The sequence below is a fragment of the Apostichopus japonicus genome, chromosome 10 (assembly GCF_037975245.1).
Source record: "Apostichopus japonicus isolate 1M-3 chromosome 10, ASM3797524v1, whole genome shotgun sequence".
Classification (NCBI taxonomy): domain Eukaryota; kingdom Metazoa; phylum Echinodermata; class Holothuroidea; order Aspidochirotida; family Stichopodidae; genus Apostichopus; species Apostichopus japonicus.
In genome coordinates, this window is record NC_092570.1 from 1,826,578 (window position 1) to 1,948,473 (window position 121,896).

General features: G+C 37.5%; 4 protein-coding genes and 1 long non-coding RNA gene across 8 annotated transcripts in view; 1 reads left to right on the forward strand and 4 right to left on the reverse strand.

Annotated features, from left to right (window-relative positions):
- Positions 1-14,280, reverse strand: part of LOC139975059 (uncharacterized protein C5orf34 homolog) — a 28,934-nt gene extending 14,654 nt beyond the window's left edge. The window contains exons 1-7 of one of the 3 annotated variants that reach the window (XM_071982675.1): positions 14,083-14,280; positions 13,002-13,343; positions 11,364-12,172; positions 9,985-10,194; positions 9,090-9,156; positions 4,337-4,528; positions 3,969-4,072 (exon numbers count right to left, since the gene is read on the reverse strand). In XM_071982675.1, coding sequence (XP_071838776.1) covers positions 3,969-4,072; positions 4,337-4,528; positions 9,090-9,156; positions 9,985-10,194; positions 11,364-12,172; positions 13,002-13,310 — 1,691 coding nt within the window. In that variant the 5' untranslated portion in view covers positions 13,311-13,343; positions 14,083-14,280. Of the gene's footprint in view, positions 1-3,968; positions 4,082-4,336; positions 4,529-9,089; positions 9,157-9,984; positions 10,195-11,363; positions 12,173-13,001; positions 13,344-14,082 lie in introns of all 3 variants that reach the window. The other 2 variants (XM_071982674.1, XM_071982673.1) reach the window with 2 other exon arrangements.
- Positions 14,281-16,756: 2,476 nt separating this feature from the next.
- Positions 16,757-29,520, reverse strand: LOC139974969 (methionine--tRNA ligase, mitochondrial-like). Of its 2 annotated transcripts, none has more exons than XM_071982537.1 (12): positions 29,380-29,520; positions 27,392-27,618; positions 26,552-26,742; positions 25,247-25,333; positions 24,072-24,200; positions 23,413-23,524; positions 22,939-23,069; positions 22,078-22,184; positions 21,680-21,779; positions 20,432-20,543; positions 18,554-18,769; positions 16,757-17,358 (listed from the first exon to the last, which is right to left on the reverse strand). In XM_071982537.1, exons 2-12 carry the CDS (start codon positions 27,540-27,542, stop codon positions 17,000-17,002), a joined length of 1,695 nt encoding a protein of 564 aa, XP_071838638.1. In that variant the 5' UTR covers positions 27,543-27,618; positions 29,380-29,520; the 3' UTR covers positions 16,757-16,999. The 2 variants fall into 2 exon arrangements, with proteins under 2 accessions (XP_071838638.1, XP_071838639.1); XM_071982538.1 differs by having other exon boundaries at positions 29,420-29,489.
- Positions 29,521-40,223: 10,703 nt separating this feature from the next.
- On the reverse strand, positions 40,224-47,497 carry LOC139975063 (uncharacterized). The gene is made up of 4 exons (XM_071982680.1): positions 47,340-47,497; positions 43,469-43,841; positions 42,036-43,098; positions 40,224-41,270 (listed from the first exon to the last, which is right to left on the reverse strand). The coding sequence occupies exons 1-4, from the start codon at positions 47,389-47,391 to the stop codon at positions 40,986-40,988; spliced, it is 1,773 nt and encodes a 590-aa protein (XP_071838781.1). The 5' UTR covers positions 47,392-47,497; the 3' UTR covers positions 40,224-40,985.
- Positions 47,498-54,223: 6,726 nt separating this feature from the next.
- Positions 54,224-55,343, forward strand: LOC139974757 (uncharacterized). The gene is made up of 2 exons (XR_011795539.1): positions 54,224-54,553; positions 54,682-55,343. It is a non-coding gene; the product is annotated as an uncharacterized lncRNA (long non-coding RNA).
- On the reverse strand, positions 54,652-119,857 carry LOC139974751 (uncharacterized). The gene is made up of 40 exons (XM_071982140.1): positions 119,506-119,857; positions 118,760-118,811; positions 113,429-113,485; positions 100,676-100,810; positions 99,915-100,022; positions 99,310-99,360; positions 97,702-97,806; positions 97,118-97,180; positions 95,790-95,867; positions 95,265-95,354; positions 93,958-94,011; positions 93,248-93,310; positions 92,121-92,219; positions 91,425-91,490; positions 89,498-89,687; positions 88,736-88,912; positions 87,301-87,429; positions 86,137-86,315; positions 85,005-85,077; positions 83,259-83,374; positions 80,997-81,165; positions 79,658-79,849; positions 79,075-79,299; positions 78,339-78,497; positions 77,231-77,401; positions 76,023-76,166; positions 74,429-74,563; positions 71,902-72,080; positions 69,882-69,945; positions 68,572-68,736; positions 66,357-66,536; positions 64,092-64,217; positions 63,077-63,190; positions 62,488-62,637; positions 61,850-61,957; positions 61,555-61,704; positions 61,038-61,154; positions 57,585-57,776; positions 56,887-57,173; positions 54,652-56,660 (listed from the first exon to the last, which is right to left on the reverse strand). The coding sequence occupies exons 1-40, from the start codon at positions 119,541-119,543 to the stop codon at positions 56,403-56,405; spliced, it is 5,208 nt and encodes a 1,735-aa protein (XP_071838241.1). The 5' UTR covers positions 119,544-119,857; the 3' UTR covers positions 54,652-56,402.
- Between the last annotated feature and the right edge of the window lie 2,039 nt (positions 119,858-121,896).

A 121,896-nucleotide genomic window follows, 5' to 3' on the forward strand; every position in this document is an offset into this window, starting at 1 on the left:
AGCCTTTAGGTCTATCTTAGCCATTTGTTTTTAATATTATTTTGGGGTACAGGTGTACATACATACATCTTATTATTAGCTTAAAAATACTAGGCTACTGAGTACAGAGTCTATGTGACGAATTGATTCAATTCGTTGAATTCATGAAGGCCATCAACCGCGAGAACTTCACTGAAGCCAAAATGAATAGGGCGATCATCGAAAATTGTTTGAAGGACACTTTCCCTAATACCGAAATTGCTCTGAGAATCTATCTTTCATTGATGGTCTCGAATTGTAGCGGTGAAAGGTCATTTTCAAAACTTAAGTTGATTAAAAATCACATGAGAACCACGATGAGCCAACAGAGACTGGTAAACCTTAGTATTCTCGCTATCGAAAGTGACATTTTAAATTCATTGAAACACGATGAAATACTCTCTGAATTTGCAAGCATGAAAGTGCGGGAAAAAATACAGACTATAGGGCCCCCCACACAATTGCGTGCCCCGGTCCCCCACACGCTTAGTCCGGCCCTGTATTTAATGAAAAATAACAAGGCCTTCACGTTCTTCGATTTATAAGTAACCATTCAAAATCTCTGCCAAATTTACACTAAAACTTTCCAATTTACAGAACGAATGAAGAGTAACTTAGGCACACTGTACTTTAATTGAGATCTCCTTCTAATGAATTCCCCATTTTATTACATTTCAACTGGTGTCGGGTGTATTAGAAGAATGATTAAGGAGACAAGAACGCTATCATTTTGCCTTAAAGGTATACATAAATTTCACTCTTGACGCACACACACACATATATATATATATATATATATATATATATATATATATATATATATATACATACATATATAACCTACGACGACAACTTATGAATGATTGAGTTATACTCATCAGAGGAAACGATGCCAAACTACTTGAATATAAATTAAAACGTCGAGTTGCATTCTTTATTATCATCGTCATCCTGTTAAACTGATGTTGAGTGAATATGAAGAATGTTACATTTATGTTTTAACGGAACGAAATATGATCAATGGCATTAAATCCACATCTGAAAGAGTTCTGGATATTAAAGTTAATAAAAGAGAATGAAAGATGGATATTAAGGAAGGGGGAATTCTTTTATCTCCCAGTGTCCTGTAAATGACACAGCGAACGATTATCGGTAAAGCCTAACAGCTAAGAAAATATAATTCATATACTTTCACTGCATGTAAGTTATAAAACATTTGTTTCCCTCAACGCATTTTCCCCTTTGTCAATGTCAGCGTAAGAAAATCCTTGCTTTGAAATGGAACAGCCCGTATCTACTGTAATTAACATCCCACATTCGGCTATTGACATAAAATAACCCTGGTATATAACACAGTGTTTAAATACTATTCTCGAGTGGGACCATGTGTTAATTGATGCTAGCTGTTGCCAGCAAAAGATCATTTACAAGGTGTATCCTACCTATTACCAGTAATACAGATTCGTGAGCCTAACCAGTGACATTTGTATTACAGGCTCGTACCCATACAAAATACATGTTAACCAATAGAAAGCAATTCCTTACGTTTACAGTGAAGTTGTCTCCAGAATATCTCACATAAATGGGACATGTAATCCCAAAATGTCACAAGATCCCAACATGGATGATAAAATATGTGTTCCAGACACTTTGGGCTTTTAGCATGAGAAGGAGGGCGGTAGACCAGAATGGGTCTGTCACTGAGAGGGGGGCTGTGTTAAAATGTCACTAAGTGCTCTAGACACTGTAAAATAAGAGTGTAGTTGTTGTGAGAAGATAGGGAAGTGCGAAGTGAAGCTTATATATTGAAGTAAACAAAGAGATATTTATCTTTGTGGTTTGCAAATGCAATCAGCTTTTTAGTAAAATTACTATGTTTGTAAAATGGGTTTCACGAGGTACAGAGGGGGATACCTCCTCCCCCCATAAGACCCATTCTCCGGCCATTACAACCACCACTGGAGGGGCACCAATATGATGAATGTGGAAATTGGGGTCACCAAGCAAAACAAGTTTGCAAGCCAGGATCTTAGATGAAGGGGTATTTTAATTATAGGTGAAAATCAGAAAGCCACAAAGTTATAACCAGATGTAAAGAAACATAACATACAGTAAAGATGCCAGTAGTAAGAAAGAGAAAACACAAAGGGAAAAATGAGGAAGAAAGGGAGAAAGGATATCCTGACAGGCAAAAACAATGAACCTTCTAGACTAGTGAATTGGTGTAAAAACAATCAAAACAAGCTAGAGCCCATCAGTAAGGGAACAGGCCTTAAATTGATTGTCTCCTCTCTCTCTCCACCCCCATCTCTATCTCTCTCTAAGTAGCAACTACACATATTCTGTTACTGGAGAAACACTTTAGATAAAAATTAACTTGAGAATCAACGGTTGTCTCCATGGGCACCAGGAATGTAGATTTGAAGAAGTAACAGCAGAAGTCATAGTGACTGGTCGGTAAAGGTGTACAGTGTTATATAAATGTTACCCAGTTCACATTAGGAGCTGCACAGCAAGAGTGGTAATGTTTTGAGGAGTAAGATAGGCGAGGATTTCGAGGAAGCAACCTCAATGTTGCTTTCTCTCTTTTTTTATTTTATAGCACATTACAAGACTTAACTGTTCCTTTCAGCGATATTTTATGAGAATCTGTGATAGATTTAGTGATTGAAACAAATAAATGGATACAAATGTTTTAAAAAGATGAAAATATGATTTATTATGGACAGCCTTTGATTTAACTCGACGTTCTGTCACCGACGATTCATCTCAAGCTGAAACCTTGCCAGGAGTGACGGAAATATGATGTTATTTATAACCAGACCGTAATATTCGGATTTAGTCTTTTTCTCTCTCGTCCTCTGTAAAGAGATGATCCTCAAAATTCGGTGATTTCATTTGTCATATTGGAAGAGGAATGTTTAATCAACAAATAGTGCTTTTAAAGCTACTGAGGCAGACTGCTGCACACATGACAAATGCCCGTTCTTTCACTTTACCAAACGAAAGTAGAAACTTTTTTGGCTTTTGAATAAGTCAACCCAGGAGTTTCCCTGAGGAATGACCATTCTGGCTTATTTATCACATCATTCTCTTCACTGATACGAATATGATGCTTCTATTTTACATTAATGGTCTTGTCCCATCAGCTCTGTCACTAGAAAGCAAGCAAGCAATCAAGCAAAGAATCAAATGCTTCTTTCCTTTTTCCTTTGGGGGGGGGGTAGGGATGGGATAGGAAAGATCAAGGAAAACGTGACCAAAGAATGAGGAGAGGCAAGGGATCATTTGACCATAAGGAGGAAGGGGGGGGAGGAGGAGGATATCCTTGAACATTGTTGATCAGTGAAGACCTAACCACTTAGTGGATGAAGGGGGAGATGGAGGGGGGTTAAGGAACATGTACATGACCAATGAATGAGGGAAGACCTGACCACTGAGCAGATGAATGGGGGGGGGGGGGTTAACTAACAAGTACATGACCAGTGAATGAGGAAAGGCAATGGACCATCAAACCACAGCGAGGTTTGAGGGAAGACTTGACCACTGAGGGGGGGGAGGGCATTAATGTCAGTCCAATGATTGGGGAGGGATAGGGGGTGAAGATCAAGAAACACTTAATCAGAGGGTAAGGAGAGGTAAATGAGTTTTTTTAGGGTAAAGGAGGGATTTCCATACCTAACATGGAGGCCTGTATTACTGGAATTATTATTGTGCTGCTTTGCTCTGATGTGGGTTGTACTTCAGGAAAAAGCCAGTGAGATTTTTTATGCACTGGCAATTTGTAGCAGGTGGTCAAAATATGTGAATTTTTAGGCCTGAGTAATTTACATCCACTGGTCCATTAATATGTTCTATTTTAACTCGTCCCATTGGCATTTATATTATGATAATTTTCTTAATTTATTTACTTTGAAGTAGTTTATTCTCCCGTCAGTGTTTGAACTCACCTTTCCATTTCACCTGGATTCCTTAAATCAACTACCATTTCGGTCCCATTTGGAAGAAGAACCCTGCCAAAGTTTTCTGGGAACAACCGAATGCGATTGGTATCCTTTAGGTTCTGAAGAGAATCAGAAAACAATTACATTGAACATTTATTTTGAAAAGATGACTTGGTAATTAAGGACAAAGAAATCTGAAAGAAAAAGTACCATTGCATTGTTGTTGTTTTTTTTTTACTGTTAATGGTATAAAGACAACAGTTCACTGGTGTCTAAAATGTTTCTTCTGGAGATCGAAGAAGCCGTACAGCCAGTTTGTGACAAGTTTAGTGCAAAATCCTTCGAACAAAAAAAGAGATTATACACCGACTTACCTTGAAATGTTGGGACAGGTTACGTTCATCAAGCATCATATCTACTTGGAGCTCCAAGGTTGTCCTGTCTGTGAAGATGACACGTACGTATCCATTAGAGAGAGCTATAAAATTACCGATTCCGTCCGCTTGGCACTCCTCTACAAGTTGAGTTGGCTTTGTAGGTAGTGGTTGACTTTTCTTCTCGTCAGTCTGCAAATGAAATACAATTACTGATATATTAATAGTAATATTGAAGATTTATAAAGCACAGACATATCCATCGATATAACGCTGCTCGAGGCGCATCACAATATTACCCTGGGTCAATGATAACCTGTCAATCATAGAGATAATCCCTCCACATGGCAGCAGCTAAACAGCGCCCAATTGACAGTATATATCACAGGTCCCCCATTTATACACCAGGGTGAAGAGAGGTATTAATCATTGTGTGTGTGGTAGAGGTTTGGATAGAGATGTATGCATAGGAGGAGAGGTATTGGAAGGGAGGGGGAAGGGGGGTTGGTGAATATGGGTGATGGTGATGAACGATTGGTCATTGTATATTTCAAGGGCATAGTTATGCAAACTGATCTCAGGAATTTTCAGCATGACAAGACAATGCAGTGTCTTATGTATTGTTTCTTTGTTTTGTTTTAATCCCTGATATGAAATACATAAATCATATATATCAAATCATATAACATCACACCCTCTGATAGTATATAGTACCATCTTTGCATACCTTTGATAGATACAATTTTGTGACTACGCTACAAATTCAGACATCGGTAAAATTGTTAAATTCATGCTTGCACTCTTCTAAATATTAAAGCAAACGAAAATATATATATTTATGTATTATATATATATATATATATATATACAGTATATATATATATAAAACGTAATTAATATATATATATGTATATATATATATACAGTATATATATATGTATATATATGTATATTTATATATATATATATATATACAGTATATATATGTATATATGTATATATATATATATATATATATATATATATATATATATATATATATATATATATATATATATATATATATATATATACTGTATATATATTTATATATATATATATTTTTTTTTTTTTTTTTTTTTGAACAACCACATTTACAAATCAGATAAGCAAGATGTAAGGACAACCAGAAATTAGATTAGCTACGATGCTAGAGATATGTATCATCTTATCACATTGCAAATTGCTTTACAAAAGTGACCAAATTGCTGCATGTGAAGCGAGCAGTTTTTGTACACATCAGTCGTTAGATTATATTTTGTTATCTTATATCGTAAACAAAAATTTGATAAATCTGGCATTGGATTTCATCGTTAGGTGTTCTAGTGTTGATATGAAACAAAACTTTGTGTATCTCTGATGTATTTAGTTTAAATTACTAAAAGTAATCGATTAAATCAGGCTTGAACAGCGGGACTGACAGGAACATTATATTGGAATAATTTAAAGGGGTTCTATTCCAAACTTGATGAACATAGCTTAAATGTATAGTTCGAAAAATGTTTATTGTTGGATGATACGGTGGTGCTGGGGGAAGGGGGGTCAACAAAACTATGAGGCACAAACCCAAAAGTGGGTTGCGCACACATTTCTAGTTTTTATCCCCAAACGTAGTATACTGGCGAGATATTGTAAATCTACCACAATTTGTGCAAAAAGTTTGTTCCGATGAATTTTTAGAGTTTATTACCATAAAATGTCAAAGGTCAGATGTCAGCCAAATTCAAGGCTCTTTAATTTACTTCAGCCAGAGTGATGATGTCAAAGTGGTCATATACCCAAATTTTCAGCTATTTTCATTTCATTAATTTTTGTTTCATTTTTTAGTGTGTCATATTAGCCTTTTATCATTTAGATTAAGGTTGCCTAAATTTTGTCTCATTTGCATAGAACCAATTTATTCATCAAACATAAACAAACTAAAATGATATTTAAAAAAAGATCGAGCACTATCAGATCTCATTAGGGAAAGTTATTTAACTTTTACCCGAGTCGATGAATTCCCACCAAGACGCACTATTCGTGAACGACCGAAACTCAATTACCCTGACTTTATTAAATACCTACAGTAGAAAGGGACATTCAACGACAACAAGGCATCACGTAATGTTTGTAACAAGTAGCTCAGGAAACGGGGGTCATTCAGATGCTAACATTGCCAAAAGGAGTAAATGGCCTAAAAAACAGTTCAGTCAGGGGGACATTTTAAGGTTTTGTCCACAGACATCATTTAATCTTTGCTAATTTCTTCTCAAATTCTCCAAAAGAAGATTACAGGTTGGAAACGGAGGTTTAATCGCTGGCACTTAAAACCTGAGGTAAAACCGTCTTTATTAAATAAGTCTGCCCAACAGTAACAGTAGGTTGGCAACTTGCGAACTTGCAACGTGTCTGGTTAATTTTCCCCTTATCCTGTAAATAGTGAGGAACACAATGGTGCAAAGCCACGAGCCTGACGAACTGAACAGCCACCTGCAAACTCTCATCCTTCCAGAGATGTGGTACCGGAGAGATGAAGTGATAGAGAGCAAATCGACGATTCGTTTTAACTTTCTCATCACTGTGTGTGCCAGGGTGAGAGACAATACCCCAAATATGTACAATGTTATTTAACACCTGCCGGCATTAAATTTGATTTCAATCCAATATGATTTGATGGATGAATGTATGGATGGATGTATGAATGGATGGATGAATGAATGTATGAATGAATGAATGATGGAATGAATGAATGGTTTATGCACAACCGCTATCTAGCGTACAACGCAACAGGTGCACGGCTGTGCTGAAACCAAAATATAAATTAAAGATACAAGAAAAGTTACATTGGTTGATTCTGACATCTTTTAAAAGAATCAATTCTAGGAATGACAAAAAGGAGTTCTAGTTGTAGGCATTCCATAATTTCGGGCTTGGCAAATGAATGATCACTGAACTTAGTGTAAGTTTTGAGGTTCGAAAACAATGGCTGTTGAGAGAGAGAGGAATTAACGATATAATTGCTTAAATATGTAGATTAGGAAGACGTCGCATAGAATTTGTGAATAACTTTACAGTAAGCTACTGAAATCTCTGAAAACACACTCTTCAAATTAGCTAAAAACAAAAACAAACCAAAAACAAAAACAAGGAAGATTATCAAAATAGGCCTCAATCTATGTCAAAAATCTCAATGCTGACACTTTACACAGGATTTTATGAAAAACATCTTTGTTTTTCCTTATTCTTCTACTGAATGTGATCTTACCTTGTTTGGTGATTTTTATATTCTCGATGAAAACATTTGAGGATTTACAGTTTGTTTTTCTCGACTCTACATTCCAGATTTGAAAATAAAAGAGACCATTTCTCATCTGGTCTTAATTTCCCTGTTTCTTAGATACCTTTTAGAAGATTCACACCTGAGGGGGTTTAAGGAGTGTATTTGTGAGGCCCATCTCGGCATCATAACCTAGAAAACCCTTCTTGATTTTTTTCGAATGTTAAGAATACCTTTGGACTACGATTTATTTGTTTCTCTCTCTCTTAGTTTTGTCTGTTGAACACCCTTGGAGAGGCAGTTTAAATTGAATTTTAAGCTTTGCTGTTCTTTTCTCTCTTTGGTAGCTATGAGGCAAACAGAGTAATTACGTGAAGTTGACGATGGAACAGTATCATCAGATGGGACTTTTCCTTCTTTCTTTCTTTTTTGTCCAAATCTCAGGATTTTTGGCGGGAAGAATCTGAGACCAGTACCGCAAAGGTTAATCCGAATTTTAAGTACTGTACATAAGCTCAGTTTAGTGTGATAGCATGCATAAGGAAAACAGCAGTAAAAGACATCACTCCATTTCAAATGTGCTTGTCGATCATGAATACCGAGCTATACCAAAGAGTTTGAAGTTACTTTTTGACATGAAAGTCAAGAAGTCATGCAACAACCATGCAGAGAAGAATGTTAGGTAAACTACAAGCAGTTTGGATAAACTTGTAAAAAAATTACATTCAGAATTTTCAGAAATATTTGATGGCAGAGAATATAAAAAAGGCAGAAGAATAGTTATGTTTTAACAGGAAGAGAAAAGCAAATATAATTGACACACAACTTCCTAATCTAAAGGTAATAACCATACTTGTAAACAATGAGTAGAAGCAAAGACATGAGAAAACATCTGCAGATGCAGTTGACCTTAAAAGGAGAGAAAATTTTTCTAGAATAGCAAAATGACAACTCGCGTAAGATGTATTGTTCTCATGGCAGTAACAAACATGTCCATGATTATAAACTGATACTACTCTATACATTGCAGCGGTGGGGGGGAGGGGACTGCATTTGGTCATTAAGTACGGGACAATTTTACCAAAGGTGCCGTATAATATGCAGATCAAGATCAACAGTAATCCAGCCTCCCACCCATGCTCCTACCCCCTCCCACATGATTTTTTAATCAAACTTATGCCAAAAACACCAAATAGTGCTCAAAGTAAGACCTCCCAACTACAAGAGCCAGGCTGTTTCATTTATGTATTTTTTTTTTCTGGGGGGGGGAACGTTACAGGCTAGGTACTGCGTGTCTCATCCTCCCCTCCTTCATCCACACAAACAGATCCCCCACCCCTCATGACTTACAGACAACATTTAAAGTGTCTTATTGCTTGTTTTGTCTTACATATAGTAATTCCAAATCTAAAAAAAAAAGAACAAAATATGAGTAACTAGTACACATTACTGTACCTTCCAGCACACGTTTTCTGCAGAGATGTTTGAATTTCTGTCAACGAACATCATATGGCACAAAAGTCTGTAGAAAGATTAAAAATATAGATATGTCAGTCTCAGCTACAAAAACATCCTTTTTTGAGGGGGGAGGGGTTCCCAGTTAAGGTGTCACACGTGTCTCAACATCTCCCCCCACCCATTTCTCCCCCTCCCTACAAACATTTACAGCCACAACAGCCCTCCAGGTCATATCCTATAAAAAACCTATACATGAAGCTACAACACCAGTTCATTTAAAAGATCCTATAAACACATGTCTTATCCTATTCTGATGTATTACTGATAATATGTAGGGTGTAACATCTAACACTGAATTGCAATAAACATTAAAATACATATCTACAGCAGTGTTCGCATTAAGATGCGCAATTGAGGTATTCCCACAATTTATCTAGAGGGGCCCGCAAAGATGTTATCTCCTAGGTGGGGGATTTCCCGCAACAAATTCCTTGTACTTCCCACAATTGCATCATCACTGAAGTTACAAAACTTTGCCAATAACAAGCTGGATATTATAAAGTTTTGTTGAATTTTGCAAGGAGTAATGTGATTGGTCAAATCTTTCCAAGTAGAAAACACTGGCTCCATCAGTGCGGCACTGCACAGTGTGTATTAATCGCAATGGTCGACCATTTGTAATGCAATGTATGGACTATCTGTGCACTAAATCTCTGGCATATGTTCGTACATCCAACTACTAACATCATGCAATCCCCCCAAAAAATAAACTGACTGGGGATTCCCCCCTCCCCCGTTTCTTAACATCCTAGCACTAGCACTGACCTACATCAGCACTCACTGCATGTGAGGAGTAATGCAGGATTGTTATATACTCTTTGAAAACCTTTACCTGTGACCTCTCTGTAGTAAAGATGACAATACATGAGTCCCACAGAGTACATTGCTTGGCGGAGGAGACTTCACGGAGAGCAGCTGTTCCTGTCGTTGACCATGGCGTAGACAGAAGAAAGAAAAGTACTGACCATCTCCTGGTAGGGACTTTAGGACGGATCCATCTCCTGGATAAATCTCCAAAGATGGCAGAGGTTGCCAAAATATTCTGTCAAGATTAAACAATCGGAAGTAATGTTTCAAACGTTCTCATTAATATTGGGGACAATAGAACCGCATATTGCAAAAATGTGTATAATATGAATAAAAAATGACAAGGGCAAAAACAAGAACATTTTCATCATAACGGTGATGACATCACGTATTCTGCTGGCTGTTGCCAGATGCATTCACTAAATATCAGAAAATTTGGAAGTAAAATAAATCAATATCTTTGCCGTGCAAAATGCTAAGGGGATGTAGTTTTGACCTACGGGAATGCAAAATATTTCCTGCAATCAATAAGTTATCAACTTCAGTCACCACTACACACCTCAAGTTCATATATTTAGTATCTAAAGCAGGGTTTCCCTAACTTTATTCCCCCACAAACCCCTGTGGATGTCAGAGTTGTCCACGAACCCCTAACTTTTCGAGACACGATCTGAGTCATTATTATAGTTTAATACGCATAACAGCGCCCTCATAAAAGATCAAGTTCATAGTGTGATATTGTAATGGAAAAAAACAAGAGATATATTTATTTGGAAACTTCAAGATCAGATCACGAATTGTATCGCGCATCGATCACCGAACACACACGATGAGACGGATGCTCCTGTTTTTTTTATCGCATGTACGATACGGTACTACTATGGCAACATATGCGTATGGAACGCGAAAAGAGTTTGTCGATAGGTACAACTTTTGTACATTACTAAATTATATGATATATCAGATTTTAGTTCATCAAAAAGTACTCTATTTTTGACTTTCAGAAACGTCTCACAAACCCCCTGGGATGGACTCACGCACTCCCTGGGGTTCATTCACCCCAGTTAGGGAACACCTGATCTAAAAAGTCAATTTTTTTTAAATAATAAAATTCACAACTAGAGACTTAAAATTACAATAACAGAAACTTGTCTCCAAAGTTACAGGTACCTATTTTTGTTTTTTATATTTATATATTTTTTATAATTTTAATTTATAATTTTTTTTAGTATTGTTTAGTACGGGTGTTTTTTATATTGTTGCATTTACCTTTTTTTGCCTTATAGGTTCTATATATTTAATATTTTGGTTTTTGTTACTATTTGTTTTTAGGTTTACATTTGTAAAGCACTTTGAGCAGCTTTGTTGATTATTAGCTATTTAATTATTACTTATTATTATTACCTGAATATGACTCCACTGGAGAAGAAAACCTTAATCCGTCTGCTCTCCAACCAGACTCTATCTTCCTCCTCCTCATCATGACTCAGCATCCCAACTCTGGACATTCGATGCTGGTGGCTTCGTGGACATCTCAGAGGTAAACTTATTGGCAAGTCCGAGCTCTTCCCAGTTGCAACCGATTCGGTCATTGGCTTTATTTCTTTGTCTCCTATGCTGAACTTATTTTCCGCCTGTGATAATCTTAGCCCGTCATTGTCGATGCCTGTCGTTTCTGAACAGTCGTTAGAAAGCGTGGATGCCTTCATGAGAATATCAAGAGGGTATTGCCAACTTGAGGGGCAGTGATCTACTGAAAAATTTTGAATTTGCCAAACATAAGACCTTCTCAAGCTGTCACTAGTTTTAACCTGCGACATATTTTGTGGAGAATTGTACATTTTGTGGTTTGTTGTTCTTGTTGTGCCTCTCTGTGACATCTGGTCATCACCTGAATCAGTATCAAAGTTCAGTTTATTAGAAATGTCTTGAAGTGTTGGCCTCAAAGCGGCTGCTGCAACATTTGCAGAATTTGATATTACACGTTTGCTTTCGTTACCCGGAATAGTTTGAAAATTGTCAGTTGTAGTTTTTCGGTTGGGTTTATCACATAGCTTACATAGGAACTGAATACTACATTCCTGCCTGTTAGGAGCTAGAGTCATCGTTGCACATTCGTCTGTTGAGACGAGATGCCAACCGCCGCCATCATTCGTACTGACAGAGTCAGACCATTCAGGCCACAACACAGAATTGATATCGGCATAAAAGTCCTGTACAGAAGAGAAAAAGACAAATGTCAACTTCCAGGAACAATTATGAGTTTATCATAAATTTTGAATACTTCACTGTCGAATATTGTTGAATGATAGAATTGTTTTGTTTTGTTTCTTGCTAGTGAAGGAGACCAGAGTCAACAGAGAGATGAAGATATGATATCTTGGTTACCTCCAATACATTGTTACTCAATGCATAAGATACCTAAGCCATTCATTGTGTCAAGTAATATCTTGGTTGTTAAATAAACTGTTTCAATGCAATCAAGTTATCTGATAATCTTTGAATCCCATCAACCTACAAATTGTGATCTAAGCCATGTAATTGGCTAAATTATCATTTAATATAATTATCGTCATTTTACTTTTGTCCACACTTCAACAGCCTTATATTGCCAAAGAACACAAAACCTTAATACACAACAACGAATTGGAATTGGCCATTTGAAATATATAATAATTGCAGTTTGTAATGTGTTATCTGATACTCTTTGAAACCCATCAACCTACAAATTGTGATCTAAGCCATGTAATATACCCCAACTTGAAGATGTGAATAAATTAAAAATGCTCAGTTCATTATCAAAATTGCTTCAATTTCCTAATTAAAAACAAATAAGTGAAACTTTAACTGTTATGAATATTTCCAACACATAGTTTAGAAGATGCAAAGTTTTATGTTGGTCATGTAATATTGTTAACGAATGTTTCAACCTTGAAGTATAATAAAATATGTCATGATCGTACAACAAGAAAACATTTCAGTTTCCTCTTTCACTTTCTATAAAGTTTTTGAATGAAAGAGCTTTAGAGTTCATATACATACCACAACATGCTCGAAACCAAGAACTTCCTGGCATAGAAAAACCCTCTCAGCAAAGCGATTTCTGAATTCCAGAGCTACTTGGACATTTCTTCGATACTGGTGAGTCACAAATTGTGTCCTTTGGTGGATCTGACTTGGAAGGTTAACAGGATGACAATTAGTAGTTGGCAGTTTGACTGGAATCACCACATTTGCTCCACAGGGTGACATTTTTACACAAGTACCATTCTTAAAGACAGCTTCCACTTCATCATTATTATACAAAACCATAGAATGCGGTAGAGAAGACTGCTCACTGTCGTAATCCATCGTTGTTAGATTCTCCAATCTTTACCATTAGGTCTGTAGTGAATAGAAATATCAACAAGGAATTTATATAGTTGACAATTGAGGAACCATAGGATGTGGAAGAGGAGACTGATCGCTGTCGTAATACATCATTGTTAGTTTCTATCATCTTTACCATGAGGTCTGTAGTGCATGTGGCATGATAAACAGCTGGTAGTTGGTCTAATTCCACATAATCATCATGCTTTTCAGTATAGTTTCTATCTGAGGATTATAAAAGAATTGAATACGCAATCCTTGACCGTTAAAGAGAGCCCTATAGTCTTGAGGTGTTTAAGACAAGATTGCCCACGCATTGTTACTAACACTAGCTACGTACCAACATCCTCATTGTGTTACCTGAGAGGGGTTTTTAATGAGTACCTAACAGAAACAGAAACTTCTGTACTGGAATTCTGCAACTAGTTGATAGGTTATGGGCCTTAAATTAGGTTAGGACTCCTACTAGGTTACTGATATTCTGAATACATTGCTGAATGTGGCTTGGAGGAATCACTTTTGACAATATCTGTAGACTTCATCTAATATTAATATACAAAATATGAATCTGCAGGTCTTAAAATAAAACTCTTGCCGCCTACTTTCTGAGATTCCGTTATGCCCAGTCTAGCAAGTGGCAAGCTTGCTGTTCAATCCACTATGTAGCAGAACTAGACCATGCATTGCTATGCACAGATGACAGGGACTCGAGCCTAGGCCTAACGTTACAGAACAATGATAAAGAAGAACCTACATATTTAAACACATATAGGGCATTCCATTACTTTCGTTCTTTCCCCGAACAGACAGTGATACGAAGACCGAGAAATGTTATCGTCCTTGAGACCGTTGGGTGGGGAAACTGTTCATTACCATTTTGTTTAAGCGACTTCTGTTTAATTTCCGCGCACTTCGATGAAGAGGGTGAATGGCATTTATAGAACAGTTGCTACCATCAACTATCGCAATGCCAGAGAATATATCCCCTCACCCCCCCCCTCCCACCCCGGCCTTATACTTTCCGGAGATTCTCTTAACCTGTACTGGACCAAAACTACTGCATAAACGATACTTACCAATACTAATGAGTCTATGTGGAACTATGGTGATAGTAATGTGGTCGACCTAGGTTGTTCCTCGTATGAAAATGCCATGGGGCAGGGTAGTGGTGTTATTCACAATTAAAGTTTTCTGGAACTTCTTGATGTGTGCATATATCAACTGCATCAACTTATTTTTGCAATGATGAAAATAATAATGGGCAGGGAGTGAAGTAACATACTGTACGTTTACAGTTATGATTATTTTTCTTAAGATTTTGATGTTGAAGAGCATGACCGATTTTTTAAAGTCGTACGGATTGAGGGTGATTTAAGGCGTTTTAGAAGTTCTTTGATGACATAAGAATCAGTTTTGCAATGAGAGCTGACACATGGGTTGGGAAATACGATGTTAAACGAGGGGGCAAACAAAACATTACCTCAAAACGTTGTCACAAACATGTATCTTCTTTGCATTCCATACTCCAAATTAAATTGCGATTAAGAAAAGGGCACTTGATTTGCTTTAAAGTAACTCATATCTAGAACATAGTAGGCATACAATTCTTAATGTGGAAGCCAAAATTGTGAAAAATCATGATCAGTTTATCTGTCAATTTGGTATACTAGCCCAGTTCTCCAATGTTTTGCTTAAGAAACATTCGTAGTAAGCATACAGTGGTATGAGCCAATCATTTTGGAGGTATTTGTCAGTGAATGTCCATTTACCTATGGAGGAGAGGGAGAGGGATCAAAGATATACCAACAGAAGTACCAGAAAAAAATTTCCTGCATGATTCAATATCACTTTATATTTAAAACCATTCATTTGGCCAGTGACATTACCATATCATGACAGATGGGTGGGAGCAGGGAAAATCTTTTATTTTCCTCATTCATACTCCCTGCCCCTCCCCCTCAGTTAAATTTGAAACACACTGTTCTCCTTACCAATTTTATTTCTGAGAAATTAAAAAAAAAAAAATTATCAGAGGCTATTTAATGAAAGTGGCTGGACCACTCAGTCTAACATACAATTCTGTAGTTCACCTTAATAAACGCAATGCAAAATTCAATGAAGAAAACCTTTATGGAGTCAAATTACATGTTCATTATCCATTACACATATTAATAAGTCATATGGTGTTGCATATAATCCAAAGATGCTTTTTGTTACTATAAAATGAAAACATTCCTTGGTTGACCAATTAGATAAACAACAGAAAAACCTAAAGAATGAGACTACCACCTCGACTCAATTAAGCTCTACGGCAACATACCACACATTGTATATCTTGAACACCAGAATATCTATAGAAGCTTTAACCAGGGCCAGACTAAGCGTGTGGGGGTCCCGGGGCACGCAATTGTGTGGGGGGCTCTATAGTCTGCATTTTTTCTGCACTTTCATGCTTGCAAATTCAGAGAATATTTCATCGTGTTTCAATGAATTTAAAATGTCACTTTCGATAGCGAGAATACTGAGGTTTACCAGTATCTGTTGGCTCATTTTGGTTCTCATGTGATTTTTAATCAACTTAAGTTTTGAAAATGACCTTTCACCGCTACAATTCGAGACCATCAATGAAAGATAGATTCTCAGAGCAATTTCGGTATTAGGAAAATTGTCCTTCAAACCATTTTCGATGATCGCTCTATCATTGTCGGCTTCAGTGAAGTTCTCGCTGTTGATGGCCTTCATGAATTCAACGAATTGAATCAATTAGTCACATAATTCAGTAGTTTACCTAAAGGAGTAGCCTAGTATGTTTAAGCTAATAATAAAATGTGTGTATGTACACCTGTACCCCAAAATGATATTAAAAACAAAATGGCTAAGATAGACCTAAATGTTAAATTGACCTGACCGTTAATAGGTATCCAAGTGTTAGTATGAGTCCTTGCGGCACCCTTTGAAGCTAGCATACCATAACCCCTAGGCTATGGACGTTGATTGTATGTCCAGAGTTTTGAAACCGGTAACGAAGGTCGTAATTCCACTGTAGGCGTTTGTCACCTGTATCGAAAAATACTAGTTCTGTTTTTGGTGACATATTTGCCTTACTCTAGAGATCAAAACATGATGCTAACGAACTCGAAATCATTTATGATTTACCAGATCTCGAAAGAGAAAGTACACATGTAAAAACTCACACATGTCAGCTGTGCATCTGGATTATAATTTGCACACAATGTCTACCTTCATACTTGTCTCACAGAAAATTGGAGGGTCCAAATTTTATTTCTGGTCCAAGGCCACTCGGAAAAGGTAAATCAAGCCCTGACAGTAAGGTAGCCCAGACTGCAACAGTATCATAAATGCAAAGACATAGTATGGCTGCATTATGAGGTCTTTACAAGACAGTATTCTTATTTAACGTTTGACTGTTAGGTCTCAAGTACCAATGCTATTATACTTCCCAGGTTGTGTTTTTTTTTCATTTTCCTTTTATAAACTTTGCATTCAAAACTTGGGGTTCTTCTTTCAATACAGTAACACTAGTACACTACTCTTGTGATAATTTAGTTGGCATAAGACAAGGATAATAGTTCACATTTTGATCGATCATATTGAAAGGAGAGCTGCATTGATGGTGCTGTTCATCTCTAGGCTCAATCTATATGACGGAGTCACCTCAAAGATTCTTCTACCTTTGGGAAGACGATTCCTTCAGCTTCACCAAGATGGCCGCCTTGCCAACTAAATGGTCGAAGGTCATTGAAGCTTCTCTGTGTTGCTGGAATACCTAGTCTATTTAAAAGTCTTTCTGCTAAATTTGGAGTCACAGGCTGCAGCAGAATCCCTGATAATCTTAACGTTTCCATGACAACATGTAAAACTGTCTCCAAGCGGTCTTTCTCTCTCTCGTCTTTCGCCAGTTTCCAAGGTTCGTGTCTTTGTGTGAAGCTATTGGCCTGTCTTAAACATGACATGATTTCATCCAAACCTTTGTAAACATGAAACGAGCTGAAGTGATCGTCTACTACTTCTGTGAATGGGAAAGAAGACAGGATATTAAATGACAGATTAAAAGTTGTTAGGAATTAGGAATTTTTTCAGCTGCATTTCGGCAACATTGCAATACAAACCTTAATAGTTGATCTCTTTCAGTCTGAACAGGTTCTCCAAAATCAAATTATTAGAACTTCTTTCCAGAGAATTTACAAAATTATCAACTTTGTTAACCCTTTCTTTTCATGATTAAAAAGCTCTAAATGACAAAATTGAACTTGTCCACATGAAATATTCTATATGTAAAAATGAGTCAAAATAATCCTCTTCATTTTCTTGTATAAATGTCATCTTTCCATTCCAAAATTTGTAATACTGAGTTGCAAAAGCCATTGATACTACTTTTATGGTTGTAAACTTTCCCGCACAAAAGCTTCATCGACCTTGTATCAACCCTCCATCGATCTCTGGAATTTCTCAATCACTTGGATTATTTTAGCAATCCAAGGGGGTCTACATCACCATTTAGTGACCCCTGGCATTGACCGACCATTGACCACACTTCCTTTGGAGATGTACCTAACCAAGCCTCACCTAATTTGCATGTAAGAGCCAGGACTGAAGCTGTTATTATCATTAACTGTGAAAGAAAATCACAGTCAAGTGTGGTCACCTTTACTTTCTTGGAGTAAGAGGCAAGTCTTTGGAGACTGCATACAGATAAACTGCACTAGAAATGTTGAGTGACTATCTGAAAGGTAGAGTGAGGTCATGACATGCGACCTGCTGCTTCAAATGTCACAGGTGGCAAACATGTCCACTATTAATATATCCAGAACCACACACCATGACATTTGGGGGTCACGACAAGCTTTCATCAATCTATCAATCATTTCAGCTGAAATGTTGCATAATTTTGCCAAAAACAGCAACAGGGTAGCCAGGATTTTCTATGAAGTGGTGCATTAACTGAAATTGTGTAACTGTTCATGACATACTGTGCTGGAGGACGAGTTGTCGTTTGTTTTTTTGGTAGAATTATTGAAGGGTGCTTTGATGCATATACTTGTTTTTGTGACATTTGATGGAGTTAGTGTCAACTTCCTCACAGCTCAGAAGAACATTCTCTCTACCAAGGAAATGTAAAACAATTTAAAAAGGGGCAGGGGGTGTGGGGGTGTGGTAGGGTGTGTATGTAACAATACACAATATCAATACAATATTGTTCTCACCTGGTAACTTTTGCAAGGCATCTAGTAAGTTGTAATCCTCTTTGGATACTCCAGACATTGCACCTCGAGGACCATTCCGAGGAAAATACTCTTGGTGAAATGGCGGGAACTGTTGATGAGGGTTGAGGGCAGCGCCAGTCACTCTGGAGAGGAGGTTACCTAAAGTGTCTGCTAATTCAACATTTAAAACCTTGGCCACTTTCCTTTCGGAATAATCTGAAACAGAAGAGTGATGCAATATTGCAAAAATTAAAGTTGGTGAGTTATAAAAAAATGTATCGATAGAGTCAAACCTTTGTTGCAATTATACCTTTTAAAAAATATTAAAATTCTCCACTGAAGCACAGCTAAAATATGTCAAAATAATGAAATTCTCAAAGGTTGGGGAATTTTATGTGAAAAGTTCAAGAGAAGACTATGATGTAATTCCGTGTTCATTCAGTGGGTTATTAGTTGATTCAGGAGGGGTGGGTGTCTGACTGGGGTGAGGGGGTATTAGCTGATCCAGGGGTGGGTGTGTAACTGGGGGGAGGATATCTATACTCCCATTTCTATACTCCCATATCTATACTCCCACCATGCACATCAAATTAAAAGCAGGTATTAGCACAACCATGTGTGTAGAGTTAATTTTGGCCTAGAAAGCAACATTCCACAGAAAGTGTTCTCTTGGGGAGCGACCCCAGGCTCCTTAAATGGGAGTATGTTTCAACAATCCCACAGATACTGACCAAGGATCCAAGAGCTCCATCCCAGTTAAGCCACCTCGCACAACCTAGAGATCACTATCTAGCTAATTTCCTCGACCTTTCTAAACTTTTTAACAATCTCTTTTTCCCAAAACATAGGTATCAGGTCTCATGACTAAGAGCTAGGTTTGGGTAAGGTTTGGTTATTACAGTTGCAAGAGGAGGTAGTTGGCTGGTTTTTTATAGCTTTTTTCTTTTGTCTGTGGACTCACAGGAATGTTCAAAATTTACATATTGTACTAGGAGTGTTCACACTTTATGTGTTTTACTAGGAGTGTTCACACTTTCCATTGTACTAGGAGTGTTAATATTTTATGTTTGTACTAGGAGTGTTTACATTTCATGTTTTGTACTAGGAGGGTTCACACTTTCCATTGTACTAGGAGTGTTCACATTTTGTTTGTACTAGGAGTGTTCACACTTTATGTGTTTTACTAGGAGTGTTCACACTTTGTTTTGTACTAGGAGTGTTCACACTTTGTTTTGTACTAGGAGTGTTCACACTTTATGTGTTTTACTAGGAGTGTTCACACTTTGTTTTGTACTAGGAGTGTTCACACTTTGTTTTGTACTAGGAGTGTTCACACTTTATGTGTTTTACTAGGAGTGTTCACACTCTATGTTTTGTACTAGGAGTGTTCACACTTTACATATTGTACTAGGAGTGTTCACACTCTATGTTTTGTACTAGGAGTGTTCACATTTTGTTTTTACTAGGAGTGTTCACACTTTATATTTTGTACTAGGAGTGTTCACTGTTCACATTTTGTACTAGGAGTGTTCACATTTTATGTTTTGTACTAGGGTGTGTTCATAAACAGGAATATTATTAAGAGCACCCTGTGTCAACCACAATTCTTCATTTTCAGAAATGAATTTGTACATTTAATTTAAAGAGCAGCATGAAAACTGAAAGAATGTAAACAATATCATATTTAAAAAACTCGATACAGAGTAGCTGTATGCTATTAAAGAATATACTTTGATGAAATGTATGCTCCCTAAAAAATTAAAAACACTAAATGGGCCTATCCAAAGAATTACAGATATGTGTATTTGATTGGGGAAGACTTTGTCGTGTGTACAGTTTTGTAAGATCACGACAAGCACTGAGAAGGACTAACTTTACCTCCATCAGAATGAAGGACACCCTCTCTCAAGAGAAAATAGCGCAGACCGTCCGAAGAGAATTTTTTGAGTTGGTTGAATGGGTCCACCACATTACCTCTACTTTTGGACATCTAAACAATCAAAGATAAAACACAGTGAATATTACAACAACAGCAAAAAACAATTAAACTGCTTAATAAATGTTACACCCAGAATATGATATATTCCAAAAACTAGAAGAAAAAAATTAATTCTTTTATAAATATTCTTCAAGTTCAAAGTTAGGTTGCTTCAACTATTTGCAGTATTTGACTAACAGCATTGGCCCATTGTTAGTGTGTTTTCACTAAAATCCAGCAATTTTTGCCATTCCTTAGATTTTAACACCTTCTACAGTGCAGCCTTAATCTGAGTCAAATCAAGCAGTATTGTTCCATTCATATGACAGAGGACTCATATCTACCTCAAAACTATTTACTCAGTACAAACAGCTTGTAACACCTAATAACTGCTCTGTGGGCAATACAGACTAACACAGCTGATTCAAGATTTGTGTCCAAACTGCTAGCTGTGTAAGTAAACACTTTCATCTGCTGGGAGTCACAAGCAGGGACAAGTAACCAAACCATTCTAGTCATCCTGGTTTGACTGGTATTTCTTTCAGTTTTTACAGCCAGTGAGTATTAGGAGCAAACAGTACAGCACAAATACATGGAGCAAATAGGACACTTAGAGAGCTGTTCCTAACCCTGGCCCGTCACAGTTAGTAGGCACACCAGGGTAAGGTACTATGCAAAGGTCCCAGTCAATCTTTAAGATTGTTGAGAGTTTGACAAGGTTAGTAACAACACAATGAAGCACTCAGAAGAGAGTGTGATTTTCATCGTTGTGTTTCTCGGAAACAAACTCAATAATCTTATTTTACGTTCCATTCTCTAATAAAATAGGTATTCCTTGCGAGATGAAAGAAATATTGTGTCGATTTCTTGATAATTTCACTTCGGACAAAATTTTCAGAAGCAAACCTATCTTACAGACTGGAAATTAACTGGTGGGTTCTATTCTGTGACCACAAAATATGATGACATTTTTCATCCAGTCTGAAAGCAGTTGCAAGTCTAAACAGAAATCATTAGCTTGAAATTAAAAGCCACAGATGTTTACTTTTCATTTTATGTCTGCCACTGCTGTGAGAGGATATTACAATATTTACATTCTACATATGAATTTTTTATTTATTATTTACACAACAAAATACAATAGTTACCTTGAAACTGTCCATGGTCCAATGTGAATGGCAGACTATAGACTGGGGAGGGTCTAAGCCAGCAGCCATTAGAAATGCTGGCCAGTAGATGGCATGAAACCTGTCCGTGGGGAACAAATTGATCAAGAGAAGTGAGACCCTTTATTTTGCAAGTAAATCATATGTTAAAAGATGGACTGCTCAATGCTAAGACCCATTTATCAAAGGGGAGCTACCACTGGAGGGGTGGGGGAGAGCAAGGGGTCAAAGGGTGGACTTCATGAACAAAGTAACATGTACAAACCGCAAAATTTCCAACAGGTAGGAAGTCAAGATTCCCTAAGGATTCCCAGAAACTATTTGACATAGATGTAACAATAAGCCTCATCATTAAAGGAAAATTTTTTTTATAAACTTACTTCAAAATATCTTTGCCAACAATATTGATCCCGGGCCAACCACTGATGTTATCAGGATAGCCACAGACTGTGATGTAATTTATTAAAGCATCCAACCAAACATAAATCTGGTGAAAAAAACAGAAGAAGAAATAATTCTTCAAAAATGTTGATATTGAAGTTAAAAGTGGTTGATGCCTAACATGATTTGGCCATTACTTTGCTGGAAGGACGGGAGGGATTCCCAAGGAAAAGCCACATCATCTTGCACACTGTGTAACCATGGAAACCCACCTGTTTCCATCTTCAATAAGACTCAAAAAGTGGCAGAGAAGGGATTTGTAGAAACCCAATTGGCTGTCTACATAAATATGTCTATGCAAATCACAACAGACTCGGGGGGGGGGGCAGGGAAAACCTTGAAAAGGTAAAGAATTCATATTAAAACAGTCAAATGCCATTGTGGCTTGCATAGCATGTAACCAGGGGATCACACCCCTAGTTTCATTTGATGAGACCCAAATCACAACAGGGAAGGGCGTGTTAAGAGAAATTCATTAAAAAGGTGAACTTCTGTCAAGATCCTGTGTTCATCGGTAACTTTCTCGTCCAAAACCAAACCTTCCTGGAGTGGTTGAAGGTACAACCACATATTTTTAAATCAGATTGGACAATTATCCAATACCAATTTCTTCTTCAAAAATGTTCTTCAACATCAGGGCTCTGTCATTTTAATAGTCATCTTGTGACTAGTGAAAAAATTAAATTCCATACTTGTAAATCTACTTGATGTCTAGCTAAATGCCAGAGAAGAATTAAGATGAATCACATGTTCATGAGAAACTCAGATTATTAATAAAATGCCTTAATAAACTGACTCACCGTTTGGCTATCATCTCCTGGCACTGGGATACCCCACTCCAGACGACTCCTCTGACGAGAAACAGATAGATCCTTGAGACCTCCCTGAATCCACCCCTGCACCATGGAGTAAAACTTTGATGGCTGAATGGCTGAGAGAACATTAAGTTGATGAAACATTACTATTCAGAATCGGCATCTATTTTAACCTTTAGGGGCTCTTCAAATTTATGAGTACAAGTGTTGTTAGTTTGGTTGTTTTTTTCTCTATTATTATTTTTCTTATAGAGGGTTAAGTGATACTTAACTCAACTGAGTCTACCTGTCATCCTCGGTCCAAATCAATCTCTATTCAGCATTGATTGATGCAGCAACAAAATAATGGAAGATGGGGTTGGGGGGGGAGGGGAGGATGTCAGAGAGAGAATGAGGAGTGGTCATACCTTTTCACAAACATTGTAGGATAGCAGTTTGAAGAAGAAAGAAAACACTCACATTTGGGATTACTTTCCAACCAATGACTTAGACTGTCTTGAAACTCGCTTAATTTGAATAAGTAGTTGGTTTCTGTGGTCCATTCCACTAGATTGCCACTATCAATGGAAACCTGCAGCGAGTAATAACATTGATTATTTGTAAGCTATCAATATTAACGTTTTGATATGAACTTCATTTCAACACCGAGAAATAAATATCCCGTTTATCTGCCTTTATCATCCCTTCTTGTCCTGATAGGTAGTTTGGTTTCCTCCAGTTATCTCATGAAGCAAAGCATAATTTTCTAAAATAATGGAAGCATTGGCTTCAATCATTCACAACTAGAAGAATTTTGCCCACGAAACATTTACCAACTGAACCAAGGAACAGCATTTTAACAAGAGAGTATTTGTCCCCACCACCGACCCTCCAACCCCTGGTATTATAATTGGTCCCATATCCCTTTAGACAACCCTCAAAGATCTAAATAAGATTTCTACATAGGAAGTAAAAGTAAGGGGTGTTACTTTAAAATATGGAATTATGATGTCACATTCTAATCCAATCCATTTTGAACCTTGAAGTGAATAAGTTTCCTTGCCCTTCCCAAATTTGTGGAGAATTTTTCCTGGCAATTTTTCCCTTTATGATTTGCTTAGATAAAGATAAAACATGACCTGAATTTCCTTTCCTTGCTTATCAACAGCCTTTGTGACCTGGCTCTCGGGTAGAAACGTCTCGTCTGAAGTAGAGTACCATCCCTCGTAGTGACCTTTGTATATGAATCCAGACTTGAACAGCTTCTCCTGTAAATGACAAACTTTTAGCCTTAAGCATTTTAACAACCTATGAACTGTCTTAAATATTAGTTTTGTGTGTAAAGGAATTTATCCTCTCAATATTGTGGGTTTTTATGCAAGTTCATTAGTAGGTGAGCAAAGTCAAATTGCCACATAATACTTCTATCATGTTGTTATAGTTAGCAGAGGAAAAGAAGAAGGCTTATCTTCTTTTATTATAAGACTATCAGTAGAACGGTAGTACAAGTACAACAGAATGAGTACAAGTACACTTATGCCTACAGCGAGATACAAGACTCTTAGCAAGAGTACAGGGTTCTAAGCGAGAGTACAGGGTTCTAAGCAAGATTACAAGGCTCTAAGCTAGAGTACTGTACAAGGCTCTAAGCGAAAGTACAAGGTTCTAAACGAGAGTACATGGCTCTAAGCAAGAGTACAGGGTTCTAAGCGTGAGTAAAAGGCTCAAAGAGAGATTACAAGGTTCTAAGCTAGAGTACAAGGCTCTAAGCAAAAGTACAAGGTTCTAAACGAGAGTACAAGGCTCTAAGCGAGAGTACAGGGTTCTAAGCAAGAGTACTAGCCTCTAAGCGAGAGTACACGACTCTAAGTGAGAGTACAAGGCTCTAAGCAAAATAACAAGGCTCTAAGCGAGATTACAGGGCTCAAAGCGAGAGTACAAGGCCCTAAGCGAGAGTACAAGTAATTGATCTTGCACAAGTACCTACAGTATACTAGATTTCCAAACGCCCTGCTCCCTCCCCCCCCCCCCCCCAAGTATGAGTACGAGTTCATATCCTTGAAGCTGAATACCAGATGGGACTCTTCTACTCGGAAACAAGTATATACTATATATATTAGTACTTAAACTAAATAGATCTCCAAACTTGCCCCTAGTACCGTATGAATACAAGATGAGTACAAATCTATTTTCAGAAGAGTAATTATTACAGAGCCAGAGTACACACATATGCCAGTGAATCTCAAGTATCAAAAAAAAAGAGCCTGACATCATTCACATTTCATTCTAGTTCTAAGGTTTCAACATTACTCACCCAAAAACATTTCACAGCTTTCTTGTGCCTTGCTTCCGTTGTTCTGATGAAGTCTGTGTAGACCACATCACTTCTATCAAACAAACGCTGAAAAGGAAACAACAAATTAGTAACCAAATAACCAAAAATATAACCAAAAGAGAATTTATGGAATCTGTGTGGAGTGTGGAGCCAAAAAATGAATGAGTTGCTACAAAAGTGAAAAGACATATAGCCAGTAGTGGGCAGTAGAGTACAATGTACCTTAAAATTTGCTGTATATTTGCTGTATAAATACAAGATTCCTAAAACCTAAAATATGCTATACATACAATATGTCAACACTAAATTATTAGTGATCAGTTTATGGTGAAAGCAAGAAACGAAATGTCATCAACTTTAACACCAATCCAACAAACAGGTCAAATTTTAATGGTCATCCCGTCGTCATCTAAGATGACCAAATTTCTCTTTGGAAAACCAAAAAGCAGCTTGGGACGACAAGACATTTTTTGACTGCGCTTCAAAGTCAGATGGCATTGTAACTAAATACCAGGTCAAATGATACATTGGTATCACCCCCAAAGTTGATGTTATATTCACCACACCTACACATCTATATGTGTATATGTGCATTAGTGTTGATATCTAAATCAATATAAATTTAAGTTTGTCAAGGAAATCAGAATTGGCACGTATTTAGGTCTAAATTGTTCTTCAAACATGATTTTTGTCCCTCCCTCTATTTTCTGTTCTTTCTCTGTTGTAGTCATTTGCTGATCCTTCTTCTTCCCTTTTTATTGGGGGTGCGGGTGAGGGTGGAGTGGGGTGTGAGTGGGGGGAAGGGACCAGACTAGAAAAGCTTATGCTTTATATTCTGGTTCCTCTACCATCACATTATCTGGTTTGTTAATCCTACATTAGCGTCAGTCTGAGCAAATGATCCAATCATGTCTTATCTATGCACGCACAGTATATAAAATAGTTATGAAACTTCAATTTTGTTGTTGTATGTTGTGAAATGGTAGAAATAACTCAACTCAGCTACTACAGTGTACATGTACATATTGCTCTGTTATTTTGCTACAATTTTACGGACAACCAAAACCAATTCTTCCAAATTTGAACGAATTGTTACTTTTAAAGAACATGTCTTTGGCTTCTTGTTTACACATGTAAGATACAAATCAACACATTTTGAAAGGAAAGCATTAGAGCTGTGCGGTACTCAAATAACCGATTTTTTTTCTTCCTGTCCAGTGTTACCTTAATATCAATAATAACCAGGGCAGGATTAGTGTGCGGACAACTTTGAACGATTCCCACCTTGAATTCTTTGGAAACTTCATCGCAGAAGATTTGAGGATCTTTCCCAGCTGCAACAGCAGCCTGTTGAATTTTCAATCCATGCTCATCTGTGCCAGTTGAAAAAATCGTACCAGATGCCCCTTTCAATTTGTGGTATCTATGAGCAAAGTCTGCCAAAACTGCAGAATACAGGTGACCAATGTGTGGAACTATAAATGGAGAAAATGGTAATTATGATAAATGAAGCTGGGATGTCATGCAGTACTATGCTGTGGAGGACATTTTGTAAGTCCCAGTACTCATTTATTTATATTTTTTGGGCGAACAATATCAAGATGTAAATTTGTTAGGCTACTTCCACAATATCATCCAAAATATCATCCAAACTATCCAGGAACATTTTGTACTTGATAACTTTATACAGCTCAATTGTAATTTATGTGTCCAGTGTAAAAGAATGGCTATATATCACCTTGTTATTCTTCTGGACATTTCTGTAAATTTCTGTAAAAATGTGGACTGCGATGATGCATCATTATACAGTACTGAAGGTATACTGGAAGGGTGCTATTATCAGCAAAGATACTTGAACCGTATTTACACAGAGTTTTACCATTTCGTTGTCACAGAATTAGATGGAATTTATTAGACCATGAATAGAGGTTGCCAGTTCTACAATCTTAGGTCTGCCATGTGCCAGTAATAGCCTACCACATATATATGCTGTTAATTCAGACTTTACCTAATTATATGAGGTGTCATAGAATACTGCACTTGTGCACCATTTCTTTCAACTGATAGAATGCACACTGATCATTCAACTTCGAGATCTCTTTATTAAGTGACAACTTATCTCACCTGCATTGACATAAAAGATTGGTGTAGAAATACAGAAACCATTCAAGTTCTGCAACTTTGCAGTCGAAGACAAATGTCTGCAAAATCCAACGTGCTTGAGGGGATGGACATGTTTTCCCAATGGGGTAAAAAGAGAGAGTAATAGCCTCATTTTCACTCTGCAAGTTCCACAACCAATTGAAGCTTGTCGGACATGTTATAGATTTATCTTTGAAAAGACTTCGAAACTGTAAAAGGAAGCAAAAGACAAAACTATTAGGCCTAGATAATGTAGAGTTTGGATAGTGTTGTGTAATGAGTTGTGGGTTCATTTAGCCAAGAATGGAATGATCACATTGGGAGGAATAGATTCTTTGACTACTATAATTAGGGCTGAAATAACATTGCCATGATGACACTCAAGTAATGGACTTCACCTTTCCATATTTATGATATAGTCACCTCGATACGGATTAGGCCATATAGCTGGTATGTAAACACAGTCCTTTAGTTCTGTTCTACTAAAGTTCATCATGGTTTAACTCCATGCAACACTTAAGTATTGCTTCTTGCACATTCTGCACAACAGGCAAAGGCATACATGTCCTCAAGTACTTGCCGAAGTACAAGTGAAAGCAAAAGACAAAACTATTAGGCCCTAGATAATGTAGAGTTTAGTTTAGTTTAGTAGAAAAAAGGATCAGGAGGGACACTTAGGTTCCCATCAAGGACCCTATAGAGAGAGAAAAAAACTGAAGACACAAACACTCAGACCCAATTACAATGCTTAAAGTGCTTGTCCAAAGCATTCTTAAACCCATTGACACTACTTGCAAGTACAACTTTCTCAGGCAAACCATTCCACTCATTCACAACCGTATTAGAAAAAAAAATTATGCCGTATATTAATCCTACTATGTGACTTTTGGAGTTTAAGACAATGACCTCTGGTACAACTACTGTTAGCAAACATGACAAAGTCGGTAAAGGATAAATTGTCGAAACCATATACAATCTTGAAAACCTGGATCAAGTCCCCAAGTAACCTCCTAAGCTCCAGTGTGGTGAGATTCAACAGTTGTAACCGCCTATTATAAGGAACACTCTTTAAGGAACTAAATCATCCTAGTAGCCCTCCTCTGGACTTTTTCAAGTACTTCCTTATCCTTAGCAAAATATGGGTTCCAGGCCTGCACAGCATACTCCAGATGAGGCCTAACCAACTGCTTATGAAGCCTAACTACGATATCTTCTTTCAGAAAACTGAAGTTCCTCTTGATCATACCTAAAACCCTATTATCTATTTTAGCAGATTCAAGACAATGTTTAGAAGGTTGCAGAGATGAGTCAATGTAGATACCTAGGTCTCTTTTTAACTCCACACCATTAAGATTGTATGTACACTTTTGGTTACTAGGCTACTATCAATGTGCATTACCTTGCATTTACCAAAATCAAAAAACATTTGCATAGTGTTGTTTAATGAGTTGTGGGTTCATTTAACCAAGAACGATCACATTGGGAGGAATAAATTCTTTGACTACTATAATTAGGGCTGAAATTATATTGCCATGATGACACTCAAGTAACGGACTTCACCTTTCCTTATTTATGATATAGTCACCTAGGCCTAGATACGGATTAGGCCTAACCTAGTATGTAAAACACAGTCCTTTAGTTCTGCTCTACTAAAGTTAATCATGGTATAACTCCATGCAACACGTAAGTATTGCTTCGTGCATATTCTGCATAACAGGCACAAGGCATGCGTGTGCTCAAGTACTTGCCGAAGTACAAGTGAAGGCCTAACCTAGTCTAGCCTAACCCTAGTGACACTATAAGTAACAGAAGGCACAATTAATCGCACAACTGGTACTGATTGATATAATACAAAGTCAGAGGTTGAATAACAACTATGTAAAGCATGCATATCATAAGAAATAGCAGGATAATTATCAATTATTGTTTTAATTTATCACAGGTGTATTGATAAGTATCTTTTATCTCACATTTGTTAAATAATGGTTAACTGGATGATAAATCTCTCACAACATGTCGTTGAACTGTTCCTGTCAGACACTTGTGTTGAGGTAGTATCTATCTGATAGAATCATCAACACACTCGAGATCCAACATGCTATGGCACAAGTTTTCCTCCACCCATTTCATAGCAAACGTTGAGCTAAAGGTATTAAAGGGAACTGGGAAATATAGGTTACATATAATCAATCACAACTCGAGTTTTGAAAAAGATATTGAGATTGGATTTTCAACTAAAATAGGTGAAATATTTCTCTTCAAGAATAGTGTGATATTGTCTGCCAAATGGGCATATATCCCATAAAAGGTCAACAGGATTGCCTCAACACTCTACTAAAAAAAGGAGCTGAACATAAGCTATTAATAGTGGGCGTACCTTAGACTTCCAAATTATTTCAAACAGTGATCACTGTTCATTCTATCAATGAACTCCTGTGGATGATTTGGATGGGGAAAAAAACATATGCTGAAGGTAAAATATCACCTACAATCTGTGGGTTTTTAGAAAAAAAGTGGCAAATGTCATGTAAGCTCATTTAGTTATGTTATCTGTTTGCTCGTCGGATAAATCTTTACCATTCGCATTATTGATTGTCCGTAAGTTCGTGGTCTTCCCGTTATCAGCAAGTCCTGATGACATTCATGGAATCTGAACTTTTCAGTCCATTGTCATAATGTTGTCAATTGCTTGCAAACTTGATGTCACGTGGTCGGGGATATATATATATATATATATATATATATATATATATATATATATATATATATATATATATATATATATATATATATATAAAATCGTGTCTAATATGTAATATTATTTGAATATTATATGAATAAATTAAACTTCTCAGTTTAAGGAACGAGTAGATTGAAGATTGCATAAAACGTTAAAGACAGCCCAAAAAAATGGAAACACGATATGAACTTCTATATAAACGATATAAACTTCAGAAGCTTGCGACTGAAACACAATTCATCACGTTAATATAGCGGAACAACAACGTTCTTATTGTTTCGTGTTCGATTTTTTATATTGATGAGATCTTTACGAAAATAAGATATTCCATTTTTTTATTTTTTTTGTCTTTTTTATTTTTATTCATAGCTCATTCAGACAACTTACTTTATACAGGAGCGATTTAGACGCTATATAACACAATATGAAAATGCGATCTATACGAAAACAAGAAATTGCATTTTTTAAATGCATTATATAAAGTAGTATAGGAATTGGGTGAATGAAAATAAGGCTTATGTAAATATTCTTCTAGTTGAAGCATACATTTAAGTCTAAATAAAAGTTCGTTTAAATTAGGAATTTCTTCTTGAACTATCTTTTCCAGTTCAAATCCATCGCAATCGTTTTTTTGATATTTATCCATAGCTCATGCGGACAACTTAAAGGACCAATTTAGACGCTATATAACATAATATGAAAATAATATATACATTTGATGCGATCTTTACGAAAACAAGAAATTGCATTTTTTAAATGCATTATGTAAAGTAGTATAGGAAATGGGTGCATGAAATTTATACTTTTCTAAATATTCTTCTAGTTGAAGCATACATCGAAATAAAAATTCGTTTCAATTAGGAATTTCTACTTCAACTTTCTTCTCCGGATCGAACCCATCACAATTTTTTTTTTTTGTCTTCTTCTTCTTTTTCATTCATAGCTCATACAGACAACTTACTTTACCTTACTTTACACAGGACCGATTTAGACGCTATATAACATAATATGAAAATAATGTATACATTTGATGCGATCTTTACGAAAACAAGAAATTGCATTTTTTAAATGCATTATATAAAGTAGAATAGGAATTGGGTGCATGAAAATAAGACTTTTGTAAATATTCTTCTAGTTGAAGCATACATTTAAATCTAAATAAAAGTTCGTTTAAATTAGGAATTTCTTCTTGAACTATCTTTTCCAGTTCAAATCCATCGCAATTTTTTTTCATTTTTTATAATTTTGATATTTATCCATAGATCATGCGGACAACTTACTTCACACAGGATCGATTTAGAAGCTGAACAACATATTCTGAAAATAGTATATACAATTGATGAGATCTTTACGAAAATAAGAAAGTGCATTTTTTAATGCATTATGTAAAGTAGTATAGGAAATGGGTGCATGAAATTTATACTTTTCTAAATATTCTTCTAGTTGAAGCATACATCGAAATAAAAATTCGTTTAAATTAGGAATTTCTACTTCAACTTTCTTCTTTAGTTCGAACCCATCACAATTTTTTATGTCTCCTTTTTTTTAATTCATAGCTCATGCGGACAAATTACTTTACACAGGACCGATTTAGACGCTATATAACATAATATGAAAATAATATATACATTTGATGCGATCTATACAAAAATAAGAAATTGCATTTTTTAAATGCATTATGTAAAATAGTATAGGAATTGGGTGCATGAAAATAAGACTTTTGTAAATATTCTTCTAGTTGAAGCACATATTGAAATCTAAATTAAAGTTCGTTTAAATTAGGAATTTCTTCTTGAACTATCTTTTCCAGTTCAAATCCATCGCAATTTTTTTCATTTTTTTTTTAATTTTTGATGTTTATTCATAGCTCATGCGGACAACTTATTTTACACAGGATCGATTTAGACGCTGAATAACATAATACAAAATAATATAAATATTTGATGAGATCTTTTACGAAAATAAGATATGGCATTTTTTAAATGCATTATGTAAAGTAGTAAAGGGAATGGGTGCATGTAATTTAAACTTTTGTAAATATTCTTCTAGTTGAAGCATACATCGAAATAAACTTTCATTTAAATTAGGAATTTCTACTTCAACTTTCTTCTTCAGTTCGAACCCATCACAATTTTTTATGTCTCCTTTTTTTTCATAGCTCATACGAACAATTTACTTTACACAGGACCGATTTAGACGCTATATAACATAATATGAAAATAATATATACATTTGATGCGATCTTTACGAAAACAAGAAATTGCATTTTTTAAATGCATTATGTAAAGTAGTATAGGAAATGGGTGCATGAAATTTATACTTTTCTAAATATTCTTCTAGTTGAAGCATACATCGAAATAAAAATTCGTTTCAATTAGGAATTTCTACTTCAACTTTCTTCTCCGGATCGAACCCATCACAATTTTTTTTTTGTCTTCTTCTTCTTTTTCATTCATAGCTCATACAGACAACTTACTTTACCTTACTTTACACAGGACCGATTTAGACGCTATATAACATAATATGAAAATAATGTATACATTTGATGCGATCTTTACGAAAACAAGAAATTGCATTTTTTAAATGCATTATATAAAATAGAATAGGAATTGGGTGCATGAAAATAAGACTTTTGTAAATATTCTTCTAGTTGAAGTATACATTTAAATCTAAATAAAAGTTCGTTTAAATTAGGAATTTCTTCTTGAACTATCTTTTCCAGTTCAAATCCATCGCAATTTTTTTTCATTTTTTATAATTTTGATATTTATCCATAGATCATGCGGACAACTTACTTCACACAGGATCGATTTAGAAGCTGAACAACATATTCTGAAAATAGTATATACAATTGATGAGATCTTTACGAAAATAAGAAAGTGCATTTTTTAATGCATTATGTAAAGTAGTATAGGAAATGGGTGCATGAAATTTATACTTTTCTAAATATTCTTCTAGTTGAAGCATACATCGAAATAAAAATTCGTTTAAATTAGGAATTTCTACTTCAACTTTCTTCTTTAGTTCGAACCCATCACAATTTTTTATGTCTCCTTTTTTTTAATTCATAGCTCATGCGGACAAATTACTTTACACAGGACCGATTTAGACGCTATATAACATAATATGAAAATAATATATACATTTGATGCGATCTATACAAAAATAAGAAATTGCATTTTTTAAATGCATTATGTAAAATAGTATAGGAATTGGGTGCATGAAAATAAGACTTTTGTTAATATTCTTCTGGTTGAAGCATACATTTAAATCTAAATAAAACTTCGTTTAAATTAGGAATTTAAATTAGGAACTATCTTTTCCAGTTCAAATCCATCGCAATTGTTTTGTTTCTTTGTTTTTTATTTTTATTTATCCATAACTCATGTGGACAACTTACTTTACACAGGATCGATTAAGACGCTGAATAACATAATCTGAAAATAGTATATACAATTGATGAGATCTTTACGAAAATAAGAAAGTGCATTTTTTAAATGCATTATGTAAAGTAGTATAGGAAATGGGTGCATGAAATTTATACTTTTTAAATATTCTTCTACTTGAAGCATACATTTAAATCTAAATAAAAATTCGTTTAAATAAGGAATTTCTTCTTGAACTTTCTTCTTAAAAATATAATATTTTAGGTTAAAAATCGGAAAGTTGTATCCGAAATAAATATCCTGCTTTGAAAAGTAAATTGTTCACCAAGCACAGATAGTTCGACATCTAAAATACATGAATTCCTTTAATTACAATCCCAAAGTAATTGATTAATAGTTTCTTCATCCTCCTCACCAAAGGTGCACATGGAATGTATGTTTAATATTCATTTGATGAAGCAAACGATTTGTGACCAAATCCTATGAATAAAACGACACTGAAAAATGTTAATCTTATTTTCTCTTAATGACTCAAAAGGACTGAAAAAGGACCATTCTCCATTGATCCTCATGACATTGAAAAGAGGTTTCCCATATAAGACAAGTGGTCGGATTTGTAGAGACATTCTTGACCACCTCCTTATAAAAGGCACGGGACATACGCGGAACACTGAATAACCTGTGATACAAAGTGTCATCTTTAAGAGGAACAATATTCACGTTAACCAACGTTTTCCAGTAAGAGGGGATAGCGTCCAACAGACCAAATTAAAGGGTGGAAAAGGAACCAAGTAAATTCAATTGATTTCAAAAAGTAAGAAATTAAGGACCTTAGATTGAGAAGGCTCTTAAGCCTTTAAAGTTTAGGTACATAGTTGAGTTGGAAAAGGTTGTCCCGAACGATGGAAAAATTAATACCGGGCCTAGTAATTGGAACTGATGTCCAATTGAAAGTAAACTCCTCAAGAAAGATAGGTCTTGAGTGTTTTCTAGGGCCAAGAGGGAAAATATTGGTCTTATCATAATTGATTTCAAGCCTGACACTTTTTCTAGTTCAGTTAAAACCTCAATTAATTCACACGAAGAGTCACGTGAGTCACCTTGGAAAATACATGTATCATCGGCGTACTGAAAAATCATATATACTACCAAAAATAAACAAGCCTTCAATTAAATTATCACTGATAACTTGAAGATTAAAAATCTCAGCACACAGAATACAAAAAAGATAAGGGCTTATTTGGCAACCTTGTCGAACGCCCCGAGAAATCTTAACATTTGAATAAGAGAAGCCGTTTTAAGATATACAAAATACAAAGTAAGAAATACAAAGTACAGATCCACCTTATAATGTCATCATTGAATTTGAAATAGTGTGAGCACTCCCAAATAAAGTCTGTCAAGTGCCAAAATCAATATTCAAGAGGACACCTGGAATAGTGTTGTTATCGTAATAATAGTGTCGAGAATGCAGTGAATATTTTCACCAATAAATCTGTTCTTAATGAAGCCAGTCTGGTTTACGTCAATTAACATCTGTATTACATGCTTTATTCTCAACGCAACTACTTTTGAAGCAACTTTAAAATCTACATTTATTAGGGAAATAGGGCGCTAATTCTTGACAAATCAATGGTCCTTGCCTGGTTTGGGGAATTAATGTTATGATACTTGTCTAGTCCTATGTTTGATACGGTATAACGTCATGAATTTTTTCTTCATCTAGAGTGTAGGCCTACATTACATGGAAAAGATTAGGGATCTGGGGAGGGTGTATCATTCTTCTTTTCATGTCAAACTTTGTTTAGACTGTGTAGACAGAGAGTGTGATTAGACAACATGACTAAGTTCTATGTCTCCATGTTCTAGTTTTTGGTCTCTTCCTGTACAACAATTCAATGTACTTTTCAGAGCACTTCGATAACGAGAACCAAAAATGTTGTAAATAACTGGATTAATACCAGAATTGAACAATGAAGGGAAAACTATTAGGAATAAATAAACTTTCCACGATAAACCACCGTCATCAAGTTTTACTATTATTGCAAGTAAGATAGCGATATCTTGACATAGCACTAAAAATATGAACACAGCAGAATTTACCAATACCATTATGGTCAGATTCCGCTGTAGTTCATGATTTCGTTTCCGGATATTATCACAGTCACTGATGTTTTGATTCTCATTAAATACTTTGATGATTTTAGTGTAGAGTATTACAACAATTAATAAGGTAATTAAATCTGAGGAGATGAAAATATAACTGGATGGTGGTATTCCGTATATTTCCCCAATGCCATCTAGCCCGAAAACTAATGGATAAGAGGCAAATAGGAAAACAAAAAGAAGACCAACAAAAGCAACAGAAATTCCAATCGCAGTCAAACAACATCGCCGCTTTAGATTTGGAACTGAACCTATGTGTTCCAACGGTTTACAAATAGCCTTATAACGTTCATACGCAATCAATATAACAAGGCATAGACTTATATATTGCAAAGAACTCCAACATAGTGACAGCAGTACAGCAGACCATGGCGTGACAATTGGATCACTATATTTCAGGACTAAAATGAGTTGTAAAATCGAAAATACGAGAAAGAGAAATGATGTAATCAAATCAACAACTGACAATGCTACTAGGTAAATGCTCATTGCAGATTTTCGTAACATTGGATGTCTCTTAACTGTAATCAAAAACAATACATTTGTTGTTATTGCAAAAAGACTTAAAATCAATAAAATAAAGAATGGCCATTTCGTTAGAGTAAATCCATACAATAAAATGCCTCTGTCATACTCATTCTCGTATGTTGAGTTGATACGGCGATCGTGAAAGGACTCATAACTATCTGGGTATACTACAGTGTAATAAGAATATACCAGATATGATGATGTGAAAGAATCCATTTCAGTTCATGTTCAAGTCAATTCTTCCAGTTCTTACTATAATAATCTGTTTGTATATTTGAACTTTTTAAGTCATTTGAATGTGGTAAACTACGTTGTGACAATGATTGATACTTAATTATCGCTATATATTTTCTTCTTTGTCAATTTTATTGTTTTGGTTCCACTGAATACCAATAAATAATCCTTAATACCAATGATGCTATGTGACACAAATCCTAGACAAGATAACAGGATCAAAAGCTGAGGATATCAAAGATATCATATAGAAAAAAAAATATCCCTGTCAAGCAGTAGACGGTTAATATGAACTTATAATTGAAATAGTATCATTAAATGATGAAGCCCTAATTGTGATATGTACTCATATCAATTACGCACAATAATTGGAATATGCACCTTTTTTTACTTAAAGCTTGAAGACGAATGAAGTTCATCGAAGATCGCATTTCAGTCAACTGTTCCCGTGAAATTAAACATCGAGTAAAGGCTATGCACATCATTCATGAAATGTCTTCTGTCTGCCAAAGCGTCTTACCCACTCGGAGATAATGCTGCAGATGTCGAATTCGGAAACATGCTCAACATGATTGTCATATTTATTCATGTAAATTCGTAAATGAGGATGGATTTATGGTTCTGATTTGCAGTAGACTTCCATCAAGCAAATATGAAGTAGGCCATGTAGCTTAGTGCAAAACCATAGGATAAGGCTGTACGACAGGGGAGCAAGCTTTTTTTTCACTAATCGGCGAAGTGTTTCCATTAAATAAAATTGATCATGACATTGTCCTACTTTTGCCGCGTTTCTTGAAATGTCCTATCTGCAAATGTCTTTCGCTGTACTATGAGGCAGCCTGTTAACTGGAAGAGAGAATCGTCACAACGCACACTTCTCATCACATTGGTGATCAAACAAGCATATCACGTATATCAGTTAGCGTTCATAATGAAGAACATCGGAGACAGTCACGAAATGCATGAATAGTTTACATGGTCCACAACAAGACTGTGGTTATGTGAATTAACGAAATGTACTCGCATGTAACGTTAAACGTAATCAGCAAGATATATTGCCTGATGTGTCCGAATATATAGACAAACTCGAATTACTCACTGGTTCATAACATAAATCCGTTCGTAGAAGAGAGATAAATTTGTGTAACTTCGTCATACCCAAAAAACACTTGCCGGATGAAAGCTGTTGATGAAACCTTTAGTATATGCATATGTGAGGGGCGGTGGTGCAATCCATATTTATAAACTCTCCTTATAACAAATATTCTGACCTTTGACCCGACAATTTGCCTGTATCTACGCGCGTTTTACGGTGAACTCTATGGTTTATCTGAAATATCACTCACTCAAACAATGGTCCCTATTGTTTTGATATGAAGCACCACCTTCAGTTATACAGCTATTGTTAATTATTTTTGGTTTCGATGAAAATCGTAACCTAAGCATTCAAGCAGACGGATCATGGGATGGGTGTGTGTTGAATCCTGTTAATTGTGAGGTTAAATCTCATTTGAGGTCACCAGATGTGCACACTCTGAAAATCCTTTTACATGATATCTAACTATGGGAAAAATGGTGGTTCGGACCATTTCTATTGTAACAGCTAGTTCTGGTTACTAACAAGCAGACGTATACTGCATTGAAGTTCATCGAAACCTCAATGCATTTTGCATTCTAGTTGGTTTCGATGATAATCGTAGCCTATGCAGTCACGCAGGCGGATGAGTATGTGCGGGTGTGGGTTTATGGGTGTGTGTGTGCGTGCGTTTGTTTGTTTTTCTATCTGACCAGAACTAAGTACTAGTCAATGTATCTGGCCAGATTGTCCAAACTGAACTGTGTCGTTTTACTGTATAACCTACATGTATTAATGTACACTCACTTCCAAAAGGCACGTTTTGTAGACATGCAATCACACCGATATTTTGAGATGTTCACATATTCTAGTGGAATATATATATACAGGTTCATTTAAATGAAACATTGTTATGAAACTTTGTGTACTGAGCACTGGTATATGTAAGGTAAAACTGAACTATTTTGTAATGGTGTATTCAAAAACTAAGTTTTTATCTCAAACTCTGCATCTCTTTCCAGAGGCAAATACAGATGGAAAGAAACTTAAGTTCGTCAAGAATCTTCCACAGAACAGTCGGTATGTATGAATAACTTATTTTTAAGGACACTTTACAGTGTACAGAAGATTTTCATGACATGTATGTTACAAATTAAAGACCATAAATTCGTGTGACCAGCAGTATACTCTTCTTTGAAAGACCATGGTTTCTGTGATAGGAAGACAATAGGTGATTAATGGTTAATATATGCAATACCAGCTGAGGAGGGAGGGGAGTGGGGGCAGGATAGTATGAATTAAAAATAAGGCTAATGTACAGTGCTCTTTCTATAATAAGAAAGTTGGAATGGTATCTGGCTAACTGTGTAATCGTATACTGTACATCTATGGACACTCAATTCAATGAGATAAATTTGCTAAATTTGCAATCAAACTGATAAGTATTGAATGATGAAGTTTATAGGGTACATTTGGGACACATGGAATGATAGTGGTTTCAGGACTCAGGAGACGTTGATAGTGGAACTTAGTTGCTACTTAACGCTACATTGTCATAATATAGTCGTTGGAGGGACCATCAAGTGGGCTTAATGAAATTGAATTTTAACGCCATTTATCTTCTCACTCAGGAAAGAAATATTGAAAAAGTGCATTCCAGTTATGAACTTGTGTTAGTGAGTAGGTTGTTGCTTTCAGTAACAGAGCTGCTTTCATGTGAGGTAAGGCTGTAGAAATTGGAGCTGACCCAGTGTTTCATCTAAGGACTTCCTAGTGTACTGCCGTGATTTGAGGCTACAGTGTGCTTACTAAATGCACAAGTGGTAGAGAAGATGGTTAAATTTTGACTGTGTTATCCTTTTGCACAGCCCCTCTGTATTCTCTATAAGTCTGTAATAGAGTTCACTTTGAAGACGTAGAATCTTATCATTTCCAGTCAGCAATGTTTTATCAATCAAGTCAACCAGAGCATGTTCTTTTGTTAAGTTCATATAAGCAATAATAGAACACAATTGGATGGCAAACCATTTATCCATGCATGAATAATTTGTAACGTATTGTAAATATGTCATTATATTTGAGGCTATACAATTCTTATGTCTTCCGATTAATTGCTGTGTTTCATCTGAGGTACTGATCTAAGTGATGTGTATACGTTAAACTATGTAGTCGCAGTTGATTTAATTATTGATCCTTAACTGGTTAGAGTTCAAGAATCCTCGTTCAAACTTGGTGGGTAGGTGCCTGACAATGTACTGTTAAACGCGTTACTGGGTGATTGACGACGTCATAGATCAAAGGTCAAATACCCCAAAACTGCATGTCGTGCTTGTCAGTTTTTTGGAAAAAGTCATTTAAAACCACAACATATATAGAGAATAATTTGAAATTGTTTAAAATAGGTACTTAATGTAGTTGTTGAGGTTCGAGGTCAAAGGTCAATAGATCCATTCCGTCATAGAATGAAATGAGATCTGTAACTCCATGGATTACCATCTTGTACAAATTTGATATTGCATATGGCTCATACTGCGCGTAAATTTTGAAACTGAAGGAAAGAGGCGAGAACTTTCGTCGCATGTTTCACTCGTCGTATACCGATACTTTTACCCGAGAGTGACTTTATGAATGCCCTTGTCAAGACGCCAAAAGACTCGTGAATGAAGAATCATCACAAACCAAGAATTAATTGCACCGAATTGTGTTTTATTCATTTATATGAATATGTATTAGGCTAACATGAATTCAAGCTGTAAGTGTTAGATATTAACATTTACTGTACTGCACATCATTGTATGTAGTCAGTGTTTACTCTGCGAGGTCAGACATGCGTCACACGTTTGTCTCTTCATCCATGAAATGAATGATATGAAAGTCATCAATAACGCATGCAACATAATAGAAGTCAACTTTGTCTCAAAAAATGTTTACTTTCCAAATTCGATTGTAATTTCAATTTAAACGAAAGAATATTAAGGACCTGCTGAAAAAAATGATTGTGAAATAAAAGTGTGCGTTATCACAAAGTATCACATTGTTTTTCTTTTCTAATCTCTCGTTTAACTACGTGAACGGTTCATATAAATTCAAACATGTAGGCCCATAGGTATTTATCATCACCTTAAATTGAAGGAAATTACACATGAAACGGTATCTAATTGATCATTTCTATAGTCAAAACATGAAAAGATAAGATATGTCGAACATTTTGATAGGTGTTTTACAATGCTTACTTCATATCACATATTTCGAGATACACTGCGCTGAACAAGCGGCTGTTTCATAACGTGGCGCTATTCCGTAATAGAACCATGCTCAATACAAACACCGCAATGATGCACCGTACGAAATAAATGTGTAAGTCATGGTAATGATCCCTCTTTAAATGAATCTTGCATGCATTTCACTTGCTCACCCACCACCGTGTAACTCAACGCTGTATTGAACTTAAACTAGTGGCACGTCAGCGTGGTAGATAACGCGTATGTCGTTAACCTCCACTCCGCGGAAAACTCCCTGAAACTCGCCTCGAGTACCAGTGGTTCCGTCGGTGTAGTGTGTAATAAGGGTAGCCGTGTACGGGAGGTCCATGGTGTATCGGTTCCCAACGATCTCGGCAATCTTAGAGGATCTGGGTTGTACAGTGATTTCAACTGCTATGGTGTCAGTTGTAGTCTCAGATGTTGCACCGCCCCAATCTTGAGACATGGAAGTACTGGCGGAAACAGTAACCTGGATCGCAGAAAAGAAAAGAATATGATTCCAGAATAAATCAGTAATCCGACTTATAAATATTCTCGAACGAGAGATACAATAGAGAGGGGGGAGGTGAGGGAGGGGGTTGTATATGGAGGTACAGCATGCTAGGCAAGGATCGAGTGGGATATCCCCTTTAATTTTCATATGTACCAGGACGAAAATCAGTCTATTTATAGGGAAGCACGATATCTGTAGGATCATTCACTTTAATCTTCCGATACAGTTTCAACTATAGTTACAGCATGCTGGTAGCGTTTTATAACCATATTCTATGCCTCCTCTTTCTCCTCAGACAGTCGGCTTCACTCCTGTAATGTGTGTTTCTTGAAAGTATTCGTAATTGTCATATACGACAATCACTACCCAAAATAATTAGCCAAAATAAACATTTCATAAGAAGAACAAAGAACAAAAGGTCCCGAATGCAATTGCAGCCTCAGTTAAGTCAAACAGCTGCCACTTAAGATGGATAGCGCCCTCGATTTTAAGTATGTGGGCTATGTCAACATGTCTCAGTATGTATAGGTTATGTTCTGATTGAAGAGTAGGCATACTTGTTTACTCTGTCTCCACCTCTCTCTCTCTCCACCCCCCCCCCCTCTCTCTCTCTCCCTCTCTTTGCCTTCTTCCCTCCCTCTTACTTTTCACTCCGTCCATGTATATTGTATACAACTATAGGGATGGGATTTGTTGTTTGAACCATCATAATTACCACCATTTGGTACGGAGAATACTCACCTCACCATTTGCAATGAATGGTACGCCTGCGCTCACAGTGGTCTCTATGCCAATTTCAAGACCCACCGAGTTTCCCCAAGAATATTCCTGTGCAAACTCGTACTCTATCTCACGTTCAGCTTCCTGCTCGCTGTCTCCTCTGTTCACCAATGTGGTTCGAGAAATGCTCTCTGGTTCGTTGGCAACGATTTTCCTGTCGTCAAAATGGTAAACGACATTCTGGATGGTATAGCTGGATACTGGTTTACCCGTCATGTAATTCACAACGTCAGACTTCAACACGTAGGCAGTAGCCCCCATGCCTGAATAACTTTGAACGGTCCACATCGCCTGTACACTTTGGCCGTCGCTGTTTAGAGCGGCAGCCTCAGACACTGTGCAAGCTTGATATCCTCCACTACCTCTATCGTCCCAGATAAACACCCATTTACCTGGTGTCGTGTATTCCGCCTTCACACATCGCATAGAGTCGGTAGGTGGCTTTTCCCAGTGGTTTCTCATCGCAACATGTCCAATGGCTCGATAACCTGCCGGGCAAATCGGTTGATAGAATGCACCGTCCCACTGCCCTCCTGTTCCTACGTCTTTGTATATTTGCCGAAAATCTACGGGTGCTTTTAAGGCATCTTCCTTGAGAGCTTTGACGACAAATCCCCTCACAGGTTCCTGAGTGGTCGCTGGATAGGCTATGTCTCCCAATGAATACGTGCCAGTCTTACCTCTGCTTCTCCAGACCGAGATACCTTTGTAAGCACCGGTCATTCGATCAGTCCAAATAACGTCTTTGTCTGGTGTCTCATAAACATTGAACACGAAATTGTCGGCACCGAAACTGACTTCCTGGTGGTTTTTGACAAATTGGCCGTTTAGCAATGCTGGCGATCCACTCGGGGTATTGTAATTTCCAACAGCGGTGAAGGTGAAGGCGTCAAGAGCATACGTATCGCTACCAGATGGGTAGTTTGAATACAAGGTCAAAGCTGCATAACAACCGGATCCTCTGTCATTCCATAGAAACGTGTACGTTCCAGCGCCTGTTGTTACGTATTGGTTTTTAACACACCTTTATAGAACAGAAGAAATATCACTCAAAGTAATGTGAACAAACGGCTGTATTTCGGTATAGATCACCTAGTTGCTTCGTTCTTTGTGATAATTCCTTGCTTAATTTCAAGTTTATGCAAATGTCGTATGATAAGAGAGGAGGTAGTTTCAATGAAACGAGGTTAATGATTACAAACACTAGTGACGATGAATTTTTAGGGATGGTAAAAAGATTTAAAAATATATATATAAAAAAACGACCAATAATCCCATTAACCAATTCGGATAAACAAGCCAAACAACATGAAAATAAATAACATGAAAGAAAATAACATTCAATAAAATAAAAACTTTGGAAGGCTCGATTTCTATAGACGATTGGCACCTACCGATACAAGTCTAAACTTGGCAGCGTATACCAACTTTTGATCGCCGCAGATCCCAAGCAGGTGTATCCACTAGGCGGGTTCAACTTCAGGAATCGTCCATCGTATGCTCCACCACTTCCACGATCTCTCCAAACCTCTGTAAAGCTGACAGGAGGAGCCAGAGCACCGGCTTCCATCTCCTTGACGAGGATAGCGGAGAAAGCTGGCTTCGCTGAATTTGTACTGGGAACACCTGCGTCTCCGAGAATGTAGTAGCCGCTCTCTATTGCTTTTGGGCGCCATATTGTTATACCTTTGTAAGACCCTGTGCCTCTATCATCCCATATCCAGTCATAGTCAGATACACGTTTAAAAACGATGGGTGGCGTTTCACCTTCGACGGAAAAAACAGAAGAAACAAAACAGAGTGCAATGTTGTGGGCTACATATATATCGCGATATCCGATCAATATTTGATATTACGATAACTACATCTACCGATATACCGAAACCGATATCGATCATGCAATATTAAAGTGATTCCCGGCGTTATATCGGTCATAAGAGTATATGAAACACGAGCTGGACGTATATGGAACGCCATTTTAACATTTCTTCAATAATTACAGATATCTCTAATTCATTTCCAGATAGAACGTGCGTTAGTAGGGATGGCCGCAATGTCTTCAATATTCATTGCACATGGATATTTAATACTTGTTGCTTTTTCACTGATATGAGTATATAACCCCGCAAAAAACGATAAATATGATCTCGTCCTAACAACAACAAAAAGGACTGAGATAAATATGTAAGAACGATGTCATTACCGATAGTTCTACGACTTGACGATTGTCGAAAGTTATAGCATCAACTTTCACATAATAATGATCCCGTGGTTGATAAGCAGAATCAGACAATTTCAATGTCCAATCACTCTCGTTCCATTGTTGTGAAATGAAAATTGACACTCTGGTGGTTATATTCAGGGGACCGCGTTAGTATCATATTTTCTACCGAATCTTGTCTCAACAATCACAACCAATCAAGAAAAGTTGCTTTATCATGCATAGAGTATCAGATTGTCATATTGATATAACTAATTCGCTGTTTTTGGAATGAAGTAACGCCCACCCACACAGACATAAAGAAAAGAATTAAAATAGGACTGAGTATAGCTCATTCCTTTGGAGAATACCAACTGATTTGAGGGCGCTGCGTCATAGTTATAAAGTGCCATCTCAAGGGTCACTTTTAAAGGTATGCTGTATTGACCCCAAATATGCTAGATTTTCAAAATATGGTCACCTGTGAATCAAAATTCTTATACTGTTTTCATTACCACCTTGGTGGAAATTTACCTCACTTAGATAATTCAGTCATCTTGTGTGTTCCTTTAGAACGTATGACAACAATTTGGAGAGTAATCACCTCCAGTAAAGTACTTTTTGAAAACAATTATAGGGTGCTATAATTTTGAGCCTATACAGACTACCTTTAATTTAAAAGTGACCGGTTGCTACGGTGTCACGTGGGTCGTAAGGATGGAAAAAATCGTTCATTGGGACAGAATGAATGTCCAATTAATTAGAGGCAGGTGCGCAACCAAGTTTACTTCTAGGGGCTACCCCTCCCCCTCCCCCCCCGCCCGCGAATATTTTTTCCCAAACTGAACTGACACTGAAATTATTTCCTCGATTCTGATTGGCTCTCAGAGAGCCAATAGGTTTCCTTATACAATATAGGTTTCCGTACGTATAGGTTATAAGTCAAAAGACACAGACATATCGTCAAATGCCTTTTTTTGTGTACACTCACTGGCTGGCATACACTCGCTTGTCGTCTTCATGGCCAATGCATATTCGACTAGGCCTATCATGATTCATTGACTGAAAACATTTTTAATTTATGATTATAAAACTAAAAGTATCGCAACTCCGAATGTGCACAAACAACTCGTACATATATATGCACATTGGCTACATGTATACAATTACACGTGGCTACATTACATGTATTGTGTAGAGCGGAGTCAAGCGAGTAAACAAATTATCGAGGACTGCCTATAATGGGTGCAGTAGATGGGAATAGTTGCTTCATATATACCTACCAAAAGTTCTAGAAAGTTGCTAATGTGAATATCTTGTATTTGTTCGGGTTGATGATACTGATATCGACAGAGTATGGAGGGATCCATGTTGAATACTAAAGTATATCACGTGCTCGCATTACAAAAACAAAATATCCTAGTATACAGTACATAAATATGTATAATGTATATGCGGTACAACCGCAAGTCGAAAATTCTTCAATTGTTTCAAACGTTTCAACATATAGCACCATTTTGTATCTCAGCACCCTCCACTTAACCAACATTTTATGAAACAGGAGGTCCACCCCTCCACTGAGACCTCTCCTCTGGACGACTTAAAGGGTGTGAAGAACCTCGCAAAAAGAAAAGTCTTATGCCGGTATTCTGACCTAGTTTCGAATGAGGTGTAACAGAAGTGTTAGACACCACCATCGATCCCAAAAAATGCACATACAGCTTGCTACCGTCGGTAGTTAGACACTAGTGTACAGTCAGTACAAACAGCTGCGGTCAATACCCACAGCACAGTGTACGAACGATACAGCGATGGACATCCCAGGTCCACTTAAAGATAACAATGTATCACGTTTCATTACTGTCTGCATTTCGTAGCGACAAGAGAACAACTTCACTTGCAAGCAACGGAAAGTTAACTTTTTAAAGATGGCGGCACGCTGTTTGGGGCGAGTCTTCAATGCCTTTAAGAGGCGGGCCGTTGATAACGTATTAACCTAGCATATAAAGATTGAAATGCTCGCAACTAGCCAATTTTGGGAAATATTCACTTAAGCAAGCTATTTTTCCAAAGCATATTATTTCGACACATAGCTTCGCCAAGATAATACTTCCAGAAAAGAAAATGCGCGAAAATATATTTTCCAGACAAAAAAATGATAAACCAGAATCGCCAACAATTTATTTCTTGAGAAAACATGTGCTCGTCAGATATTTTTTCTCATAATTCAATGAGATAAATTGATAATATGTTTTAAAAATATGATAAATATGATATGTTACGTAAAAGCATGTTACGTTAATGGAGTTGTGCGCCTAACAAGCAGCCGCTCTTCTAATCTACCATTAAGTTTTTCTTCTGTCATTGTTTTGTATTATTCTGTATTATTTGTATCATTTCTCATTGTCATTTGCGCCATGAACATTCTTTGAGTGGTGTGTGCGCATTATAAGTCTTATTATTATTATTATTATTATTATTATTATTATTATTATTATTATTATTATTATTATTATTATTATTATTATTATTATTATTATTATTATTATTATTATTATTATTATTATTATTATTATTATTATTATTATTATTATTATTAAAGCAATATATTGTATCGTGAGGGAACCTAAATGATGTACCGGCTGAACAAAAAATAATTCTATTTTTCAGAAATGCAAAAAAAGAATCGCCAAAATATATTTCTAGACAAGAATAGCATATTCGCCAACATCTATTCATCGAAAAACAGCTTCTTCAAATTACATTTCTAACACAAAAAAGAGAACTTTCTCAATACATAATTAAAAACAAAAAAAAAGAGGCTAGAAAATACCACCAACATTTACATCCTAGAAAAAAAATATACCGTCGCTAAAATGTATTTCTCGTAAACAAAATGTGCCCAAATATTTTTTTTTTCGAAAAAAAAAACAAAAAAACAGAATCGGCAAACTTCATTTCTCGCAAGAAAAGTAACAGCTGCTTAAAATATGGTGAATATATACCATGAGCTATATATCAACGTTACATGTTGCACTGGTCAAATGAATTCCGTGTACACTTACCAAATGTAAAGCCTGCCACACCCAGGAAGGTAAGAAGTGTCACCAACTTCATGCTGGAATTCTTCTTCAGGACACAAAAATGTCAGATTTCTTTTGTCCAAGGATCCTCTTCCTTAAGCAGAATGATTTGTTTCAAAATTTTCACTTCGCTTTTATGGGTTCAAATTCATTTCTTTTTTGATATGTTATTAGTTAAGAGGAGGAGTTTAGGAGCGCCTCATGTCGAACGATTGTGCCAATTATATTGCAGTCACGTGTTTTGGGTCTGGTTGGAAAAATTGATCAAGTTTGATCTTTGACAGATTCTAATAATATGGATACTAATAACCTCAGAAACAAAGCTATTTCAACGACAAACACGCGTGACACGACCCATAAACAAGTAGCTGCGAATCAAAGTTTAACACAATTGCTAGAAAAACGTTCTGCATCTTTTATGGCAAAACCAAATCCTTACAGCAATTTATGTCTTGTAATTACAATTATTTAAAGTTTGTGAGATTTTATGAACGCAACTGGCAACTGCAGAGTTAGCGATGGAAAAGTTTTTCTGGTAAAAAGAGTTTCAATTCAAACAGCCATATTAAGAGTTAGGAACAATATATTGAAATGTGGTAAGTGAATAGCATGCTCTAACCCCCCCCCCTACCCCCTTCACCCCCACCCCCATATTAGTGACATGTCAGATTATCTGCCAGTGGAATACCCCGGCTTTAAAGTTGCATTTGGTATTGACTTAGCTGCAGTTGTAAACATACTGTGTCAGAACATTTTTTAATGACATCACAACAAATTGTTGTATACTTTTCGTGCTATCGACTTTCATATCGAAATTCATAAATCTTGACGAAATTTGGAAAAAAAAGTCGAGTTGCTCTGTTGAACTAAGTTTCCTTATAATTTCGGTTCATCTATTAACAATGTACGGTATACAATTGTTTGTGACAAATACACCAAATGTGAACGGCGAGGTCAACAAACAAAATGAAATCACTACGGAGGCTTGATGGTGTCATGCATGGTTAAACAACTATAGTCAGTTATCATTGAGGGGAACAGCACTGCATGACGAACCCTTGTACACAATTTTAAGACCACATACGATCAAATATAACGATTGAGCATCTAAGACAAACTCGGAAGTTATGCAGAAGTTATGTAGAAGTTATGCGATTCAGTTCCCGGTAAGGTACATTATCCAACAACCACAAAGTAATTTACAAGTCTAAAAGCACCAACAGAAAGACTGTATTAAAGACCTAACTGTTAGTAAGACCAGGGAGCTGCTGTTAGAGTAGCAGCTCCCTAGTAAGACAGCCGTTTACTAATGTGATTATTCTATTCGCAGGGCTTCCCTAACTGGGGTACATGCACCCCCAGGGGGTGCGTGAGTCCATACCAAGGGGTTCGTGAGACGTTTCTAAAAGTCAAAACTAGAGTACTTTTTGTTGAACTAAAATCTGATATATCATATAATTTAGTAATGTACAAGAATCGTACCTATCGACAAACTCTTTTCCGGTTCCTATACGCATATTTTGCCACACCGTACCGTGCATGTGATTAACAACAACAGGAGCATCCGTCTCATCGTGTGTGATGGGTGATCGATGCGTGATACAATTCGTGATCTGATCTTGAAGTTTCCAAATAAATTTTGTTCATCTCTTATATTTTTTTGTTCATTACAATATCACACTAGCAACACTTAGCAACTAAAAGGTCCGTTTCTTAGTGACTTTTTGACTGTCAATTTATAATTGTGTTCAGTATCGTGGCAAACTAGAAACTTCTGGCAAATTGGTTATATCAAAATTAAAAGAAAAATATCCGTCTCGTTCAAAGTGTATGACAAAACTTTCATCACGAAAAAAACTAAAAATACTTTTAAGTATATATAATGAACATTCATTCTATTGACGTATCAGTAATTTAACCACAATTCATCACCGGTTAGAGTTAACTGTGAACAAAGTTCAGGACATTTAGGCCACTGAATTTGTTGACAACAGTACCACGAGGAACTCACCTTGGCTAGTAAACAAAAAACAATTAAGGCTGGTTGATGAAATGATTTTCTCGTTAAGCTGATTAAATTTATGAACTAAAAATCGACAAAATCCCAATGAAATTACATAAAATCTTTAGAGCTCCCACAAAGATCTTGATTATGCTTTGAAAATATACGGGCACATTGTAATTACAAATATTCATACTGTTGTGGGAGACAATATAGTTACAATTTCAAACTTCACAATGTAGGTTGTACCCAATGGAAAACTTTGATATATAATTATATGGAGTGGTTCATATATAGTTACTCTGTTCAGCACCATTTAAGTTCCTCAGAGCAAGTTTACAGATTTTCTTAAGTTCCCCGGCTACATAATTTGTTTGCCATCTTTTACCGTGGTTAATTCCCCCATTAATCAAGATGAGAGAATAATATCGCCTTGATTTTGAATGTTCGCATATTTGTACTGAACTTGTAACATATTGAGCATCGACTTGCGTCTCAAAGTGCGGGACGTGAGTAGGGCGATATATAGTAACTAACTTGGAGTGTTACTGAGCGCCATCCTTGGAGATTTGCACGAAAGGGCAAAATGAGGCTCGTTTGCAGGTTTTCAGTGTCCCGCCAGAAGTTTTTCAAAGCCCTGTTAATGTGTGTTGGAAAGAATTCTTCGCCGCTTTTTTTCTTGCGTGTGTGTGAGTGGGAGGGGTGAGGGATGATGACCATCCCAAAGTCGGTATAAGGAGGGGGAGGGGTCGAAATACATTAGTGCTCCGCAAAATGTCAAGTTGGAGAGGGGTACATGTGATGTATTTTGGGGGACTTGAAGGGGGACCAGGGGGACCACACCACTGCTTGGTTGTGTAGTTCAATCTTATTTGTTCTCATTCACACACAGTAAAGCAACGTACAATCCATTATGAAGCAAATACTATTCTGCATGTATAAACTGAGCCAGCAGATTAAGAGGTCGGAATATCATGCCATAGAACGAGTCGTTACAGAAAGTACCCGTTTCCTGAATTAATCTCAACTTATTCGTATCTAGAAGCTAATTATAATTATGAGTAATTGTTGCCAGTCACGTATGCCGTACCCTGATTTTTATTGTTTAGCATGCATGGGTGACTTGTTATCGTCCTATGAATCCTTATTCATATACTTGATGGAACAAACAAGTGTAACAAATTGGGTGAAATGTTTGCCGATATTATTATATCATCGATACCATAGAGAGAATGAGATATATTGTACTTCCTTTGCCATTTGTGCCATATACAGCTATTTCAGTCGCCATATCATCAGTTGCCATGGTAATGGTTGATGTTCCTGTGTAACTACTCTCGGAGGGGGTACCCCAGGGTGACTGAAAGCCCATGACTGAGGAAGGGGTAAAAACGTATCCATGTGTGTTTCATTGTGTGTCAAAAACTCCTAAACGACTAGGCCAATTTTCTTTAACTTGGTGGGTAGGTACCCCAGGGTGAACCCTTTTGTCTCGCAAGCCCCAAATGTTAGAGGTCAAAGTTCAAATTTTAGTGAAAATCGATTGGATTGACATGGAACCTTCACAGGTATAATGGAAATGTAAGTGTAAAGTACTATCAAAATATGTGGTTGCATATGTAAAGGAATGTCTCGCAGGCCCCCGGAACCAAAGGTCAAATTGAGATCATTTTTGTTTGCTTTAACTCCAAGGCGAAATTAGTTAATTTCAAAAACGGTATTGACAGATTGCCAGTGGCGTAGCCAAAGGGGGGGGGGGGGGGGGGGGCGTGGGGCGATAGCCCCCCCCCCCCCTCATGAAAGATTGTCACCCCCAGTCGCCCTCCCACTGGGATTTTGGGTGTCGAAAAAATACATGTGCGAAAAATATATCAATGGTCTGAATGGTCTCGAATCTCCATGATGACCACTCATGAGCAACCCTTCGACAAATATTCAAGAAAGGAGACAATACTATCGCTGAGAATCAGTCTATCACCCTAATAATGTTTCAGGCGCAATCTTTGATGTCAGTCAATCTTTCCGTATTTTCCACGCGCAATTTGCAGATTTGTCGAAAAATGTCAATGCCGGTGTCAGACTCACAAAAGATATGTCATGATATTTCAAAGTAACTTACCAGACTGTTTTTTTTTCTATTTCACTAAACTATTTGATGACCATATCAAGACATGCATCTCAAAATAAAGGATGTTGAGAAAACTTTAGAGCAGCTTACAAGCATGGGCGTCAATCCTGGGGGGGGGGGGGACGGGGGAAACGTCCCCCACATTTCGATGGGTGGGGGACACACTATCAAATGTCCCCCCACTCCCCCCCCCCCACACACACACATTTTAGTGTCGTGGCTCTATTTGGTTAGGGCTTACACATCTCAGGATTCATATCATCGAATATTAGAAGTTCAGTTCTATGAAAAGTGACCGAGATTTTTCACCTCGGTATGACCTGCAACTTTGTCTGTTTGTCGCGACGAGAGAAATTTGAGATTGAAACCACACGCTGTGTGCGGATAACGGTGCGGCCGGAGCCTACAACTAGTTCAAGAAGTCATGGCACTTCATAGCTAGAGCCAAAGCCTATAGATATTTGTTGTTTAGTTGTAGATGGTGTTTCAAAGACGGTGCCCGTTCCCTAATATTGGGGAAATGAAATAGGGAGCATATTCCGTGGCAGCGCATCCCATGTTACCTAGTTGTTGAGTGATACCGGAGGATACCTCAGAGTGAGAACACTGGGTACACGGTGGTTACATAGTACGCTCCGACCAGAATTCACCCAATTACCAGATGCAGATCCACCTAGCATTATTTTGATGCCTTCATCACTTTAGCCACCACTCACATGGGACCTATTCTAAGTCTGACAATACATACGCATGTGTGAGGTCCTGAAAATATAATTAAAGTGGTTTGTCTTGCCATCCTTGTTTCAAATTTCATAGAAATGTATTCTCGTAGACCTAGCAAAACATTTAAACTGACACAGTCCCATTGGTCATTGGTGGACATTGGTCATTTGTGGTTTAACATGCTGGCGTATGACGACTTTTGGCCAAATTTGCGCCAAGCTCACTATATGAACTCGGATCTGGACTATGCCTAATTAGATACTTATTTAAATATTAATAATGGCGTATGAGGACATGCACCATTTTGTGGTATGACTCCCAGGACGGCAAGTCGAGAAACTCACATGCAGTCGCGGCGGATAGTTTCCTTCGCCTATAGTATGTCTGGGGACATTTTGGGACATCCCTCCTATAGGCCTATATCTGAGGCCCTGGGGTCATTCCTTGATCGACTTGGTGCAATATAATGTGCCTATTTCGAAGTAAATTTATTCACAGATTGTTAGTTGTCATGGGTTCGAACAAATGAGGGGCATTCTATCCTGAAACATAGGGCAAAATGGGGCTGGGGTTTCCAGTTCGCCGCATCATTTGTCAACTTGCACTGGGTTCTAATGTTCATGTCAATTGGAATCACTAATAACAGAAATAATCCACCAAAACTTAAGGCCCCATGAACTTTATTGCATATTTCCTGAGTGACGAATTTGTAATTTTCTCCCGAAATAACGCAACTAGATGGCTGCTATCCAGGTATTGAAATCTGACATTTTCTTGGAACGCTGCGCGCCAACCGATGGTGGCGCTCCGCTTAGATAGTACTTGCGGCCGCCCCCCCCCCCCACGTTTCAAATCGGATTGACGCCCCTGCTTACAAGGCCTGGGAAGTGTCATTTCTGACGATCTAGGAGGCCTTTCTAGCTAAAAAATTTCGGTACGCTGCGCGCCAACCCATGGTGGAGCTCCGCTTAGATAGTAACAAGACGCCCTCCCAGGAAATGGTCAAGCCCCCTAGCGCCCCGCCCCCACTGAAAAAAATCATGGCTACGCCACTGCAGATTGCGTAGCTAATAATAAATGTGTTCATTTGATATTAGTGTTTCCTGGCGATGATACAGCAACTGCATGGATTGCCCTCTTGTACATTACTTCATATATCTTGTGCGCGTGCTGCACGATGTTTTTAAGTAGGATTAGGGGAATTATTTGCGGATCTTATGTGCGGCTGTCACTTTGTGAGGAGAGCTAAAAGTTCGATCATGATTTATTGCAAATTGTGCATCCTCGAAATTCCGAAAAATTTATCGCAAGTTTTGGAAAATTTCTCGAATATTTGGACAATTTTTTTCGAATATTTTTGTCGACATTTTAAAATTGATTTCGATTACGCCGATATTTCTTATGTTCTATGTTCTATATATAAAGTTAAAATTGTGTGGACCAAGTCGAAATTTAAGGTGGTATAATATCCTTTTCACATTCATAGCTACTTTTAAGGTCCATGAAATGCCACGTTCGTTTAAAAAGTGAATTTTTCGGCTTGCACCCCTAAAAAAAGTTTATCGCAATCGTGATAGCGCTGAAAATACTGCAGGTGGTATAACCACAGATAAAGTAGAGTGTTCAAGGCGGTAACTCACTGTAACAGGTCAGTCATCTTAACATCCGCATTGAAAAAGATAGAGCGGAGTCTTTTCAATAAAATTACTGGTTCAAGCAAAGGGCAAAACAGGATCAATTTTTAACTATATTGACACAATGAGCAAGCGTTATGCCAGTAAGATGCTCAAATTGAAGGGCGTAACGGTCTGCACACTCCTCGATAAGTGCACAATAGTTGGCCAAGCGTTTTGCTGGCCTGTAATAAAATTGCTCCCTGGTCATATATGGTGAAATGATGGAGAACCCCAAAGTTAGATGACCACACATACCCCCCCCCCCCCCACACACACACACAATTAAAACCAACAATTCCTATAACCATTTTCACGAAAAAAATGAAAATGAAATTGATTTTTTTTTTTTTTATCAGAAAATTTATTTGGGTTCAACATCTTGCACTTACGGTGGTTCCTCTGATGGGGAACAGAAAAGTAAATTCTATACACCTTCCATTGATATATGGGTACAGAGTACATTGGAGGGATAACAAGCAGTAACCATTGTTTACAATTCTGTTAAACTTGCCTTGTTCTTCTGCACTCTCTCCACCTCAGCAATGCTAAGTATACAGTAAGTCTTTTATAACTGTGACGTATGGCAGTTGTTCATATCTTTTGTCATTTTCTTACGTTGTGTTTCATATTTGCATAGTTATTTTCATGTTTGCATAGTTATTTTCATGTTTGCATAGTTATTCACATATTTGCATAGTTATTTTCATGTTTGCATAGTTATTTTCATGTTTGCATAGTTATTTTCATGTTTGCATAGTTATTCACATATTTGCATAGTTATTTTCACGTTTGCAGAGTTATTTTCATGTTTGCATAGTTATGCACATATTTGCATATTCATTTACAATTGCCAGACTCATTGGTAATGTTAAGGTCTAAAACAAAGAGTAAACAACAGACACATTTTCTTTAACTGATGCACAGCGACCTTTTTTCTCGATAGTATCAAAATTATTGTCACTTTTAACTCCCGAGGCTATTAGGTTTGCAAATTATTCAGTCATCTTTAGGGAGGGGACTCATGACTGAAAAATATTATTTATGAATATTCAACAGTGATTAATAATGTACGACGTATCATTAATAATTATCTTACAATCTGACCACTACAAAGGTACAATTTATCAAATATGCACACTCATCACAAATGGTGGTTTGTTTTATCCATTTCACCAATTAATCTCCACCATTAATCTCATTAAGGAGAACAATACACAAGCCTCTTTAATCAAACACAAAATACTATTACTGTTCAAATGACAGAGATACCGGTTCAATACTATTTTATGCAAGACATAACTGAAAGAGTAAGTACAAAGTAAAACGAAGGAAAACCCAATAAAATGCAGCATTTCTTGGAGGCAGCTAATACATGGTACAAACATGTACACATCACACTATGGCACAAACTTGAGATATGTGTCTTAATAAAATGTACATAAAGCATATAAAAGGCAGAGGGTATATAAAGTTTTAAAAAATTCACAAAACTTGAAAAAAGTTCTAATTCTGTAAAGGCAAGAATTTGTTCAAGTCCAAACAATTTACTCAAATCTCTTTCACAGGTACAAAAAATGTCGAAACGCTTTTCATTTTAAGATTGACTCTTGACAACAAATGGCTAATGAGCAGCAGTTTAGTTTTGCTATTTCTGCAGTTACCTGATGATAAATGGTAAAAGAAACTAAAAGACCATTGTAATGTTTTAACTAAGACTAAGGACCGAATATAGGGAATTTGACAAACACGCAATAGTAAGTATTTCCTTGCACTCTAATGCTACAAAGACAATTAAGAAATATGTAAGAAATAAATATTTTGTTTATCTTGACGTTCCTCTTCTTTTTTTTCCCAACTTTTTATACGCCCGTTGAAAAATAGCCATTACACCCAAAAATAAAAAGAGTAAAATCTCCACCCATTCTACCATTATCATTTTCTTGAACAAAACAAAAAGGTAATAAATACACATGAAAGGAATTAGCTCATATAATTGAACGATTTTTAAAGTTGGTATGTAATAAAGAACAAGAGAAACAAGTAATAAATGAAACTAAGGAAATATGTTAGTCAAGAAAAATTACCTCAAAAGAACTATATGTAGTGGAAACCCAACCCCTCCCCCAGAAACATCATTTCCAATACATGGCTTACTCTGAAAGGCATGTGTATCCTTACAGGCTCCAAGATATTATAGAAGATGAAAATACACCAAGATTCATTACAGAGAAGCATCAAAATAAATTATTAATATTAATTCATTATGAATTGTTGTTGCAAGGGTTGTCCATCCATCCTATTCAGCAGCGAATCTTTGATCTTTGAAGTAAATTTTACAACAGAAAATACATTTTTGAAAGAACCCCCCCCCCCCATATAAATCATTCCTAAATATTTCCCACCCTCCTCCCAGAGGCAGCGATTATCACCTCATCTGTGTTTTAACGACCCACTTGTGGAATGGACCTAAACGCTGCATCTCTGCTGTTTCATTTGAAGAAGGAATAATTATTCCTCTATCGTACTCTCTTCTGGCACACCTTACACCTGCTGACGTTACTGAGAAGATCTCCGGCCTTTAGCGTCCTCTGCTCCGGACGAGAGAACTGGTCACCCTGCTCCACTCTGGTCAGCCAGAAACTGAAACTGTTGGAGAAGAACATGCACTGGCCGATGCCGTCACACTCGATGAACGGTGCGGTACGGAAGTGGCGTAGACAGGAGCCAGGACTGTGAAGGTTCGAGCCTCCTCCGTCTGCCCCGGCTGCAGTGTACTGTAATGTGGAAAAAATATTTCATCGTGAAAATATCGAATCGTTTTGATTCTGGGACATTTCAAAATTCTTTTTACTAACTTTGTTAATGGAACAAAAGTAATTTAGTCAATGACACAGATATATATATATAAAGATACATATATATATTTATACATTATGAAATAATGTATTAATTATTATGAAATTTCAACATGAAAACTGTAAACTTTGAAGACAAAATTACCATTGCAAAGCTGTATCCTTCCCAAAGTGTATCCCAATTTCTCGGGCAGAAAGGAACCGAGACGTCTTGACTATGGAGAGCCACGACAGTCGAACGAGTCTCACAGACGGAGCAACGACTGATGAAAGGTAAAATGTCCCGACCGCTCACTGGCATCATAGGCAAGGCACGATTCGTCGCAAGCCAGTAGGACTTGTCATTTCGGCTGGCATAATTACAGACCTTGTTTTGGTTACAGAAGATGAAAGGCATAGTACTAAAACGTGGCAGACAGGAACCAGCATTACCTGAACGAGACGGACGTAAAACAAGATGGCTGATATTCATTGTGATAATCTCCAAAATTCACAATCATTTTAAAAGCCATTTTCTTTTTTTAATTTAGAGCAAATTGATAAACATTTTCTTCCAGACTACAGTCACAACAGAAACATCAGAGAGTTCCAGCTATGTGACCCGTTATTTGCGACAGCCACTGAATTACGGACAGAACCTAAAGTTATCAAACCAAATCAAAGAAACAGATCGGACAATATACAATGCACTACTTTTTCTGGGACATTTTTGAAAATTTACTACAAAAAAAAGAAAGAAAGAAAAATACTATGTAATACACCATTGTCAGATGATACCACTCAACTTTGCACCAACCAAGTTCTCATTAAAACCTTTCTCGATTCCGTGACACGACTGCTTACCTAATTCTTGGTGGTGAGTGTAACTGTCGCCCTCTGTGAACAGTAAACTGTAACCCTCCCATAGTAGGTTAGTATTACTTGGACAAGTCGGTATTCTGGTGCTTTGACTGTGGGTGACCACCAAGTGACCTTGCAGCGAGCCGCTACCATCAATACCAGGGAAACCTTCGCGTCCCTCACGGCCCTTGAATCCTAAAACGAACGAAGAAAACAGAGAGATAGGCTGCATGTAATTTCCATAGAGTGGCTACAGTCAGGCCCGTTATTTCCATTGACCTCGATGTGATAAAATTTGAATATTGGAGAAGTAGATGGCAAGCCCTCACATTTTCCTTCTTTTTTTAACCGATAATGATGCCTGCAATCGAAAAAATGTTCAACAAGTTAAACAGAACCTTGCTCCATCTATGTAAGCGGGCTATCCATTTTATCAGTGCTGTGTGATGTTATGTGCCACTACATGGTGAAGCTTTATAAACAGTACCTTTATCTTTTTGTATTTTCAAGGTGAATGTGACATTTATTAAAATCAAGCCAATTTTATAGTCTTATTCAATACTTCTGTAGTATCCACCATGTCCTATAACCACTCTCTTAATGAGATTAACAAAGGGTGAACATGCCCTGAGTAACTGCAATGTCTAAGGTAAAAGATATGTATAAGTAATAACTGTTGTCAGTATCTAACTGTCTGCAGACCATGTGGAATGGAGAATGAGTGGCCACATGTGTGTCCCTTATATACCAGCTTAGGTACTTTCAATGGTAACCAATTAGCATGTGTATAGAAACTATACAAAGTGCTACTGATGAAAAATTCCATCAATGCATTCTGGATTACAGAGGCTTGTTAGAGGGGGTAAGTAAACAAACAAAGTTTACCAGTAGAATATGGTCACTACAGACAAACCCCATATCCATTAAGATAAAAAAGAGAAATAATGCAGTAAGTAAATAAAGTTAAATCCATTTAAAGTTATGCACAAGTAGCATATTGATGTCATAGTTAGAATACATCAAGTCCCTGTCTTGCCTTTAAACCCTAAATGCACTCCTCCAAAATAGAAAGGACCTTCTTCTCAGCAATTAACAGAACTTTTTGCACCAGCCTTTGATCCTGATACAGAAAAATCAATGTAGACATAAACTAACATAGGAGGTCAGGCGCGTATCCAGGATTTTCAAACCCGGGGGGCGCGAATTACTATCTAAGCGGAGCGCCACCATCGGTTGGCGCGCAGCGTACAAGAAAATTTCTTGTTTTGATACCCCCCAGATCACCGGAAACGGAACTTCTCAGGCTTGAAATGACCAACCAGATGTACACTTTTTGCCTGAGAACCAAGTATTTCCTAATAGTTTTTTCCCATCCATAACCTTTTTGAAGATTGTCAACCCGGCACACATCATGTTCGACCTGATCGCATCTCCTGTGGGTCTTTGCTTTTGTAGGTGATTCTACGTCGCGGCCCACAATACCTGTCAGCCCCACTTTTTAAGGTTTTAAGCCCCGTATTTGTTTAGAATTTGAAAATTCACATTTCTCGTGAATAAACTCACTTGAAAACATACCCATAATGTTGTACAAAATGTCATCTATGGACAACCAATATAGAAAAACTTCCTTCAACCCCTAACAGACCGGTCAAAATTGCACGAGTAGAGGGAAGTGTGATGCGTAATGTTGGTCAGAAATTTTCTAAAATTCAGACACAGTTAATTTATTGGTGTAGAAATATTAAAACCTCTTATAACGGCTATTATAAAACTTTGTTGAAGGAAATGAAAAATATAAGATATTTCCGAAAACCAAACACTACACACATAGGCGTAGGAGGCGCGGCGGCAGTGGCGGAGCTAGGGGTATTGGTCAGGAGGGGCGAGAATGGTCTGTAGGGGCGCTTTCGACACTATCTAAGCGGAGCGCCACCACTGGTTGGCGAGTAGCGTACAGAAATTTTTTGAGTAAAGATACTCCCTAGATCGCCGGAAATGACCCTTTCCGGGTCTGGCTAATTTGCAGATAAACGAAGAATAAGGTGTCATCGCCAAATTACACCAACAAAATGTGACAATTGTCAATAAGTAGATGAGAGCGCAATAAAAAAGTCAATAATCTAGAATAAGTAAAAAGTGGTAAAGAGCTGAAAAAGGCGCCAGCAGTCCATTTGAGTCCGTCAGGGGGGGGGGCATCCGCCCCCCTGACCGTATGGACGCTCCGCCACTGCGCGGCGGGGGTGCAGCCCCTAATTCGCCATTACTAATGTAAAAGAGAGTTTTGACATAATTGGACCTCCATGTTTTTTATACATCTACATGAGACATGTCGTTGTTTACATTAGCATCCCGCGGTATACTGCGCAATTTGAACGGACCGAACGGTACATGATGGCATGCGATGTAATAACCGATGCTTGCTTATATGATATTGACATTAACACGTTGAACGCGCGCTTCGCGCGCGAAAATCTTTGGTTATTTTTTCAGGCAAGTCGGACAGTTTTGAGGCTTTTCATCCTGGAACGCCATTTTCATGCTCACTGATATGATGTGATATCTGCTGTTTGCGTTACAAATTCGAACACGAGGGTAGCGAGGAATTTGCCAAGGGAGGGGCGAAGCCTTGTAGGCAAATTATCTAAGCGTAGCGCCACCATAGGTTGGCGCGAAGCGTACAAGAAAATTTTGGCCGAAAATGCCTCCCAGATCCTCCAGAGACATGTAGCACATCGGTAATCGACGATTCAATGTCAAAGATTCGTGAAAATCAGCCCAAGCACCTGCTTTTATTCGGCGATGAAGGGTGGAAGAAAAAACACCAACAGGAACCATGTTTTTGAGGGAGATACATGTTAGTTAGCAAGCTTTGTCTTTCTACGTTAGCTTTATGGAAATATATTTCTTTATACCTTAATTCCTCATACCTAGGCTAAAACTCTTTTTTATTTTATTTTATTTTTTATTATCATTCCATCAAGAGTCGAAACAATGTACAACTCATAATAACATATACATTATGATTATTAGTCAATATTATCAACAACAACAAATAAATCATTAAACTTCAAATAAAGATTTCCAGTTATGCCATCTGATATCAAAAGCATGTTGCTTACAATTAGTTTTATACATAAACTTTTCTTTTAGATCAATTTTACCATAGCTAAAGGAAGGTTTCTCATTTTTAACCTTACTTTTGTAAACACAAAATTTCAGAACCATAAGGATGTTATTAAACACATAGTCTTTGTAAAAATAATTTCCAAACAGAACAAGCTCTTTACTAACTGCAATATTGATATTCAGTTTGACTTGAACCCAGTTTTGAAAATCCCTCCATACTTTCTGGGTGAAGCCGCATTCCCAAAATAAAACTAAAAATCTTTTAAAGACCATAATCTTGACTCCTTTGATGGCCGAGTTTTGAAAAAAAACAAGAGGAGCATCTCATACCTTGAGGTCCTGCTTCACCAATGAATCCAGGAGCACCGGTTATACCAGGCCCCCCAGATCGCCCAGGTAAACCAAATGGACCTCGTCTTCCTGGTCGTCCTGGTAATCCATCAAAACCTGCAGGAGCAAGCCAAAAAAAGACCCGGATAATGCTAGTTTATAAGATATTGATTCTGAACAGCAGAAACATTTACATCTTTCTCATGGATTATTACAAAATTGGAAATACCCTTTTACAGAAGAAGAAAAAAAAATAGTGACATTCGACAATATCAAAAACATGATTGTTAGTCTCTGTGGCCACTGGGAACATCACATGATTTCTTAATTCCCCCAGTACCATAAACAGCTGAGAACCTACTAAATGGTTTGAGGTTCATTCGGCACATATACATAGACACCTATCATGTTTGCAAGCCCAGGCATCACATACACATGACATAACCAATGCAGAGAGAGTGCTGGTTTACGTCGTCAAAGGAGTAAAACAGAATCAATATTTGTACCAAAGACTTACCACTTCTGCCGGGTGCCCCTGGTTCCCCCATTTTTCCAGGATCTCCTGTGAATCCACCTATTCCAGGGAAACCTTTGACACCTTTCGCTCCTCTCTGGGTGGTGAAAGGTTCCCCACCATCTCCTTTGTCACCCTTGTCTCCTTTACGACCTACAAGACAAAAGAAAAATGTTAACATCCTATTGAAAATGGCATCATACAGCCCCTGTTGGTCTTGCTGAATTGCACTAGACTAAATGATTTGAAATGATTCAGCAGCAACCTTGTTTTTTTTTTCTTTTAAATTTTTGCTTACCATCGCTTCCTGGGAAACCAGATATTCCTGGATTTCCATTTCTTCCATTTTCACCAGTCAGTCCTGGCGAACCATCTTCCCCATCGGGACCTTGTAACCCTCGGAAACCTGAGAGGGGTTTGTCAAGAAACAGATAGATGTAAACAATACACAATCAAATTTATATCAGCAATTCATGATGTACCAGCCATCTGACAAGCACTAGCTTGTCCTTAACTCTTCAAAGTCCCAGGGGCCATTATACTACAACTGCAACTGTATTCTAATCTTTTACAGCATAACAGTACTGCATTCCAATTATTTCCTTCCATCCAAAGTAGCTAAAACTCTTAGCAAACTAATACCATGTGTATACCTCAGGGATGAGCCTGGGGTAAAAACAAAATCACAGAACTTGGCAAAAATTGCGGCATAGGCTCCAGTTTGCATATATTACAGTGTGTTAGGATAATAGTTTTTGTCCCCGAGGTAGAAAAGAAATAACGGATCTTCTGCGAATTCGCGGAAAAAGTTCATGCCTGATACCTGACCTAGTATAGAAACTACAACTGAAGAAATCGAATGCATCATCATTTCTATTTATGTTTCTCATTTCTGTACATCAAAAACATACAAAGGTAGATCAAAAAAAGACAAACCATCAGGGCCCTTGGGACCAACTTCTCCACGCTCTCCTTTGATGTAAAACGGTGTCGTTCCAGGTGGACCGGCGATACCAGGCTCACCCCTCTCTCCTTGGATACCATCAGGTCCAGTTGGACCTCGTCTTCCCTTTCTACCATCAAAGCCTGAGAAAATCAAAGGAGAGAATGGTTAGTATCATATAAAAAATAACTAATACCATTGTCAAAACATGCATAAGAACACATGCATCATCATCATGGATTGGGCCAAACCCTCATTGAGAGAATTTGTCAAAAATCTTTTTTTTTAATGCCCAGCTTTGCCTAAATATAGTTTGAGAAGTCAAAATGGTTGTGGCCAGGGAGAAAAAAAACAGAGTGAATCACCTCCTTCAAGCTGTTATCTGTCGATTTAAAAAGGCAAAATTTATAATTGTAATCATATATTGTGACTGACTTTGGCCGACCATTTGGGTTTCCCCTTGACCAGAAGCAACATACAGAAATTCAGATGTTGCATCACTTGAGGAGTCAATTCTATTGGTAAAGATATTGTTTAAGTTGACATTTGCAATTAGACCAACCCTCACTGTCGAAAACTAACCATCAAATCCAGGACGGCCAGCGACTCCACTTTCACCATCTTCTCCTGGATCTCCAAATCCAATCTCTCCAGTATCTCCAGGCAGCCCAGGGTAACCCTTAGCACCTTCCTCACCTATATCCAACACAAACAAGAGAAATACTCAGCAATTAGAAGCTTTAATTAGTAGTGTTGAAGTCAAGTTTTAAAAACACCCAAGGTTCTAGTTGAGCCCAAGTCCTTGGTATCTGGATCCTGTTTATGGTAACATTGATACCCAGATCAAAACTCAACCACATATATGCAACAATAAAAAACAAAAACAATGTTGTCGGTAATTTCTTCATCAAAGTTAACAAAAAGACACATTTAAGACCGATTACTTATCACCAGCCACTTTCAGACCAAAGCTGAAATCACTAGTGTGATAAAGTTGGTTGCCTGATATTAAGATCTGACGGTGTTGAAGGGGTCTGTCTCGTGCATTTGTAATGTACACTGTTTATCGAACTTTGAAGAAAACTTTGGAGTGAGTCAAAAGATAGAAAGCAGAAAGCCGACAGGCTAAGTGATTCATTGCCAATTTTAATATAAGAACATCAACTGTAACACAGCACTCAACAGCTCCCTCCAAACACTACTCACTAAAGGTCAATCTACACATTAAGTGAACATTTGACATGAAATATATTTAATGTGATTGTTTTGGTTGTATTATATACTCTGAAATCATACTTATATCACAAAAAAAAATTTCCTGCTCTTAAAATTATGATATTGCTTTGTCGATATATGATTGCAGATTAGAGAAATTGCAATAGCACATTGTCAGTCAACTTTAAGTTGCGTTGCCAGAACATTTTTTTTGCCATTTTTTCCTTGAACTTAAAAAACTTTATTTTTTTAATTTTTTTTTTGGTGATAAACAATTTTCCATAAGAATGTGGGTTTCACCAATGATGACATTCACCCAAGTTTGGTCCGAAAAGTTAATTTCTCTAACCAGAATAAATGAATGATTTATCAGACTATTTACCTCTAAATCCAGCAGGGCCTCGCTCTCCCTTCTCTCCTATGAAACCACCAAAACCAGGTCTTCCAGGGACACCTGGTTGACCAACAACACCTTGGGGTCCATCTCTTCCTTGTCTACCCCTTCTTCCTGTAAGAAATTAAAATGACTCAAATGCTGAGGCCTCCTGGTGTGATCAAATGTAATGATTAGCCATAAGAAATAAAATAATAAATTACTCATAATTTATTGGTCATCTGCTTCCTCAATTAAACAACAATAGGTGATTGTCTATTGTGTGGTGCGATGATGATGATGAATTGGTGTGATAGAGTAAAATAACAAAAGGTGTTTGTCTAGTAGATGGTATGATGATGAATTGGTGTGATAGAGTAAAATAACAACAGGTGTTTGTCTAGTAGATGGTATGATGATGAATTGGTGTGATAGAGTAAAAGAACAATAGGTGTTTGTCTAGTAGATGGTATGATGATGAATTGGTGTGATATAATAAAATAACAATAGGTGTTTGTCTAGTAGATGGTATGATGATTAATTGGTGTGATATAGTAAAATAACAATAGGTGTTTGTCTAGTAGATGGTATGATGAAGAATTGGTGTGACAGAGTAAAAGAACAATAGGTGTTTGTCTAGAAGATGGTATGATGATGAATTGGTGTGATATAGTAAAATAACAATAGGTGTTTGTCTAGTAGATGGTATGATGAAGAATTGGTGTGATAGAGTAAAAAAACAATAGGTGTTTGTCTAGAAGATGGTATGATGATGAATTGGTGTGATATAGTAAAATAACAAGAGGTGTTTGTCTAGTAGATGGTATCATGGTTAATTGGTGTGACAGAGTAAAAAAACAATAGGTGTTTGTCTAGTAGATGGTATGATGAAGAATTGGTGTGACAGAGTAAAAGAACAATAGGTGTTTGTCTAGAAGATGGTATGATGATGAATTGGTGTGATATAGTAAAATAACAATAGGTGTTTGTCTAGTAGATGGTATGATGATGAATTGGTGTGATAGAGTAAAATAACAAGAGGTGTTTGTCTAGTAGATGGTATGATGATGAATTGGTGTGATACAGTAAAATAACAATAGGTGTTTGTCTAGTAGATGGTATGATGATGAATTGGTGTGATACAGTAAAATAACAATAGGTGTTTGTCTAGTAGATGGTATGATGATGAATTGGTGTGACAGAGTAAAATAACAAGAGGTGTTTGTCTAGTAGATGGTATGATGATGAATTGGTGTGATACAGTAAAATAACAATAGGTGTTTGTCTAGTAGATGGTATGATGATGAATTGGTGTGATATAGTAAAATAACAATAGGTGTTTGTCTAGTAGATGGTATGATGATGAATTGGTGTGACAGAGTAAAATAACAAGAGGTGTTTGTCTAGTAGATGGTATGATGATGAATTGGTGTGATACAGTAAAATAACAATAGGTGTTTGTCTAGTAGATGGTATGATGATGAATTGGTGTGATATAGTAAAATAACAATAGGTGTTTGTCTAGAAGATGGTATGAGGATGAATTGGTGTGATAGAGTAAAATAACAATAGGTGTTTGTCTAGTAGATGGTATGATGATGAATTGGTGTGACAGAGTAAAATAACAATAGGTGTTTTTCTAGTAGATGGTATGATGATGAATTGGTGTGACAGAGTAAAAGAACAATAGGTGTTTGTCTAGTAGATGGTATGATGATGAATTGGTGTGACAGAGTAAAAGAACAATAGGTGTTTGTCTAGTAGATGGTATGATGATGAATTGGTGTGATAGAGATAAAAAACTTGTATCCCCTTTAAGAAAAGATATTATTCCTACATCTCCTGATTTTCTGGAAGTAAATATCAAGCTGCAAACTTTTCCTTTTTTTATATTTTTATAATAGCTGGATGACTGCAAAAGCTTTACAAGGTTTACTAGAATATTTTGCTGTCACTATTTGATGACTGCACAAAAATATTCTGTTTACACACAGCGTTGTGCTAGTGGCTCTACAAGTACCTACTATCTCTGCAAAACTTAAAATTTATACTACAGATTTAATTAAGCTCTTAATATACACTGTATCACTCCTCCTTCCCTCCACCACCCCCTCCCCCCTAATCCACCTCAAATACCTTTTCGGTCATCTCAAGTTTTCTGAGTATTACCAACAGTCCCATTTACATATTCATGTATATTTTCATATGTATTCGTACATATTCATTTATATTCATATGTATTTATCATGTCAGAAACAAGCAAATGAGAATAACCTTTGATTCCAGGAAAACCTTCCAATCCTTTGAAACCAAAAAAACCGGGCAAGCCTACCGGCCCGGGTGGACCCTGCTGACCAGGTCTTCCTGGTAATCCATCCTGACCATCTAATCCATCAAGACCTGGAAGGCCCGCCTCTCCAAAGTCTCCAGTCTCTCCTCTGGGACCTAGGAGTCCTGTTTAAACATCATCGAAATATGAAAATTACATTATAATTTATGTAAATTATAAGCTGGGATTTATGTGGATTTGTAATGTTATTAATTTAATATTGGTCTTAATTTATCACCTTGCTACATTATTATTGGAGGTCACTGCGATGACCTCAAGTATTATTTAATTTAGTTTTATACACACCTGCCCTAGGTGGGCATCAGTTTTGTATTAAATGTATTGGTAGCACAAAATTCAATTTATTTGTTCGTGTTTTATTGGTTCAGGTTGTGTTAACTTGTAGTTGCCCCACATTCATCCTGACATAGGGTGGCCGACAGCGGTCCTGTCGAACCCACAGCCGCTCGGCTAATAACAACCCCATTGGGGGTGCAACAATATTGTGGAGATGATCGGGGAGTGCCTTACAAACAACAACTAGTTGCACGTCATTTCAAAATTAAATTGCAACAAATTTCTGTGATAGGACCATTTTAGTGCAATGTTGTGAGTAAAGCTGCAAAGTTCTGCTTCTTCTTGCCTCAAGAATAAGCAAATTGTCTAAAACGGTCATACAAAACAGAATATCCTTTCTTCCTGTATACAATGTATGGTTTAAATCAGTCTAATGTACAAGAAAGAAGTTATGTACATAATGAAATCAATTGCCAGACAGTGGCGGGGCGTCCATACAGTTAGGGGGGAATGCCCCCCCTGACAGACTCAAATGGAATGCTGGCACCCTTTTCAGCTTTTTACCACTTTTTACTTATTCGAGGTTATTGACTTTTTTATTGTGCTCTCATCTACCTATTGATATTTGTTACATTTTGTTGGTGTAATCTTCTGACAAAATGCTCTAACGTACGGCGGTTTTTAATTTATCGGCACTTAATTCCGTTGCACGAAACTATTTCCAAGAACTGTACGGGGTTTTCGATCTATTTTTTTTAAAACATAAGCACTCACAAAGATACGACAGGGATTGTGATGAAGTAAATGTACTTTCAACACCCATATAAACTTTTGAGTTGTCACAAATGGCGATGACGCCTATTTATTGTTCGTTTATCTGCAAACTAGCAAGGCCCGGAAAGGGTCATTCCGGCGATCTAGAAAGTATCTTTACTCCAAAATTTTCTGTACGCTTCGCGCCAACCTGTGGTGGCGCTCTGCTTAGATAGTGTCGAAAGCACCCCTGCAGGCTATTCTCGCCCCCCCCCTGACCAATACCCCTAGCTCTGCCACTGTTGCCAGATATTTATTTTGTAGAGAAACTTATCTTCTCTCTGTTTGGAAAATATTAGGCCATTACAGAGTTGGGTAAGTTTGGAAGAAAGGACATAATCTTCTGGTTCAGTGTCTATCATTTCACACCTTTCCTTCTACTGGTATGACACCAAGAAACCACCTTAATTATAATGCCACTAAGACAATAACCAAAGGGGAGTGTTTTCCTCTACAATTTTTGTTGTTGTTGTTGTCCTTATTACTTCCAAGGTATAAACCATAGCTGTTTAGAAAAAAATCAGTTTTTTAATTATGTACACAGTTTGACTGATTTGCTCCTTCATACTTGCATAATGATTAAGACACACATGTAAATTGCCAATTGTGACTTTCAAAAATAAACTTGACATTTTTTCCTTCAGTATTTCACTCTTGACAAAGTATATCTTACCAAATGCATCAGCTTTTAGATTTAAGCAGTTAGTTGTTGAGATAATTCACAACAATCAAAGCAAAAAATAAACCAAACAAAACAAAAATCTGGGCTTTTAAGGTGTTTCAGCTGATCAATGCCCAGCAGTTCAACATTGTATGTATGTATGTATGTATTTTAGATCCTCCTGCAAGCAGGAACTCGCAAAGAAGCCTCCTCATTGGCTTATCAAAGCAGCAAGCTGAACAAGGTCAGTCTCTTAGATTTATATTTAACGTCCTTGATTATGAATTGTCAATTTTCAAACAACTCTGTAACTGGACGACATACATTAATCTTGGAGTGACTCGAACCTGGGACCTTATGATTGGAGGGGTTCTTTTTTTTTTTTTTACCTGGGGGTCCAAATCCACCCGGTTGACCTTTATTTCCGCCTTGACCGACCCTTTGTGGCACAGTGGTTGGCGTTCCCTTCTCTCCCCTGGCTCCCTTGCGGCCTGGTCTTCCTGAGGCACCAGGATCTCCACTATCACCGTCAGGCCCTGGAAACCCAACTTGACCTACAGAGAGAAGCAGCACACAATAAAACAAATGATGGATGGTTTTCATAGTTAAACATCTGTGTGAGCATCACCTCAATATTACTTGTAACCTGCTTTACAATGATGGTTGGTACTTCCAAGTATTTTTAACCCAAGAGGCTGCTCTCAACAAGTCAGGTAATCGTCATACACAGGACATTAACAAAAAAGACAACTGATCAAAAGAATCAAGACAGGCAATCACCTAGAGTAGCTAGACAATTTCTTTACAACCTGAAGTGTATGTTTGTACAAGGTTTACACAAGTTGACCCCTGGTGACCCCATGTGAACCTTGACCTCTGGCAGAACAATAGGCATCTTTTACTTAATGTGGTACTTCTTCACACCAAATATGAAATTGGTCTGACCTTCCCTTCTTGAGATATCGTGTGTACAAGCTGGGCGTCACAAACGCACTCAAACACACGCGCACACACACCCGAATACGCCATCATGAATGCAAAGGTTACGTTTACCATCGAAACCAAAACGTAAATATTAGCACGGCCATGCGCTTTGATCTAAACTCATCAACAAAACACTATCTTTAACAGGTCAAACAGTCAAGATCAGCTACAGCTGCATGACGGACATGCAGCAAAGTCCCACAATTCAGGGCTCATGAAGTTACCCGACCTACAACTGCAGGCAACCTAACGTCTGCCCACTGCGCGGGAACTGTCCCGTCAAACATGTCGTCTCTTAAGCCCGGGTCACATCTGCGCGATTCAACACGCGATTCAACTCGCAATACAATTGAAGGTTGAATCGCGTAGTTAGACACGGGTATCAACTTGTTGCGCAATAAAAGTTGCGCCGTCGATTTGCAATAGAGCAATGTCCTAATCAGCTCAACTTCTTTGAAGCAACTTTTCTGATTCGCGTGATTTTAGTTGCGAGTTGAATCGCGTGTTGAATCGCGCAGATGTGACCCGGGCTTTAGGCCACTGTCACATGCAATGTATACCGTGTCCTACACAGTTCTGCTGATCGGAGGAGATACAGCTACGTGCGTGAAAATCAGAGTTGCAAGTTGTAAATTAAATGTGTAATACTATTTGTGTATATTTATATATATCACAGTGCCTGCCTCACAAAATGTCTATTCAATTGATTTGTTACCTGTAAGACCATTTAATCCTGGGAATCCTTTGTCTCCTGGAAAACCAATAAGTCCAGCATCTCCCTGTACAAAAAAACAAGAATCACACGTTAAAAGTGCCAATCCCAATTTGCTGAAAGAGCATGACAAGAAACATTGTGACATCTGCAACAAAACATTAAACCTCCTTCCACACTGGTCCTAACATGTGAAGTCGGTATTAGGGTTGGTGCAAGATCTGCTCCAACTGTACAGACTGAGTCTTTCTGGCAAAGTACATAGTGTATTTTTCGGCCCAACGGTAACGGGCCGCACACTCCACCCGACTAAATATTCGCCTAGGGTCCAATAACATATTAGATACAAACCATCTGAACAATTTTTCTGCCCTGCCTTGCATCGCTTACTTGATCTGCCTGCCCTTTATCTTCACGATTTCACAATCGCTTTGGCCAGTGTGTACATTCCACTACAAAGCATCAGATCCCTAGAGGCCAGTTAGTAATTAATAATTAATTACAATTAAGCATCACAATTTATATAACACTTCATCCATTCCATATATCTAGTGAGAAGATAAGTTTCTTATTTCTAGGACTTATAAATATCTTTGTTTATACGGTATGTGTATCGCAGTCTATTCTTTTCGTTTTTCATTAACCTGTGTAAGCTGAATTTCCGATTGTGGACAATAAATTCAAATTCAATTCCACACAATAGATCCAATCAGATGTAGCTGAAGAATTGATCTTGTGGTCAGTAGGGAGAACAATCACATAGTTAACTATGACAGTCTGCTGTCAGTGTGGGAGATAAGAGGTGGGAGAGGGGGAGGGGGTATTGATGTCACCTAGCTGGGCTCACTTTTGCCACAGATTTCTTAAGGGCCCAAAATTCACCATGTAGAAAAGGATCAGGAAATATTTCCACACAAAACTGGATTAATTTAAAAAAAAATTTAGGTATTATTGGACATGAAAACATGACTAAGGCCACTAGACAAAGATTGTTATTGGATTTAGATATTGAACACCAACGAGAGAAATTGATCAAAAAACAAGCAAAATATGACTTGAATGGTGAATTTGCTTGAATGTCAATACCTCTAATAATAATAATAGTACATTGCTGTTGCATGTATGATGATTGACATTCCATTTTACAAATCGAATGTAGTGTTGATTAAAAAAAAAAATTAAATAGCCAACATTTCCACTTGGCTAATTAAATTAAGGCCCATCTAATCAAAGAATTGAATTCATGAAATATTGCTTCTTAGGCTACAAACCAGCCTCCTCATCCTGCCTCACCATGTTGAATGTTTTAAATTGTCTATCACTTAGACTATTATTCCTTTTACACCAACTGACCGACTATGAATTTGAAATTAACACTTGCAACACTTCCAGATTCTCACAATGCAGTTATGCGGTAAATAGAAGGCCTAAAGATCCGCACACATAGCCTGCTGAACGTTTTTACCAGATCATCGTAAACACTTTGCAAATTTGTCACCAAACTATTACCTATGCTACGCAAGACGCCTTTACTCAATCCTGTCGTTGAAAACGCACTCAGTAGTAGAACCTTCCGTTTAATTTACTGTTGCAAAACCAATCATATTGCATATTTTAACTTTTGCCAGACGGTTTCTCTTGCATATTGATTCACATGGTTGCTTTTACATTGCCATTACATGTATGACATATCTAGACGAACTTTACCAATGAATCAGTTCAGACACTGAAAGAAAACTTTGACGACAAACGACACTCCCGTGACATAATCTCGATATGTAGTATACATATGTACTGAGAGAACAAAAGTATAACTTTGACAAGATCAATTTTGCAGCTCTCTTGGCTTTTGAGAAATGTCTGCATGCACTTTCCAAGTAAAAACAGACTTTGTTGGTGACCAAGACTGTTCTACACCTGAAATTTGTCAAGACGTTAACAGACTTCAAACTTCATGAGCAGTGAAATTTTACTGCATGCTTAGTGTAAAAAAAATGCCAAATTGTTGTTATTTTGTTCATACCGGAACACCCCTGAGGCCAGCGAAACCCATGATACCCTTGGGACCGATGAGCCCCTTTCTTCCTTCCTCTCCATCCTCTCCTGCGTCCCCAGCCGGACCCCGGAAGCCTTTCAATCCTGCAAAGCCAGGTAGTCCAGGTAGGCCTGGGACTCCATCAGGGCCTGGTGCCCCATCCACTCCTAAAGTAAATGAAGGAAAGTATGAAATATGTATCCTGCTGAAACAAGTGAAGACCGACAAGAAATAGAAGCTAGTGTTTCCACGGTTGTATTCTGTACGAAAACATTTATCGTAGACTGTGCACACAAAGGTCTATTGCTTGGTACTTAAAGCAGGGATGAGCCTGGGGTAAAAAAAAAAAAGCATGGAACTTTGCAAAAATTGCGGTATAGGCTCCAGTTTGCGTATGCTATACTGTGTTAGGATAATAGTTTTTGTCCGCGAGTTAGAAAACATATCACGGATATTCCGTGAATTCGCGGAAAAAGCTTATGCCTGTTAGAGTCGCGTACACATTCTGAGTATGAAGTTCATTCGACATTTTACCGTTGTAGTTTTTGGCCGTTAAAGGGTTTTCAAAATTGGACTGATGGCGATCACCTCCAAATGAATTGTTAACTCTTGAGTAGATGAACAAAAAGGGATCTTTTACCCACTATTAAGCTGGATCCAAATTCCAAGTATGAAACTCTCCCAGTATTAATTTCCAAATAGCAACGAGTTTACAAGGGTTTTAGATTTTGACGTCTGGTGATCTGAAATGACCTTTGACCTGTATGAGGACCAATAGGGACCTCTACTCACACCAAATATGAAGTTAATTCATCAAAGCGTTATCTTTGACAAATTTTAACTCAAGGTTCATTTGAATTATCACCTTACTATATATTTATGGGGTACCGTCCATAGGAATATGCATATCAATTGAAAAAAAGCATGCACTTCCTTCCCATGTACCCCTCACAAACAAGGACATTTTCTTTGGATATTTCTTTATGATATGGAGGACAACAGACTGGCACTTAATTTTTTATCTCAAACAGTCAATATTCATGTTTAGTGTGCTAACCTTCTACATTGCCATTTTATGACTGTATAGATACATTTTGCTGTTGTTTCTTTTGAAAGAATTCTTTGGAAGTGTGTTTTTTAATGATCATAACCCATGCTACTGTACTTCTTCGACCAAGGCTCTCAGTCACATCAATATAAATGAAGCAAGTTAGAAAGAAAATGTCAGGAATTTACTTACACCCCATAAGAGTTGCTTTATGCAATTAAACTGAACATTAACTTCTACTTTATGTTCGCTACTTTATTAATTTGATTTATGAAATTGAGGCACCCTGGTCACATTTATAAGACAAAGCTTTCCATCAGATTCCCAACAAGCAGTGTATTATCTTGTTTAAAAGATGCAGTTTTCCTTCCAACCAGAAAGCAGAATCAACTGTTGCCTTATATAAAATCCTATACATGCCAAAATGTGCTCGGTATAGTGATACCTGCACTGTGTATGCAACAAGTGTTAATTAAAAACAAGTACTGTGTAGCTCTGTATAGTTTAAAGCAGCATTTTGCATCCTTTCCTACGATTTTTCTCAACCTCACTGACTCCACTATGCCATAACGACATACATAACTAGCTTATCTATTTAAATCTTACTTCAAATGGTGGCATAAAAGTTGAAAAATGTGCAACTCTCAACTTTGTTTTTCTCAAAGATATTTTCCGTTGTAGTTTCCAATAAACCTCCCCATAATATGAATATTTAAACACTACGAACTTCATTGACCAATACGTAATACAACTCCATGCTCAATTTGTGTACAGTCTATATGGCAGTTGTACCAGGGAGTTCCATAACAACTCCCTGGTTGTACCAATGCAAAGTCTTGAATCTATTTTTAGCAATGGCTCATAACTAAACCTGCATCTCTTATTGGTTGAATTCAAACTAGTGGGTTTGGGGGAACTGTATGCGATTAATTTTAAATGTGGAATTAGTTGTGGACACTTTTCTCATTATCTGCAAATATCATTAATTACTGGGCAATTAACGTTGTTGGCAGGGAAAAACTTGGCTAATATCTTAGTTTGCTGTTATGTAATTGATATATATAAAAAACTTGATGGACATGTCAAAAAAGTAGAAAACGGCAATCAAACGCAAAATGCTGCTTTAATGTGCAGAAGAACTATATACCACAGATCACTTGACAGCAAGCAGTAGATTCCCGCTATAACTTAAATAAGTTGCAAGAAATTAAATATTCTCTCGGAGGAATGGCTACCTATTTTCAATTATTCTCAAACAATGAGGATTAAAAAACAGTTCACAGCTACATGGCCCATAAGTGCCCACACCTGCATTAGGTGTGGCAGATAAGATTGGTAGTAACAACATGGTGGAAAAGTTTGCTCATAGCTGGCTAACCACGTTCAGTCCAAAGACAAGAAAACAAAATAAAAACAAGAATATTTTGGGGATATAGAAAATACTGAAATTGAAGGAAGTACACTTACCCGGTGCCCCAATTCCTCCATCCTCTCCGGTAATTCCTGGAAGACCTTGTGATCCAACCATCCCACGTGCCCCTGGTTCCCCAGGGATACCATCTGGACCATCCAGCCCACGTTCCCCGGGTTCACCATAGTCACCTATTGAAAAAAACATTCCAAAAAAATGTCGTGGTGAGGTTTTCTCTGCATGCCGACCTACATGGAGGTAGCTTGGTTAATATCCAATTGAACGTATGCTGTCATATATGTCAGGTAGTCAAATTCTAATTTTATTGAGCCCCTGTTTTAATCTGAACCCTTTGTGATGACTGCGTTTCTGTCAAGTTTAACCATCCTAGGTATTCCCAAAATGTAAGGGTGAGCCACTCGGTCGACCCCTTCGTAGTCACCAAAATGGTGAGGTCTAATATTGTTAACGCCCTCCTCCTCCTCCTCTCTTTGACGGTCCAGCTTTGGCTCTCAACCGATACACACGTCTATAATTTTTTAAATTATAAGGGCGAGGCACATGCACTGTACATCGTATAGGGTGAAGAACCCAATTTAAGAGGTATGTTTAACTGTGCTTTGTAGTTTCTTGTGAATGTAATTTTATCATTCACTTATTTTAGGTCAATTAATATATGTATTAATGCTGTTACTGCATAAGTAATGGGTTATATGTTGCAATGTTTTTCTCTTTATAATTCATGTTTTCATGTTCAGTTCAGTTAAAGGAATGGTTCAGTTGTCAAACATGTTTACGTTATATGAAAGAGGACAATAAAAGAAACACAATGGTGAAAAAACTTTTCAAATATCTTTTTCGGTTAAAGAGATATTCAAGTGTAAAGTTTTATCAGATTGTGTAGAAACTGTTGAAATCTGACTAGCTGTGATGTCACATCCTCACATTCTTGAAAAGTCTTTGTTTTGTCTCTAAATATTTTGTGAGATTTCATGACTTTCAACCAAAAGATATGTCAGGAGATCTCATATTTGTCAAAGGAAGTATTTGAGATTAAACATCTGAAGAACTTTTGATTATATTATTTTCAAATGTGTTAAGAAATGTTAAATAATTTTAAAGAAATATATTCACAAATGTTAAGGAAGTGAGGATGTGACATCACACCCTCACAGTAAGTCTTTCTACACCAGTCGTTTTCAAAGAAATTTTGATATCTTCAAAGTGTCATATCTCCTTAACAGAGCATGCTATCATGGAATTTTCTTCACTGTTCTTTTTGTCTTTTTGTGCTCTTTCATACAAAATAGACATGTCAAACACCTGAACCAATCCTTTAATATATTTTGCATAAACGTAGACATACTAAAGCAGTGCAGTAATGGTATATACAGGATACTAGAAAAAACATAAAATATTTATCAAAGCAAGTAACCCTGATGTAATGATTGCAGAATGGTATATTGTATTCAGATATATATATATATATGTATGTAAGTGTGTATGTATGTATCCATGTATGTATTTAAGTGTGTATGTATGTATATATGTAGATACATGTACATATAACAAATGTGTATGATATAGAATGATCAGCCCACTTTGTGTACAAACAGGGCCAAACAATCTTGATGAAACTCAATCTTTTACCTCTTCTACCAGGGTAGCCGTCATATCCAGGCAGGCCAGCTAAGCCTGGTTCACCTTGGTCACCATCAGGCCCTGGTGCTCCTTCAGGGCCTTGCCTTCCAATGAGCCCCGGAAAACCTGGCTCACCAGGTTGACCAGGCAGACCTTAATTAAGGGAGAGAACAAATTTTTGTTGATGGTATGTTTTGTTGGATGAACCCATCAATCTAAACAATGATCTGCATAACAGTATAAAACAGACTATCATTCCCTCCCTCCCTCCCTCCTCACCCTATTTCCCTCCCCCTCCCCCAAGAAGATGTCCTCTGAATGACTGTTTGCAATAGCCCCCCCCCCCCTCCTGTCCTCTTTAAAATTCAAGTCAACACAGAAGAGAATAAAAAATCAACAAAAATGTTTCACAGTTCAGCCTTGACCAGGTACTACACCATGAATTAATATGTACACCCCTAAGGTGTCAAAGGTATGCTGCCATATTAAAGGGTGTGAAGACTCGCATACAAAGAAACGTCTCATGCCGGTAATCTGACCTAGTTTCGAATGAGGTGTAACAGAAGTGTTAGACACCACCATAGATCCCAGAAAATACACACACACAGCTTGCTACCGTCGGTAATGAGACACTAGTGTACAGTCAATACATACAGCTACGGTCAATACCCACAACAGTGTACATAGCAGCGTGGACATCTCAGGTCTAGATCAAAGATAACAAGGTATCACGTTTCATTACTGTCTGCATTTTGTTACAACAAGAAGCAAACGTCATTTGCAAGCAACGGAAAGTGAACTTTTTCAAAGCGCGACACACGGTTTGGGGCAAGTCTTCAATGCCTTTAAACAAAACGAATAAGCTGTGACAGGGAATGCATGCAACATCAGTACCAGCATCAGATGTGTATAACAAGTAACTTTTACTTTTAATATATCTATCCGTTCTGTTAATGAAATGTTTTGCTTCATTTTACAAGAAGACTATCCAGCATTTTCTCTTTTTCCTCTAAATTTTTTTTTTTTTTGGGGGGGGGGATTTACATTCATTAGTATAGAGTGTGTTCAACCTTTTATAACTGCTTATAGCATACTTGTAAAGATTAACAGGTTGATCATCGCTACTAAACAGTTTTACATTCAGCTTACTGCTGTAGTCTCTACAGGAAACTCAAGTACATTCAACATATGAATGCATATTCAGTTATCGTCAATACCTGATAATCCGGGCTGGCCATCTCTTCCTGGTCTTCCTGGTTTACCAGGAGGGCCTTCTGGGCCTTGCAAACCAGGGAGTCCATCCAGACCTTGGAAACCAGCAAAACCTTTCTCACCCTTTGCACTTGGGAGTCCTGGACGACCTTTCACCCCGAAATTACCATCTTCCCCTGGAGGACAAGAAAACCAAAGGCATCTCTGAAATTTTGTTTCAACCAGAAAGCCAAGAGGAAAAAATATTCATTGTAGAACTTCATACAGGAAGAACTAATGTCAACTTTTCACACAAGGGTTCTTTTACTTGATTATGTGGATGCAACTACCAAATTATTTAAGATTTACTTTTGAAGTTAATGTAATCGATTTCAAACTTTATTATCTATTGACTTCAAAATGACCATTGACCTTCAACAGAAAATGATAATATTTTGTACTCAATACTCATAATAAGAAGTATGAAGTTACTTAAGAATGGTTTTCACCACATACAACATTGACCCATCATGTGATCTTTGAGGTATGCTGTTTACAAGCCAAGGCATCACATACAATCAAACACGCATGCACACACACACACACACACACCCATGCACCCACAAGTGCATGCACACGCCATTAGCATCTCATAAAGTCTATTTGCCTTCAAAAGGGTTCAAAGCGAGTCAGCACTAACAGCTGTAAAATTTGACTTAAACTTTGATATTTTCAATAAAAAGAGTGTGAATTCTCCAATCAATTTTACTACTCCTGGAAACATGAATAGAAACTTCAAAACAGGAAAGCCAAAAAAAAACATGTGGGGTCTTTTCAGTGTCCATTTTCACCTCACCATACAAGAAATGCTTCAAAATCAGATAGTTTGCCACAAACATCTTTAACTAGTATTTTCTTCAGAGAGTGTGCAATATACAGGGATGGGCCTGGGGTACAAAAAAAATCATGGAACTTTGCAAAAATTGCGGTATAGGCTCCAGTTTGCATATGCTACAGTGTGTTAGGATAAAAGTTTTCGTCCCAAGGTAGAAAAGAAATCACGGATATTCCGCGAATTCGCGGAAAAAGCTCATGGCTGAATATAAATATTCGAAAAGCAGTTTAAATGAGTACCTTCTAAGCCAGGGTCACCAACATATCCGCTCGAACCCTTGACACCAGGGATTCCAACACCGTCCTCTCCTCTCTCTCCAGGGGCTCCTTGAGCACCATTTCTACCAAGTTCACCCCTTGCTCCTTTGAATCCTTGGAAACCTGCACGACCAGAACGTCCTGACAAAAAAAGACAACATAAACAACTAGCTCTGAGAAAATGCACACGATAAACATCAGACTATCTTTTAAGTTGAAACTGTAATGGAATTGGGCTCTTGAGAAACCTTGGGCATTGGTTCTCTTAGACACTAAGCTAATGCCCAGAGCGTCTTGACGGTAAGATGAACCTACTTGGCTGTTGAAGATTTTATCATCATGATGTCACTAATAACCTTCCAGCTGTATGTACACACCATAACACCTATTTACACAAATGCATCCAATTTATTCACATGATAACTATTAATAGGGCACTGTTTAAGAAAGAAAAAAGGTATGCAGACTTAAAAACCCTCAGATTGCCAAAGCACAAATACTTTACTATATACTTATTGGTGTGTGGAACAGAATGTTATTCACAGTTTTGCATGATCACCTTCACAATGAACATCACCAAGAAGAAACTTCTGGTTATTCATTTTCCCAAACTTGGAACACAAATATTTTGTCAGCAAAAATTTTGTTTTCTACAGAGTCGCATCAACCTTTTAGAATCCAGCAAGGGATGGAAAATGTAAGTGGGAGCTTCATTTACCTTGACGACCCGTGGACCCATTGAATCCTTGAGGTCCTCTTGCCCCTGGTGGGCCTGGCAATCCATCAGGACCAGCCTCTCCTGGTTCACCGTCTTTGCCTGGGTCACCATTATCTCCAGGATTGCCTGGAAACCCATCAATTCCAAAACTGCCTGCTAATCCTCGTGGGCCTTCCTCTCCTGCAGGGCCAAATGGGCCCTTGTCACCTCTTGGGCCAGTGAAACCTGAAAATAAAGGTAAAGTTCCAACAACATCACAGGAACGTATTCGTCAGGATGTTTCATTAGATAGGGAAGCTGATCAAGTGCAGAAGAGGAAAGCATGAGTGAGCCCCCCCCCCCAAAATAACAGGTTTGAGGATGTTAAATGAAGTTGATTTGGGGTTCATGACATATTTGGAAAAGTTTTCCACATCCTTTTGCAGCCTCGGGGAAAGACTGGTTATTATTCTTTACCGATCCCTTCTTTAAAAACCCCTCCAAGTTCAGAAATTTACACTGTCGAGCGAACAGCGTAACTTGACAGAGGGTTTGTAGAACTGTGCGTAGTCTGAGTAAACCAGAACTTAAACCACTAACTCACCTTTACTGCCGACAGTTGGCAGACCTGGGTTACCTACATCACCTCGTTCTCCTTTGAATCCCTGAGTCCCTACTGTACCCTGTTCTCCGGGTGGACCTTCAAACCCCATGAAACCTTTGGGTCCTGGGTCGCCAAATTCCCCAGGTTCACCCTCTTCTCCTGGTATTGGTTCAGTTACATCTGGGACCTCAGCTGCATGGGAAACACATACAAAGAATACGTCAATAATGGTATTACAGAGCAGCTGCAAGGCAGCTCTCAGCTCTCTCTTCTTAACCCTTCCTGGAATTTCAACCCCCGAAGATGTCTGGACTTTAACCAACTCACATGAAGGCAAATTATTCAAGACTTTTTCTAATAAATCCATCCTATTACCATCTTCAAGTTTTTCCCTTTTAGTTTACTTCTACCCTGCCTCTCTCTCACCCCCCTCCACTGATCACCGATATTGGACAAAAAAAAAGATGGCTGCAAACAAATTTGTCCATAAATGTAGAAACTTTAAAATGGTGTTTTTGCATCACATTTAGGAAAGCCATGGCAAATTCCAATCATTTAAAATCTACAATTCTTGAGACATAGCATGAATTAATTCCACACAGACGTTTCTTCCTTCTCCTGAAAACTGTACTTTCGTGTACCACTTCAAAGCACTTATACTGTCAGTATGAGCAGTATGAATATCATGTTTCTAACAGACACAGGTAAGGAACTGTTTGTACTGTCAATACGAGTGCTTTGAAGCATGCTATGGGAGGACAGTTTTAGAGAGGTATTACCATTAGAAAAACTGTCCCAACTGGCCGGAGGATTCTTTCTTCTCCTGAGTACCGACAAGATGTTGATGATTGTCTCTTTCTAATTAAGTGATGCAGTTTGGCATTATCATGTCTCAATTGTTCTTCAACTCACCTTATAAACCAATGTTTACTTTGTTCCTTCATATCAGACTTATTGTGCAGTAGAGCACATGTAGAATTCATTTTGTTATGAATACAAGGCTCTTAAAATGTAAGTATAATTACCTACTCTTGCATATAAGTAGCTATAAAAATTTCCAAACAGCTTCACCTACAAGTATGAGAGCAAATCTACATTAACTTTGTAATTAATTATGTTATGATGGGCTTCTTGTAAAAGCTTCGGCTTCAAAGCCCTTCCACCATTTTCTTATCAATTGTTATATATGTCTTTTCACTGTAAAAAATATATGCATTTAAATGGAAAAAATAAATCAAATCAAATCCATGAAAGGAAGTATAAAGAGTACAGGCTACTACACTGGAATATGAAAACCAGTTCTGGCTCACTAAAATACAAGTCTGACCCCAATACCCACCTGGATCTCCAACTTCTCCAGGCTTTCCACGTGGGCCGACTGAGCCAGGATCTCCCTGTACACCAGTGAGACCTGGCTCGCCAGTAATGCCTTCCCCAGGTGGACCAGCTGGACCTACACTGCCTTGAACACCTTTTGGCCCAGGTAAACCAGGAGGACCATTATCACCCTAAATAGAAGAAAACCAGAGGAAACCTCTTAATGCATTACATGTGCAGCACAAGAGTAGTTTGCAAGCTAAAAACCCTGGCTGAAGTTCATACTGCAGATGGAGAGCAGAATAAACCTAAATGGAGTCAACACTTTACATAATCGATGACAGGGAATCATGTCACATAATACCTCGATGAAAGGAAGACAGTAGAACAATGTTTGTTGACATTGTTAGTAATTTATTGTGCATGCTCACTCGTACAACAACAAAGAGCTGAATTTGCTTTTTGTAATCGTTAACCTGATGAGATTCACTTGATATTTTCACATTTAGACCTCTGCTGACCCCAAATGAGCTTTGTCCTCCACCCAAAAGTAATAGGGTTCTTGTACTCATTACATGACACTTGCCAAATTTGAGCTACATGTGATGCAACATATCTTGTGATTTTGTGTATACAAGGTTGGGGTTTATAAGGTTTTATAGAGTGTGAGCTTTGGTGACCCCAAATGACCTTTGACCTCCACCAAAAACAAGAAGGTTCCTGTAGTCATTATAGGTAAGCCACAGGCAAAATATTAGAGCAAATAAAGTTTTCAATCTGGAGATATCGTGTTTACCAGGATTTCAAGTTTTGACCGCTGGTGACCTTAAATGAACTCTGACCGACACCAAATTGTGAAAAACTTTACACTACATAAGGCTATCCTACCATGTATATATGAGCTCCTTTGATGTTTAGTTTCTGGAGATACAGCATTTTAAAGATATTCACATTCTGCCCTCTGCTGACCCCAAATAACCTTTGACCTCCACTGAAAACATTAGGTTTCTTGTACTCATTATGGGGAAGCCACATGCCAAATATGAGAACTGTAGCGGAAACCTATCTTGAGATATCGTGTTTACAAGCTAGTGGTCACATATATACATGCCAACTTGACTGCATAGGTTCATTGCCTTCCTATGGCCAGTAACCAAAGTAGAATGCAAAAATGCATTGTTGTTTCGATGATGTAACATGAGCAGTTTTCTTCCTGAATCTGACGTAATGTATCGTGAGGGTGTACAACATATTTGATCTTAGTAATACAGTGAAAAGCAGTGTGATGTGACAAACAATATATTCACAATGGCACAGGCAGTCCTGAAATGACCATTGACCTCAACAACAGGCTTCTTGTACTAAATGTGATAGATACATCAACATACTAAATATGACATCTGTCCTTATTGAAATATTGTGTAAAAACATGGTTTTCACAATTTGACCCCTGGTGAACTCAAATGACCATTGACCTCTGTCCACAACATTAGGCTTCTTGTACTCAATGTGGTACAATTACATGCCAAATATGCGATCTGTCCAAGCTTTCCTTGCGATATTTTGTTTAGGAAGGTGGTTAGTGTAGAGAGACAGGTAAGAGGGGAGTAAAGTACATGTTTGGTGTTTGTTGCCTTCAAACGACCTTTGACCCCACGCCCACTAAAGGCAATAATAGGCTCCTTTAATTTGATATGGTTCATCAACAAACAAAATATGAGATCTGTGCAAGGTTCCCTTCTTGCAATATCATCTTTACAAGGTAATAACAATTTGACCTCTAATGACCCCAAATGACCATTGACTTCCACCATAAACAACATGCTTCTTGTACTCAATGTGGTACAAATACATACTAAATATGAGATCTGCCCCAAGCTTACATTCTTGAGATATCGTGTTTACAAGGTTTCCACAATTTGACCCCTGGTGACTTGAAATGACCTTTGACCTCCATGAAAAACAATAAGCTTCTTTTGCTCATTGTGGTTCTTCTACACACCTAATATGAAGATGGTCCAATCTTCCCTTTCTTCAGATATATCGGGTTTACAAGCTGAGCATCACAAATGCACACATACGCACGCACACACACACATGCGCTGTTATCATGAATGCAAAGGTTACGATTATCATCGTAACCAAAAACAGCATTCTGTTCCGTTTTTCTGGTTGATGGATAATTTAGAAAACATCTCCAAATGGATAATAATGAAGAAACTTATGATGATGATGATGATGTTAACCAGGAACTATTTGAAAATGAAAAATGTTTTGTTTTTACCACGCCTCCATTTTTCCTTCCATCTGGCAAACTACCTAATTTACCGGATTGGCCCGGGACACCGGCATCACCAGGGTCACCTTGATCCCCTGTAATTCCTCTCGGGCCAGGTTCACCTACAAGGATAAAACTTATGACAATAGCAGACAAGAAACATTTTCTTCTTCCAACAAATTTGATCAAATTCTGATTTTCCTTTCACTGACATTAGGCACTATAATTAACATGCCCTTTTTGACAAATTCCCATTTTTTGTTTTCCTTTTCCTGCAAAATTCTAGCAAATAATTGAAGTACCAAAGACTAAGAAGCAGATTATAAATGACTTTGTAAGTAGCTTAAGACTCGACTCTAGGGGAATGCTGTGTTAAGCACATGTAACACCTGTTGGTCAGAGCATTTTCTACAAAAGAAAGTCATATTATAGCAAATGAGACCAAATCATATGTGACCATATCACAGGGCTGCTGATAATGCTAAATTCCCACCCACCCACAACCCCCCATTATATTCAAAGGAGTAATTTTTCAAATAGGCCTCTTTTTTCATAGACATAGAAATAATTAGTTGAACTCTGGTCTGGCTCCTGTATGTATATATGTATGTATTTTATTTTAGATCCTCCTGCAAGCAGGAACTCGCGAAGAAGCCTCATTGGCTTATCAAAGCCGCAAGCTGACCGAAGTTAGTCTCTTAGAGTCATATTTAACGTCCATGATTATGAATTGTCAATTGTTAACAACTCTGTAACTGGACGACATACATAAATCTTGGAGTGCCTCTTGACTTGTAGTGACTCTTGGAGTGACTATGTGAACACATCATAAATGATTATATCAAATATGAACACATCGTTGGACAGCATTTATCTATGACTATAACATATGTGAATACATCATATATGATTATATCATATGTGAACACATCATTTGATTCCATATCATATATATTTATATCATATGTGAACACATCATTTGACACCATATCATAAACGAATTTATCAGATGTGAATACATAATTCGACACCGTATCTGATATACTTATATCATATGTGAATACATCATATACGATTATATCATATGTGAACACAATATTTGACACCATTTCATAAAGGACTATATCATATGTGAACACATCATTTGACACCATATCATATATGTTTTTTCATATGTGAACACATCATTTGACACTATATTATAAATGACTATATTCATATATGAACACATCATTTGACACTTTATCATAAAGGACTATATCATATGTGAATACATCATTTGACACCATATCATATATGTTTTTTCATATGTGAACACATCATTTGACACTATATTATAAATGACTACATTCATATATGAACACATCATTTGACACTTTATCATAAAGGACTATATCATATGTGAATACATCATTTTAAACCCATATCATATATGATCATATCATATGTTAACCCATCATTTGAAACCATAGCACCTATGATAATGTCATTTGTGATCATGTCACATGTGAACATATAAAAGTTGGCATGAGATCATATAATTTGTGATCCTACATATATATAAGACCATGTGATCATAGCATGTTTTGTCACAAGTCCATGTTACAAGTGAACCCATCATTTATGACCATACCATATGTGAGCATATCATTTGTGACGATATCATAAGTGAACAACTGAGATCCTATCTTATGAGACCATATCATACAACATTATATCCCATAATTTACTACATTCATATCTGTTCCATACCTGAACGGCCTTGACGGCCCTCTCTACCTATAGATCCCTTGGCACCAGCATATCCAGTTTCTCCCTTTTCACCCTATAATACAAGAATAAGACAGCAAACAGATTCACACAACGATTCCTTGATTACATGTCATATCAGAGTAGCTTACTTTCTTGGCAGAGTTGACATGCAATTGCTTTTGGCAAGCTTTTAACAAGGTCGGGGAAGGAAAAATTTCATAATGCAGTTTATCGGCTTTATTATCTGCAGACGCACAAAGTGTTTGAAGAATTTTCAGTTTGGCCTCTGCTGACCTTCGAACGGTCAATTAAAAGCACTACGGACCACTGTACTCATTATGGGCGAGCCACATACTAAGTGAGACACTTGTCTGTACCAAAACCTATAGCAGCCAAGAGGTCAATCTACATACAAAGTATGAGATTTACTGATGCTTATTCAGTTAGACTTTTTACGATGTTCTCAGATTCTGACTGTTGCTAATCTCAAACAATCTTTGACCTCTACCAAAAGAAATACCAACCGTAAACTCACTATAAAGAGTCATCCACCTACCAAGTATTGAATTCAGCATAGCTGGATTCATTCAGTCATAAAATCATTTATAAAGTTGACATATTTTCACTACTTTTGACCTCCAGATGACCTTTGACCTCAACGAGAAAATATTAGAAAAGTGATGACTTCTTAAATGAGCAGCTACCACTCAACGATGGGATTCATTCAAACTGCAGATGTTGAGTAAGGTTGTTAAAAGGTTTAAATATTTCGATGACTGGTGACCTCACCGACCTTTGTACTCCAACAATAAATAAAGCAGCTTAGAACTAGATCAAATGGCACATGCAAACTAAGAATGTGGTTCATGCAAATTATACATGCAAATTATATATGCAAATTATACAAGGTGACTTGTCATGTATATACAAGCTACGGCATCGCAAACACACACCATCATCATGGTTAAATGATACATATATCTTCCATTAGCAAGAAACCATTGATTTACTGTGTGTGTGGCTGCAACTCCTAGAGAAATAATCACAAAAAATTTGGATACAGAGCAAATGATGATAAAACTGACTATCCCTGTATCCAATCGCTATGATAAGTCTCACAGTGTTTACTCACATCTTTACCAGTTGCTCCAACTTCACCAACGACTCCATAGGGCCCTGGTTGTCCAGATCTTCCCTTATAACCTTTGGGACCAATTAGTCCCTTTGGACCTCTGATGCCAGGAAAACCAAAATCTCCTGGATAACCCTTTGGATTTCCTAAACAAAGTGGACATTCTCCACCATGTTTACCTGATTAATAAAGAGAGGATAAATTTGTTGTAACCAGTTGTATTGGAAGATTTAATTTAGCTTCAGTAAGAGACAGACTTTGTTTTCTTTGGTTGAAAAATTCTAGTACAAATAGATATATATATAATTGTTGCAATTTGTAGAAAAACCAGATAGACAGAAGTCAGAGACAAAAGGTTGCAATTTCTGATGTTCAATTCAAGTCACTGTCTCATCTACAGAACTAAAATTTTTCTAGGGAACACCCCCAACCCTATCGGTTGCCTGCCTTTGCCCACACACACCCCTATTTGATAGCTTCCTACACACACCGCCGCTCTGCCATTTTCCACCCCACTGGACCCACAGAGCAGCAAGACCCAAGCCAAACCTAGCAGAAAAAAAATATGAAGATAGTCTTTTACCAGTGTTGTCCAAAACAGTCCTAACCAAAACAAATATTCAATTCCCTTTCCATATATACGTAGCAGTGCTTGTGAATGTTATAATTCTTCTGTTATCACTCTCTGAATGATGTCATGGTGTCATGTACATCTGCAGAGTTTGTTGACCTTCTCTTCTCTCCTTTAGAGGATGATTCTCGTCAGTTTATTTGTTTAGTATGCGGATCTCTGTCGGTGTCAGGTGACATAGGAATTTGGGAGCAATGTGTTTTATATGAAGGTCATGAAGGTCCAAAACATTTCCAGATTCTCCAGAGCAAAGACAGCCAAAGTTGAATCAAAATGCCCCCCCAAAAAATGACAAATTTTCACCTGGATTTTGCTAATAAATCAGAATTATTCGTTTCTATAGAAATTAGCATAGTTACTTTGGGAGCAAATAATGGAGATGGGGGAGGGGCCAACCTGATCCACCGGGGTGGGGGAACATGGTGAGATGAGGAGGGTTAGCCCCTTCCAGTAGTGTGTACCAGGCACTATTTGGATTACTAAGGGTTAAGGAGTTCTTGAAATGTTAAGGGCGTCTTTCACTGTTCTTGTACCTTTTTCTCCGACCACACCAGGTGACCCACTCTGTCCTATGCGCCCTCTCTCTCCTGGGAATCCCTGTCTGCCCTTCTCTCCGGCAGGACCAACAATTTCAGAACCGTCTGGCAGTTTTCCAGGTTCACCTGTTCGAAACAAAAGACAAACATTAACTACAGACCCACCTGAAACCCTTTTTCCGAAAACAGCATCACATTTGAGTCTGTCACACGACATAAAAACTGATTTTTAACCTTGGCATAAATGAACATGGCCTATATACCAAGGCAGAAATAAGAGTTACTAACCAAAATCAGAATTTAACAATTTCAGTCACTTACTCTACCAATTCAAGAAACGAAAATATACATACAAAACGATAACAAATAATGCGATAGTAAGATAATCAAGAAATCGAAATAAAACTATACAGTATCTGAATGGTAAAGAGGGAACCAAACATAAGCATAGCTTTTCTGGTTTGGCTCCTGTATACAATAAATATTAATGACATGTTTAATCATGAATAAGCAAATACTAAACAAAGAAGATAATTAAAATAAAACAAAAAATAAAACGAAGAGCTAGAAATAACAAAAACGTGAATGATATCATAATGAAATAATTAATTGGGTTGTGAGTTTAAAAAAAAAAAGGCAACTGCTTTAAAGAGAATCACCGGCTATAGTCAAGTTCTCGTTGGAATCTGCCTGTATTACAACACACATTGGTTACTGTATAGGAGGAGGCTTTTGGGAGCAGTCTAATAACCTTTGCTGATAATAAAGCAGTAATTTCAGGGCTTATGTTAGGTACGGAAATCGTGTCAATATTATGACCAACAATTGTCAACTGACTTATCATGTGTTTTATGCTCTTACCTTCTCGGTGTAGACTGGCGGAAAAAAATGAAAGTCCTTTTTGTTTTGCTAATGGCAAACAGCAAACTCCACTGGAAATTAGCCAGTCAAATGGTCAAATTTTCAAGGTCTGGATAAGTACCAGTTTTTATGTTGGTTTGTTTATTTATATACATTTGGTAACTTGGTAGTCTTGTCTCAAGAAAATTAGTTTATTATCTGATCAGCTGGTACAATTTAATTAACGCAAGCAAATGATACTTATTAATTTACTTCTAATTAAATCATTTTACCTGGCAACAGATGGCTAGTGTGGAGCACCAACTTCTTTATAATTATTTTGTTTAAGATGGTTAAAAACATGGAAAATATTTGCGGTACCAGCACAAGCTCAATTACAACCCTTCATACCTAAGCATAGCCTTGGAGCTAATAAATAATTTTTTACAGTATTAAAATTTATTCCAATTTTATTCAATGTTCTATATTCACACATACCAGATATGTCATGAATTGAAAGCATAGTATTCTTAATTTCATACTAACAATTTAATATTATTTCCATTTGCATCTTTTGAAAATGACAACTTACCTACATCCCCCATTTGACCTCTTGGGCCCTTCCTTCCAATACTTCCATCTCTACCAGGTGGGCCATCCATTCCTGTAAGGCCCTGAATAGCGATCCCAGGACGACCCATTGTGCCCTTCTGACCTTGTGGACCAGGAAAGCCCTCTGAGCCAAACATCCCTTGCATGCCAGGCATACCTACAAAGAGATAAATCATAAATTTACAGGAATTTACCTCAAAACCAAGACAACTTTGCCAGTTTTTTTTTTTTAGTTTTTTTTTTTTCTCAGAACAAAATGCTGTAATGAATGTACACATGGTTCAATCTTAATGATGAGTCATATTTTATAATAAGCACCACTTGTGGTTTGATACAACAAGCTTCTACGTTCACAATTACAAAAAAAAAGCTTTGTATATTATCACTTTGTACTTGATTTTTGTCTAGTATCATGCTGGTAGATATTGACCCGTGTGTTTAGGCTACAAGATCCCATTTATGATCTGGACCATGATAATGGATATACTCACAGACCTGTTCTGACCACAGTATAAGAGAGAGAGGGGTGGAATCATAAATGATAGATGGAACTCTTCCCATCCATAAATAGATATTTATCTTGGACTTGTGTCAAATGTAGGACAATGAGCAGGGAGGGAGGGAGGGAGGGGGAGGGGGAGAGGGAGGGGGGACTACAGCACCCTGCAGCCAGACTGTGTAGGATGAAATCTTTGTGTTCTACGGTAAAGCTTCATCTCAAAATCTCTTATTGAATACTTACCCATCATTCCCATTTTGCCTTTCTCCCCATCTCTACCGACACCCGGTCTTCCTTGTTCACCGATGGGACCCTGTGGTCCAGCATCACCAATGGCACCTGTTACGCCAGGATCACCTATCCCACCACGTTTGCCAGGCATGCCTGGGGCACCTCGTTCACCACGAGGACCCTCTGGTCCAGGGTCTCCACCCTATCGTGAAATCAGATTGTCAAAAACTTCTTAACAGCAAAAAAGAGAGATTCCCACTATGTACATATACTAAAGTTCACATTAGTGCTATGTATATATTGGTGTATATAAAAAGACAAATGAGAGAGTGGTGGCCAATTGGCTATGGCGTCATACTCTTGATCCAAGGATTGCTGGTTCGATTCCTGCCTAGTTCATTACGTTGTGTCTTTGGGCAAGATGCTTTATCTCACTTGCCTCTCTCCACCCAGGGGTTAAATGGGTACCTGTGAGGTAACTTGTCATTGGGCGCAGTATATAACTGCTGCCTACTGGAGGGATTGTCTCTGGGACAGGTTATCATTGACCAGGGGTAATATTACGTCTGCCAAGTGCTTTGAGACCTATCGCTGGTATAAAGCGCTATATAAAAAGCAAATATTATTATATTATTGTTAAATACCATGAAAGGGTTTGCTCTACCTTTATGGTCTTATGCAATACTTTAAACAGTACTTTTATAGCAAAGAGAAGATGTGACAGTTTTGACCACTGAGTAACATTTGACTCACTACAAGCTATATAATAATTGCTCGATAAAATGAACGTGCATAGAAAAATTAATGTTCACTGTTACTGTTACAAATGTGATGGGGTAAAGAAAATAATTCTAGAGGTTATTGTTCTTCCCCCCCCCCCCCCTCCCCTCCACTTTATGTCTTCCAAGTCAAACAACTCTGCTCCAATGCTTCAACACAAAAAAGGAAATAGGCTAGACAAATATACATTCATCTTTCGTGAACGTGTGTCACAGATCAATTCTCAAAGTTGTATAAATATATCTGTTTCTACATCACAGGAGAAAACAATTTGCTACGAATCCTATGTGTGCTGCCAAAAAAATTCATACCGACTAAGACTTTAGTTAGTGCTCTAGTAATCTGAAACATTGTTAATGGTACATACAGGGATGTGCCCACGCTGGGCGGCACTGGGCGGCCCCGCCCAGCACTAAAAATTACCGCCCAGCACTGTCTTAAAAATTGTGAATCCCGCCCAGCACTATTTTCATATATAATCCTGACATCCCTAACAATATATTCAATATAATTTGGGCCTAGCCTATGCCAAAATCATAGACTAATAATGCATCAGTTGCGCATGCAAGAAACATCACTTAATCGGTCCCTTGTAAAATCTCTTTGAAACAAATTAATAATTTTTATCAGGTACGTAATATATTTCACTAAAAAAAAAAATTAAAAAACGTAGTTTGTTAGCAAAGCTAGTACTTGTGTATGTGCTTAAAAAGCTACACAAGTAGAAAAATTTCTCAAAGGGGAGGGGGACACCCCTTCCCCTTAGACCCCTCCCCCAGGACGGCAATCAGTATACCCGGCACCCAGGAAATCCTGGGCACATCCCTGTACATAGATTTCAAGGACACGACGCTTGTCGCTCCATCATCATCATCATCATCATCATCATCATCATCATCATCATCATCATCATCACCATCATCATCACCATCATCATCACCATCATCATCACTATCATCATCACTATCATCATCACTATCATCATCACTATCATCATCACTATCATCATCACTATCATCATCATCATCATCATCATCATCATCATCATCATCATCATCATCATCATCATCATCATCATCATCATCATCATCATCATCATCATCATCATCATCATCATCATCATCATCGAATGGAGTTTGTTTGTGGATGGGATACGTACCAAAAGAACACCGGGGTTACCTTGGATACCAATATTTCCATCTGCTCCCCTGTCTCCTCGTTCTCCCTTTTCAAGTCAGAGAAAGAATGAAACAGGACATATTTTAAGGTCATCAACATTGGTCTTATTGTTTTATTTTTTTTTACATTTTTATCTTTACTTTTTAATTTTAACCCAAACTTGCTGTGGATACATAACCTACCATATCAGCTGCTTAATTAAGCTTCAAAATTATTCCTCAAATAGTGAGAAGTGTTTTTTTTTCAAATGGGAGTGGTTTATGTCTCAATTGTAATAAAGCAACAGATAATTGTTTTGGGTACTCTTCTTTATCCTTTAAATTAAGGAAGTCTTGTTTTGGAAAAAGTTTATGCTTCTTTGTTTGTTGATTTATTTATTAATTTAAAATAATTTAAATTTTCTACTAATTTTAAATCTAGATTTTCTACTGATCCCCTTACATCTATCTCTTTGTGTTCACCATGCTCATTAACCTGTCTGTGTTATGTGCGTGTTTTTGTCCCTTCTGTTACTGTTACTTGTCATTTAGCCTTTGAAGAAGATCCTGCTAGGATCGAAACGTCAAACCAACTTACTTTTACACATTATTTATTAATTTATGTCATGAAGCACTTATACATGAGTTCTTTTCTGAGGGGGACAGTTATTCCATACTATTAAAGATAGATGACTGACCTTTGCCCCTGGCAGACCTGTGACTCCATTTGGTCCATCGGCACCGTTGTCTCCTTGGATTCCTTTTTCTCCGGTTTCTCCTTTTCTTCCTGGTTCGTTCTATCAGAGAAATTGAAATGTCCACACATTGGCATCAGAGAAATTGAAATGTCCACACATAGTCCATTCGGTTGTGTTATTCACAATTAACCAGTGTTTATTACAAATTTTAAGTGGGCCTTACAAAATTCAGTTGCAATCTCCCCTCAACCTGACCCCTCAAGAACCTCCCTCATCCCACCCACCAAAGGGTTTCACACCCCATTTCAAGATGTAATGTTAACATCATCATTTGGTAGCATTCCTTAGGCATGCTACCAAATGAAACCATACCTAGCCATTACCGTGGCAACGAGATCTCAGACCATTCGCCTACATAAATGTAATTTCACAAATTATATAATAATATATATAGTATTATGACTTGTACTTGACTAACGATTGTTAACTGACTCAATATCATGTGTTTAAGTTCTTACTTCTTCTTGCTGACTTGTACATAGCATTAGAAAAGTCAAGAGAAGAAGAATGTATATTGAACTAAACAAAAGAAAATAAATCAGTCCTTAAAAGCTAGTAAGCAATCTATATTATTGAGAGGTTCATTCACATTCACTTCACAGGTGTCCTTTTTTTTACTACACAGCATAAAAAGTGAGTTCAAACAATACCAGGTTTTATTGTCGGTATAAGGAAAGGCAAAAATCTTCTTTGGCGTTTTGTGAAGTCTTCTTAAAACAATCATTAGTTTGGCAAATAATAGGCACAGGGGTCCTACATCGTCCACCTAGGTTAGATATATGATTTATGGACGGACAGTGAATCTACAATGTCACAACCTGCACGCACTGACACACTATTTGTGGCATTGGGGTCATTTTCAAATGTTGTTTTCTCTTAACTGGTACGTGTGATACAAGTATACGCATTGGCGGAGTCTTGTTTTGCAACAGAATATCTGGCTGTATCTCCACTAGCAGGATTTCTATTGGCTGTCTTCTGAGCCAATCAGCATCAGCATTCATATTTTAAGAGCAATATATATAGTCAATGGTGTAGTGAGGATCACCGCCCATTATTATACATACCCTTTCACCAGCCTCTCCACGGAGACCTTTCTCACCGACCATACCGTCAACACCCTTGATACCCTGGGGGGGGGGGGGGGGAACAAAGAAAAACAGAAATTAAGTCTATGTCTCTGGAGATCGAGCATAAAATCGATAGACTTACCGGGCAAATCCAGAATAAAATATCAACGGAAGTCAGCTGGAAGTGTGATTCAAAATGAGATTATGGGATAGGAAAATCAAGAAACAAAAGCATCAGATAAGAACAGTTTGATTGAAAAACCCCTCAATTCAGTTATGAAATAATGTGCCAAAATGTGCCAAGGATTATGTGAGGCTAGAAAGAATAAATAACCACTTGACCATTTAGAATGGACATCGACTCAATTAATTTAATTCTAATTTGTTTCCTCACACGAACACGACCGTCTATGCAGGTGTTTGGTATACAATGTTTATACAGTGAATACAACATATCATAGACAAAAATGGTTTCTCAACCCTTGTGATCATAAGAAAAACAGACTGGAAGAAATTTAAAAGTCAGTAACTTGGCTACCATCTAGATGAAGAGTTGGCCATATTTGTCAAATCATTTCTGGCCTCTCTACCACTTTTCTGTGCTCAGGTAAATGAAACGCTTGGTGATATCACTTCACCCAAGATTTACTTTCTTTTGTTTATGATAAAAAAGAATTCTAATTTCATTTTTTTCTTTTTTGAAATACCTTTCCACCCTTGGGTCCTATAGCTCCAGGATAACCTTTAGGGCCTCTAACTCCCTAGAAAATAAAGAAAGATAAAGAAAGTATAAAGAATAAGTAAGGTTGTCAATTTAATTATTATGAGTGGGGGAGAGGGAGGAGAGGGGGGGGGGGAGAGGAGGGGAGAGCAGGGGGAACAACAACAGCAACAACATGATGAGACATGATAGGACAAAATCAAGACCATTTTAGCAAGGAAACTGACAGAATGAATATTTCCTAGGTATATGTTGAAGTTGAGCCCAGAGGATACAACATTGTGAGAAAAAGAACCATCTCTTAATGGATGACCAGTAGTATGAAATGTCTCTAAAATTAAGCCAAAAGAAGTATGGTCTGATGTAGTACCAAAAATCGATTGCAATTGTTGAGTTATAACATGATTGGGTTCGCTTGAAGAGTCGAATATATAACATGATTGGGTTCACTTGAATAGTCGAATATATACCATCATTGGGTTCACTTGAAGAGTCGAATATATATATATAACATCATTGGGTTCACTTGAAGAGTCGAATATATATAACATCATTGGGTTCACTTGAAGAGTCGAATATCATACTTATTTCAAAACTGCCAGACAGATCTCAAAGTGTGCATGTAATTTAAAAATATAAAATAATTCTGAAAAGATGATACCCGAGATTACAAACTATGGCATGCTGCCCAAAAGTGGGTTATGAAAGAGTCTTGGTGTGATACATGTTCTTTCCGAACATCTGATGATATGACTACAGGATCGGCTTTTATTTTACTGAGCACTGAAACTGAGGACCATGTGGGGTGAAGATCCGGTGAGTCGTGGTTCAAATCATCACAGAATAATATCCTGGGTTCTGGGTCTTTAATATAGTTTGCGGACAACGAGTGGTGAGGATCCTGTGAGTCATGGTTCAAATCATCACAGAATAATATCCTTCGTTCTGGGTCCGATAACTTTGGGGACCATGGGGGGGTGAGGATCCGGCCAGTCGTGGTTCAAATCATCACGGAATAATATCCTGGGTCCTGGGTCTTATAGTTTGCGGACAACGAGTGGTGAGGTTCCGGTGAGTCATAGTTCAAATCATCACAGAATAATATCCTGGGTTCTAGGTCTTATAGTTGGCGGACCATGTGGGGTGAAGATCCGGCGAGTCGTGGTTCAAATCATCACAGAATAATATCCTGGGTTGTGTCTGGGTATGATAGTCTTATAGCCACTGTTGTAAATAATCTAGGATGACTGACTTGAGTTGTGGGAGGAATATGTGTAAGTACTATATACTAACCTTCATGCCAGTTTCTCCTTTGTAATTGCTCAGGTCTGGCGGCTGTGTGGATTCAATGGTGTATGGTTGGCCTTTTGGACCTCTATTACCCTACAAAAAGCAAAACAAAATATCAATGAAAAAAGGTAGATTTATTAAAGCAAAAAGCACACAAATGTGCAAAATATGCGAGAGAAAGTAATGATGCACTTTTGTATACAGGTATATGAATCGGTTTTGATTTTTTTTTTTTTTTTTTACCTATCTACTATTTCATTTGAAATTTTTATGCATTAACAAGACACTTTCCATGCAAGTTGTGAAAGAAGATAAATTTACTTCTCCCACAGAAGAATAAACACATGAGTAATAACTTTTGACCAATCACAGAGCTAGATTTGATGGATTCTAGAAAGTCAAACTGACAAGACTAAGACTTAAAACTACACAACAACATTTGATAATTTTAGGGTAAAAGAGTAAAAATTTTACATCTCTCTTAAATAATTAATTATTAATTAATTACAAAGTGATGATAACCCTTACACTTTCACCCCTTTGACCTTTTGGTCCAGTAACAGAAGGTGCCTGTGGTCCCCTCTCACCATCATCACCTCTAAGACCCTGAAGGGAAACAAATTGTAGTTGCATATTAGTGAACCCACTCGTTAATTCATAGTTTTACAGATAAGTTTCAGTTTATTTATTTGCAGTAAAAAAGTATAAATATTGATAACAAGGACATCAAAAATTCAAAAAGTACATTTGGAAAATTGAAGATAAATTAGTAAAAAGTTCATTTAAACATAAAATTAAAATATGAATATTAGTATTAGTATAGAAAATTAAATATTTAAACACATTTACTGAATATTAAAATTACAATAAAAGAATAACTTTGCCATTTTGGATATATATAGCAGCTTGGTATACAAATGAATATTTGTAAGCACATATTCTGTATTTGGGAGTTATTGACTTGTTTCTTAGATTATAATAATCGTTTTCAATCAGATGTCATTTCAATGTGTAGTGGATGATTTTCATTTTAATAAATATTTGTACTTACTCTTATCAAATCATTTTTGGCAGTATCATTTACCTTCGCTATCAAAGTTTCAAAGTCAAGTTCATTCATACTTAGTAAAGATTCCTAAATCCTATTGGTCCATTCAGGTCAGCTGACCGTGGTTAATCCTGTGAGTAACGCACGGTAAAATTACGGGGCATCACTTTAATAAATCTTTGGTTATATGTAACCAAAAATTTTTTGTTTTATGATTTTTCCCCCACACAAATGGTAGTGTATGAATGAACAGGGTTAATGAACGGTCTAGCGTGTGTTACTCACATGATTAATGCACTCCGGGTGTTAATGCTATCGCTGGATGCACTCGGGCTCCGCCCTCGTGCATCGCTTGCATTATCCCCCGATCGTGCATTAATCCTGTGAATAACGCACGCTAGACCGTTGATTAACCCCTTACTTAAACATTTTGGCACAGTATTTTTAAAAAGTCTCAATACTTTTGAAGAACAGCTATCCAACTTAGAGTCTGGGTACTACTAAAACCAAACATGTTTCTTACAGTCCCCGTCCAATTACCACTGCGACAATATCATCATGACACATACAGCAGCAGTGTCAAAGATAACGTTGAAGAGGGAAACGATGCTACACACAATTTCATAACAAAAGTCAAATATTAGTCAGAATAATAAGCAAGTTATATACATTTATGTGAATATTTCCAGATTTTATTTACACAGTGGTAGTAGTTCATATAATTTATTAAAATAACTCATTTATAGATTCCTTATATCAATAATAACTATCACAGAAGGAAATTTAGAAACCAAAACAGTTTATTTACCCTTTCACCTCTAGGTCCTCTGACACCCTTGGCACCTTCCCTTCCAGCTGGTCCTGGATTGCCCTGTTGGTTTAGCCACATAATAATATATTATTTGACATGCAGTGACATAACTTATGCAGAGAGGCAGAGACCAGCAGGGACAATTATGTCATCACTTCACCCCATTTTGGTGACTGCAGTGGTGCAAACAACTTCTCTTTAACTTTTTATTCATCATGCAAAATGAAATGCTAGTTAAGTGTTCCGTGGTATGCATAGCTGGCCATTATAATTAAACAATCATGTATTTCTTTGTTGTGCTAGACATAAAATGTGGATATATGATTCTATATCCCATATTTTCCAGGGCCCTATTGACAGTTTCCTGAGCCATCAAATTGACTATCTGACCTTTAGCTGTAGACCCACCTGCCCTTCCACTGAGACCTGCACATATGAAGGAAAAACAAGGATAGAGGCAAGTGGTGGGGGGGGGCAGAGTTGGTGCTAGGTATAACAATCAAGCTGATTGGCAGCTAAAAAAAACATTTTTTAATCGCTTTTGGGATAAAAATATATTTGAGGATCAGACATAAACTTACATCAGAACCAGGTAACCCTTCTGGTCCCGTATCTCCCATGTCTCCTCTGATAGCTTGCACAAAGCGTGCTGGCTCTCCCTTCTGACCCTTCAATCCAGAGAACCCCTGTAAGTAAATAAAAATTAATATTTCATAATACACACAGTTTAGTCATCACCTTGACAATGCTTGATTTATGTATTAAGATACCATAATATTTCTCAAATAGTCATGATGAAGATTATGAAAAAAACAAAAAAACATCGAACATGAAACGGCTACCTAGCACCCCCAACCCCCCCCACCCCACATGGCAAACTGTTTATAATTTTCCTTCACATCAACCATGGTTGTAAAACGGAAGTTCGTCGAAGATGGTCAGATTTTCCACGAAAGGTCCCCGGTTTGGTTCCTCACCGGGATGAATTCTCTGGACCTTTTCAAAACAGCTGATAAGTTGAGTGGAGACTTCCATGGATTTATTAAGTCTAGTATTGTGAATTTGGAACTGGTTATTTGGTTCTGTTCTTTCAATGGGTTTTGAAGAAACTTTGTTCATCATAGCTGGTCTGCAGTGATCATTAGTGGGGGTGCCTTCACCTCCCTCAGTATTTGTCTCTTGTCAGATGATGATGGTTGTCCCCAGAGTATGAAATGGGTGCAGCGGTTACAAACCTGTCTCAAAATTCTCGATTTCAATTGGTCCTATAATTTATGGCCATTAGCATCCTACTTTGGACATGGCCCTATAATTCATGGCCCTCACCATCCTACTTTGCACATGGCCCTATAATTCATGGCCCTTGGCATCCTACTTTGGACATGGCCCTAATTCATTGCCCTCGGCATCCTACTTTGGACATGGCCCTATAATTGATGGCCCTCGGCATCCTACTTTGGACATGGCCCTATAATTGATGGCCCTCACCATCCTAGTTTGCACATGGCCCTATAATTGATGGCCCTCACCATCCTACTTTGGACATGGCCCTATAATTGATGGCCCTCGGCATCCTACTTTGGACATGGCCCTATAATTGATGGCCCTCGGCATCCTACTTTGGACATGGCCCTATAATTGATGGCCCTCACCATCCTACTTTGCACATGGCCCTATAATTGATGGCCCTCGGCATCCTACTTTGGACATGGCCCTATAATTGATGGCCCTCACCATCCTACTTTGGACATGGCCCTATAATTGATGGCCCTCGGCATCCTACGTTGCACATGGCCCTATAATTGATGGCCCTCGGCATCCTACTTTGGATATGGCTGTATAATTGATGGCCCTCGGCATCCTACTTTGGACATGGCCCTATAATTGATGGCCCTCGGCATCCTACTTTGGACATGGCCCTATAATTGATGGCCCTCGGCATCCTTCTTTGGATATGGCCCTATAATTGATGGCCCTCGGCATCCTACTTTGGACATGGCCCTATAATTGATGGCCCTCGGCATCCTACTTTGGACATGGCCCTATAATTGATGGCTCTCGGCATCCTACTTTGCACATGGCCCTATAATTCATGGCCCTCGGCATCCTACTTTGGACATGGCCCTATAATTGATGGCTCTCGGCATCCTACGTTGCACATGGTCCTATAGTTGATGGTTCAGACTCACCTCTTGTCCTTCATCACCGAATACTGTTTCACCTTGAGGACCAACATCGCCCTAGGTTTAAATGGAAAAGGCAAAAAAAAAGACAGTTGCATATGAAAACGATTAAATTCACTACCTTTTTTAGGGAGGTAATGTCAAAAACTTTGTCCACCAATGTATCCTTGTTTCATCACATGCTAATCAACACATCTAACTGAATCCTAAAATGACAACATAAAACTGGTTACAACATGAATCTCCTTGTTTTTGACAAATTGTTTCCTTTTTTTTCCCTTTCTTTTTTCAAGAAAACTATTTTATGAGCAAACTCCATCTTTACCTGACCCACAAATTTCTCTACCACATAAATGTTAACATTATGCTTGACTTTACTTCACACTTAAAGGCTATTCCTTTTGAAAATTATTTGATGGTGGGAGTGTAGCCATCAGATTATCCTAATCCATGAGACATATCCATCTTGGTAAAATCACATCACTTTTACCGTAATCTTGGATTGTTCACCATTATTTCCTGAAACTATAAATGTACCAGTATAATAGTGGAAACATGATTGTCTTTCACAATTACTTAATTAATTCATAAATTCATTGAGAACACCTTACCATAGATCCATTGCATCCTGGGAAACCATCGTGACCCTGTGGACCAGCTGCCCCTGGTTCACCATTTATTCCAGGCGTGCCATCAAATCCTGGAGTTCCAGGGAAACCCTAAACATAATACAATACAAGAAGAAAATGAAATAATAATAATAATAATAATAATAATAAATCCATGAGATAATATCACTTGTAAGCAAAGTTTCCTTTTGTTCTGGAAACACTCCTCGACACATCACAATCTGACTCAAAGCGACTGTTGTGACCTAGGATTTGATAGTCTTGAAGACCCCACAGTCTAAGCCCCAACCAACCCGCACACAGAACGACTGATAACTGCTTGAAAAGACTGCTTTCTATTTAAGGCAGGACTGCTTTTTAAGTTTCATGCAAAGTCACTGTCACATTGCTAACAATTTTAAGACTGGGTAATCGTAGTTGTGAACTGCCACACATTGCCAGTCAAGGAAACGCTACATGCTCAGTGTGAACTTCACACACATTGCCAGGCGGGGACAACACTACATGTTCAGTGTGAACTTCACTTACCCATTTTTTGGAGGTTCAACCAAGCTTTATTTTTTGAGTTATCGTATTCACAAGAAGGTGTCACATACCAAAGATGCCATCACAATCATATATATTCCTCATGCCTTCAATAAGGATTAACATGTTTCTACCAGAGTGCGGTGTACAGATCAGCAACAAATCCCACCCCAATTTGTTTGAAAAAAAAAACCCGACCTCTGATCTTGATTACTTACCACTTCCCCACCTTCTCCTCGAAGACCAGCAATTCCAACAACACCTTTGTCTCCCTTACTCCCTGGAAGACCACGTGGACCTTGTCCTCCAAGTGCCCCTTCTGGACCATCACGCCCTGCAAAACCTGTGGGTCCCTTAAAACAAAAACAGGAAAAGTAGATATTGTCAGAGGGAAGGAATAAACACAGGAGAAAAAAAAACAAGGAATAAACATCCGAGGGAAAACAGGATTATTGGGATCTGAGTATCTCACAGAACAGAAGATGTTATTTTATGCCACCAAGCAGCCACATATACTGTATGGATAGACGCTGTATGGTTTGTTACCTGCCCTCCACGTTGAGTACCTATTTCATTTACATTTCCCCTTCTTTTTTTTTTTAAACAATTTTGCATCTAGACCATTTCAGATGGGAAAAATTATGGATTTCTCTTGGATGAAAACCCCACATTCCTTTGACTGAGCAGGAATCCAAACCACAAAAACCCAGATGATTGGTTCATTACATTACATCTTAAAAAGCAATGCCTTTATCCCTCCACCTTAGCTCATGGGCTTACCATTTATGACTTAAATACTTCTCATCTCATCTACACCATTTTCTCAAACAGTGTGCTTTCAGAAAATGGAAATTTGAATGCAGATTGCCTGGACATCCTGCACAAATAGTAATGAAAGATCCATTATCAGGAATGTCCTCCATAAGTAACAATTAAAAACTATGGTAGTTTCTCTCTTTCAGATATTAATTCAAATATATCAATCGACCTGAATCACATTTATATGTCAGTATAGGATCAATTGACACCCATTATGTAAGAAATGACCCAAATGGGGATGATAAATTTTGGAGCATGGTAGTACTGTTTGTATCCATTTTCCCTGCTTTGACAGAAAACAATCAGAAAATTCCTTCCAGTAAATATTTGTTTGCAGTATGATTTACAGTTCATCTTAAAGGAGACACAAACCCAACCATCATCTTAAAGGGGAAATAAGCCTAACTGTCGTAGTAACTAGTTTATAAAGAGATCTTCTTAAAGAACAACTCCCTCAAACAGATTAGACAATCATGTTTTGTTTGTAGGATATCCTAGTTTAAAGGTATTGAAGACTCGCCCCAAACCGCGTGCGGTTGGCCATCTGAAAAAGTTAACTTTCCGTTGCTTGCAAGTGACTTGTTCGTGTCGCTACAAAATGCAGACAGTAATGAAACATGATACATTGTTATCTTTTATCTAGACCTGAGATGTCCATCGCTGCTATATACACTGTGTTGTGGGTATTGACCGAAGCTCCATGTACTCACTGTGCACTATAGTGTCTAATTACCGACGGTAGCAAGCTGTGTGTATTTTCTGGGACAGATGGTGGAGTCTTACACTTCTGTTACACCTCATTCGAAACTAGGTCAGATTACCGGGCATCAGACATTTCTTTGTGCACGAGTCTTCACACCCTTTAAGAAGCATGTAGTGGGAGCTGTCCTTTGTTTTATAATCTATTGTGTCATAGTGCTATCACATAGATTCAGACCACTCTTTTATTTTCTTCTGGTCATTTAGAGTGTGGCTTCAATTAAATGACATAGACTAACAACACAATAGGGTCTGTCCTTCCTGTTTATCTGGTCTTGGAGGGTAGGGTCCATGTTCAGCTGGCGAGAATCACTACTTTAGCTTTTTCCCACTGGTGCTTCTTTTGTTGGCTGTTTTGTGTGGTCAGTGGTTTATCAACAGGCTTTGCTTTGCTGAAGGATTATAAACGAATGCATGGAAGCTTTCTCCACAGTTCCTCTTCCTGAGATAGTTATTTAACATTTTACTCTTATACAGTACTTAACTTTGTTACTTTGTATTTTACAGTATTACACAGTACTGAACTTTGTTCATCTATATCAGAATACATTATAGTGTACATTGGAACTCTCTATGATCATAACATTTCAGGAAATCTTACTCTATTTGTGTCGTACAGTTTATTGAAATGCATCCCCTGTTATAGTGCCACTACAATCTGAAACCTTATATTATATTACACCATATAGGAGTGTTAGCTCAGTGGTTAACGCCGGTGACTTTCAATCATAAGGTCCCGAGTTCGAGTCACTCCAAGATTAATGAATGTCATCCAGTTACAGAGTTGTTGACAATTGACAATTCATAATCATGGATGTTAAAATATGAATCTAAGAGACTGACTTCGGTCAGCTTGCGGCTTTGATAAGCCAATGATGGCATCTCCGCGAGTTCCTGCTTGCAGGAGGATCTAAAATACATACAATACATACATACATATTTTCTCTGTTTTTTTCTCTTTTCATATTTTCGAGGCAGAATGTGAACAGTGTTGACACTGGAACCATTGCACTGACTAGGTCACGATACAACTTGCAAAGGTTCAGTATGATTTTAGTTTCAGCATAACACTGTAATGAATTAAAGGCATTGAAGACTCGCCCCAAACCGTGTGCAGCGCTCTGAAAAAGTTAACTTTCCGTTGCTTATGACGTTTTCTTCTTATCGCTAAGAAATGCAGACAGTAATGAAGCGTGATACCTTGTAATCTTTTATCTATAACTGAGATGTTCACACTGCTATGTACACTGTGTTGTGGGTATTGACCGTAGCTGTATGTACTGACTGTACACTAGTGTCTAATTACCGACGATAGCAAGCTGTGTGTGTATTTTCTGGGATTGATGGTGGTGTCTAACACGAAACTAGGTCAGATTACTGGCATGAGACGTTTCTTTGAGCCCCGCGAGTCTTCACACCCTTTAGGAAAAAAAAAGTTGAAGAACATGTGGCCCAATGATGTCACATTTAGACTTGATCAAGTCTTCTTCCATTTGTGTGAACAAAACCGTAAATCTTTGATATCTCCCAAATGGAATGAGATTTTTTTTAGCTGTTTGGTGAAGCTTTTCAGGACATTTGTCTCTATCATATATAGACCAATAACTATGGCCAGGTTTGTGTCTCCTTTAATATCTAGAGTACCTCCCAGATGGTAGTGATTGAAATGAAAGAGTTATGTAGCACAGTTGACAATCCTGAATGTCTAACATGTATGTATGTATAAGTGATCTTCCCGCAAGCAGGAACTCGCGAAAGAAGCCATGGAGGCTTATAGACTCGCAAGCTGACCGAAGCCAATCCAACCGAAGCCAAACATAAACATATCCTTCATAAACAGCAGTGCAGAAATGATCTCACAAAATAAAATGGACATGAGAACACTAATGCAAAAGCAATAACCAAAATTGACTTGGCATTTTCTTCATAAATTTGCCTGAATTTTTCCTAAGTGTATGCTGTGTCACTATAGCAAACATAATGACAAATCATGACAATTTATGCAGAAAACTATTAAACGTTTTATGTTTATTTTTCCATTTTCCTCAAGAAAAATCTGATTTTGTTTCTTATTCTTTTTTATGTCAAGTGTCCTTCTTTACTGGTGACCTCTGGAGGGAGCAGATAGTAAAGTCAGGCCACCAAGTAGCCATTGCTTTAAAAGACAGGTACAGTAGCATGTCCTGAGAAACCTTAATATACATATATTCTTCTTTTTTCATTTTAATAACCCTGTAAAGTTCATGTGTAAGTTCATCATTCTCATCTGATTGTGGAGGCCGAACTACATGTATTATGTAGCTAGGTAACTTATCCTTCCTTTCAATGGTTGTCAAGGGCCATCTTCCCCCCTCCACCCCTTGTTTTATGATTTGGAAATAGATTTTGCATTATCTCATAATCCCCCAAGCCAACTAATTGACCCCTGGCTGTAGCCAGAACTTATTAGAAGTTCATAAACTTGTAATAAGTGTAAAGGTCTTAGATTTCACCAAGTGTCATACAATAGAGACACAGTGTTAAGTTTCATTCTGCTACATTTAGTAGGCTATTTTATATATCAAACTTAATCTTAAATTTTTAGATTCTTTGTTCTTGCTTGGAAGCTTTCTGTCTTCTCGAAGATCTGGAAGAGGTTTTTTCATCACTGGATAAGTGAATTTTATCAATTTTCAAATCATGGAGGAAAGAGTGGGAGCTGGGAGAAATAAATTAACTCCTCTTATACTCCTTCCTACAATCTTCTAACCAATTCTAACCAACAGGATTGACATATACTGTAAATGACTATTTAATACAGATCAACACACCAGTGCCCTGTGCAACTTTCCCTCTCTTGCAAGAACAGCCCTGTACTGTAGGTCACTATAGAACCAGCTTAAGATCCACATATTCTGCATTCTTTCCCGGGCTAAGAAAATTACATTTATGCCACCCGTTTCATGGCATATATACTCATTTTCTGTGCTTCTACTATATACTCAGCATATTTAACTGTTTTCAGGGGGGGGGTGTCTTATTCTTCTCTGCGGGGTTCTCCCTGGATTCTAGACTGAACTCTGTCAGTCTGGAGACAAACTTTATACTCCTTCCTATCAGCAGACAACTGTTAATAACCATCCACAGGTTCTTCGTAGATATGACTGCCCTATATAGATCTGTACAGTATTATAAGTTTTATCAGTTTTAGTGCAATGAGAATATTTGACTATACGTTACCCCATGTTACTCACGGATGGGGCATGAAGGGACCTAGATTATAATAGCAAGAGGTAGGATATATGAGGTAAAAGATGAACTTTGAACATTCCAGGACAACTTTGGTAAAAAGAAAATTTAATTAAATGGTAACCTTTAATAGAGTATATTTATTACTCTTTTTTGTCTTCTATCCTCAGCATGTTTCATCTTTACCCAGGTCAGATCACCCTGGGCAGCTAGTGTTTTGAGTTCACCTTTAATATTGTCAAGTCCATTCAGTGTCATCTACTACCATCTGGTATATATACTGTCTTCAGTCAAACAGGAAGGTCAAACTTAGACGGTGATGTCAGCATAAATGTAAAAGCTATGACATCTTAAATACACAGGCATGCGTACAACTGCTACCAAATATCACACTGTACTGTACGTATAGAAACTTTAACATTTAAAGCTGTACTTTTGTAATGGGTTAATGAATATTTCTGACAAAGCATTTTTCAGATTTCATAATAAATAGTCCTCATTCTGAATAAGAATCTGTGTGGTGGAACCTTACAGCTGTGTGAATGTTAAGAATTAATCAGTTACTATCAGTGGCGTAGTCAAATTTTCAGAGGGCCTAGTTCAAGAGGGACAGCTTTGGCCCTTCACCCTATCTTCATCTAATGTGTACTTAAGGAACAAGTACCATGACAGATCTGGCTTTGTACTGGGCAATTAATTTGTCATTTAGAACCCCCAAAAATCATTAGTATGTTGATAGTCAATCAATTAATTCAAATATGTCTGTCAGTTGTAATCCATTTTGCTCAAGATTTCATAACCAATTGACCCTTGTGGGGCCCCTGGACATTGAGGGACTTGGCTCAATGAATTGCCCAGACCACCCATTGCTATGAATCTGGTTATGATTTAAAACCATCTTATCAAAAGGACAAGGTTATATGTATCTCCCAGATTTAATGTAATGAATTCACAATAAGAACCTTTAATAAAACAACAAACAGACAACAGTGAGGGCATTGTGGTCAAGTGGTTAAGGCAGTGGACTTGTGATCTAAGGATTACAGGTTCGAGCCCTGGCCAGATCATTGCGTTGTGTCCTTGGGCAAGGCGCTTTATCTCTATTGCCTCTCTTCACCCAGGTGTATAAATGGGGACCTGCGAGGTAACTTGTAAATATAGTTGCATGCGCCGGTTTGTGGCTGCACCCTATGGGAAGTCCCCCGGGGGACACATGGTTGTTGTGCACTGTGGTGCCCCAGGAGAGTTTGATTGAATTGTGCACACTTTGGTGTGTAGGTGTGTCAAATTATCAATGACCAGGGTTGTAAAGTCGTGTGAGAGGGCCTTGGCCCTGAACAAGACTGTAAACCTAAATAAATAAAAAGAAAAAAAACAGATCTAGAATCTCCAAAGCAACTTTCTAATTTTTTAAGATAATTTGTTAAACCTTGTTCACATAAATTTGAGAATGCAAGTGAGATTCTGATATACAGCAAGGACGATCGTCTTCACACAGTCAACGTTGCTTACACTATAACACATCAACATTGCAAGTATGACAAATATCAATCGCTCAGTTGTTGAAGTTTCACAAGTGTCACAGACACGCACAGACACAGCAACCTGACTGCATTTAGGTTCCTTCGCTTCCAACAAGGCCTGAAAAGCTGGTTAAATACTACCATTCCTGTATGACCACTATGAAAATTATCAGTCTCTAGTCTTTACAAGGAAAGCAAAACTGCTGTATTTCATTCCCACAAGAGTCAGGTTTCTGATGCCCTATCTCATATCAGCATGGTTTCCACCATATCTAAACAAGGCATCCTCCTAGCTAGACCCTGAAGGTAATTAATACCACTCCCTTCTCTTTGTCTTTAATGAAGTAAGATTTTTGGACCTGCAATGAAACATTAGCCAAGATTATTAAGAAAAGATGGGTAAATCACTGCACCATTCAATTTGGTCAATGGTACTAAATTAGAGTAAATAGGCCTATATATACAGTTCTCACTGACAATGATCAAGGAGCTACAAAGATGTGGTAGATACTCTTATTTCTCCAGAACAATGACTAAAGTTTCAGTGGTGGACTGGTATTAAATACATTTTCTTTATCATTATCATGGCACACTCTAGTAGCCTTATTGTATTTGGATAATGAAAGGTACAGTAATGTCTTAAAAAAGTTCTCTTATAATCTTCTTGGTGTGAAGCTTGAATTTCATCTCTTAAAAGACTGTCTGGGTATAAAAACCAAGCTATCTGGTCAAATTACAGCTCATTCTGCCAAGGATAGCTAGCATTCAATTCCATTCAACAGTTTTACAAATATGAAACTGTACATAGCCCAGCACATGTTACAATGGCTGTCGGTGCCAACAACACCTCCACTATACCCACCCCCCACCCACCCTCACCCCCTTCTCCCCTCCTAAGTCTTTATATAAAATGGAAATTACATGAGACCAATCAATTCTTGTTTGCAACATTCCTAGATTCTACCACATTGGGAAGGAACACAAAAAACAAACTGAACATTACCAACCCACAACTATAAAGTACTACAGTAATAGCTGGCAGACAGTTTAACGAATAACTAGACTAGATCTTTATCGGTTTCAACAGGACGCTACTCAATCAGTCACCATACCATCAACGATTCAATCAAAATATTGAAATCAGGTCAGTTGGAAATATGGAGGTTGTCAAAACCCAAATAAACTGCACATCAATGGGTTGAACTGTTACTGTTGGTTTTTATCTGCTACTCCACAGAAATTGGTATTTAGTGACGATCCTACTCCAAAAGTTTTGAAGAAGAAAAAAATTTGAGTTTGACTAATAGTAAAGTACCCTCCCTCTCTCTCTCTCTCTCTCTCTCACTGAACACAAGATGTTCTTGAATAGCGCCAACAATACCAGGGACCTGTGTCTTTTTGGTGACATACTTTTAACCAATGAACTCACACACACACACACACGCACGCACGCACTCGCACACAAACGTGTTATTTCAGCATGTGATATATCAGCCATTCACCTTGGCTAAGTAGAAAACAGCTTTGCAGCAAAAAAAAACAGAACTGATCTGGTCAAGGCCTACTACCAACAATTGTAAAGGAAGCCTTTATATGTACCACTAAATATCTCATAACATTGTTCAATGGAAACTTGAACTTGCAAGGCAGCTTAGCATAACAAAGAGATCTCAGCTGTTTCAGCATATTTGAAATTCGGCATAGTTTTTTTTGTCCCCTGCCACCCTTTAGGATTGCGATACTTTGCAGTACAATTGCTTAGTTAGCCATTCGTTATGATCCCCTCGATCAGGGGGGTTACTATTTGGGTCAGGTACCAGCTCCCTGGTTCCATCTATTTAACGCCAGTACCAGAATGAAAATGGTGACACATGGAACCAAGTTGAGGCAATCATTGCCTTCATCATCACCCCGAACAACTGAGATGATTTGGTGATTGCAATCTACTCCAGAAAGCTAAGAAATATATAAATCTATTTGTAGAGATAGATCATTTGTTTGGGATAAATGGCTTCTCATTGTGCAATGTCTAAGAGATGGAGAAAACCTTAAAGGGTGTGTAGACTCTCGCAAAAAGAAACTTCTAAAGCCGGTAATTTGACCTACTTTCGAATGAGGTGTAACAGAAGTGTTAAACACGACCATCGATCCCAGAAAATACACACACACAGCTACACACATATAGCGCCTATATAGATATATATAGCGCCTAATACAAAAGTTTCTAAGCGCTTCAACAAAGGAAAATAGAATAAAAGCAAACAAACACTAAGAACAACAAAGAAACATTATAGGGGGGGGGGGTGCCAGGGTGGTCACGCACACAGATCAGGGCAGGTGCAGCAACAAAAATATGCTAGAGGGCCTGATCCTGGTCGGATCTCTTCTTCAGCAGCTATTCCAAAGTTGTATAATACAACTTTACTTTTCCCCCTTTACCAAAAAAAACCACAACGGTTATTTGGTTTATAAAGTGAATTTGTTTTTCCCATGCAGTACACATTGTTTATCAGGTTAAGAGTCATTTCCCACATCTTAGATAGATTGTATTTTTCTTCACATGTTTTTCCCAGGCAGTTTGAACTAACCCTAACTCTATTTATTAGTTTAGTGTCATTCTCCTCAGAAAGTGTCAAGCTTCACTGACGACCATGTTTCTGGGTAGGAAACACTGTTGGTTAATATCGTATATTTTCTCATAAATTTTAACGGAAGTTGAAAGAATGCAGCTATTCCATTACTATTTCTCCTTGTAACTTTCTCGTACGCCCTTAGAATCCGATGTGAGGTTTTTTCTTTTTACAGTTTTGTTACAAACAGACCATAGCATCCTGGTTGGCTCCTTCCCCTGGCCTGCAGATTTCCACCACCTCTATTGTTTTTAGCACTCCCAACGAGGATCTCGAATAGACATGTGGTCACTGGTGATTCCTAATCGGTATGCTATCATACAGGAAGTAATACGGGGGTAATTATAAACAAAATGCTGTGGGAAAATTACTCCCAAGACTTATGATGGACTATTGTTACTATTCTAAGGAAAGCAGTTTCAATGCCAAAAGTATTACATAACTAATAGTGGGTTAAGGTCATCATCCATCCCAGGTTGTTAAATTTCTTAGATCGTCATATGTTGCTACCATGTTCCCGAGAGAGATAATCAGTTAAGTACAAAGTCATTCACGGTAAAATTACGAGTTGAAAACCATGTGATCGGAACCATTTGTATAATTATGTACCAGATACTCAGATAGTAGTGTGTATATCTCCTTTACAAAGTAATGTGATTGGTATGGCAATGAATTCACACTTTTCTCTATTTCCTGTACCACCATATTTCCTGTAGAGCCATATTGAAGAATGAAAAGACACTAAAGAATTTTTCTTTATTTCTTCCTATTCTTTGGTTTCAATGAGGCCTATTTTCACCACTTTTTGTGCCTTTCCCACAGTGCCTCCAACTTTTGAAGTTCATCAGTACTGTTTAACTTATCCCCTTCATCCATCCACCCCCTTTAGCTCCCTACTTCCCCCCCCCCCTCTCTCTTCCCCAAAACTAAATGAAGACTGATAATATGGGGATTTTGGAGCAAATATTTTGATATAATTTGAAACCTGAACTAAATGATAGAATAGGGCAGATTCCACCATCAAGAGGACACATATTTAAACTGTTCTGAGTGTAAGTGGGAATAGGACATGGAGTGACCATAAGCATGGTAAATGAGCAGAAAACTTTCTTCTTTGCACTATGGTATCAATATTTTATCAGCTGGGGGAGGGGGCGGGGGTTGGGGGTAAACATTTTGTATTTTGGAGGAATTCTTTAAAATTTCAACTTGCAGCTCCAAGTTTTAAACTTTGTTCTACTACACCTTGATAAAAAATCTCATAATCTCGTTTAATGAAGTTGGGGTTTTACTACACAGCTGTAATTCCAAGCCTGAGCGTTGAACACAGAGCAATTTTGTTCGATCTGCATTTTACAGGTAGTGTAAACAGGCTGTCAAGTACAATTCATGGAGTTGGGTTTCCGTAACAACACAACCTACTAATTTTATCATCAGTCTAGGTATAGTACTGTATATAGCCAGCCTGTCTAGACACATTCCCCCCACTATATCAGCAGAACAGGGAAAGAACACTTTTTTCTTTTTGTCTAGATTAAAGGAAACCTCTGTCTTAGGTAAGATAACCAAAAATATTTTGATACAGGATATGACCTCTCTTCCACTAGATTACATAAAACCCTTTTCTAAAGTATCAACCCAATCTGATAACGAAGAAGAAGAAATAAAATATCTGTCATTATCAGGAGGGAACTCTGTAATCTGGTGACCGATCCCTCAAAATCCTGAACAAATTAGATAGAGAGGATTCAGCAGAAGATATACCACCTACAGGCAAACTATTTTATTAGTCTACATAGTTAGACATTTAATTGACAGCATGACTTATGATTTGAAAAACCCTCTCAGATTTTAGCAGACTTGAGATCTGCCTTCACACTTGATCCTGACATCTTAATAGTGTGTGTAAACTGTAAACCAAAACCAAACATATTTCACTCCACTTTTTTTCATTTACATTCACATTGGATCCACCTGTGGGTGATCAGACCATGAGTAGGCAATCGAACAAACTGAAAGTTACGAAAACCACATTCTGTACGCAACTTACATCAATGTTGCCACAGACCTGTGGCACAGGTAATGGTTGCATGGGGGTCAGCCCGATATTCATAAGGACCATTAGTCATAAGGGTCATTGTTCATAAGGTTCATTATTCATAAAGTGCATATTTCGAAAAAAAGGTTCATTATCCATAATTGGAAAAAAAGGTTCGTTATTCATAATAAAAAGGGGTCATTGTTCATACCTTTTTTCAATGATGAATAACGAACCTTTTTTTCCAATTATGTATAACGAACCTTTTTTCCAATTATGAATAACGAACCTTATGACTAAAGAATTGTTTTTCTAATTATGGATAACGAACCTTATGAACAATGAACCTTATGACTAACGAACCTTATGACCAATGAACCTTATGAGTAACGGACCTTATGAATATCGAGCTGCTCCCGTTGCATGCACTCTTGTATCAGCTCCACGTGGCGTGCCGCAAGAAACAGGACGTGAAAACAATCGTTAAATGTCATCGTGATCTCAGGTTACCATGATCCACCATGCTCGCATTTGTTATATTGATCTCCAACTCTCGACCTGATCTCCCCCAAAAGGAGGATCAAAAACTCCGGGTAAGATCCTGAGCAAAGATAGCTTTCAGTTTCATGCTAGAACTTGATTTCGAGCGATGGATCAGATCCCGGATCAGATCCATCGCTCGGGATCTTGTGTGAAAGCACTCTAGAGCAGAGGACATTCCAAAAGATTATTACCAAATAAACCAGACTATATTACTGAAACCAAAGACCAATGTTCAGGCAAAAAAAGGCAGTAAATTGATGCTAACTACTGCTAAAAGCGAAGAAATAGAGTCTTTTCTGAGTAGCACTAATATCAAGGTATTCAAAAATGCTACAAATTTTGGAAAGTGTCGGTATGCACGGGAGAAGGACAAAGTTTGATGTACATATTTACCAGGGATCATGTATGAACAGTTGTTGTTTGTTCTCTGAAAGGTGCCCTTTTTGATTCTACTTCTTTTGTTTTTCCTTCTATATTTGAAGTAATTTCATACCAAGAGACAGAGGGTGATAAGTGATATGAAAATTGATTTTGAATAAAAAACAGTGGGATCACCAGAAGAGGGGTACATTTGGAAAGAGGGGAAGATAGGGGATGACATGTGAGTTAAATTGACATTTTTGAGCAACAAAATCCCAGACTGTTTGGACAGTACTTCCAATAGATACTTTGGGCCCTATGAAATGTCAAAATCTTTTGAGATATTGAAAAACTCAAACTCAACAGTTTCTGTAAGAGTACATTATCCTTCTCTCTTAGCAAAATCAGACTATTCCCAATGTAACTTTTCTTTCTTTTTTTAATCTTCAAAATTGCTGAAGGTAGGTATCCATTTAATATATATTTATCTACCACATCAAAGAATTTTTTTCAAAAAAGGAGATTAAATTGCTTCTTATGAATTTCACAAATTTCATTATTATTATTTTATTTTTGTATGATCATCAAAAAAAAAGATTAAAGGATTGTGACAGATCTATATGATAGGTCTTGCGGCCATGATCAGTGCCACATTTTTAATCCCCTTGTGACTGGAAAGTACAAAGTTAGTTGGTTGACCAAGTGGCAACAATTGTTGGCTTGTTACCATGTCAACCCTGTACCAAAATCCTTGGTGGGCGGAAAAGTTGGCAAAACTTTTGGAAGTAATAATCAGCACAATGCCATCTTCCGTGTAGCCTTGCAGTCTAACAATTAAAAGTGTTGAATGCAAGAAATACGTGACTTGCTTTTTAAAGCAGCCACAAACTAAATGCTCTTTGAAGGAGAGTAATAAAAGTTTTGATGAACTTTTAATACCATTGTTATGATCACAGAGGAGGTTGTGCACCAAATATTGTGACCTGAGAGAAAAGTTGATTAACCAATGTTGGGATCTGAAGAGTTTTTGAGAAATATTTACAATGAATGATAAACTAAGTCTCTATTTACCCTGTCTCCTTTCCTTCCTCTACAAGCACAAGCCTTGCATCTGCGGTCGCAATCTTCCTGCAATCAAAATAAAGAAACACACTTGAAAAGAAACCATTGAAATAAAAAACATAAGATTTAAATTTAAATGTGGAAATGTTACCACTGCAGGCAGCACTTCTAATACCAACACCAGACATTAGTTTGACTGTTTGACCATTGCACACCCCCCCCCCACCTCACCTGCCCCCTCCACAGCCATCTCAACCCAGTGTCATGGTTCCTGTGTGAGAAGTACTAAAGCCCCAAAGTTCTCATTTTCCTGTAAAACGTCAGAACATGGGGTGAAAAACTTTATAAAGTTTTGAAGTGGCAAACCATGTGAACATATTATATTTGTGTGGGAGTTGTAATGCTTGCCATGTGTGTTTTTTCATCATCATCATCATCGACATGTAGATAATGGTTTCTTAAACCGTTACCATGCAAAATGCGCCTAACAATGGAAAGGTGAAGATCATTGGGTAAAGCTTTGTCTTTTAACCCACTCAATCAGCAGGTCTCTACCATAAACAAGCACTCTGTTATGTCATTGTATAGAAAAAAAATATGAGTTATAATGACAATATTTAATGTCTTTCAACTGGAATAACCCAGACAGATCCCCAAAGTCAGTATGAATCAAGAGAACTGAAACAAAACAGATATCTACAATAAATTCTTGTTGGGTTAGTCATGTTCAGAATCAGTGTTTGCGGTTCTGTGAGGTCTGTCTTCCCCCCATCAGTGTAATACTATCCTGGTCTCCCCAAAGCCAGGTTTTTTGTTAAACAGAAAGAGAATTTTCCAGTAACAGCTGGATATTCTATCAGTGTAGTCAAAACAGGTAGTTCCCAAGTCTGCAAACCTGATCTAGAAATTTCGAATAGGGCAGGATGCCAGACACCAAAAATATACAGAGTAGACGCAAACATAAAAGAAAAAAGTTTAATTTTAGTCATAGAAAAAAAGAAGAAGCATGAGTCATGGTCCTCTCACATTACCAGTGCCCCACAAATACACTATTTCAACATATAAAGGGGAAGTCAAAGACTACTGTTCTACAATGATCCTGCTGAGAGTAGTATTAACTTCCTGTATGTTGTGTTTTGCCTCTGGCCTGCTATTTACCATGTGTCATAGTTCAAACAGCAAAGGGGTCCATGTAAACTCATAAAGCTTATTACATGTGGGTTACTAAAGTATACCCTACAGTATATATGTTGTATATATTCAACTGGGAGAGGAGGGAGGGGGGGGGGGGGTTGTAAGGATTATACCTTTAAAGACAAACAACATTTGAAAAAAAGATTATAGATCTCTAGTTAGTTTCAGGGCACCTGTAATATGAGACAGCAAACTTAACTTTACCTGAAGGAGTACTCTTCAAAAGTATCTTTGTATTTCCTTCTCTTTCAATTTTTCTTAAAACTTGCAATTTAAAATTCTATTTAGTGTTTAAAAAAGGGCTTGTCAGGTTCAATTACCTAAGATGACTGGCCACTGAGACATCAAGTGTCAATGTGGTATTGATAGAAAATGCAGACAATAGGAAACTAAAGGGAATTTCTAAAGGGTGTCCCTTCAGGCAAATAGAAAGGTTTAGTAATTTCCTAGATGATGAAAATCTGGAGATGGTTCCAGTCATAGGGCAGCCGCATTCACCAACTGTGACACAAAATTTCTCTTCTTTGGGCCTTCCTAGATACAGTACTTCTTGAGTAATGAACATGCATTGGCAGTTGACACAGCTTCTTCTGTGTATTGTTATAGCTTTTATGAATGATAAATCTCATACCAATGCAGCTAATTAGCTCAGGCACAGATCCAGATGGTGTTAAATCCTCCCACCCAGTTCCCCCCCCCCCCCAATATTTTAACTTCATACAAAATTCAAAAAGTATTTTTAGAACTCAATATAGACCTAATTTATATTCTAAATATGCATAAGAAATTCAGACTTCACCATTTTATGTCTAAACTTTTAAAAACATTTTCCCCCAGAACTCCATTCATCCACCTCAGACTCACACACCTCCTTTATATTATATCCTGCATCCATGCCTGCCTTTGTTTCTTTTCTAATGGAAAAGTATTTAAAGATTTTTTTTTAAAAGTTTTCATGACCTAGTTCTTCCATGCGATAAATTTGTGCTTACTATTAGAAATGAAACAGAGTCTTAACCTGCATAAAACTTATCACCAAGGTTAAAACTTTTTTTGTGAAAAAGTTGAGGAAATGAGATTTCAAGTGATTTTTATGCCTAAGTAAACTTCAAGTTTAAGGTTAATTGCAATAATTGTTTTCTTTTTTTTGAGTTCATAATTATTGAAATGAAGTGGAAGAAGACAATTAAAGGACACAGGCTGTATAATAACAGGATTTTTAAGATTAAATCAATATAAACTGAGTAACCAAATTGATGCATAACACCTGGTATATTGTTCTTTTCTGATAATCAACTGAAATCCCATACACTGGTTTCTGCAAAATGCTAAGTACAATGCACTTTTCTTTGCTTTGTTCCCAATCCTAAAGTAACTAGTTTATTAAACCCTTCAAGATTTAACAAAAATAAAACAAGCAATAGTTTTTGAGTACAGAGATTTCCCACCCCCACCCCCAACCCATCCAATGAATAAAATATTTGATATTGATAAAACATTATAAACATATTATTTATCAAAATCTGATTTGAGAAAACACGGTAAATCCCCTCAAACACCTCTTCCTCTCTCAACAAATGAAAACATATGCATTCATTGACGGAATCTCATTTATACCCTTGGCCTGACAGATCAACACACTCACTTCATTCCAACCCCCTCTCCCTCCATCCACACTAAAGTGCCACCCCACCTCGACCCCATAATGCATAATTTACTGCTTCCAGTAATTCTATATAGTGGTTAGCCATTTATTCAATGTATGCTTAAGGCAGGGAGCTGTTAGAGTAGCAGCTCTCTGCTTAAGGGGAAACTGTGTTCTGGGTATATCCCTTTTACCACCAAACCCTGCAAAATTACCTTCTGAGACCGTTTGACCACTTACCGAAATTTACGACTAAAAGTGTTTATTCTAAAAGTGAAATGCTCTTAGTGAGATAACAGACTGCCTTAGCATGGACGACATCCTTGAATAAATTTGGAGGAAGCAGAGATAATTTGAAACACTCTACATAAGATTATAACAAAAATGTAATCGTAATATTTCTGTACGCATCAAACATTTATATGATAAAATTGAGCAAAATTTAACCTACTTACGGAATAGAACCCCCATGTTCCCTACCTAATTAAAAGTCCTTTAGTTGTATGTGAATTAAAAAAGTCTACCGTCAAGATTAGTTTTGCCTATACACCTAATGTATCTACAGTTATAAAAACACTTGCAACAATTTATATATAGTTTTACCGGTGATATTTTGCTTATCGGAACATCAGACAGAGAGTGGCAGACAAAGTCAAGTTGGTAAGGTACACCTCACCCAGCAGGGGTGAAATAAAACATGTGATCAAACTTAACCCCCCTGTAAGGGTGGAAAGATTAAAGGTAGAATTATGCATTTCTCATTACCTCCCTCAATAAATTAGCAACACCTTTGAGTAAATTAAATACAGCCCTGAAAGTTATTTTAGCAATATGTTTCAACTGTAGTTTGCAAGTTTCTATTGTGTGCTTATATAAAGAAACCTAATTGATGCCATCCGTGTTGCTGAGCTCATGGAGTGTGTAAACTATTGGTCCTACATCACGGTCATAATGGGCATAATCAATGGTAGCACATTACAGCACAAACGTATGTATGAAACCATAAGTCTAATAAGCTTAAGACATTCAACATTTAAAATAAAAATGTTTGTAGAGCAGGCCTAGAATTTCAAAATTTAGGCCACATGCTTAAAAATGCCAGTGCATAAAAAATCTACTCGCTAAAGTTAAGTTCTCACTGGTATTTTCAGAATATAAAGAGAATTTAATAGCCTTCTGAATTTCAAAAGTTTTATGAAGTTTGTTGGGGCAAATACTTAAAATGTTTACATTACTATTTCTAAGAATTTCATATACAAAAGACTCCAGCTTTTCTTTGAAGATTATCCATTAAATATATTACGGCTGCAGTAGATGTTAAGTCAGATTAATCATATTCCCTCTTGTGCCAGCAATTTAACTTGAATTAGGTCCTACCAAGTACCATGTAGGATATATACCTCACTGTTTATATAGGCCTAACTTAGGCCTAGTTTCATCCTAAGTTCTAATAAAATGGTGGGCTGAATTATTGAATATTGTGCACTCAGTCATGGCTTTGAACTGGCAAATTTTACTAATTATGATATAAATTTGTGTAGTTCTATGCTCTTACATACCTAGATATTGCAATGCATCAAATGAAAACATTTACACAAATTTGTGCTGAACCATAATGAAAATCTGGGCAATTACCATTGACATATCCTTTGCTAACAATGGTGCAGTTTCAATAATCCTAACAAGTAACATGACTTGGCTGTGCAAAAATAGAAGCATTCTTTGTCCGCTAAAACTAAGTGTACTAATTTAACATAATGTAAAGCAGGCAAGTCAGGCAAATGTAGCTAAGCCTAACTAACGCCTTAATGGTGAACTAACCTAACTTAAGAGTAGACCTAGCCTAGGCCCAACTTAGGCCCTAGGCTAGGCCTAAGTTGGGTAGGGCTGAGCCTCTTGCTCTTGTCAGGCTTAAGATGTTATTTTTGTACTGTAAAGTTGCCAAGATACAACGTTATGCCTACATAGTTCACTCCACGACTCCGTTGAAGAAGGTAACTTGGGGTGAGCGAAGCCTATACCAAATCATGAAAATCATGAAAAGAAACAAAAAACACTTGAAGAACATTACATCTATTGCGGTTAGACCAAAAGGTCAGCGTACGCGTACACGGCACAGTACTGTACTAGAACACTACGAATACGCGGGCTAAATACACGGTGTAACACATAACAGAAAGAGCAGACGATCATGTTCCAGAGTAGACGACCAAGTAAGAGACTATACCGGATACCCTTCAATTAGATGGGAGGAGCTGGTATGAATATGCAACAAAGGTCAAAGCTAGGCGTAATTTATGCAAGAGGTGCGAACCAAAGCTTCAAAATGTACCTATAACTTTTGAAGTTTCAAGTTTGCTACAATTTAATTATAAACCTTCAAAAACGTAATACTTTCCTACAGAAATGAAACATTACGAGATATTTCCCTAGAACACTTCCTAGAAACAAACTAAACATTGATAAATGACATGCAGTAAAAAAAAAATAGGTTGACTCACCTGACCATTCACATAGTTCACCGTTACTAAGAATATACAAAGAGTTAGGAACCTGTAAAAAAAGACAAAACATTCGTATTTACTTCATGTAATACCACATTTTCAGACTCGAAAATGCTAACTAGATATTCCAGTTGCATAATTTCATCTTCATTGAATCGTTTAAAGATACATTGACCGAGTGAATGTAAAGACAGTGAGCAATAGAAAGTTGAGAACCTTCCATGAACAAATGATATCAGACACCAAAATATATGCTAAAAAAATAGTATCTTGCATCTCAAGAGGTAATTATGATATAAATTAACTTTGAAAACCCCTTAATATTGCATCTATGACATTTAATCCGTCAATATAGTATAGTAACCTTTGTCCCTAGTATAGCTACAGGTAGCATGGCAATTAAGAGACCCAAGGTCTATGTACGTCTCAGTACTGTTTAACGAGAAAATCTCGCTAACATGTATTTAGGATAAATTATACAAATTCATGAAAGAGCAGTTAGAAGGTTCTTTGCTTCAGCTTAGTACTTTGTTTCCTTTTATCGTTCCTAATCCTTCACACGGAGGCGACATCTTTTAACCTATACACTTCTATCTGAAAATAAGAAAGCGTGTGCACCATTGAGCGCCGAAGGTACCCGTCAGTCCTGGGTGACGAGACTGGCATCAAACGGTATACCTAAATTACGATATACCAATACAATTCAATAACTCATAGATTAGATAATTTGATATGTAACTTACCAGATCCATATAGAGCTTTTCAAGATGTTTGAAGACATAATTGTTGTTCCTGTGGCAGCAAATGCCCGCTTGTTCACATGAAAACGGCCAGTAACTAACCCTGGATCAGGAACTTCAGTGTGGAGGCAATGTCATGCAGTGAATTAGGTATGATTATGACCGAACTGGATATATTTTTCTAGATTCACACAATTCTTGGTGCTAATATTGCACCATGGAGGGACTTACGTATCCAGTTTATCCGTAAAAATCATACAAAATGCTATCAGTTTCGGGACGAAAAGCGGTGGAAAATCTAGTCCCTCACACAGATAATGCCTGACGGAACGGTGCGCTACTTCGCCAGCAACGTAGAGCAATAGCATTACTGTTGACGGAACTTCTTTCTATAGGCGGGGCTTCTTCTCAGAGAGTTAGGGAGAACCACTTCTGATCAACAAGTTGGATTTCCCATGGGACGCCATGTTGCGGACGTTTTCCAGACAGAATTTGCAACATTTTGAAAGTTAACGACGGAATCAAACATTCCACAAACCTGACAAACCGTCTCGGGGCTGTGATAATGAAGTGAAACGACATCGCAAAAGTTTCAAAAACATTTACGGGAAGGAAAAAAGAGAAACAACAGCGGTCCAAAGTGGTGGGGGAGGCTCGTTGGGATCATGATATTCCTTTCGTTCAACCCTAAAGGCCATTTTCTATACCTCAGACTTAAAACCGTCAACATCTTTGACTGTATCACCTGTTTGTGTGGGCGGTGGATATGTCAAGCATGATGTGCAATAGTTCCAAAAACTCAGTTTATTGCCGATAAACTCAGTTTTCTGACATATTTTAATTAAATAAATAAAATTCTATGGTCATTACTCCATGGGATGATGAGATTTCAGACCATCCCAAACTAGACCCACTGAAAGTCATTGCCAAATATACCCATAACTGTCAGTTAAGAACTGTATTTACTTCTTCACTTCACGATAGTTTAATTGTAGATCCCCCCTACGTTTACCCCTCTCAACCCTAATGGGTACCCATCCCGTTCCACTTTCCTTCCCTCCACACAAGAAAGCACTATCTGGGCCTTAAAAATTAACATCTTAAAAGAGTCATCTTATGTCATCACTATTGCACATCATGCTTGACATATCCACCCAAGAGTCATCTTATGTCATCTTGAGTCATCTTATGGTGACTCAAGTTGATCGCTTAGCAAAATTGCTGAAAATTTACTAAATCAGTAGGCGAAAACCACATCATCATTACATTAGCCTATGCGAGGATACAATTTTTTTTTAAAGTTTGTGATATTTTGTAAATGCATCTGACCATGGCAGAATGGATGATGTCATCAGGTTAATTCAGCTGAAAATGTCTTGCTGTTCCTTAGCAATTTTCTTTCATTTATCCACAGAGGCATAGGCGGGATTACGAACCCCCCCCCCCTCTACACTTTTTCCCAGACCTAAGTTGAGTTGGCTTTTTTTATCCAATTCAGTCGATTAATTGGTTGGTTATGCCACAGCAATACTGACAACTCATGCGTAATTTTATACTTATTCATAATGTCACTCATTACACAGGTTATGAAAAAGATCGACCCATTGTGACGATTCGTATTTAAATCCATTTCTTACCTTTTTTTATGTCGCTTAATACAGCTGGCAACACTTTTATGCAGATAGCATAATTACATTTTCAAGTACGCAACTATAGGACTGGGAAATAACCTATAAATGTTGCATCATATATTACATCTAGGGGTTTTATGAAAGCCCAAAATTTCTCAATTGTTCCCACCGCCCCACCTCCACCCTGCTACTTTCAACACATCAAATCCCGCCCCTGACTGGAATATTTCTATCAAAAGGATACATTTTCATGAAATTCTATATACAGAGAAAATTGACAGGTTAGCAAACTTTACAAATGCATCAGGTTTCAAGGATACGTATACAAGTCTAAGTAAATCTTTCAAAGAGCATTTGCCCATATGACAACAAATTTTCCCTACTTTGATCCAACATCTAGAAGTACAGTAGTTGAAGGTATAGCCAGTCAAACTATGTTGCATTCACTCAATCATATACTCTCGAGTTAGGGGCAAGATATTAGTGAGATGGGGGTTTCAACTAGCAGTGTGGAATATTTTTCTCTTCAATATAAGCTTCACGTTATGTGCCACCATGTAGAAAATCCATTAAAATGTTGCAATTCTTGGATACAGTGAGTTACGTAACATTATATCTGTCCTACGAACATTACATAAGTTATTACACATGACCTCTGAGGCATTTATTACTCACCGTATATAACTATATATATATCTCCAGGGCAATCGGCGACCTTTATAAACATTCACACGACTATTATGCATATACGGTGTACACGGTC

Coding starts and splice junctions, on each gene's coding strand:
- LOC139974751 (XM_071982140.1), bottom strand. CDS start 119,543: ATGTCTTCAAACATCTTGAAAAGCTCTATATGGATCTG. Junction 72,081..74,428: donor TGGAGGAATTGGGGCACCGG/GTAAGTGTACTT, acceptor CATTTACTTTAG/GAGTGGATGGGGCACCAGGC. Junction 61,155..61,554: donor AGGGGCACCCGGCAGAAGTG/GTAAGTCTTTGG, acceptor TTGCTCCTGCAG/GTTTTGATGGATTACCAGGA.
- LOC139974969 (XM_071982537.1), bottom strand. CDS start 27,542: ATGAGGCTATTACTCTCTCTTTTTACCCCATTGGGAAAACATGTCCAT. Junction 23,070..23,412: donor GTTGGAAAGTAATCCCAAAT/GTGAGTGTTTTC, acceptor ATGTTCTCTCAG/CCATTCAGCCATCAAAGTTT. Junction 17,359..18,553: donor TGCCTTGCAAAAGTTACCAG/GTGAGAACAATA, acceptor TCCCATTCACAG/AAGTAGTAGACGATCACTTC.
- LOC139975063 (XM_071982680.1), bottom strand. CDS start 47,391: ATGAAGTTGGTGACACTTCTTACCTTCCTGGGTGTGGCAGGCTTTACA. Junction 43,842..47,339: donor TGTGGCAGGCTTTACATTTG/GTAAGTGTACAC, acceptor TTTCCGTCGAAG/GTGAAACGCCACCCATCGTT. Junction 41,271..42,035: donor CATTCATTGCAAATGGTGAG/GTGAGTATTCTC, acceptor TCTGCGATCCAG/GTTACTGTTTCCGCCAGTAC.